A 135,262-nucleotide genomic window follows, 5' to 3' on the forward strand; every position below is an offset into this window, starting at 1 on the left:
CGCTGCCCGCCCGCCTTTATGTGACCTTAACGCGGGTCTCTGTGCATAGCGCCAAGTAGGAAACGCCGGTGTTTGGTGCCGCGTTAGGCTTAAGCCTGTACTTTTTAAAAAAAGTTATTTCAATAAGTTGGTTTAATTCAGATCCAGGCTTTTTCCCACGCTGGTTAAACACAAGACCGCTTCCATGCTCCGCGTTTGCGGGGCAGATGGCAGCAGTGATTTATAAAACAGACATCGCATTCTTTTTTAATTAAGTATCCTTGTAGATTTTATCTTCCCTGAAATTGACAGGAGCACATAAGACGTTACATTAGTCTGCCAAATCATACGTGCCCTTTTGACTAACAGCTTGTAGAAAACCAAACCGTTTCCCAAAGATTAAAAAATAATTCAAAAAAAAAAAAGTGGGAGAGCGAAGTCTGGTTTTGTAACCTATGGTCAGTTCTAGCAGTTATGTTTTTTTGGCTATATATAACACACCTTTGGAACTTAGCATTTTTTGGGAAATGTTTTGCTTACACAATGAACTCAGCCAGTGCTGCCGTTCCTAATAAATAGATTAATTTTGCTGTTAATAAAAGTACACAGCCAAGTGCTCTAATTATATTGTAGTTGCTTTACGTTTTCTTTTTTTCTCCAGAATAAAAGAAGTTCAGTCTAAAGATGTTTATAAAAGGTGTTTATTATAAAATGAGTAGGTGAGGGCTGATGCTGCCATGAAGCATGATGGATTCTGTGCAGCATGGAGGATTTATCTGATAGAAGTTACAAGGCAAATACACACTGCCCAAGCGGCAAGTAAATGTGGAGGTAGAACTCGTGAGCTCTGAGCAGTGCTGTGAATGTAACTGATAAACATTTCGTTTGTTTTTTCAAACTTTTTTTTAATTCAGAAGCAATACAAAGACATGTAAGTCAACTGAGAAATAACTGGACAAAAATCTCAGATAAATCTGCCCCATAAATAGCTCAGCACTTTCCTAGTCACATGCTGTTTCCTCTGAAATGAACAATACAAAGAGTGCCTCTTAAAATAAAAAATCCTCACCATTTCAGATTTTTGGCGCTTTCTTTAGATGCAGTTCTCTAAAATTTTGTTCTTCCACTTATGTCGCTCTTCTAAATTTAGCATTTGGGACTTTTGGTATGTTTACAGTGTCATATCCATGAATAATCCTAACAGATAATAGTTTGTTGATTTTAACTTTGACTGCTCCTTTTATTATTGCTGTTGATAGACAGCTGTTAAAAGGAGCCCTTAAAAGCGGGAACCACCAGCATTGTAACTCCTCCGATGAATCACTCCAACGAAGGATACATTTATTAGCAACACAAGCGTTCTGCAGTTAGCGCATCATTCTCTCTTTGGAGATAAAGAGCACTTCCCGCGAACTTTTCTGAGCCTGTTAGCGCTATGAACACCGACGTTTACGGCGTGATTTGCCCCCTCCTTTATCGTAAGGATAATTGAGGCTTTTCTTAAAGGGTGCCGTGTTTTAACAGCCGGCCCAGCTGCTAAGTAGTGCTAGATCTCAGTTGGATTTTACTAGAATGCTTTACTTAGTGGGGCTAGGGAAAGGCAACCATAAGGCAAGAGCAAGCCAGTGGAATCCCAAACTCAATTTCAGAGCCCTTGAGAAAATACCTTGCCAGTTTGAACTTCACCTCATTTCTGCTCTATAGTGCTGGCCTGAGGCGTTGTAGCTACTAGGGACTCAAGCCCAGGAGGAGACCTGAAGGGCCTCAGCTAAGCATAAAGTAGCACGAGCATATTGTTGCAATAACAGTATTCAATGGAAAGGGAGCGAGCCAAGTTGTCTCCAGGCAATGCAGGTAGCAAGCTTAGATTGGCTTCCCAGCCAGACAAGTCCCATTTATTTTCACCATTTGAACTTGTGCTATACACGTCACTTATTCAAATGTTCATCTTTTCCCCACTTTGTGCCTTTGGCTCAAAAGCCACTCTGTGACACTGCGGCAATCTGTGAAAAATTCCAGGTCACCAGGGAGGGGAGTAGTGGGGCTCTAGCGAGAGAACTCTTCAGTAAAAAATCACCACTGCTCTTGAGCCATTACTGACTTGAGCAAACTGCAGGAGATTTCAGTCACCAGCACGATGTGCTCAGAACCTCAGGGAAGCTGAAAGCACTTTGCACTTGTATGGACTTCTCTAAGGGTGGGCTGTGGCAGGTCCCTAGACCTTTACTTGCAGAAACTCTAAGGTGCCGGCCCTCCCCGGAGAATGCCTTCTCTGAGTGAGTTCCAAGGATCCAGTCGGCCAGAGATTCCCCTGGGCAGGGGTGAGGAACTACGGTGCCTGGCAGGGAGGTGGCAGAGCTGGCACTGCTTGTCCCTGAGCTGGGACTCGGAACAGCTCAGTGTGCTGGTGCTTGGTACGACGACAAGGAGCAGAAGAATGAACCTAAATTTAGAAGCCTTTTTGCTTCCTGCGCTGCAAACATTTGGGATAAGCAAGAATCCAACTTGAAACCTTCAGCAAGGCTTCCTTCTTGTAAATCTTTGCAATAGCCTACAGCACTCAGTAGGCAGAGATGTGGCATGAGATGTCAAAACCACTTTCAAGCAGAAACTAATTTTGGCAGTTTCATTCTGTAAAAAGTATTGCTATGGTACTAGTACATTGTCTATCACTTCACCACATCTTGAAACTAGGCCGCTGTGCAGCCAGACACAAGAGTTATGGAGCCCGGAAGGAAAGGAGATGAGAAACAGTGGGGTGTAGAGCCAGCTCCTTGAAACTTATATACATTTTCTGTTAAGACTCTAATCGGCAAACAAGCCCCTTGTGCAAAAAGACAAGGCCACACGGGTGGCCAGAGCCCTTCCTGCTGCTCTTGGGCGGGCTTTCAGCGGTTCCTGTTGCTGGCCACACCGTGTGCGCAGCAGGCAGGGGAGCAGGGCAGCCCAGAGCCACGCGGCTGTTCTCTGCAGCACGGTGCGATTTCTTCAGCCGAAAGTGGTTCCAGCCTTTGCTGGAAGGGTGCTTGTCCCCGGGGACAGCCAAATGCATGGAGTCTCATGTTTCCTGCGGGTTCCTCCGGGCCGGCTCGGGCGCAGCTGGGCCGGATGGGACGGGCAGGATTGCCCTCTAGAGGGACGGCACGGGGGACGCGGTGTCCAGCGGGCTCGAACTCCAGCGGTGTCAGGAGCCAGGCACTGACTCACCCAAATCGGGCAGATACTTAAATTAGGCAGCTTGGAATTCACCTTAAATTATTTAGGCATGTATTTGATATAAATAAACTTCAAAGAGACTGAATATATTAGAGGAGGGGGAGGGAAAAAAAAAAAAAAAAGAATGCAGCTTCCAAAATTTTCTGCCTTGAATTAAAAGGGTCTGACAGGCACCATTAAAAAATCGGTCCAATTAACTCATCTGATTTGCAGTAAAATGTGTTCTGCAATTCAAAATGTATAAAACTAATATATTTAATGGCAAATAAAGCAACTTGATTACAAACTTTGCATACCTTCATGCTCTTCACAGCAAGTCTGACTGAAAGGACATGTATGGACACATTGCACAGGAATATTTGGAACCTCTGTTGGCCACAGGCAACAATACTGAACAAGTAACATGCTGCGGGCAATACCCATACATTGCTGTAACCCAGGCAGAGATGAACAGTGGCAGACATCTGAACTTTATTTATATTTTTAAACTTCCTGTGGCTGCAAGCAGTGTTGGAGGGTTCTGCCAGCAAAATACTATACTAGTTGGGAAACATTAGTTTAGAGTGCCAGTTAATGTAATTGCTTTTTTTTCTGCCTTTTTTTTTTTTTTTTTTCTGAAGAAACAGAATTTTTACATTACACTCTGGGGTTTTTTTTTTAATTTTATAGCAACACTGCTTCTTGTTCTTAGATACAATGATAGATGCCACTGGAAACTTCAAAATTTGCTACTCAGCTAGACTGAGAGATGGGCAAGATGTGTAATTGTGTTGCTTGCTGAATCAAGGATATCAAAATAGAGAAACATATACATGGCATCTTAGGATTTTAAAAACAAGACGGTTCATCTCCAAGTGCATGTGGGTTGGAAATCTTAAGAGTTTAGCTCACAGAGAAGAAGTTTCAAAAAAATGAACACTCATAAGAAAACCCTTTTCTAGCCTGAAGCAGCACCAGAGTGTACTGGCAACTCAAGAGATATGTAACACTTGAGCACCAAAGGAAGAAGAATTTTATATAAAAGCTTAAAATAAAAACCAGATCGAAGCCGAAGTGGAAGAGTAGAACAGAAATGTAAAGGAGCTTCAAGAATAGAGTAACTCAACCCAGTGAGCAACCTAAATTCTCCTTCTGTGCTGCAGCAGTTTACTGAGACATCAGTTGCATCCATAACTGTTTAAAAACTGACAAATCTGAGCAACTTCACTCTTGGAAGCATAAGCCTCTTTTAATCTCTTGGCAATGAAATCGCAGTTCTCTTTACTCTCTGTTAGTTCAGCCAAGAACCGCGCCATTGTGCGCTATTTCACAGCTTTGCATTTAAAAAGAAGCAATGCTCACTTAATGCACAGTCATCCTATCATTGACACCATAACTAACTCTGAACGATCAAACATTTATCCCATAAAGGTCTGTTTGCCAAGTTCTGTTTTACATCCAGAAGAGGTAAATACAGCCTGGAAAGTCCTTTCTCCCAAAGACATCCACATCTCCCAATCAAGTGTAAACAGCACGTTCTTCTTTGTGTGCTTAACACTCAGTTCCATATCTTGCCCACTATATGGAGAAAGAATATTTTGGAACAATTGCATAGTCTCATACCTCACTTAGATATGTAAGTTCAAGTGCTTGCAACAATACCAGAAAGAAAAAAATTGTGAAGCAATGTAGAAAACTAGGTTTCTTTGAGAACTCAGCTGGAAGATTTAGCTGCTACTACTGCTACTGCTACTACTACTATTATTATTATTATGTGTGTAAACAACTGTTTTTCTTGAATCAAAGAAGCACTATTCAGATAGTAGGAATATTCTTTGTTTCAGGTCCCAAAACTGAAACAGTCTTTCTAAGTTTTTTGAGGTCCAGCTGCTTCTGTCATGGCCAACATGTTATACAGTCTTTTTCACAAAAAAAAAGTCACTGTCTTAGAAGCAGCTAGGGATTCTCCCTTCTCTGCTACTACCCTCACTACTGTTGGGAAGCTACTCCTGAACCTTGCTCTTTGGGTGGATAGGAATCTTCCCTTCTGAACTTGCATTAACGTGGATCTCTGGCTCATGGCTACTTGATGCCCTTTCTAGTATAACCTAGTCATACCCTACAGCAGTGCCTTTGAGAACAACCATGAATTTAAAAGGTGAATGAGTTTTATCCAACAGGAATTTCCCCTTGATATTGGTGAAAATTCAATCTGGACTGATTTTTGATAAAAACTGTAGGTGGAGGGACCTAGGTTTACCATAAGAAAAAAAACACCTGCTTGGTGGTTATTACTACAACAGAATGTGATTGAAAGCAATTACTTTTCATAAAAGTTGATGTAAGAAATACTTCTACTCATTAGTAAGGTGACTGCTTTTAGCAGCAGCAGTCATCTTCAAGAAATACTAGGTGTTTAAACCCTGTTTATTTTTCTGCAAAGATATCTTAGCATACTCCATCTAAAAGCCATGTATATTGCTTGTAGTCTTACATAATGTGAGCAGAGGTAGGGACATTCACAGTTTTTATACTTTGGATATAAATAAAATTGTTTGATTAAAAATAAATCTTACCAATACAGACATTTTTTTCTGTAATGTTCTCCTGCTAAACCCATTTTTATGAAAATAATGATGCAAGCAACTAAGTGTAATTGTAGAAAATTATTGCGAGTGATTTGCATATGAAATACACACCTTTTACAGCCTCTACTAGCATTGTTCAACGAGCTTATAAATAGTACAGCTGAAATGCTGCAAACAGAAAACAGTTTTCGATGGGCACATGCTATGAATGAAGAAATGTTCAGACACAATGTGCAACTTGGAGAGCTTTCATCAAAACTAGCCAAGAGGGAAAAATGCCTCATTTCCTAACCACACTGTGTTTTGGATAAGCTGGTCACATAGAAAAAGCATCATGCTCCTCTGCAGAGAGTAAAGCTTTTTAAAATAAGGGTTAATATTTTTTATGGGGGGAAAAAAATAACCTAATCTATTAGTACTTGCTGAGATTTTTCTAATGGCTTCTGCATAACATTTATATTTCTATAATTTGATATTTAATAACTGCTAAGATCTGAACTTTGCAATGGAGGCCAGTCATTTGCTGTAGTCATTAAAGGCACAGAAAAGTCTAGTTTTAAGATATTGTTTTTGTTTCAAGGAAAATACTTCTGTGTACAATTTTAAAACTAAAAATGATGAGCATTGTTCTAATAATAAAGCAGAGTATTTTGAATCTTTGATATTTGGGGCAAAGGGTGAAGGGAGGAAGAAAAAGTGGAATAGGGTCAAGAAGGAAATGTCAAATATTTTTTTATAATGTTGCTGCAAAATTGCAGTTCTCCTACACAATATATCAAAATATGCCTCAAATGGAACTTAAAGTAGAAATTTCTTAAAAACCAGATAAATCTAAGAACTACTGTTTCTGTTATCAGTGGGATACCTGCCTGTCACTATTAGCCAAGAGGAATGTTCTTGTACGATGTGATCCCCCTTTTCTCCTGCAGACAGACTTGCAATTTCACCATACGAAGTCGGTAAAACACTGCTTTCCAGTTTAGTAGGTGATCCGTCATGTTGCTCCTTCTATTTTGGAGAAAAAGGCTGCCTTTCCTCAAGAGAGGCACACTGACTGAAGCATTTTGCAAACAGGCATGAATTTAAGTCAGCTTCATGCGCTGCAGAGAAGGGATCTCCTACGCAGGGGGGAGCCCGAGCATTCCCGGGCGGCTGTCGGGGGCTGGGAACGCGGCAGCAACGCCGGGAGCTGCGGCAGAGTCACGCACGAGTCAAGCGCACCAAGGGCTGGACAAAGGTGACTGCAGGAGGCTTTGGTGTATCGATGCCAATGTGTTTGTCATCCTCTTCTCCCCTTCTCAACTCAGGGCAAGCTCTGTACTTTACCTTTTTGTTTATTTTTAAGGAATTTGCTGTAAGAATTTTAGCTTAATGGCCACTTTCTCTTAGCTTTAGAAAACCAGGCTTAGCCTAAAAGAGAAACACGTGAATGCTAATTATGTAAATAATTCATGCATTTTAGGGATTGGTTTCTGAAAGGTGGAACAAAAAAGGATAATTTAATTCAAAGACATCAGAACAGATGACTTTCAGAACTGGAAATATTTTTTCCTTTGAACTGCTTTGAGAGACTGAAAAGCTTTAGCTCTTTATTTTTGGTAAGACACTGTGCAGGTAAAAGACTTTGAAGACTACAAAGAATAAAAAAAGTCTGATGCCTCACTCTTCTGTGAGATTGAAGTAGCTGACGAGAGTAGTGACAGCCAGCGCTCTGACCCAGAAGCCACTTCCTTGACAAATCTGCAGCATGGCACAATTGCCTGAGTTAGCCTTTTGTGCTGATGAAAATTCAAATACTGCTCGGAAGAAAAAGCCACGGGGAGATCTCACCAGCAGGTGCACCCCTGAGAACACTGGTCTGGCATCCTTAGCACTGCTTGGGGCAAGAAGCACTCCCCAGCAGCTCCAGAGAATGCCTCCTTAATGTTTCCATTAAGCCAAAAAGAGCTTTTCAATCTTTTAGCAACTTGTCAAGTTCAACACTAAGTCAAATATGGGCCGCATGTGCATTCTTTCTTGCCAATAAGGCAAGGCACATGGAGGGCTACATTAAGAGAAGCACAGCCAGCTGATCAGGTGTACCAGGCCATCAAATCCATGCACTCAAATACACCTGGTAGTCCCTTTCCTTCCCTGGCCAGAGGCAGGGCCCCTCAATTCCTGGATGGTGTATTCATTACCTAATCCTTTTTCGGCTAACCAGAAGTTCCACACTGGGGTCAAAGGCAGTATCAGTCCTTCTCCCCTGTCAGGGGAGCTGCTCAATAGCAACCAGAGTGCTAATTCTCCTGTATGGAGCCTTTTTGGCCACCAAATCCCTCACAATTCACATAGCCCAGCTTGCACATTTGAGGCATCCCACTGCCCCATGCTCTCCTCAAGGTAATGCACACAGAACCACAGGGTGGCACACCAGTGTGCACATGGCACCCTCTCCCCGGGCAGAAAACAGCTCCCTTGTCAGCCTCCATGGTGGCTGGTGGGGAGGAGGAGAACACACAAGGTCTTTGAATGGCTGGAACTGTTGGGAGTCTCCCCCCAGCTGAGGCACAGGACTGCAGGGGTGGGTGGGAGAGAGATTCTCTTTGAATTGCTGGAGCAGACTGGCCAATCTGCCCACAGCTGGGGCCTTGGTGTCTGGCCAAGTCACGAGCACCAGGTGCTGGCATACGATGACTGTGCTCCATACAAACTTCACTGCATGCACCACAGGCACTGGATTTCATTTGGGTCTTCAGATGCCTGGCTGCTATCCAGGCTGCTGCAGATCACCTCCACCACTGCTAACTCCCTCACAGACTGGATACTCTCAGTGGTTGTCCACTCTTGCCTTAATAGTTTACAAGACCTTCTTCAAGGGGATACTTCTTCATACTCAACACAAACTGCCTCCAGAGGGTGCTGATTTTTGCTCCTTTTCCAATCCTTTTGTTGATCCCCCATTCCCTTGTGAGGCATCCCAGCTGCTGGGCTGCCTTGCTCTCTAATTCCTGACTGTTGGCTCCAGTACCAGAGCACTGCAGCAGCCAGCTGATAATTAGCTCACCAGGCTGATGGCTATAATATTTGTGTGTGTCTTGCAGCTTACTCAGGGATAAGGAGTTGATGATTTCTGCATTGTTTGTGATTTCTGTCTCTTTCCCCTCCTGTTCTTGTGACTGTTCTGCTGCACGACAGGCTGCCTCTCCAAATCCTCCTCCTGCACCCTCTTGGGAAAAGCTTTCCCCCGACTGAGGGAATTTACTTCTGCCTCTATTGTTTCTTTGTGACAACAGGGGTAACTGACAGAGTTGAGAGGTGCTTTCTGTGTGTCTTCAGGCACAGAGACCATCTCTGCCCTCCAGGGGTGCTGAACAGTTCTTGGCAGGGTTAGGCCAGGCCCAGCAGTGTGAGAAGTTGTGTCCCTTTAGCACAGCCAGGGCATCCTTTTCTCAAGTGTACTGTCACTTCTTCAGGATCCTGCACTTGTTTGGCAGTCAGCTTCCACATGAGCAGAGGTAAAAACCTGTTCTAGATACCTTGCCGCCCATGACCACACTACCTCAGGGCACATCCCTGCGTGATATTCCTAAATACTCAGTTAATCCTAGGAAAAGCTGGATACAGATTCGTGAGACACACTGATGTGAACATTCCGATTACCCAGGAGTGTTCAAAATATGGGGGAGTCATTGTAACAAGCTGGAAAGCAACCCTGCAGGGAGCAAAGAGAAAGGTGCTGTTGTTTCCTCCACAAACTGTGTCTCAGAGGAAAGGAGAGAAAAGGTGTAATTGTTAATTATCTCCACGAGATGGTTCCCAAAGTACTGGGACAGCAGCAACACACAGCCCAAATATCAGATTAGGCTCAGGGCCAGTGCTTTCATCATAGTTCTCCAAGGGAAAACACAACCAAGAGCTACACAGCACAGTAAACTGCAAAAGACAAACCCAGCTTTCAACAAGCTCTCAAATTGTCATGTTTACTCTTGAGCAAGACAGGGAGTGGGTAAGGGAACAAATAAACCTGCATCAAGAGTGAGTAAGTCAACATCACAACCAGCAATAGCTAAACAGGCATAAAAGGTTCCCTCTAGCACACTCTGGTAAAACATCTTATTATCTTGAGCCCTAAGTGTCCATCCTGGGTACCAAAAAGAATTGTGTTGGACAGCAGCTAGGCCGCTCAATCAGTGCTCCCCACCATGGGATGTACTGTGGGTTTTTAGCTCTGTACAGACAAAGGATGGATACAGTCCCTCATGGAGGGATTTTCTGGGCTGAGATGAAGCATGTCTGGGGTTAGACATGCCCAACCAAGTTCAGTGTGGTACATCCCAGGGAGAGCATTCCTCTCTATCCAGCTGAGGCAGTGTGAGGCCAGAGGCAGGCAAACAAGGGCTTTTTTCTATTTGCATGACTTGCTGCTTTACTAAAAGTAAATGCAAAATCATTCAAAGAGATCAAAGAGTGATCTCCCCCACAAGCAGGTGAGGGAGATCTGAAGAGTATAGTCTACTATGATTAAAGCCTATTTCCCCCTGGTCTTTGCTGGTGCTTCAGCTCAGTGGGCATGAGTGGAGGGCAAGGAGACTCTCAGACCAGAAGAGAAAGAACTTTTTACTGAACTGCTTCTGTTCCTGGCACAATTTAAGGCTGCAATCCTAAAGGTCAAAAATATTGTGGGAAACTGGAATTGATGCCACCAAAAAAAAATACTTTTTAGTAGATTCTTCTAAAAATCCCTAACCATTAAGAGATAGAGAAGTGTCCCCACACTCTATCCCAGAGAAAAGAAACAGTGAGAAAATCTGTTGGTTGAGTAAAAGACAGTTTAATAGATAAAAGGGGAAAAAATGAAAACCAAACCATGAAAAACAAGCAAGGAAAAAGCAATCACTACCAGTTGATTGACAGTCCCCAAACAACAGACCCCTGCAACATCGCCCCTCCCCATCCCCAGTTTTTATTACTGAGCATGATCTTGTACAGCACAGGCTGTCTCTGAGGTCAGCTGCCCCAGCGGTGCCCCCTCCTGCCCCCTGCCCACAACCAGCCCCTCACTGGGTGTCAGAGTGAGGAGCAGAGAAAGCCTTGGTAGTGTGCAAGCACTACTGTGCTGAGCACAGCAGGTCAGCAACACTGTTTTAGTTGCACATCCAAAGCATGGGACTGCATAGGACACTATCAAGAAAATTAATGCCATCACAAGTGGGATGCAGTAGATCAGGATAAATTTTTTATTTTAATTTGGTTTAAAAAGCAGCTGGGACCTTGTCCTGTATTTTGTGCATCTGTGGAATGGTGCAGCAATTCCATATTGGCGATAGGTTCAGAGGAGCAGCCACCAGGAATGTCTGGTTGAGTAGCTGGGTGACTGAAGTAAATGGTGTGAATGCCTTCCTCAGACCACAGGCCTCCCTCTCCCTGACCTGCTTCAGAGGTAGGTGGGGACAAGGAACCAAGGAGACAAAAATAAGAGCATGACCAGACCAGAACAGCCCTAAGGTTACACATTGCTAAGAAGCTGTATGAGGTGTGAGGAGTACATTAGTACACAGCAATGACTAATTCACCCAGAGTCTGACAGATAGGTACAATATTTTGCTTGTAGTTTACCTACAGGAAACAAGACAACAAAAATTTTTGAAGAATTACAGGCAAATACCTTAAATATAAGATTACTTGATAATATTGATAAGGGATACTTCACATTGTTTATTTGGTATTTTTCAAAATTAAGGTTGAATAATTTAAAAGCAATCAGAACATTCTGGTGATAAAGATACAAAAAAAGTAATTAATTTTTGATGATTCCCCTTTATTTGTAACAAGTACAAATAAAACTTGTACTTGCATGAAAAAAATAAACGAGATGTACATAGTTTTGCAGTATGGTTGGTGTTTCTTTGGCATAGCTGAGGTGAAGTGACTCAGAATATCTCCAGCAACCCAAGCTTTTTGCAGCCCTAAATCATTATGAACCAATTAACATAGATGTAAAACAAAGAAAAGATGATGAATGGCTCTTACTTCATGTAATGTGCAAAAACAAGAGCCAAAAAAAGCTGAAATGTGACTCTGGTTGAACTTAGGTAGTTCTTTCAAGCACATTTTTTAATTAGAACTTCAGGGAACTTAATGGGTAAGTGCCTGGAATAAACCACACTTCTCAGTGGTTCTCTTCTGTCTTCAGCCCTCCTGCTGCAGTAAAAACAGTAACTCAGGGAGAAGTTCCAGAGTCTTGGGAAGAGAGAAAATGCCAGGGCAGGAAAGAGAGAAAGTGCAAGAAAGAAGGGGTCTGGTGTTGAAGCCATTCTCCAGAACAAAGTGAGTCCTGAGTTCTGGATGGTGCTCCTAAACAAAGATTGGGACTCAAGGTTGCTTATTATAAATAAAATATCATGGTATAATGTGGGCAGCATGTACATAGAATATTATGTACATTACACAGGATGTATTTCAGTGTATTTTTAGAGGACAGAGTTTTTATTTATATTTTACATTTGGTGGAATGCAACACTCTGATCTATGACAAACAAGCTGTGCAATGGGGAGGGAGCGCAGGGGGAAAAGGAGGGAGGAGAGAATTTAACAGAAATAACTCCACTTAGTGTTTGACTGAGGGATGTAATGAAATCTGTTTGCTGTGCTAGCTGTCTCCAGATTGGGCTGTAATTACACCACAGAAGGAAGAAAGGTAGCTGAGTCTCAATCTAGATCATTTATGTAAACTCAGCCTTCTTGTCAACGGCATTCTCAGATTGCACGAGTGCAAACCACAAAAATCATCTCCTATGAACAAAACAGAGACGGTCTCAAATTGCAGGCTTCTGATACACCTTATAAGCCGTCTGTAATTGGACTTGAAACTCCAACACACTGAGGTTCAAAACTTCTCCAGTATTTTCTGCATTTTATTCAGGGCAGTGACTACTCACAGAGGAGCATTCCTGCTTCCTTTTTGCCAAAGGCTGATGTCTAGCCTTACAAATTAACATTTATCTGGCTTAAATTAACACAAGTGTCACAAACATAGGAAATTCTTTTGTGTAAGACTCTGTTGAAACAAACTGCTGGATCTGAGGGAGGGATATTCCCTCCCCCAGAAGAGTTGGAAAAACCTCGTTCTTTGACCCAGAGCAACATTTTACATAGGCACAGTATAAACTCCAGGCACTCACTTCCCTTAACAGAGCCAAATTAATATTTGATTAAATATTTCAAAGCTCCTACTTACCATGCTTGACACATTTTCTCAGCAAGTTTCTCAAATACAGAACTCATTAGGCACAGGGTAATTTTACATTTGAATACATAAAAAGAGTGTGAGGAGACATAACTGCGTGCAGACAGAGAGGGATTTTCCCCCATTAATCCCCTAAACTGCCCTTCCCCTTGGATAAGGGTATGTTAATTCCCGGCTTCGGCAGCCCGCTCTCTCTGGGCAGGTTTGAGCGGGTTTCTCGTGACACCTGGATCTTCACGCCCTTCCATCCCTCCCTCTCTCCCTGCATCCCTCCCTCTGGCAGGAAAACCACCGGCCTCCGCCCTGGCGCCGTCCCCGCTGGTGCCCAATCAATACGGCCTTATTTCCTGTCCATTTGCTGAGGTCACGGAAACGGGACTCATTAATTATTTCTACCAGTGCAGCCTCAAGTGCGCTTCTGGCACGGCAAGCGAAAACCGTCTGTGACCTTTTTTCTTTCCTCTGCCGAATTCTGCCGGTGGCGGCGGCAGCGAGGGCGCGTTCCCCTGCCGGGACGGGATGAGGCGATCGGAGGCGTGAGGCGGCACCGGTGTCCCCGCCGGGTGGCTTCCACCTGCGGGGCAGCGGGTCAGGGAAACCTGGTCACGGCGCAGACGATGTTGGCCAAGGCGTCCCTGGCCTCCGAGGGAGGGAATCGCTCCAGGGCTGCCAGCGCTCTGTTTCCGTGGCAGCGGCAGAGGTCGATGGCAGAAGTCACACCTTTGCCAGCCTTGATCGCTTCCCGCAGCTGTTGGAAAACACAGGCACATCGGTGTGGGGGGGGTTTCGGCCCTGGACAATTACCTCTGCGAGCACAGGGCTTCTACCGCCTCTTCCCGAGGTAAAGGCAAAGCCAAAGCCATCACACAAAGCCCTTAAAGCCTCTCAGCTGCTCTGTTTAGCTCCCTACCGCAGCGAAACTGTGTGTAATGTAAACTATGCCACCCGTTACTTCAGCACATGAAAGATGCTGGCTCTCCAAAGGGCACGCTTAAACTAAAAAAATAAAATTAAACTTTTAAATATCTGAACATCTGATACCTCAGCCAGTGCTTGAGAGCTTTTGTTCAGAGCTGGCAAACCAGCCATTTGCTCACACTCCTGTTTTCTGCAGTGAAAATCTGCATTTTGTGAACACCCATTCCATCTCCTGCTTTCAGAAACCAGCATAGGACGACACAGGTGGAATGACTGTATTTTGTAATAGGGGTTTCTATTTATAGACCATGTGATTACATTGCTCATAGTGGACAAAAGCAAATTTTGTCAGTAAAATGTGGTAAACTATCATACTGTACTCATGCAAAGTCCTTCTTATCAATAAGGCCAGGGAATTTGACAAAGGCTTGGCGATACACCATAGGAGAAAGAAAATACTTTCATGGAATAACTGATATCTCATAGCAAGTTGCTGGAAAGATCTGGCACCTAAAAAACTTGGATAAATGATGGGTTAAATTTCCTCTGAAATAATACAGACAAAATTGACAAAATAAAGCATGTTATTTTACCCATACCTGAACTTAGCAGAACTCTAAACAGCTTTTATTAGGGGCTTTTTTATTTTTAATTAGTATTTTCTTTTTGAACAGCATCAGGAGACTGTCATGAAACACTATTACATTTTCTACTCTAAAATACAGGTGTTCCCAGACCAACTCCAGCCTGATGCCTCATCCAAGAGCCTGGGAACAAAGGCGAAGTGGATCTTTGGGATTTGATTTTTCCAAAAGCATTACAGCATTTCATGATCTTTAACATGCCCTACACAGCTTTCACAACTCTCTAACATCATTGCACCAGCTTTTTAAAAAAAAGACTTTTCTTGGATACAGGTACTTACAGTAACAAACTATACAGGGTTTCCTAAGTCATGTTTTTCATCAATGTTTTCACAGCTCAGTGCCCAAATTATTTTTAAAAATACATGACTATGACCTTACCTATCCAGTTGAAATAATATACATATATATATATACCTATCTTTAAAAAAATCCTAGATATGACCAAATTGTAAGTCACCCATTTTCTATACATGCTTGCATTCATACAGAATGATTGATGCTTCTTATCTGAAAGTGGATTCATTATCTGTATTTAAAGATGAAATTAGCTGAAAGCATATTACAGCACTTGAGTGTTCAAGTCCCAGTTCATAAAAATTTTATTCTTCTCTTCAGTTGGAATCTTGCTGCACTGTGTGCTGGAAAGGAACTTGCCCTGAGGCATAAATGCATCACATAGCTAATTCAACGTGTCTTCTAATGAGTGGGAATCAGCCATATTTCCAGGGCTCTGCAGCAAAGGTGAGGATAGGTGAGATGAGGTGCTCTAGCAGCGTGCAAAGGTGTCCCTTCCTCTTCTCTGAGGGACAACCTTGTGGGACAGTAGAACCTCACACATCTTGAAGCAAACTCTGCTGAATTTGCTAAATCTTATTACAAAGGATTAGCATAACTTCTAGTACTCATGGAAATATATACTGAGATGTAAACAGGAAAGAAAATAGCTTCTAGAAAGTGTTCAAATTGGTGAAAAGCCAGAGAAGCTTAGCTTAGGCATATATATGCTCACATATATGTACCATGACTGAGTTGAAAGAGCAGAGCCTGGAAAGGGGGAGAATCCTAACACAAGGACACAATCCCTTTACACGCCTGTCTTGTGTAAGCCCTCAGACACATGCACTGCTTTGAAGCCAATACAATCACAAAGCTCGTGTCAAACTATAGGCAGAGGATCACTACACAAAAATCAGACTAATCCGCTGTTGAGTGTTTCCCAGCAAAGTTCAAGGAACCTCAAAACGGAAAATATCTGCTTACATGGACAGCTTTTCAGTTAGAGATCCTCCTATGTAACAACTCATAGGCATCAAAACGTACCTGGTTTGTATTCCTTTTGCAGAAGCAGCTGGTCAGCTCAAATAAGCATACACAGAGGCAAAGCAGTCTGAACTAACCAGACTACACACTAGCTCTATCTCAGCAGGGGTTGTAAAAGGGAAAAAAGAAGTACAAATATGGCTTTTTGTAGTGGGAAAGTTCTAAAAGAAATACAGGAACTAACTCTGACAAACCAGGCTTCAGCAGCTCTGCTGTATGCAAAAGTCCCCTAATTTAAGATTTTAGTTGCACTCTTGGTTATATTACAGTTACGTTTTCAGACTCTGTCTCTCAGATTTTGAGCTTCAATAATTTTATGTAATGAACTTCACAAACTAAGGACACAGAAGAAAAAAAATCAATGTATCCAGTATAGATGCATTATTTTCAAATCTGGATAGGAGTAGCTGATTTTTACAGCAAATGATCAGAAAAGCAGAATTTACTGCTTTGATTTTTTACTTTATAAACTTTATTTAAGCTGCCTCATTGATTTCTTCTAAATATAAGAATCTGCTCTTTTAGTCTCTACTTATATGGCATATTTAATTTTGTGCATATTTCCACTTGTAGGAACAATTTAATCCACACAACCTTCTTCAAAATGATATTCAGTAATTAAAACTGAATACAAGTCAAAACACAGATTGCTTAGCTACACTTTTCTCCATTTGAACTGCTAGATATGCTGGAATACTGCATTTTTGCTTTTAAGCTTTTGTTCAGACCATTGGCATTAAAGCCTTACTTCATTCTAGAAGTGCCAAGACTCTGAAAAAATCACCAACTGGGTTTTGGTTATTTAAATTCAGCTTAAAGAATAGTCTTGCAATAGCACAGCCAAGCTGAGGCTCAGATGAGATGTGATCTCCTCCACCACGTATCTGCACTGTTCTGCAATCTGTGCCCTTGCAGATACTCAGAACTTAACTGAGCAAACCCACACTGGCTCTGCTTTGAGCGAGAGGCTGGACCAGACATCCCCCAGAGATCCCTTCCAGCTTCCAGTACTGTATGATTCTGTGAAGAGATTTCAAAGTACCATGTTTCTCAGTCTGTTTGTTTAAAAAGGGCAAAGAGAGGGCTTCTCATCCATACCACAAAAGTGAAGGATTTGCCTTTCAGACCAAGTGCTCTGGATTGCTGTTGGACAGAACAGCTGGTCTGAGGGCAGCAAGAGGTCAGAGAGGAAAGCTAGGAACTGCTGGATTTTGGAGACTGAAGAACTAAAGGAGTCAAAAACTAAGCAGGTGTTCAAGTACAAAGTCAACTAATTTCAAATCTTCTCTGCTGAGACATTTCTGCTTCGTGAGCCAAAGGAAAGAAGATTCCTTTCACACAGTGCTAACCTGTAGGGAGCAACAAATCGGGAGCAGGGTGGGGAGGGGTGGGAAGACTCACTGAACACGTGGTGAATATTTTGGCTGTAATAGACTTTATATGCAAAGGGAGAAAGACAGCACTGAAATTCCTGATGTTTTTTTTTCTTAGTCCAACCTAGGATTAATTTTTTCCAATTAGTAATTATTTCCGATTAATTATTTCAGTGGCAATATCTCAAAAGTAACTTCAGATTTTTTTGTTGTTGTTTTAAAAGGATGATCCTAAACCAGATAATTTGTTATCTATTGAAATCTTTGAATATCACACATTCTCTCTGATCCTGAAGCGAGCTAAAACATTTTACATTTCTGAAGTACACAGTACTTGCTGAAACAAAAAGAAACCCCAAAACCTAAATTGATCTGTGGCTGAGTGACAGAATAATGCTCAAAATGCCTGCAGTGTTCTGCACTGGCTTTCCTAAATTTGTTTTCCCTTTTGTGGGAGCAGCATGCTTAATAAGCACTGGTGTTTTAGACCGCTGAAATGTTAACCTTAAAAAAGTATCAACATATTTCATAGGTAGTAGATCAATTTTGTCAAATTTTTTCTTTGTTTTCTAAAGAAGTACTTTGGAACATTTCAGCATCCATTCTTGCAGCTGGACATAGGGTTGAGCTCTTCGTTCTCAAAAATACACTGCACAATCATTTATTTGCATCACTTCATAGCATAGATATAATTTTTTTTTTTTAAATCTTTTGTTTGCTATATGCAACATGATATGCCAGCTGAAACCAGGGCAGTATTTATCAAATATTTCCTGACAAACTTTTCTGTACATAAGATAAAGAAATGCATCTTCAAAGGGCCCAAGTGCTCTGCAAAAGCCCCCATTAATAGAGTAGAATTTATTTTCTTTATTCATCTGACAAACAGAAAAAAATTCTTTTTACTTCAAACTGAAACCCACACTACATATAGGATGAGACCAAATGTGGGGAGGGTCGTCCCCAACAGGAGAGGAAAGATGCCCTGCTTACAGGGAACACTGCTGTTACACAGCTCTTAAAATACTCTGCCAAAAAAATTACGAGCCATCCCAAGACACTGATTGATTGTACACATTCTTTATTATTTTGGAAGGGACACCAAAGCCTTTCTATGCCTTTCACAACGAACTTAACAAGACCCACCAGTTCTTAAATCTAAACAATGGAGGTTGTGAAGACTCTTCACCCAAAAGCATAATTTTCTTAAATCCCCCTAATACAAACAGTGTTTGTAAATTGTCATCTTAGCACACACAAGCAATCAACTTCATATTTATGTTAAAACATATTATTTGCTTTCATGAAACAAAAGTTATGCTGGATTTATACCCCAAAGAAGTGGGAAAATACCCACTGATTACAAAGATGCAACTGATTGTTGGTACTGGATGTGCACCTTGATAATTCAGATATTAATTCCAAAAAACAAGAAAATTGCTTCATCTGAATCACTTTGGATGCTTTTGTAATACTACTAATACATCTAAAAAGCCCCATTGACTGACTATGCTGTGTTTTTTATTATATGTAACAAAAGGAGCTAATGGCAGTGGTTGCTCCAAAACAAACACGACAAATCTTCATGCAAAACCAAGAGGGTCATAAGCATCTACACACAACGCTCTGTTTTTAACTCTTTGCTGCATTTCAGGAGCAAGAGGGTGAGCAGCCTGTGGCCTACAGTCCCATGATGACTCCCTGGCATGTTAACAAAGCCATGGGATGACTGTTCCTTACCCCATGGGGCTGCAGACCCACAGCCAGCACTGCACAGGATGGCTGCACTCGCCGTGGCAGCCAGCGGTGGGCTGGGCAAGGGCAGCCTGCACCTCTGGCTGGCACCTCTGGCTGGCACTGTGCTATTGTTATTTATTAGCAGCATGGCAGCTGGCTACCACTGAGAAACTTCCTTGTAGCCAAATGTGACCTTTCCCATTTTTCTTCTGTTTCCCACCATCTGGGAAGTCAAGACTTCAGTGCCATGCAGTGTATGAACAGCTGGATCTGCCCCATCCTGACTCACGCCTTCCAGCACGGTACAAACTCAGCTCCTGGTGTTGATGTAGTGCACAATATTTCATACACAAACCAAGAAAGTATGTCATAGCATGCCATGCCAGACTATGCCATACTTTCCAAGCCAGTTTGGATGAAAGGCCTCTATAACAGACAGCAGAGCAAATGGACACGGATACAAAAAAAAAAAAAAAAAAAAAAAAAAGTTTTGCTACATCCTCTCTCACTTGACTTAATTTATCTTTTCTGAATATTGCATTTAGAAAAGTGACAAATCATTGCATAGCACAGTAATTGGCTGCAAAACACAAGATTTATTACTTTATTTAGTATTATAATTTTTATAGAGCCTTGGCCAGAAAACAAGAATTACTCCTAGCTTACTCATTTCTGCTACTAGTTGGGCCTTTGTTACACTCCTTTAACAAGTCTGTATGATGCCAAGCATTAAGGCCTCAGCTTTACCAGAGAGATTTTAATCAGTGTTATCAAGTGGTAACAATTACATTGAGAATCTCAGTTGTTGTTTGAAAATTACACAGCTTATCTTGCACACAAGGTATGCGTAACATAGATAAAAGCTTTCTGATTTTAAGAAGTCTGAGATTTTTGCCACGTACAAATGAGGGGGACGTGAAAGTTACATACATGAAATTTGTCCCTTACTTTCTCTTTTGTTATCTGAGAAACACCACAAAAACAGCTGAAACAATTTTTTCACCTCTTTCAGAGACTTTCAAACACCACAACAATGGATCAATAATTTGCCTGGATGCAGTGTGATAGCATAGGAAAAAACAGAGTGAGAATGAAACCCTCACACACTAATGTGAGAAAACATATATTCAGAACACAGACAATATAAAAAATCTTTCTGATAAAAAGATTCAACAAACCTGGGATGAAAAATCCCTAAAAAAATTTGCAAAATATAGTGACTTTATTGACCTGGTAGTCTCAGACTTAATCAAATTAATAGAAAGCTTTTCACATTATATTTGTGTCAGAGACCTCACCAAACTTGCTAGTATGATGCAGCTATTTTTTTGTCAGTGAAAAAAATCAGAGGTTCCATTTTAATATAACATGCATCAAAAGAACAATTCAGAATTCTTAAGCAGTCTCATATTTGAAATAAAACCTTCACTGTTTAAGAAGGCATGTTAAATGTGTGGATCTCAATTTCTCAAATTTACTTTCATTATTTTAATTGAAAGTGCAGCAAGCAAGGTAAAACTTTCTTAAGTAGGCTAACAACTTTTGTATACGCATATTTATGAATTTAACTAAAGGAATAATATTTTTATCTCAATTAAGTGGCACACTGAAGTTCATAATAAAAACCAAGAGAAGAAAAATAATCAAAATTTTCAAAAGTTCTACAGGTAGTTTTGGTGATCTTTGCTTTTACAAAACTAAAGAGGAGATATTTTGAAGGCTCAAAGAGACACAAGCTCCAAGATTTGATTACAAATATTGAAGTAACTGTATCAACTGAATAGAAAGATAAGACGGGACTGTGATGCTGAGAAGAAAAGACTGAGCAATGTGCAAAGCACTGCCTGTGGTGATGGAAGAGGAAAGACAACCCAGCAAAAAGCAAAAAATAAAATACTGATTTGTAGAGCACATCATGCCCTCTAACTGGCTGTGTGCATGTGCTGGTCAAGTCGTTCTGCTGGGGACAGCTGCAGGTTCCTGAGTTCATTTAGCATAGATATTACTAATGATCACTTTTACTTTAAACCAACTAACATAGAAAAGAGGGACATGATAGCCTAGGCTTTTGCAACTGACCTCTTAAAAAAACCAAACAAACTAGACATTGTTTGAACTCACAAAATCATGCACAATTTTTCATATCCATTCACTTTATAATATCTGTGCTTGTGCAAGAGATAATTACCTAAAGCTCAAAATACAAAACTTGAAGGGCCTTCTCTCTTTCTTTACCTTTTATTCAAGTGTCCAAGTAGCTGAAGCATAATATAAGTTTTTTAACTTCATGTGAAGGATACAAGATCTGAAATAATTTCAGTCAAAATGTAGAATAGTCTGACAAATGTTTGATTTAGTAAAGCAAATTTAGATGTTTTTCTTTCCCCTTTGCCTTTTTTTCCCAAAGTATGGAAATTACACTGTGTGGATTTGTGGAAATGACAATTGTGGATCACAATTATAACAATTAAAAGGAGAAAACTCGTTCTGGACTTGCAAAAGTAACCTAGGTTAAATATTCACAGGAGTGGTCCCCAAGACATCTGAAGAATAAATTTGGTGCCCTCAGTGGTGATTTAGAAGAAAGAAAACTGCTATAAATGTGACTGGTGTAGAGAGCAACCTAAAAGCATAATGATTTTAAATGGCAAAGTAAGTTGAGATCCCTCTGCTATTCTAAAAGGAAGGAAGGGCAGAGAGGCTTTTAAGTAATCCAAATAGCAATTTTTGTTAATACAGAATAATTACAATGATCTGACCCATACTTGTGTGTTACCCTTCCATATGAGCAGCAATCAGTCAGAGCTGTAACACTCTTCAGGCCCTACTTCAAGAAGCAATTCTCAATCATGCTCATGGCTCAGTAATTTATATATTATTTCTCCACTGATGCTGGAGATAACTGACTGGACTTCATGATCTGCTGAAGACTCAGAACACGTCAGGCTCATGCTCAGTGAGCTTGGGACACTGCCATCTCTCTCCATCACACATGTGCTGTGCTGCAATATTTAACCAGGGGACCCTTTCAGCCATCTCCTGCAGCCCTTTGAGAGTTTCAAGGTGTCCCAGCTACTTCCAGTACAGCTCCTTAGTTCAGGTCTCATTTTATTATAGAGAAGTAGCAAATACAGTGCTGTAAAGTTAGAAGTTGTAATGAGGACTGGAAGAAACCAAATTATTGTATTTGTGTATTTTTTAATAGATGGCATGGAACTAAGGAGATATTAAAAAAAATGTACCCTACCAAGAGAGAGTGACCACTGATAGGATCTAACCTGCAAATGACTCCAGGAAAAAAAGATACAAAAGCCATCAGAAGGCTGGTTTGAAAATTCAGTTTGGGGAAGCAAATGGGAGAAATTACAGTAAAAATAATTATTCAATAACTACATTATTAAATTACTATTATTAGATATATTATTAAATTACTATTATTAAATAGCTACATTGTATAGTTACAGTGCAGCTGTCTATTAATGGCTTTTTAAAATCAAGAAATTGCAGGAGCCATTCTCCCTCCCTTCATATTCACACATACAACTTACAACCTTGCTTTAATAAGGAAGTTTCTCTCAGCTGTCAAGAATATTCTCAAAAATATTTTTTAAATATTAAAAGTGAGATATAAATGTGATTTACTAACCTTCTTATAGTCCACAATGTTTCCTTTTCCTTGTGCCTTAAAAAGAAAGAGATTTTTTTATCAGACACTACATACTACAAACCAGAGTTGCAAGAATAAAGAATGCAATTAAATGAGCTACTACTTTGAACATTACTTACTTTCTTTAGGAATCTGATACAGAAAACCCTAAAATACAACCAAATGTGTTACCAGCTTACACAACATGGCTCTGTTTCAGATGAGAGCTGCAGATACTCAGTGTAATTTTTAGGCTTTTTTATTATGACTTGTAGTTAAACATTTGGTGAATCCAAAATGTTTTGGTCTTAAGAAATCTTGCTGTTTGCATTAATTAATCTCTCCCATGAGATTCTGTAATAAACTCTACTTCCTATCAGCAATAACAGGATTTACTTTCTTTAAAGAGAACTCTCTGTATACCTACCCTGTCTTGCATGAGGCAATAGTCTAGAGCCCCCAAAAGGGCTGTTAGACCCTGTCAGAGCTGTGACCAGGCTGGAAGCGCTTTTGATTTAAGTATCAGCATCACCTTTTGAGTAAGTGAGATAAATAAATCAACCTGTAACTCCTAATATATTCAGAAAGAAATACAAACAATTTTTAAATTTCTTCTTGCCCAGATGCAAGCAAATATGCTGTCCAACTTTCTGATTTCTGTCACAGAATGATGTAGAAGATGTCTTTCTCATTCGTACTCTGACAGAACCAGATCATTAGCACTTAACCAACCTGAAAACCCTTCCCTAAGATCTGATCTGGATGTGCCATTATCACTTCATCTAACTCTAGCTCTTCTCTTTCCAGATTATTGAGAGAAAAAAAAAAAATCTGTTTCTTTCTCTGTAGCTTCCTCAAGGGAAGACCCCAAACCTCAATTCTTCTGCAATGTGTTTCCTGAAAAGATGTAGATTAGGACCAGTACCTCTCCATGTCCTCTGTGGGGACTTCAGAGATCAGCCCAAAGGAGCAGACCAGCTGGAACAATGAGAAGAGCTGAGACCTGCACTGAAGAGGAACACTGTGTGGCAAGCATAGCTTCAAAGAGATGCTGCCAAGCTGGCCCACACTTTAAAAAATGAATTAATCTTTGTAAAGGAGGAAATATAACATAGAGAAAAGAACTGATGAGAGACTAAACAAACTGAAGATGAAGGAGAACAGTAGATAACAGAACTGATTCCTCTGAAGGATAAAGGGGATTGATCCACAAAACCCCTTTGCTTCTCTCTTTAATCTTAGGAGCCAGCTTTTCTGGAATGCATGTTAAGAAGACAGCCTGACAGCATTTGGGAGTAGCAAAACCACTGCCAATTACTGCTTCCTTATTTGTATATTCCCATCTTATTTGATTTGACAATTTTTATTCACCTGATTGGATCTTACAGCTGCTTCAAAATATATCTAGTAGTTATATTGTATATTAGAGAGAAACATGTTCCTTAACAAGCGATTGCCGATATGCAGATTCACACTGCAGCAGAGAATCTGACAAGGTGTTTGAGGAAGATGCTTTTCAGCTGCAGCAATAGCAAGAAAGGTGTGCTCCATGTGCCTCCTCCTGTGCTTATTCTCATTACCAACAGCAAGAATACTTTCTCATGATCTGCTCCTGTCAAGCATTAAAGTCAATGGCTCTTGAGCTCCTCCAGGCAGCAACCTCACATAATCTGTCTCCTAAGCCTTCTTTACCACAACTGCACCATTCTTTTTTTCCTTTTTTATCCTCACAGTAGTACTTTGGCTATCTAACTTTTTCTGAACCTCATCTCAGACACACAGATGGTTTTTTAACCTTTTACATCAGACTTGCTCAACTGGTTAAGCTTCTGACAGGGCCTGAGTGCACTGCATGCACTTTACCTATTAAAACCATACAAATGACATTGCATGAGAGGGTGGCTTAGGAGTGCACCCCTATGAGCACGGGCATCATGAGGAAGTGTCTGGTTTGAGAGCTTGGCCTACACTGAATGTCACATAGTGAAAGTGACTGTGGGTGATATCTCAAAGAGCATGTAGTTAATCAAAGAGAACTTTCCTCTCTAAACCAGCACAGGTCAAGAAAGGCTCCTGGACTAGGTGTTCCATATTGTAGTTGGTAGTAGTGGTAGCATAGTAAATACCATGTATAAAGTATGTGTATAATAAATAAATGTATTAAGTACAGCAGTCCTAGTAGATAGCAAATACTTTTGCATAGTGCATGTCACTTGGCACCCCCACCCTTTTCAGACAGAACTGCTTCATTGTTTCCATAATGCCCATTTTTGGTACGAAAATTTAGTAAGCAGACAGACGGCACTCCTGGAGTCCTGCAACCTCCTCTAGATTCTGCAGATGGGAAATTGTTTCAATGCTTTTATACACTGTGCTGTGGAAATGCCATTACTCTCCAACTGCAATAATCCAAATCCATTTACATTCAATTCACATATGAGCCTTGTGTTGAGACTGTTGAGTTCCAAAAAACCTGATAATGCTTTATGAACTACTAGTCCCTAATTTCAAAGTGACAATAGGACTGCTGCATTTTAAGATCCCCCCACTCTATACCACTGTAGGACTGTAGATTCTGCATACACCTCCCAAAATCTGAAGAGGCTGAAGAGACCATGCCTCTTGCTTGCAGTATGTGAAGGCAAGTTAGAACACAGAACTAGGCAGAGGTTTATACTCCACATCCTGCACCTGATTCCTGCTTTCAAACCAGCAGAGAAAGGAGCCATCAGCAAGCACATCTTGAATGAATTTGCTTGCACAGAGACAGCTTCTTATTGAAGGCAGCAGCCTTTCTAACAAACTGTATAACAACAAGCATGAATTTCCAAGTGGCAGTCATCACTGTTGTTTAGACAGACAAAACATGTCCAACTGATGAGGGAACTCAACAGAATGCTTAATTTTGGCCATTTTGGCGCTTCCTCCTCCCCCTTTCCCTTCTTGCTGTCTTCTACAGTTATCTATTTGTGCTTCAGCAACATCCAGGGAACTATTCATGGACTTGAATCCTGCTGTGGTACATGACAGTTATCACATAGTTATTTTATTCTTATTGTCTTCCTCACGTAAAAATTAGAGGGAAAAAAAAAGGTAAATAAGGGAATTAAGAACAAGAGTATCAGACAGCTAGATCTCAAAACTATTTTGTGATGGTCAGAAAGCCCAGCCCCAAAGATCTTTCCCCTTCCATTGAAAATTACTACTCCAGCATAATTTTGGCAGAAGGAAATGCATGCCTACCTTTCAACCACAGTGATGGCTGAAGTTCTCTGCTTTAAGCTGCCAGTGAAAGTAGCTTTACTAAGACATGGGACTGCACAAGCAGTGCAGAGGAAGGCACATATGCTCCACACAAATGAATCTGCCTACTACACTGATATACAAAAGTCTGACAGAGCTTGACTGTCAGGTCCCTACATTTCCCCTTGTTTAAAGTGTGGATGAGAGAAGTATTAAGCACTGCAGAGCATAGGGAAACCTCTTGTTAATTTCTAAGTTCCTGTGCAGGTTGAAAGTACAGGTAGGAGGAAATAAACAAATGGCAAAACCAGGAAATTCTAAACAGTGCTTTATTTTACCTCTCTAATCTGTTTAAGCCATGCCTCCCTTCCACGGAATTCCTGATGAAGGATTGCAGGAGCAGAATTCAAACTGAAGGCCATGGTGTCACTAGAAGTTTCTTTAACAAATGGCTGCAGGTCTGAATGTAGCTGGAAAAGAAGAACACACACACATTCAGTCTATACGTATCCACCCACTCCTCAAATTGAGGTCCACATCCTGGTTCTACACCTACTCACCACTTCCTACTTTGACACTTGTACTCTGGTTGCACTTTTTCAAGTTTGGGGGAGGGAAAGAAAGATGTTGAAAGCCTTGCAGTGGTGGAAAGATGTGGTAAAGAGAAGCAAGAGAGTCTGCAAAGACACAGATAAAGGACAGCTTGCAGAGCTGGGCAAGGCATAGGACACAGCCAGGTAGGAGACTGTGGAGAGGCAAGAAACAGAAAAAATATAAAGGAGAGAATGATCCAGTCTTTGGTGGGAAGAAGATCAGCTTTTAATCTGTGCAGAGTACTACATTCTACTTTTGAGTACTTGAGGAAGCAGATACAGTATGACCTTTCTTCTAACAAAGCAAATGCTACATAGCTAGGAGCTTTCCATGAAAATTATGCAATCCTTAATACACAACTATGTGTCAATGGTGGATATATTAATATTAAAGAATATACAAAATATTAAGGATATAACTGCACTTCAAGTAATTTACTGGTAGAATTGTACCTAGTAATGGCATATAGTGGCATTCCTGTGGCAGTAAAATTGTGCTTTATAAAACCACTTCCTCCTCCTGTAGGAACTAGAAACTGCATAAATCAACTCAGCTGAAGCAGATGGAAGGTCTGTCTGCCTGTCTCTAGCTACATCTAACCTCACAAGTGAGGCAATACAGCAGAAGCAGATCTGTGTTTTCCTCTGGACTAACTCTAGCTGCAGACTCAATGCCTTCTAGTGGAGGTCAGAGACCTTGTCCAGGAAGTCCTGCTGCTGCAGAGGTGTAGGATGTTCCTGTTCAGATATGGTGACCTCCCTCCTTATCTTCCATCTGCCCTCTATGGAATTTCCCTCCACAGCAGGTTATTCAGAGGGGATATGGCTCAGTCCATGCTGCTGCATGGGCAATTGAGCCTCACAGCACAAATCTCTGCATGGTGGCAGCCAAGACCCAACACATTATGTACAGACTGAGCAATGAGATGCTGGAAAGCAGTGCTGCAGAAAGGGTCCTGGAGATCCTGGTTGATGACAAGTGGAACATGAGTCAGCAGTGCCCTGGCAGCCAGGAGGGCCAGTGGTGTCCTGAGGGGCATCAGGCTCAGCATGGCCAGCTGGGCAAGGGAGGGGATTGTCCTGCTCTGCTCTGCTCTGCTCTGCACTGGGGTGGCCTCATCTCCTGTTCTGTGAGCAGTTTTGAGCACCACAATATAAGAAAGGCATTAAATTATCAGAGTGTCCAAAGGAGGCTACAAAGACAATGAAGGGCCTTGAGGGGAAGCTGTATGAGGAGTGGCTGAGGTCACTTGGTCTGTTCAGCCTGGAGGAGACTGAGAGGAGACCTAATTGCAGTTGTCAACATCCTTGTGAGGAGAAGAGGAGCAGCAAGCACTGATCCCTTCTCTGTGGTGACCAGTGACAGGACCCAAAGGAATGGCCTGAAGTTGTGCCAGGGGAGGGTTAGGCTGGATATTAGAAAATATCACCCATGGAGTGGTTTGCTACTGGAATAGGCTCCCCAGGGAAGTTGTCACAGCACCAAGCCTGAGAGAGTTCAGAAGTGTTTGGACAATGCTCTCAGGCACATGGTGACTCGTGGGGATGGTCCTGTGCAGGGCTGGGAGTTGGACTCGATGATCCTTGTGGATCCCTTCCAATTCAACATATTCTATTACATGTTTCCTCCTGCAACTCCCGTTAATGGGACAGCGGGTTTAGGAGTAATGAAGGAGCAGAAAAGGTAAAGCTGCTGCAGAAAGATGTGCTAGAAGGAAGTTAACAGAGCCTTTAATGTAATGAGCTCCATTGCCAGGAGTGTGATTTTGGTAATTCACAAGCTCTGTTCATACCAACAGCTTCTGCAAACATCTCACTCCATACAGCAGTCAAATTTCTCAACACTCACCTGCTGGCTAAAATCTACAGCACAAGTCATGCCGTATATGACAGAGCTCACAAGCAACACATCTTACAAGCCCTTCCTTCTGTATTTAAGCTCCCAGAACAAAAGGAAAAGGTGTACCTTATGACTCATAGACATATGCTTCCCATACTGGAATGCCATGTCCTGGATCTCAGCGCTGTGCTTTGCTAGCTCCATTGCAGCCTGGCAGCTCTTGGCCAGCAAGGCACTGTGCCTGAGGAAAACCTGCTCCTTCCACCTAGATATGCCAATGTCATCTGTGAGGCAGTTCTCCTGAAAATGAAACAAAGGCTAACATGAAAACACCAAAAACTGCACATGTCAGCTCACAGAAGTTAATAGTGTGGCACGTGTGAGTACCGTGTAGTACATAACAAAACAAACCAAACTCTGGGTGCCATGTGCCAAATAAATTCTTTTAGGGATGAATAGAGGAAAATACCAGAATAAATATATTGGCAGTTTCAAACAAAAACCTTTTCCATTTTCCTGTCAAAAGGCAATGAAAAACATGTGGAACTGTCAAGGTTCAATATAAATATTTTTTTTTTAATTACTGTATCATCACACTGAACATTAACAGCAAACTATAGCCCTCATGAGGGACTGGGGAGGAAAAAAACCCACAACCAAAATTCCAAAACAAAACCAAAAAGCAACTCCTCCCCCCACCCAGAGTACATCTGCACTTCAGCCCCCTCCCAGTTACCACGAACCAACAATCCCAAACAAACTTGAGAAGTCCCTACAATTTTTCCTTTGTAGTCAGGAAAAAAACTAATTGTAACAGGTGTTGAAAATTCTTATAGACTGCAGTGGAAAAATGAAGGGCTGTGAGAGAGGACTTATACCTCTTCTGCTTCCATATTAAGGGTGAGGAGCAAACTGAAAGTATTAAAAAATAACTAAAGTTGCAATTTAGAAGTGTCGGGGATTAATTATCAGGGGCTGATAGAGGCACGTCAGTTATGCCTCTACTGAACTTTACCACCTTGACTATAAGGTCAGAGATGCTCAACCTGTCTAAAAATCTTTTGTATCCAACATATTTATTTGGATAACTTTCCACAGTGTTTTAATTAACACAAATCAAATACTTTTTCCCAAAATCCAAATTCAGTTGCCACTCCTTTGACTCATAAGGTGTTAATATGCTACTAATTCATTCATGTCTTCAAAGCTAGACACTACTTTAATCTGTCTCACATACTGACATCCCTTTAGGCACTCTCTAAGAAGGGGGCAGGGGGAACCCCAAAACCAGAAAAGATCACAGCTGTTTTGCTTAGAAAAAATAAAATCAGTAGTGAGAAGCTACAGAAAAAAAAATTAAAGCACAAAAATGTTCAAAATTTTGTAATTTTTCAGTTCAGCTGAATCTGTAACGTACACTAAGCCAAAAGATATTCTTCAACAGAGTAATATAAAAACCACTCTTATACAACAAACCTTCTCCCTCAAAGTGATGTCAATTAAATTACTTAGAAATGAGCAAGAAGTAATTCTGTGTGACCCTATAGTTTTCTAGCAAGGTATTATCTGTCATGAAATCAGTAACAAATGAAATAGAATCCATCCGTTCAGCTTTAATTTTCCTCCCTTATGGATATCACCCAGAAGTGCTGTGTTACAAGGGAGAGGATAATTTGAGACTAATGGAAAAAGTAGGAGAATTCTGTAATGCCAAGTAACACAGAGCTGTATCAAAATGCCTTTGCTTTCAGACATACTATTAAGTTATACAAGGAAAGTGAAGAACAGCGAAACCACATGTTTGCTATTATGCATATGACAACTTACAAAGTCAAGCCTCAACTTTCCTCTGTTTCTGTATTTTTGTTTTAATATTTTAACTCAGCCCAGAGCATGTGCAAATTCCCATGACTGGCAAAATGTCAAAATGAGCATTTAATTCAAGTAGTTTCCCATATATCAAGTCTCTTTTTTTTCCATTTAGATATAGGTCAATTTATTTTAAATTTAAAATCAGGAGCTGTTGGAAGACGAAACACAATCTTTTCCTTAACAACCAATCTGCTCAGTGAAAAAACAGTACTTACTAAAATTCACTGGATGATACTGAAAATTGGCAGTGATTTTTATAATCGTTTGTTTTACATCAAATAAGAAAAAAAATACTCTAGAAAGGTATCCTGAAACAATTTTGAAGTTAAAAAATATTTCAGAAGACCCATAAATTGAAAAGGATTGCTTTCTGTAGCCTTTGAGCAGCAAGAGAAGTGCAAACATTATCCAATATCAACTGAAGGAACTGAAGAAGCTTAAGCAGTCATTGCAACTCAATGTACACCAGAAAATTAATTCTATGATTTGTTACAAAATAATATTCCTAAACAAGTTTCAATTTCATTAACAGGATTGAAAATGATGGCAGAAAAAGTTACTGTCCACTACATTAACATTATGTAAAAGCTTCAAGCACCTAAAATGAGCATCTAACTTCAAAAAACCTACAAGAATTGAACACATATTTGAAGATTGAAATCTTAAAAACATAAGTATTGTAAATCTCTGGGCTACAGAAACAAGCCAGTTGTAAAAAGGTATTATGTCCATATGGATGTGCTTTAGTGTATGAACTTGCATGCCTGAACATAGCTGATTTTAATTAAAGAATTTCTTATGACCACAGACCCCTAAAGCTTTTGCTGCTTAAGACAGAGGCAGACACATCCTTTCTTCAGCAAAATTTTCCAACAATGACATTTTTTCCCAAGCTTAACTCTCATGTTATACATAAAGTGTCTGCCAACCACACCACATTCTTACAGGGGTATGTAGGACAATATCTAAACACTATTTTAAAAACATCAAGGGAAAACCCAAACTACTTCTAGATTGCAAAGCTGTAAAATCTGATATCACAATGGCTCTTACTACTTCTAGAGAAATTTTCCCTGCTTTATAAGCTTTGTTTTGTTTTGTCAGCAGCAGGTATAGAAGTGGACATTAGCTGGCCCAGAAGACTCCTAAGACTTTCTTATAAAAACCTCTCTAAAGTCAAATGAATTCTAGTTGTAGGTGACAGTGCTCAGGTATTAACAAATGCCTGTGGAGTGACCTCATTCATAAATTCTGTCACCAAGAAATGGGTGCAGATCACAAGCACCCCTGATGCTGTCAGGGGGGCAGGAAGTGGAGGATGAAGAGAGCTGAACCCCCCACCATCACTGGAAGAAAACAGCCATCTCCAGAGACAGTTTGCACAATGTCAGCAAGAGTGCACAGGGAAAATATCCAAATACAGCTCTGTCAATCATCACTTCCAATGGGAAATGAAGAACAGCTGAGGGCGCTCCCATTTTTCTATTGGCAAGGTCAGCTACTGCTTTGTTAGAAACTGTCTAGTTGAGAATCTATTTTATTAAACTACTTCCATGATTTAAACTGTGTTTAAAACAATCACCTCAGGAAACAAAAAACTCCTAGAAAATTTAACTGGGACTAAAATACGTGATCATAACCAACAAGAAGGGCAGCTCTCAGTGACAGCACCAAGGATCCCCAGTACAAAAGCAACACTTACAATAACACAGTTTGATTTATCTCACCAAAGAAGATTTTTATATGAGGCTCAGCTGAAAACGTACTACAGAAATATGAATGAAAAACATGTCTTAAAAGTGCACAAACCCATTTGCAAAACCAAGAAGGAGCAGAAGTCAGAGACTCTAAACTTCAGCTATAGTTTGTAACACAGCCCATCATTTATTTCCATACCATGGCAGCTCTTTCTTAACCATCTGCTGCTGCACAAAATGATCCAAATGTCTGAATCATCTATATCAAACATTAATTCAGTTCTCAATGGGCAAATAATCCACAGAAACACATAGAAATAATTTTACATTGCATATTCAAAGTTTAAAATTAAGTAGTTCAAGAACTTCTATTTCACATAAATAAAATCCAGTGCACCCATGAATCACTCTACCAGCAGCAAGACCCTGTAAAACATTTCACACATGGTTCACATGAGCTTTCAGCAGATGTATTCATGCTTGCTGAACATGACAGGGCATGTTTTATTGGTCTATTAATACCCGTCTTCACTGCCTTTGGAGGAACAAGGGTGTCTGCAAATGGGTCAATAAAGCAAGCTACTGACTACTTTTATCATGACACTGTAAAAAAACAACACCTGGTTTTCAAAGAAAAGTTTGTAAACTTATCATAAAGATAAATATCTCTTCACATCTGTTACTTTTAAATCTCTCTGGAAAAACTTAGTATTTAAAAGAACAAAAGCAGTAAATAAGTAACATTGGCCTTCTTTCTAGCTATGCTCTTTTTCTCTCAAACACATTTTCCTATTCTTTTCACAGATGCTCTTTACTCAAATTCCATATTTTATGCTTTTCTTTAGTCTTGCAACAAAAATATTTGTTTAAAAAAAGTGAAAGCTCTGGCTCTGCAGCCCTGCTAAAAGGTGGTTTACATAACTCAAAATACATTTGATTTACTTCCTATAGTAAAATAATAAACAAATCCATTACTTATAGTAAAGACTCATAGCAGACAGTTGATGGACATGTGCAGTACTCAAAACATTACTCCTCAAAGCAAGGCCAGGAACCAAATATCAAAGAAGAGTTGGCAGAGCACACTGCATTTAGCCCATCCTTTTCCAGAAAATAAACTAACTTTCATTAAAAACCCTACTGTGGTCTAAAATAAATACTTGTTAATTCACTGTTTGATACAAGTACTTGCTACTAAGGCCGTTATTTTTTAAACTTGTTTAACATATTAGGTATGCACAACTTTCACAAAATTGCATCAAAAATTCCTAACAGTGGAACATGTTGGGAATGGTCCTGTCTAAGATAATAGCCCCATGTTGACACTATAATGAGCTTTGCTAATGCACATTTATCATCAGCTACATATTCTGACAACAAGAAAAAAATCCCCAAAACCCAACCAAGTTATTTCCCCTCAAAGTCCCTCATGCTTTAAGATTGCAAGAGCATTCTGGAAGGTTAAGCACAAGAGCCAACACAGTGAAGTCCCTCTCTTCATTCTGCTGTTTGACCTTGAGCTTCCTTGTATCTCTTACACCTGTCAAGTGAATTGACAGGAATATTAAAGTAACCCCCCCTCAGTATTTGTTAAATGATCTGGAATATTAAAACAGAGTGGCTTTATAGATATGACAATATTCTCTGAGTTAGCAAACATTTTAGAAACCTTCAGCCTCCTCAAAGCTGGAAACAGAGACTCAGAGCACTGGGGGTTTTTTGTTAAAAATAGATAACCACAATCACAACTGAAGACCAGACTAGACAATTTTCAACTTTGTACTCACTAAGGCAAAATTTTTACTCCCAAATTAGACCCAGATTTAGGGAAGGCAAATGGGAACTGGGAAGAATGTCCTTCACTTGCAGAATTTTGGGCTGAGCGAGGATATTGCAGAAAACTGCAATAGTTTATCATATCATCCCTTTTAGCTCCAGGTTATAGTCCAACATATGAGCTTAATATTGTTAATGCAATATCTTAAACCACAGCAGCTGTTTGTTGCTTTGAACATGAGTGACAAGCCTTAACCTTCAGGATGTGTCAAAGCCTACACTTCATAGTTTGTATTGTCACTTCAAATAACCATAAAAAGTTAAATATTTGCTTTTTCTTTCCTGGTTTTACACAGATCTAATGATTTACCTATGCAGAAAAGATAAAGCATGATCAAACAGAATGTACTAAAATGGGACAGCTGTAGGATTGCACGTGGCTGTGCAGAGGAAAAACAGTGCTAATGGAGCTGTCAAATAATTATATCCATTATATGTATTCAGGAGTAAACCAGGTCAGTCTTGTTAGGTCAAATAATTCTTTGAACTTTCCTACTGGGTTATCCAAATGAAGAAGACTGAAACTTTTTTTTTTTTTTTTTTTGTAAACATGAACTTAGGGTCTCAGAAAAGAAAGGTTAACTTTGCAGAGATATTTTTGTCTACCGTTCAGGTAGACATTCAGCAAAGTTCAAAACAACTTGGTGCTAAGTTAGTTTATTTTATGGTACTAAAGAGCTTTAAAACAACTGCATTAAGGACATTTAACATATGAAATACAGTTTTCTTGCCTCAGGGAAAAAAAAAAAAAACAAGGTGAGAAGACATCCTTCTGCTTTTCCAAATTTAGGAAATTCCCAGCAATGAAAATACCACTACAAGCATCCCTCTGCTCTATTCCTAAAAAGAAAAAGAAGTTTGACATTTGAGATTTAGTTGTGGAGCAGATTAAAGCATTTGTCTTACCTCTGGGAAATGCAGTTCATAATTTTGTTTCAATCAAATTGCAATTAGGGAAGGAGGGAAGATGCACAAAGGACACAAATAATAAGACAGACTAACAACCGAACTAGTCTGTTTGCCAGTCTTTGCTAAAGAAATGTTCAGAACATGAATGGGACACTGCCTCAGCAGAACAGGGTGAGGAGAGCAGCAGGGATATGTCTCAGCACAACATGGAACTAAATTTCTCAGAGAACTAGACAGAAAAAATTAAAGCAGATGCCACAACTTGCTGTAGGTCTCATCAGAAGGCACACACTACCCATTATAAAGGCTGAACTTCAGGCACTGTCATGTAAGTGTCTCTATTACACCACCACACTAATTGTGTTTTGAGTTAACTGGGTTCCCCTTAGGAAGGGTACAGTGTACTTGCAACTCTCCTTAGACAGAAATAGTCACTGAAACAAAATAAGTCTTTGCTATTTGTAACTGGGCCAGGGCAGGGTAAATGTCATGCAGCTGTGCTTCGTTTATCTCACACTTCCCCTTGCAATCCACACATGTGGAGGACTTCATTAAGGCAACAGAAAATAGAAAAAGAATGATTAAGGAAGAAAAGATAAGGATTTTCTGCAGTGGCAGGAACCCAAATGAGTCCACAACATTTCTCACTTACAGAGAGCTTACAGGTGTCATAATGATGCTACTGCTGAAACACACCAGGACTAACAACTCTTGTACTTTCTCCCTCCTTTTAAACAGGTGAGAAAGTCATTGTATTTACAGTAGTCACACATTAATATCACCAAATGCCTAGGGTACATAAATCTAGTGAAATTCTTACCTCAGATGATTTTGAGTTTTCATAATATATCCCTTGAACCAAGTCACCAATAGCACTTGAAATGAGTTCCACAACCTGTAAAAGAGAAGGAGAAAAAGCCTTATATCTTTAATTATCACCAAATTGACTAACAAAGCTACTGCCAGATTTCCAAAGAGATAAACCACGAAGAAAGCTAATTGTGAAAGACTTCAGGATTTACTGAGATATATTCTGTGATATGTCTCTGCTAAAACCTCTACTACAGTAACTCTTCTATCAAAGTTTTAAGTTAATATAAATGAAAAACAAGACTTGTTTTTCCTACCGTGTGAACTATAGAGTGTATTCTCACAAGGACGTTCACAGAACTAATAAATCCCAGTTCATGAATATGAGACAGTACCTCATCTGGGCTTTGTTTTGTTTTGTTTTTTTCCTGCCAAGTAAATACTTCACAATACCTCTCCTTGGGAGCTGTTAAAATTCTAATCTTCATGGCTAATACAGAAAAGTCAGAATCCATAGAAAGGTAACCTTTCAAACGTGATCATTTGGTATTCAGGTGCCATGGGAATGCACTGTGGATGTATTTAGTGCATGGCCTGAGGCTCAGCTGTACCACATACACTGAAAGTCGGCAACACGGGAATGTTTAAATCAGATTTATCAATCTGTATTATCTTCAGGGTTCAGGCTTTTTATTTTATTCAAGCGAAGCCTAAAAATCTGAACTTGATCCAGAATGTAAAACAAGTAGTCCACGGTCTCCCTGGAACTACTGTAAAATTTTAAGTTGCGCACATGAACTGTCTTAATTGGAACAAAATACTCAGATTTATTGTAAAATTAAATGCAGGCATTTCAAATAAGCACACCTTAAGGCTACCTCTGGTTGCTCACAAAGTTTTAATTTCTTGAATGTTTAATTTCCTACGCATATGAGTCAGTATCTGATTCCTCTTTTTGCTTCCTAAAATTCAATGTAGTTCTTATTGAATTAAAAGATTTAGTTTCAATTTTTATCATTCTTGTAACTGAAGACAAGAAGTCAAATGATAAAAACCCTAACAGAAAGATATTCTAACATTTAGGCATGCTTTATTTGATAATAAAACCACATTTGTATGCTAGTTTTGAGTACTAGCAGAAAGGTTGTGTTTTCTTTTTTTTAAACGGTGGTTCATATACATATTCATATACACACAGCAAGCGCTAACTTTAGAAATGGTGCTGATTAAAAGTCATGTTTTTTCTTGCAATGCATATGGGTTAATTTGCAAGACCTACAAAAATAGCCTGAAAAAAAAGAAATCACATTGCCCTTTAGGAAACTAGACACCGAAGAAATATTGTAGCAATATGAGCTTTGAAGGAACTGAAAGGACAATGATCCTACAGTGTTACCAGATGTGTTGAGTTATTTAAAGGGGGGTACAGAGAAAATGAGGGGCTCTTTTTTTTTTTTTTTTTTTTTTAAACAACAACCCTCACCACCCCCACCCCCCTTTTCTTTAAGATAAGCCTAATTCCCAAATCCAGGAGGACTGAGTATCGCCAAGAGGTCTATGAAAGTCTGTAACTAAATGCCCAGGATCAGATTGTATTACAGTTTATACAAGCAACATCCCAAGATTCTTCTGATGGCTAGGACACATAATACAGATCAATCACTCACTCAAAAATGTTATGGTTTGTGAAATGGTCTGAGCTCAGAGACCTACACTGGTAATACGAAGAGGAATTTACAAAGACACAGAGTCCTACTCTAAATGTCAAAGTGATAGTATGAACTTTTAACAATGCAGCTGGCTCTGGATAACTAGACCTTTTCCTCTCTTGCCTGAAACTCTAGACTGAGCAGGACCCTGTTTTGGGGTTTCTTTTTTCCACCTCTCCTCCCTCTTTTTAGTGCAACTCTACTCTCCAAGGCAATTTTAACTGGCTTAACACAAGCTTGGTGAAATATTTGTGAACAATTGTATCTCTTCCTCTAAGAGTTTATAAAACATCTCAGGAGAATGACATAACAACTATTTAGAAGAATCTTTATTATGTTAAATACCATTTAGTCACATATTGAACATTATATATGGGTGAGAATTTAGTATTAATATTACTCCTCTTATTTCCAAATATATATAAAAATACTTTTCAGGTAATGTAAGGCTATACAGATCACTACCAGGAATGAAATTTCAGTTTCAAGAGCACAGTGGGATGCTTGCATGAGGCTCTGTTACCTCACCAACCCTTAATCTGATCTATGAAAAGTATCTCCTGCTTAACATCAGTGGCCTGGGGTCCTGAGCACTGGGGAAAGAAATGAGAAACGAGGAAACCAGGCAATTTTCCTCTGCATCCCAAAACGACAAAGGAAGAAAAATTATTATGGATTCAGTAATATTCATGAAATGATACAGTGTCTAGCTCTTATGCAGCACTTTTCATCAGAAAATTTGAAAGCAATCAACATCTCCTGTTAAATTTATTCCCTACTGTTTTATGTAAGGGGAAAATGGCAACAGTGAACTGATTTTCCAGAAAATCATGCAGTCTGCCAGCATAAGAGCAGCAAAAACTATCCAAGCTGTCTTATTCTCATTGCTGCCTTTCTGCCTGACCAGTGCTGACGTTTCTGAGATGTAAGTCTGAGGAGAGAGGAAGCTAGATGAAAAATGAAGTGCTCTCAACTGCTTCTCTTCTCATTTGACAGTTGAGCTCCATTTTAAAAAGGTTCAGAGATGAGGGAAGAGAAGAAAGAATTGCCAGAATTAGTGCTTGAAAACAGCAAATCCAAAAGATACCAAAGGCAGCCTATTCATAATCTCTCTTCCCACTGTGTTCCACTCCTCAACAGGTTTTTGAGAAGCCTGGTTCCTCGGGATGAGCAGGAGCAACCACACATTGAGAGAAAACAAACTTCCATTGTATTTTTATTTTCTACTCTGCATCAGAATCTTCCTAAGTGCTGTTTTCTGCTCCTCCAGTATCCCCATGACTGGGTGTTGCCCAGGGGATGACCCATTACTTGCAGGTGACAAACGCACATGCAAGTGATTCCACACCCTTTAAACACACTTTGCAATAGTTCTGAAATGTCTTTTTTTTTTTTCCTGAGGTGGAATTACTTCAACACTTTTTGATCTCTTCTGCTTTTAAAAAGCCAACACAAAGGCCATCAGTTTAGGATGAATACAGGGAAAAGACATGGATTGTTAAAGCTAAAATCTCTCCTACTATTTAGGCAGACTAAGTGGATAACATGGTGTAAATTCTGGACACAACCATTTGATTGCTCATTCCACAACAATGTAGAACACATGCTCTGACCTCTCCAATTAATTCAAATATAAAATAGTCCAAAAGACTATGCTGTGTTTCAGTCCCAGAAGAGCTCTGTAGGTTTAAAGAGCAGAAATTTGGTGAAATTTAATTTACCTTTTTCTGGTGCACTAACTTGTTTATCAAAAAGGCACAGCTTTAGCCCTTCAAGACTCTTTAATTTTACTTTGAATCTAATTACTCAAGCTCAAAATTTCTATCTATTACTTGAAGAAGTAAATTTAAAATGTTGGTAATTCACTTAGTTCAGAAAATTACTCAGGAAATCCAATCAAGGACTTAATGAATGTCCTCCTTCATTCTCCTGAAATCAGAATTTTGTGTAGTTTCCTGAGGACTTATCCATAAGAGTTCAGAATTCCCAAAGAATCACACATGGTGTCACATGGGGCACATGGTCACTGTTGCAGGTACAGCAGCCCAGTTCATGACTGCAGTTGACTATCAAGGGAGATTCAATTCTGTCTAGAGAAAAAGAGGTGTATTTTAATGGAAGTGAAACTGTGCTAGAAGGAATGCAGGGAAATCACAGAAGACATTTTGGTACAATACTTTCTCCAGAGTTGAAAGACATGATTCAGACTCTGTCAAGCACAGTAAAAAGAATGGATTTCGAGCCCCACTCATCCTTCACAAGGTTCTTAAACAACCTGGATGAAAAGACAACATTGGTGCCATCAATTCAGCAATGCAAGCACTTTGCTCTCTTAACTTATCTTCAAAATACTTTGTTTAAAGTTTACTGCAACATAACACAAAACTTAGGGGGTTTTCCCTGGTTTTTCTTCTGGTTTACAAAAGGAATGAATCTGAGCTCCATTCAAAGAATGGTCATTTTATTTTAAATTCAGCTGAAATGGAACTGATTACACTATTTCAGAGTAGTAATGTCGTGTCTCTCCAGACTCTATTGGATATTTTCAATGGAAACATCACAGAAAGGATGAAGCTCTTGTGGGAAGACAGGAAGCAGCACTAGGAAGAAAATAGCAATGGATATAACTTTGTTCTTCATCCCTCACAATTTCTATTTGACAAACTTCCGTAGCTTTGCCAAATTCCTTCCGAGAAGGACCACAAGTAATTCCTTCCATCCTTATGTTGAAACAATATCCTTTCCTCACACATCTGCTATTGGCAGATCCTAATCCTGCTGCTGATGCATAGACTTGAAAATGTAGCAGGACTTCTCCACAGAAATAAAGAAGAAAATGAGATAGTCAGGAACCATTAAATATACAGATAAAAATTCCTTCAGCTTGCACTTCCCTCCCCAAAGAAGCACTAGTTTGAGAAATACTCCAACACTCAAAAATTCCACAGAAACTGACCCAAAATCATTGCAACACTAGGATGCTAAAGCCAAAACTCAGCAAAGAGCTGATTTTGGAGTTTGATTGTTCAATAATGCCTTTTAAAAAAGTGGGGGGAGGGGCGAGTGAAAACTCTAAGGAGTTCCAAGAACAGTGAAATTCAATTTTCTTTCCTGGCAATCTCCTCAAACACCATTAGTCATACAGGTAATCAAACGTGCCAGCCTAGAGAATGAGTTTTTTTAATCTAATGTTTATTGAATCCTATTGGATTTATTGTTTGAAATCATCTTGAGTTTTACTATCTTTTGGATCTGGCTCTCTCTTAGTGAACACACAAGAAGGACAGTGATTTGCCTTTCTAGCATGCTTTAAGTGGTCTTGGAAAACAGAGTTATGGCTTTCTTCATTCTGTTAATGATGAATTAGTAGCAAACTACAATACAACAATACAGTGTAGACATATCATCCAACCCTACTACTTGTTAAAAAGGTGCTTCTAAGCCGTTACAAATAATCAGCAGCTGTCAATTTGAAAACTGCCAATATTGTTAAATACCTTAAGGTCAGTCTGCCTTAGGGATTTTCACCAGTGTTAAGTTATCCTTTTTATGCTGATGCAGCACTATCTACAGAATTGGACTTCATCAGTGTAAAGACTTTTAGTGCATAATTCAGTCATTTTCCTTAAGGACAACATAACCAACAGAAGAAATATAATTTTCCTTGTCTACTTCCACATGATACCTTACACAGTTTCTTAATACCTTTGCAGATCCACAGCAGCAGATCCTTGCACTGAAGTGCTGAACAACTGTTGCTGAGTGGCCCAGGTTAGAGAAATACCTGACTGCTGATGGGTAATTTAATTACAATTTTGTTCTATATAAAACAGTGAACAAAGAAGGCATAATGACTACGGGGTTCTGTAGATATAAACACGTTCCCATCCATAAGTGGTGCAGGAAAGCATGGTTATAAAATGCTGCTCCCAGTCACGCTGCTGCAGACCACCATTAAACTGGGATATGTTCACAGAGGAACTGAGGATTAAAGTGAAGAACACAAATTGTACCTGCAAGTAGTATCTACTATTTCAAACAGTCTGTACCTGAATAAATATGAATCAGAAGTAATTCCATTTAGCATCTGACAGAGGGAATCAACTTAATGAAGCTGCAGATGTTTGTTAAACTAACAAATCAACAACCTCCTTTACCAGGGATAGCAGCAATCAGACTCTAGACTCCAAGTGAAATGCTGTTGAATTTCAAAACACTGATATTAACAAGCAGATACAGTCCATTGAGAAATTCAATATTCTTGCTAGCCAACAAGAAGTCAAATACATCAGCATTTTGATTAAAATTACAATTAACTCATTTATATTACTGCTAAAATTTTATGCATTTTACCATATTATTACACTGAAACCACTCCAGATGTTATGGCACTTTTACAAAAAATGCTGCCACAGAAAGGTTCATTTTAAAGACAAGCTTTACAGCAGTGAAAAAAGAAGGGAAGATATATAATCTATTGCCCTACTTACATGGTGCATCGATTTTAGCCTCTCCTGCAGTACATTGGGTATAAACACCTGATGAGAAGGAATGCAGAAGAGGGAACCAAATTCTCCTCAACAGTGCCCACTGACAGGATGAGGCAACAGGCACAAATGAAAACATGAAATGCAACCTGGATACAGGAAAACAGGCTATTGTGAGGGCATCCAACAATGGATGCCCAAAGGGGTTGCAAAGTCTCCATTTTGGGAGATATTTAAAGTCTGTCTGGACATAGTCCTGGGCAACTGTCTCTAGCTGACCCTGCCTGAACGAGGGCTTTGGACTGCACAGACTCCAGAGATCCCGGTCAACCTCAACCATTCTCTGACACCAGCAGCTTCTGGAGGAGGACCACAGCTGATTTTACATATTTACATCTGCAGCACCAACAACAACTTTCCTCACCTTTGAAATAATACAGTCAAGGTTACACAGCTGTATTTCACAAATACACTCTTAGGTAAGAGTTAGGTTTACTGATTGTACTAGGAGTAGATTTCCCTATTATAAATAGCTACATTCTTGGGAGACTAAGAAAGCCTATGCAGACTAGTCTCAGACTCTTATTACTATTGCTAACAGCCTTCAGCTGCAACCAAATCATGACAAAAATATATTTTCACTTTTTAAAAGTGTATTGTCTGTTGAAGCCATACTCCAGATGTACAGCTGATTATATACCAGCCACTATAACCTCCAGTCCTGTAAAACTATATATTAACTGCCTTAACTGTCATGGAAATCCACCTCTAGAACCAAATATTCCCCTTACATCCAAAGATGAAAGTTAGTATATATTAAATACTCACACACAAAAAAGGTCTAATTGTTTCAGCTAATACTGGGACAGCATTTCACCCAATACAGATCTGATTGCATTTGATCCTCATACACACACTCAATAGGAATCTTACTATGTATGAGAAACAGATTTCAAATAAAGCCATGAAAACAAAACTTAGGATCTTCCATTTCTTCAGCCATAAAGAGAATGAAGCTGACATTGCAAATATAATTTCTGGAGGTCATCACCTTTCCTAACCTAATCATAGAATCATTAGGTTAGAAAAGATCTTTAATATCATCAAGTCCAAACTAAGCCCAGGAGTTTCAAGCCCACTGCTAAACCATGTCTCTAAGTGTCACATTTACACATCTTTTAAAGACCTCCATGCATGGTGACTCAACCCTGTGCAGCCTCTTCCAGTGCTTGTGTTGAAGAAATTTCACTGGTGCTCTCATTTCATATACCTGCTCTGTGAAAATTCTTTTTAATTTTATAATTTGTGTAAGGGATAAAGCTGTTTAGCAATTAATTCCTCCACGATGATTATTCACAGCTGTGAAAGAAAAAGCTGTAACAAACATCTCTGTTTGAGAAATGCAGGCAGTGCCAATACCTATTGCAATTTAGTGGTGAATGAAGTAGCAGAACTGCTGGCTTTTGAGAGGCCTTTCCCACAGTATGCAACTCATGCAGAATATAACATCATATACTCAAAAATTTTCATTGCTTCAATTTCTTAGAATAAATTTTGTTTTCTTTTTAATATCTATTTGCTACTATTCTGGTATTGATCTTGGATACATATTCTTGTCAACAGTCACAGAAAGATTAAATCTAGACACTTTTTAATGTTTGTCTTAAATATTTCAAAGGGAATTTCTCTGAAAAGTGAGGGTGTTTGACTTCAGAAAAAAGAAAAAACTTTTATTCCAACATTTGGCTTTAACATTCAATTAAATTTAGATGTATATACATATACAAGTATATATGTGTATATATATATACACACAGATATAAACACACACATATACATATTTAATATGCACATATATATCTTAAGCCTGTAAATATTTCTGACTCTAAGTATTTGTGTTCCCCACTAGAAAACTGCCAACTCAATGCTGCACATTAAGGAAGCAAATGTAAGAGGAAGAGACCCCAACTACCCAGAACTCATTAGTGATTGTCTTGAGATGTTGAATGACCTTTGACTTTCATCAGATTCAGCCTTTCTTCATTTTCTTTAGTTTTTATCTTCATTTATGTTTAGTCATCTCTGAAAAGCCCTCTCTTTCATGTAGATGGCATATCTGTATTTTCCAGGCCATTCTGTTAATTATCAGGCAAACAGCAGTTCTATAAGACAAAGAATTACTAAACCAGGTGTTAGAAGCAGCTGTGCAGTTCATCCCCGAGGAAGACAATGTTTACCTGGAATAATGACAGGTATTTGGTTAATGAACTCAAGATGAACTCAAGCAGTAAACATTGACTTCGGCCTGCTGGGCAGACCAGAGAAGCAGAAGGACATGTCTGATTGCTACTATGAAGAAGGTGAATTCATATGTAAGTTGAGGAGATTGTTAGTGAGATGATTCAGAGGCAAGAATATTTCATGGACTTTATGCAAATTGGTGTAAATATCTTTGGTAGGCCACTGAAAATTCACCAGAACTGAATGGAAAACTTCCTGAGACCGTCAGTCACTCGGTCAATGCGACATTGAGGCAGAATCTCAAGCATTCACAACTCTCTTCTCAACAGCACCATGCCTTGATGCTTTAAAAATATTCTTGCAGTATGTTTTTGGGAAAGACTTTAATCTAGACTGATGATACAACCACACCTATGATGACATATTCTGCTATCAGTCTCAGCTGTAGTCTTCCCATGTTCTGCAGCAATCATTCTGCAACAAGGTACTGTGTGGAAGTCACAGACATCCACGAGGGAAGTGGCAGAAATCACTCTTTCTTTTTAGAAGTATTTTTTCATGCAGAAGTGGGAGGACAGAAAACAGATTGAAATCTAAACATAAAATTTTCCAGTAGTGCCATGGCCAAGAATGAGAAAAATATACTCTTTCCATGCAGTCATATACTAACCCCCATGGAGACTAACTTTGGGAAAGATTAACACAAGCATTAGCTTTAAAAACCAGTACAGGTGCAAAAGGCCACTAAGGTAAAGGATAAATCTATTTGAGGAATGCACTGATTAGGAATGAAGGCAAAGTTAAGCAGTTTTAATCTCAAACTGGCATTCATTGCAATGCAACAGGACTCTTACTGATCTAAAAGGAGACTGTTTCTAACATTATCACAATTACACATTAAGTCTAATTTTTAGAATTTTAATTTAATTAATAAGTTAATAAACTGCATCACCTAATCCTCTAATTTAACTTCTCTAAAAGATTACTTTTCAAAAATATAACCACAGCCATTAAGGTAATGAAATTTTACAAATATTCAATTATATTACTGGTTATACATAGCAAATGTTAAATAGAAAAAATCCTGTGCACTATTCAGAAAACAGAATGCTTCATTTGCTCAGGTGTCATTTGAGGGGCTACTTCTTGAGAACAATGGCAAAAGATGCACTTGCCAAGAAACTGTTCCACATGCACAAGCATCAAAAGAGACCATGAGAAGAGTACAATGCAGTAATTAGGAGATTCACTAGCATCATTCCACAGTTTTATTGTCATCATCAATATCATAAAAGCTGTTGTCTCTAATGACAGCGGAAATGCTAGGCAAAAGTTTTACAGCAGTGGTGTGGGAAACATTTGATTACCAGGTACTGATTCCAATGGATTTTAAGCTTTTATCTGTAACACACAAGATTTTTTTCCCCTGCTAATGCCTCAATACTTTCACCAACTATAACAAAAATTGCCTTTTTCCTACTAAAGGAATTTCACATGGTTGTCAATAAAACTTCAGTAAATAAATCTTATTGAAAATTCACTGTTTGAGAACATTTGGAAGAAAAACCAATACATGTCCATTAAATTAACATAACGTTTGTTTCAATTACCATCTCTTTTATGTTTTACTTTACAGTTAAATGAAATCTAATTTTACCTCTCAAAGGATATGTAAATTAGTACATTTTGGTGCCATCTAAATATAATAATTATAACAAATAAAACTTTTCTTCATTATGGTTCATACATAATTATCAATTACTATGCATTTCTCAGTATTTAAGAGTGTGTTTGCACTCTCCAATAAAAGCTATGCTAAGTTGTATGACAATATTCAGTATCTCAATATTTTAAGATTACGAACTGCTTATTCAGGGTCACCTAAGGAAGAGCTTTATTATGTAATAATTCAGTCATGTTAGCTATGTTGCCCTGTGTCATCTCCCATTAGTTTAAGGGTCCAAAAACATTAGACTTCTTTCTTGGTTTTCTTCTCTCTCCCCAGCATCCAGACAAAGCAGTGTTCCTTAAGTGTACTTTTCCATAAATCAGCTCAGAGCTCTTTAAACTCACTGGCATGTTTCAGCAATGTCTGGTTTTGAGACACACCCCTGTGGCATTCTAAAATACTAAATTAAAACAAAAATACTCAACAATATAGATACTATCCTACTCCCTGTCTTGTCCAGTACATCATCATCAAACAGTGCTGCAGGGGAACGTGCACCAAGCCAGACATGATAAAGGGCTTCAGAAAAGCTCTTTAATCAGCTCTCCACATAAAAATCTGAAGGGTTTTTTTTCTTCTTTTTTTTTTTCCCTCAAGAAGACAACATAATTATCAAACTTTATAAACTGCCTCTTAATCAAATTTGATCTAATCTGATCTCTGCTTCTCCCCAAATTCCTGTCACCCAGCTGCTCTGTAAGCTGATCATTTTAAAGATACTCATCTCCAACAGCAGCTTGTATTGGGAAGAAAAAGAAAGTCGATATGGGAGCAAAGAGTTAAAAACAACTAAAAATATATAAAAGATTCAAAAACGGTTCCATCACCAGCTTCAGTTTTCTATATGAATACTGTAACTGGGAGCAAGCACATTACTTCTGTACTCAATGTTTCTCCATGATTTTTTCATCCTGCATTGTCTGATCAATAAAGCTACTGAATCCCAGTAGGAAAGTTCAGGTTATAAAGTTCTCTGTTTATGTTATGTAAAATATAATAAAAATATATGCTGTAAATATACTTAGCAGATATTTATGGTTCAAATCTTCCACCAGAGATAGCAAAGAAGAATCTCTCTTTCAAAAGAACTTTCATTGCTCTGAAAATAACATCTCCACTACATTTAAGAAGGAGGACCTTCTACTTACCTCAAACAAAATGCACTGTTCTGATGGATGGTAATTTGAATCTATTACAAGCCAATACCTGCTAATGGTTGCCTTTACAATGGCAACTATTAACATTTAGTATCCATTTTAAAAGGGTATTTCTTGGCAGATTCATGATGGGGTTTTTTTACACATTTATGCTCTTTTGACATCATTCAGGGAATGAAAAAGTCTGATACAAGTAACACTGTTAAATGAAATTAAAATTGTAAATTCTAACCTGGCTTGCTTGTCAGTGCTCAAAAATGTCAATTTACTTCAAAAGAGCAACTGGCACAATTTCACAAAGAGGATATTCTCAATATCCTGCACTGGACACCACGGTTGCTTAAGTTCCAAACTGAGCCTTCCCCACAGGACCACAACTGATGCTACAGAAGTAGAAACCATAGTTCATAATAAACAGCTCTTATCTGAAGTGCAGGGCACCTTCAGGTGGTTGCAACAGGAAGACATAGGAGGACTTAAATTAGTAACTTATTGATGTTTATGTAAACACAAGGCTTATTTGATAAACAGCACACTTATGCCTTTAGGAATACATAAACTTAGCATAAGGAAATGGATCCATTACATAAGTACTACATCTGTGCTACTGTTTATTTATGAACAAATAATAGTTAATAAAACAATGCTCTACAATGTGGTCTTCTGGCAGAGCTCTACATTGACAGACAAGATTCTTAAATCCAGTTCCAAGCTTTCAGCCTGTAGATTTTGAAGTGTTTCTGTGAAGAGTTCAATCATTTCAAGAAGAAGGTACTGAATTACAGTGGGAAAAATTGAGTCAATTCTTAAGATTTCAGTAAGAACCACAGAGAACACTACCATACCACATACTTGATGGTTTTGGGACAGGCTTTTTCTTCCTTTGCGGAGGTTTATTGTTGTTGTTTTGTGTATGTTGGGGTTTGGTGGTTTTGTTTTGGTTGTTTGGCAGGTTTGTGGGTTTTCTTTCTTTAAATACAAAGGGATGCCCTCTTATCACTTCATGAGGTTGCAATAAATGCATTTGCAAACTATTTTACCATTTTCTAGGCATTGCACTAAAATGCACCATTTCAGCCTTCTGAAGTTCTATGCATCACTCTCTTTAGAGTGTAAGAGCATCAAAACTGGTTATAATTATGCCTTTTGAGCATCTCCTCAATAGTTTTGTAAGACAGTTGATGATTCAGATGCTCAAGGAAGCACCAGCTTTGATGCTGTGACAGGCTTCTTCCAACTTCTCTGTTACAAACACTGAAAAAGCACATTATTTGATAATATCGTGGTCAGTATCCACACATCACTCGTGGTAAAAATGCCCATATCCCACATCCACGTTACAGGTGACAAAAATGCCAATTAATGGTTATTACTTTTCCTATGTTTCCATCTGAATGCCAGCCTAAAAATATTATAGGAAGTGAAGGTTACTTAAGCAGAAATCAAAGACAAAACTAACACTTTTTGCTATCAAAGAGGGACTTTTATTCAAAAGATTTGCTTTTAGCAGTTTCATCCCCACATCCTTGGCTAGGCAAAGCAAGACAACAAATGTTAAAGACATACTGTCTTCAGATGGCAATGAAGAACCATTCATTAAACAGATCGTTTTACACATTTTAATAATTTATTAGCACATTTATTTAAAACTGCTTATGGTGACATATCCCACAGGATAGCTGGGAGGTACCTTATTTTGTTAGGCAAACATAATTTACTTTCCCATCACTCCCAACCTACATATTTACAATGACTTCTACATATATATTACATGTATCTTATCATGATCCTAGTATTGGAGCATTGCAGCCTCAAAATGAGAAAACCTATCAAAATAACCTTGTCATCCCATATAAACACACCCCAATCCAACAAGTCAGCACATCACCACACATTACTGCATTGTTAGTTAAGCAGCAAAACACAAACATGCCCTTCCTTGCCAAAGGTTCACCATTCCACTGCTGATATAACAACTACTAAAAGATCCCAAATCAATTCATCTTTGGGCTCAATTCTGTTGTAAAATCTATGAATTAACAATAAACAATCTGCTACAGGATGCAGTTCTGAAGTAAGGCTTTATCCATATAATTTTCAATCAACAACATAATTTATCATTGCAATCAGCAGGCCAAGAGCCACCATCCAAAAGGTTAGCTTATATAAGGTGATCAAAAAGTACAAAAGAAGTGTTAACACATCTACCAATCTAATGCTTTGTACTTTTTAAGAAGAAGGCTTTTGAAGAAATTAGTGCTCATTTTCAACAGTTTTTATTAACTTAAAAGATGTAGGACTTTGCCATGATTACAAAAATGTAGCACTCACATGCATCTGCCCTTCAATATTTTTAGCCTCAGTTGATACCAACTTTGTATTCATAATTAATGTACCATGATTTCACAATGCAGAAAATGAGAATGCTTTCTTCTGAATTGTTAAGTGTTCAAAAACCAAAATTTGCAACGATTTTGTAATAGCACAACAGCAGAGTTTACCTTACAGGAGGCTTTCCAACTGACAATTAAAGCAATCTAGAGTCCTTGTATCTCAGAGATCAAAAACCATAAAACCCAATACACCACCCCAAAATATTTTTTGGCATAACTTTTGCAAACTAATGAGAGATATGAGCACTAGTTTAAAACAAAACCCCAAAAACACAAACCCTGAGCCTTGATTATTGTTAACATCATTACAGTAATATTCTATAACAGTAGCAAGAAGAAGAAAATTACTACGAATTAACAACAACAATTCCTATATTTAATGTTATTTAAAAATCAAAGTGTTACCTAAGGCAATTACCTTGCAGCCTTTTAATATCTACAGGGAAAAGCCTAAGGGAAAATAATTGACTTTGCTAATTTTACCCTTGGCAATTATAAAATAGCTCTGCATTTCATTACGACTACAGAATTTCACGTCTAATTGTCAGCCCCGAGAGAAGCAGAGAGATAAATGCATCATATACAAGCTCAGACATGAATTTAACAGACAATAAAATTATCCTGGTAGCAAGGAGTTCAGTTATGTTAAACCCCCCTTTAATTTAAATTCTGGTCTACACAATAGCTATGCATGTCTATGGAGGTTATGGCTACCATGGTCAGTACGATGCATGATAAAATGCTGCTCATTTCATTAGCCAATTTGCTAAATGCCAGCAAAAAAAGCAGTACTGTGATTTTTACTTTTTACATCAAAGAACACAAAACATTATGAAGGAAAAAAGTCACAGTTATTTCACACTGCTAAAAAACAGATGCCAGATTTGAAAATTCATCATTTACAAAAGAATAAATACAGTATGTTTAAATCATTGCACCTGTCAAGAGATTTCTATAGCTTGTACTTCAATTTTTCTAACTTTGCTAGTAGGGTTAGACGTATGAAAAAGAATAATTTACTAAGTCAATCAGTTTCCATAATGGCATCCCACTTATCGTATGTAGAAACTATGAAAGTATTTAGATGTCAGAAAAATGAAAAAAAGTGCTAAAATGTTTTGGCAGAATTTTCCAACATGCAGTATAATGATTGCTTTTAAAAAAAAAAAGTATTTCTTTGCACTTGTGCTTCATTTCACTGTAGGCTTGTTTCCTGGCAAGTCTTCAGGGATTATACATTCCTGCTGCAATACTTAATGATGTACTAAACCCAAAGTAATAGTTGCTACATTTTGCAAAAGTTTCCTCTTATGTTGAAACAGAAAATTGATGTAGGGTTGAATCCTTTGGTCTGTCTTGAGAAACTTACAGGGTACTAAAAAAAAATAGCTGATACAAATTAATAATAATTACTAAAATCAATTACATCCCATTTCGGTTATGGTGTGCACTATTTATTTCTTTTCCTAATACTTACTACAAGTTAGCACTATAATGGCTTAACCCACTATTCCAGCAGATTGACATCTCATTTTCTGTCTCTTCTCTTGAATCTCAGCTCTGTGTTAGAAAATGACACCACTTCTGAGAGAAACTGTCATACTTATGATCAAAGGAGCACAGAACAAGGAGATTTAGCATGACAATCTAAAAAAAATAGACTACTCAGGCTGACAATTACAGCGATGCTGATTATTGACAATTGCACATGACAAACATTTATCGTACATTACAACATGGCCGCAATCTTCAAATGTATGAAAAGCACCTCTGCAAAACGTACTGTTTCCTGTTCCCACTGGAATGGCACACTTAGCTCTTCAGCCATTCATGCAGGTGCTACTAGGCTGGCACAGGGATGCCCAAGAATCCCTCTCCACCACTGGAGGTTTTAAGAACAATCTAGATAAATGTGGATCAAGAATTATTTTGTATAGCTGATTCTATCTGGCAAAAAGAAGAACCGACTAGACAAAGGATCTCTTAATGTCTCTATCAATCTCATTTTCTAAGATAATACATATACTCAATTTGTTTCTCATCAAAAACATCTCCCTGTAAAGTTTCAAACAGTTTGTCTAAGCAGTTGGATTGCAGTTGTCCTTCAGAAGCCAGTACATACACATTAGTAGGGCAATCCAATATTCAGGCACATCCAAATCCCTAACAATATTAAAAGCAAAAAGTCATCTGAGACAAAACAGTAAAGCCTTTTGCTCCTCAAATTATCTAAGACAGAAAACCTCTCACAAAGCACAAAGTAAAAAAAAAAAACAAAAAACCCAGACCAAACATGTCTTCAGCTGGGAGTTGTACAACACCAGAGGTGTTGTAGCCTAACATGTAATGAGTATGCCTTAAACTCACCAAACTGACCACTCATCCATTACTTCAGTGCTTCAGAATGTATACTGAAGATATCATCACAGTAATTCCATAGGAGACTGTTAAACACATTCACAGCAACAGCAGACTGCCAAACTGACAGCTATAATGGTAAGGCTGCTGATTTTTAAATGATGCTCCACATATACATACATAGCTGCTGATTTTTAGGGGGGTCTCTCTTTCAAAATACTTGCTAATATTTACTTGCTTTGGCAGTAGAGGAATTTTTCTTTTTTTACCTTGGTATTCTGCAACTGTGCAAGGCTGGTGCAAGCATTTGCTAGGAGAAAATCTCCACTCAAAACAGCCATTTTATTCCCAAACTGCATATCCTTCAGAGGGCCATCACAGGACTTGAGTTCACCAATGTTTACTATGCCACGATGCACCAGAAAGGCAGTATGGATCAGCTCCGTGATCTCAGCCAGACTTCTTTGACTGAAAGAAAGAAAGAAAGAAAAAGCACAATTATGTTTGATGCTATGAGTAGAACAGAGATTCTTAGTGAAAATAAACAAACAACCATACGTGCTAAACAGGTATTTTATTAATTATCATGCGAGCTCTTCTATGTACTTCTAGAAGCCACAACCAGGAGGTGTCAAACACAGAGAACTGTCACTAAGTATTTCCAGGCAAACCACAGGTACCACAGGCTCCACTTGGGAGAATGCTGCCCTTTGTTTGAATTCTTTCACAAAATAAAGCAAAATAATCAATATAGTCCTCACGGGTGCTTTCTTTTTTCTGTTTTGTCTACCAGAAGCTTGAGGGACACTGACATGAAGAAAATGCCAAGCAGAAAGTAATGATAGAAAGAAACAAAGGACATATCAGCAGGGGGGTCCTGAGCAAGCCAATCCAAACAATGTAAGAATGCTGCAGTCAATGACTGCTCCAATTAGAGTTAAATTAATAACAGAATACCTCGCAGTTCAATACTACCAAAGGGGATGGGTTCAGGCAGGAGAGGAAAAACAGCTGAATGTTTTAGAACTGTGTACTAATGATATTTCACTGGTGGTTTTAGTCAGAAGCAAAGGTGACTATCTAGCAAAGGGGCCAATTTTATTGGATAGGTTTACAAATCACTTCTAACTCCAACATATAACATATACATTCTCAGTTTAGGGGTTACAAACCCCTGTGAGAGGCTTATCACAGAGGTTATTCCATAGAGGCTTGCTCTCTATTTTAATTTTTTGGAAAAGGCAAGAAAAGAGTCATTAGCACAGCCCTCTCCTACCCCCTTCTCCCACAATTCAATCCTGTAGCCGGCAACAGTGACTGTCACTCTAAGAAGCCCAGAGATGTCACCTTAGCTCAGAATGACAATGGGGTGCTGAACAGACAAAATAACTGAGCAGGGCCAAAGGGTGGGGGAAACAGCAATGCTCTGGAGCATCCTTTTAATGCTAGATACACACAGGACTCATTCTTACAAAATCTTCAGCACATTCACATCTTCTCTGACTCAAGCAGTTCCCTTTCTGCCATGGAGATTTCACATATGAGCAAAATGCAATCCATGCCCTTAATTAAACAGATGACTAAAGGCCTTAAAGTTCTAATTAATTACAACATTAGTATAAAGGCGTGTTATGTTCTCTGTGCTTACTCAGAAGTGGCCAACACTGATTCATTGAGTAACGAAACTGATCCATACCTTCATGTACAAAGATACCAGCTGGTACACGCTCAGGTTAGATTCTTCCTCAGTAATAGCACAGTGCTGAGCAAATTAATTCTGTTTGCTCTGGACGGTGCACATGTGTTCCAACTGCCCCAAACCATATTAATCTAAAGAAACCTTCTGCCCCAAATATATGTGACCTGTGAACAGTCCCGGCAGCAAGTGTTTCAGGGCAGTGCTTGGTGCCAATTAGCAAGAGAGAAGAGATGGGATGGTCATACGGCCTGGGCAGCAAACAAAAGGCAGAGGGAGAGGATAAATAGAGGTTCCCGATGTATTTTGCCAAGCACAAAAAAAACCCCCTGAGCTGTTTTAAAAGCTGCCTTTATAATCCACAAATTGTTGTCTCCATGCAGACAAAAACAATTCAAAAACCAAACATTCATTCTCCATGTAGACAATAAATCTGAAGGTTGAGGCTGCTTTTCAAAGACGTGAGGTAGAAACTCACATAACCCAGTCGCGGTATTGTAATCACGCTTGGCTCGGCTCTAACAAAGGGTTAATAAATTTTCAAGCTCGGAGAAAAAGACTAACAAGACATCCCGATGCTCCTGCTGTCATTGTCAGGGCAGCCCTTGGAGGAAATGTCCGTATCAATTCGGTTTATCAGATGGACAGCTGATCAACATTAAACAGACTTGCTCTGGGCAGATTGAGCCGAGCTACCTGTTATGAATAGCAATGAGAGCCCTCTGCTCCCGCCGCCGAGCTCTGCCATTTCCGCCTGCCGCAGATCCCAGGACATATGGGGATCCCTAGTGACGAGCACATAAAGCTGCAGCTAGCTCCGGCGACGGCTCATTTCCCCCAGCTGAAAGCAGGCATTAATTTCCTGAGGAGACCAGGCCCGCCTCTGTGACCCCCAACTATTGAAGCAAAACAACGACTGTCCTATTTCTTCATTTAATAAGCTCTTAATGAAGGAAATCAAAATCCCCTCTTTGACTTCAGCATCGCTCTTCATGAAAAGGTTACACAAATACATCAGTGTCATGCTTTCCACATGCTCAGGATCTGGATGTTTTCATTTCTTTTCCTATAATCCGTTTGTTCTTCAAATAGTATTCACATTATTTGTGCTAACAAGAATCATATTAGGCAGATAATCTATGCCTAATTCTGATCTTACATACTGCTTTCCCACTCTCTCTCTAGCAGACAGAAAATACAAGAATCAATGCTATTGCAGAAATCCCAGGCAATGCATTTTTTAATGCTTTTTGTGATAATCCCTAGAATACCCAGGCACAATATACAAGTGCACAATGCCACAGATAGAGGAGGATCCTTTACATGACTTTGTAAAGAGCAGTATCCAACAAATAAACACTGCTGTTATGAGGTTGCTGCTAAATGGTTGAAGAAATACTATACACAGCTTTCTCCATCTGAATACAATTCAGTGATTAAATAATTTCGTATTTGAAAGCAGTCAATCCCAACATACCAAAAAAAAATAATGTTTTAGCAATACTGCACTTAGAAAGAGGGCAATGGGATGACAAAATCTGACTGCCTCCATCATGTTTTCACTCCAGAGCCCACAGTCACAAAAAAATAAGTGGCTGCCGCAAGAACTACCTGTTCTTACCTTGGTACAAGGTTGTACTGAGAAAACAGTCAACGTTTCTAAACACACAAAGTTCCCAAATGGAACGTGCTAAAAATCAGGAAAGCTTTATCACCAAATGCTAACGCACTTCCACACATTTCACCTGTGAAGTAAGAATTCCCTGCAAACCACCACCAAAGTTCCTAATTTCAAGTCCTACTCTAAAAAGAAATAATAGGATTCTGTAAAACATATGATAAAAGAGACACATTAAATAGTACAGTTGTATTGAACCTGAGTTAGTATACCTTTCATTATCAGCTAACCATCAGAACTATACTAGGCTTCTCAAGGGATAACAGGCTACGCAAAAAAATATTTAATAATTTAAAATGTGTCATTTTTAAACACAATATTTCACAGAAATGGGCCAAAGACTTAAATTAGCCACTAAAAACCATATTTGACATTTTTTGAGGCAACTACAATGAACAAAGACAATGAAACTGATAGATCAAAAATTCTTAAAGAACTCTTATCATTGAAGCTTTGAATTAAAGTGACTAACAGTACACACCCAAGGTTTGAACATTTTCTCTGTGATTGTCAATTCAATAGTTTCTCTTCAATACAAAAAGAATTGATTTGGATGAAAAGCATTCAGGACTTTAAAAATTTTTTTAAAAGTATCAGCATCCATTCCATTTCAATGACAACTATAATAATCTTTATATATACACACCTATGAATTTGAAATAAAAAGAAATAGTGTCTTTAATGGAAAATTACATATGAAAAAGCATTAACTAAAGAATTAAAGTAATAATTTCAGGTACTGACTATATATTTGGGCAGCACTTAGTATCTGATTTTACCTTTTTTGTGAACCATGAAAAGTTCTATGAAGACAAGGAGGTGCTTAAACTACATTCGTGTTGATCCTGTATGCTCTGGGTACTAGCTGGCGCTGCACCAAGATAGTTCACTTAGTTACACAGCAAGAAAGGGCAGTGGTTTTTACAGTTCTTTTTGCCATTCACTTGTCAAAGTCAGTGCCATGACTAATAAACCATGATTAGAAGAACAATGCACAGTCAGTAACAAATAGCATCACAGTGATGGAAAGTTTCATTCCAATCTTCTGTGAATGGTGTCTTTTACAAGAAATTAAATGGCAGGGGGGCAGGTGTTTAGGCCAGTCAATATGTATGGCAGATGCTGTCATTTCACTAACAGGGAAAATTTTCAGGGTAAAGCAGCAGATTTGAGCAGAAGGCCAAATATTCACTGTATTCCCATGACTGATGTATCTGTTAACCAGCAGAAAACATCTACCAACTCCTATCCTTTAACAAGGCTAGAGACCAAGACTTCTGTAGTTCCTTCTGTCTTGGTCTTAAGATGTGGGAGTGTCTTCCACCTAAGGGATAAATCAAGTTGAAAGACATCAAATCTATGAAGTTTGTTGAATATGCTGTTTAATTGCATTCCTAACAATCACCTTATTTTTAAACTGGCTACATATCCTACCTCTTTCATCTCCTTCTCTTCCTAGTATCACAAAGTTTTTTAAGCATAATTTCTATCAATGCTCCTTCATGTACTTTTCTTCATTTATTTTTGAAAAGATCTTACATTTTCACACTCTGTCACCACCACCACTGATTATTGCTTACGTTCTTTTCCATAACTTGTCTTAGTAAGATCTTCCCTCAGCCCATTATAGGATTTGAAAGTGTTTTCTGATTTTTAGTGGGCAGATATTTGCTTGAACTTGGCAAGCCAGTTCCCCTAAGCATTGTAGGTGGTATGCAGTGGAGAATGAACAGCCTGACTGGAAGTCAGGGTCTGGTTCCCTTCCTTAGTGCAGGAATTTTGAAGAAGGGTTTTCACAGGTCTTGGCTTCATTGTTAGGGGCACCACAGAACAACCAATTCCCACTTTGTACTCCAGACAGCAACACCCAAGTGAACCAACTTGTATCAGCTTCTGAGTAGTGCCACTGATGCGCCACCACGGCCACCGCTGTGTCACCTCAGCACAGACAGGAGCCCTCCAGCCTGGGAGCCAGCTACCCGTACTAGACTGCAGGAATCCACACTTGCACCATCATCCCCAGCAAAACGAAGCCCTAACTGCTGAACTTGTGTCTGCCTTACTCCTATGATCAGCATCAGTGGCCAAAGAACAGCGATCACAACCTATAGCACATTGTCCTTGGGCTGGGTGGCCTCATCACAGCAACTCCCCTTTCAAGTCACACAGCCTAAAAGAAAAATAATCCCAGCCTGGAAACAAAAGCATCAATTATGGAGAATAGGTGAGAGAATCTAGATAAAGACCTGGTAAAGATCATTACCTCAAGCTCAGTTTAAAAGGAATAAGTGTTAATCTGAAAAGCCAGAAGGAAAATACCAACAGAAACACTAAGTCAAACGGATGCTTTCCAGTTCTCAGAGGCAGGCACGCAGGCTGGGACCAATAAAGAAGGGAATATCAAGAGTAAACCTGCTCAGTAAGAAGTACCTGGCTACTGCAAGATCCAGAAACCAGTGACAATGCAGCTGTGTGAACAAGGAGGAGCAGGTGGACTGGGCTGACATGGTTAAGAATCAGATGCACTTACTGTACAGACAAATTTTGTCATGTTGGGACTTCATTAGCCAGAAGGATACAAAGGACATTCTGCAAGGGACAGGTATTGAAAGAACAGTGACATGTGGTGGCAGGCCTAGGTATGTTTTTTAATCCCCACAAACCAGGACATGTGAAACTTAAATAGCTTTGATCTTACTTCAGTTATTACAGATTTCATAAGCATAGAAACTGTTAAAAAGGGAGATATCAATTACTTTTCCTGTTCTCAGAGATCCTTCCTACACTCCTAGAGAAGAAACAGACTCAAGACATGAACCAGTACTTATGTAAGTATTGTTTAAAAAAATAGCTTTACAGTTTAGGTTTTATGGCTTTTTTATTTTTTAAAGGAAGGATGGCTAGCTTAACCTAACTGATCAAACCAAAGGAAAAACCATGAGTGTTCACCTAAAGATAGAAAGAAAAAATTAGTAAGTTATCTGGAAAAAGACTTCCTGGATTAATTGAACATTGATGCCAAAAATCAATAATAAAATTTAGAGCTACTAATTTATAAGCATATTGTCAAACTTATAAAATCACATATCATAATCACATTTTAAAATCAGTGATTATCCCTATGGGAAGAGTCACATTTCCAAAATGAAGTAAAGCTGTCAAATGCAATATTGTGTTCTTATAAAGTGATTATCAAGATTTAAACTTCTAATAAAAGGCAGGTTGAAATTCCAGTTGGTATCTGCTTTAGACTATATGAACAACTATGCAGGCTATATTAAGTACTTCATCAAGCAATAGCACGAGCTAAGATGTTTACTTCTCCAAAGACCTACTTCTCTCATTTTGTAGATAATGATGCAGATATTCAGTGTTCAGTATGCTCATGCAATAATGCATATTGGCAATACGTAGGTATATTGACAGTGTACTGACACTAGGTTGAATTTCTAAAAGGAATTTTGCTAGCTCAAGAAATGTTGCATTTAACCTGAATTCTCTATAGTAAAGATTCAATTTGCTACAAAGACCGCAGAAAAATTTAGGTACAAGTGAACGTGAGTTCAAGACATGTGTTATATGAAAACAATGTAATCTAAATCAGTATACAAACATTCTTTATAAATAAGACAGATAACATTCACAGGCATATATCATACATGAGCAATATTTTCAATGATAAAACAGGCTGAATCAGTTAGACAAATTAAAAAAAAAAAAGTGAATATTTTTGGAAACTCCTTATGAATATTTCTGTGTGACCAAAGAGCCACAAATCCCCAATTAAAAAGACTAAGCTGATTAAAAACTAAAACAAAAAGCAAAAAAATTGTGGTTTAGACAAAGCTGAAACAGCTACAATTCCTCCCCCACCTAGCTTTGACAAACTGAAAAACTGATGGGAACAAACACAAACCAGACAAGGCATGCAAGGAAGAAAATTGATAAAGGACTGGATGAGAAAATGCAGAGATTGAGAGGGAGCTGAACAACAGCAATTTAAAAATGTATATACTAAAAATGCCTCAAAACAAAGAACTTTAAGAACTGCATTGGTCCATTATGTAAGGTTAGGCAGAAACAAAACTGCATAAAGGCAAGGCACTGTAGAAAGCCTGTTATATTTTAAGCAATATTTTTATACAAGCAGGTATTTATATCTCTTAGCCCAGAAGTGAACATTGGTCATGAACAGCAGCAGTGGGTAAGATTTTAGAGTTAGCAGGTCCAGAGAACTCAGGAGACAAGACAACATAAAAGGAATAACACAGCTAATAAACACAGCTAATAAACACAGCTAATAAACACAGCTAATAAACAGCAAAGAGAGTGAATAAACCTCAATATGGATTCAACTGAACTGTTTCAATATGCTTTACTCAAGTTAAAATATGCAATGCAAAAAAAAAAGATTAATCAAAAGATCTGAATGCAGACCACAGATATGCAGGACTAGAGACTCTTTCAAGAAGAAAGCACCCAAAGGAAAGGGTGGAAAGGAACAGATCATTTGAGATAATCAGCTAAGATACAGAATGTGGCTGTGGTCAAATAAACCAGTAGGATCCACAGATGATTTTAGGGAAGATTAGCAAAAGTAGTGTCTCTGTTAACCCTGAGTTTCTGATACCAGTAAAAATCATCAATTGAAAGAAGAATTTGAGAAAGTATGACTTCCCAACATTTTTGTCCTAACTATCAAAGCTAAGAAAACAGATGAAGTGAGAACAAAAGCTATTTTATGCATGGACAAGGCTGATACTAAATCAGTAGATTTGGTCACAGATATTTTAAGGAAGTTTAAGCATCTATACTACAGAAAACAAAGTCAACAGAATTTGCTGATTATAAAGCAAACATAAAATAAGATTCATAAGATCCACTAGCCTGAGCCTAAGGAAATCCAAAGAGAATAAAGGGAAGGCACTTTCCAAAATCTCTTATAAAGTGCAACAGTGGATTCTCCATCAACAGTGCCATTGATGGTAAGACCAGATGAATACCCATTGCACAAATATTAAAATTTATTACAGCTGGGGAAATTCTATGTTTTGTAAGGCAGCCAATATGACTACCAGAATGATATCTCTCAGTTATTAATATATGAATGAACAGTGAAGGCAAGGAAAGGAAACTTTTCAGATAATAAACAGAATATGACTAGTTTAGCAGCATATGTTGGTCCCTCTATCTGAAAACTCACCATTGGCCAGAAGCCCATTTTTCTTTAAGGAGGTATAAATACTTTCAGCACTGAGATTTACAAATGCATTTATTTCAGCCACCTTCTTCAGGAGAAACACCAAAACTGGTGTTTGGTGTTTGGCCCATTAGAGTTACTTCCCATTCCCAGTGCAGGAGCACACAAAGCCACCATCAGGCAGGGAACCTGTTCTATTACGGCAGGTATATTAATTCTGTCTTACAGTGCACAGAAAGTAAATATTTCAAAATGTATTTGAAGCAAGTTCTGCAAGAGGAAACAACCTACATTCAAGATTCATGTCTGTTTTCACATATTCAGGTATCCACACTGGTAATGCAGTACTAACCTGGAAATACATACAAATATTCCCACTAAGAACAGGAGATAAAGAAAAACAGAGACCTTCTACAAAATTATTTTATGGATATAAGGGTGTGTATTTTACATAAGTATACATATTTTATTTAATTACAGTTTTCCATATAACCATTAGGAGGTTCTAGCCATGCAAGTCACATTTATTAAAGGCAGCATGTCAAATAAGAGTTGACAATTACAGGCTATATCAATACACATTATGGCAGATGGTAATGAGCCGTACACAGAGGGCCAGCCATCCAAAATAATCACACCATTTTCCACAGAAATGTTGAAGAGGTTATGGTTTATTACACAGTGCTCATTAGATATACAGTGGCAGCATTAGCAATTTTTCCTTCATTTTTGTCTCATTTAAGACTCTGCCCCCACAAGCCCATTCAAATTAGTACACAAGGTTAAAATCATTACGGTCAGTGGGAGAAAAAAAAATTAAGTTTTATTTTTATTTTACAGTAATGGTAGATCAAAGGTCCCTGGAATCTATTATTCTCTCAATTATTATCTAACACGGGATACAAAAAGGAACGAAATTCACTTTCATTTGCTGTGAAGAAAGATAACAGTAAATGGGTAAACTTCGTATTTCTTAATTAATAACTCTAAGTGAAAACAACAGTTAGGTTGTGACACAAGGTGACAAAAGTCAGATAACAAAGTTGAAACTGAACTTTCAGCCTTGGCTTTGAACTTTCTCATCTGCTTTTCAATCTGCTGCTTTAACAGCACGGAAATATTTAAGTGTCCAAAAGGCAACTCATCTTTCACAGCAGGTGGAAAAAACAGTTGTCTCAAATAACTAGAGTGTCATCTCTGAGAAAACACCTATAAGATGATTTAAAGCACCTTTCTAGTCAGCTGCATATGTTGACTTCCAGTTAGAAAATTACTATTGGAGACATTTATTTTCCTGCCTTTTTGTGTTTATAGATGGTATGGGGGTGAAAAGATAAGAGGCAAAAGCACAGGTACGTTTATCACTTAAAAACATGCCAATGTCCCCCAAACTCCAAGTGACAGCCAGCATTTGGAAGTCATAAAACTGTGAAAGAGAGGAAGAACTTAAGTAGTGGACATGGCACCTGACAACTCAAGTGCAGAGAACTGTGTTTCCTGTCCAAGCCCCTCGTGTGAAGCATTCAGTGCATCACTCGGAAATCTGGGTCTCCCATCAGGCAGCCACCCCCAGCTCCCGAAGCCAGGGCATCCTCACACCTCCTTCCTTGGCCACTCCTGCCGAGCTACTCTGCTGTTACACAAAACCTTGAATTACTCATTCAGCCAGATGGCAAAAAAGTGAAAAAGGTATGCAGGAGACTGTGGGAGAGAAAGGTGGGACACCTGGACTCCAGATCCCGCTCCACTAAGTTAGCTACCAGGAGGGAAACAACATTACAAACTCAGGCATTCCTGACCTGGATGTCCTATATCCCTCTGGTTGGAGAAATGTTCTGAAATTTCAGACAGAGGAGTGCATTTGCACCCTTTCAAATTCTCAAGAGAGCCAAACCTGGGCTTCTTGCATCCTCAGTGAATGCTTAGCCAGTGGCTAAAGAACATAAACCAATGTTAACAGCACATCTCCAGTCTGACAATCCACTTACATAATTTCCTAGTTAAACTGACCAACAAATTTTACCTGTGTTTTGAAATTGTTTGAAAGACAAAAAGCAAATTTTATTTAATAGAGTCTTAGAAAAAATGTTTACAAAATTTAAAAGAATGCTATTAATTCCAGGCAATGCCAGCCTTATGACAACTGAACAGGTACTCTGGTAAAAAAAATGTTTACTGCATTCAGTTAACAACAATATTTTGCAAAAAGGTCATCCTACCACCTGCCCTTTGTACAAGTCATTTTATTACTGACAAAACCACTTACCCTAACAAGGCGGCACTTCTGCAAGCAGACACCAAGCAAATATGAAGCAAATATGAAACCTGTGCAACATGAAACAAATGCAAGCTCTGATTCATTATACAACCTGAAGGGCATCAAGCTAATTTAAAGGTCTAAACAGAACATAGAAAACATCAAACAGAAGTTTTATTGAGTTATTTCCATGCTAAGTGTCTAGACAATTCAGACTAAGTTTAAATTCTACAATGTTAATTCAAAAATGAACACCAGCAGCCAATTCCAAAAACAATGCTCACAAGAAAGCCCACCTCTGCACAACTGCAACTGGATTAGAAACAAATAAACAACCGCTGTTTCCTTACAAAAACATATTACATTTCTAATAGTCAAAGACAAAAATAAGACATTTAAAACTGATGGGGTGAAAGAAGGGCAAGCCAAGAAAAGAGTTTACAATGGAGTTAGCATGCAGGCCTTCCTTTTGGCTTACTGAAGTGAACAAGCTTTAGGTATTGGAAACAAGAGTCAAAAAAGGCAAGATAGGAGGTGATCAAAAGCTTTGGCAACAGCTGCTGTAGCATGGCTTTAGGAAAATGTGATGGTAGGATACATGATGCAAAAACAGACAGTAAGACTCAGAACTAAATAACATACATTGACCAAAACCCTCAAAAGATGAGGTATGAACAAAGGATTCATTTGTAGATTGGATGACCTTGCTATCAGCACAGCAGAAATCAAAAGGAACATGATGATGGAGAAAATCACATATTTTGCTATGGAAATGACATATGATGGCAGCATGTATCAGCCAGATTGCTTGTAGGCAACACCCAGGGTGCCCATCCATCCAGGATTACCCATATTTGCTCTATAGCCACTCAATAACATGTATCCTCCAACTACATCTCATGCATCTATTCCATAAGAAATTTCACATCATGGTCAAATATTTAAATACCTGCACTAAAACCAGCTAAAAAGATATGAAGGGAAATAAAAGGTCTTACAGGTAAGTGCAAGAAATAAGCTACTAACAATTAATTTTATGAACATATTTTTCCTATATTTAATTAGTTGTTTCTCAGCCCTGCAAGACTGAAGCATGTCTATAATTTTATTTGCAATGACTATGGGAGACAGCTGGAACCATTGTTAAGAGAAACTCCCATTCCTGTGCACTGTCAGCTATTCTGAGACTGCCAGCTTGACTTATTACTTCCAGTTTTTCTCTGAATTCTCTCTGAAGAGTTTGTCTGTAATTGTATTCAATGTAGCTGAAAGGTAAGGTGCACTAACCTTGACATTAAATCTCTAGTACTAATGACACCTGAAATACATGGAACCTTTTTATGTGAGAGGAAAAGGAAGGTAACCTTTTTTATGCCATGAAGAATGAACACTTGATAAATGAGCAGTCCTGTTAAAAGAATAGATTGCTCATATGTCTAACTGCACAAGAAAAAGGCATTAAAAATAAAATGTGAATCACTAGAATACAGCGTACCAGACAGAGTTGGGGTTTATTTTATAACTATATATATTTTTTTTATCATGCTTATATAACAATTACTGTGAATTCTGAGATACCCATAAGTATCCAAGATACAGAGGGGATAAAAAAATCCAAACATACTGGTTGCACAACGGCAGATAGCTCCTACTATGAAATAAACCTGCTGTATTCTGAAGAGCTGCAACTACATTTCTGTTAATCAGCAATTAAAAGTATGGTTATCACAAGTGCTCTCCTCTCCCCTCCTGAACCTTCAATGTTCCGAGTTGGATAGGGACATCAATACCATACATTCAAATTTTTTTTTATGGGAATACTTTTGCTTTTCACAAAGCAGAAGTATGCAGCAGATGGGTATTGCCTGCCATGTACAGGGAAAGAGACTAATAGCTAAAGGGAGACAGCAGACTTCTCAGAGACCTTGCTCCTTACACCAGGTGTGTTGACAGAATTGCCAGCAGGGAAAGGATAATAAACCTTTTGGAGCAAGGCAATGACTGCTGCTTCTGGGACCATATCAGCATAGAAACAAGCATTTGGTGCTGTTGAGGTCTGCAAAGTTTTGTCATTATTATTCATATATACTTTATGCAAATGGCATACGGTGTGATATTGATAAAAATGTGTCCTTTGATTAAAAAAAATGACTTATTTTATACCATTGGCGCAATTTCCATCTATTTTTACCTCATCTATTAAAATATAAGGTATCTGAAAATTTCACACTTTCATTTTTTAGTTCTTTCATCCCAGAATGATTCAATCTACACACTTTAAGAAGGGATAAAATGACATCAACCAATTCAAGCAACATTAACCCCAAGCAAGTGATGATGGAGACGCAGCTCTATGCTAACAAGCCACCTTCAAGAGCAAACTTTATTTCTGCAGAATTCCTACCAGAGTGCACAAAACAGGATCCTTTCCTGACTGCAGCTAATACTGGAACTCTGCTAAAATTTAATTTGCCTACTGGAACAGATATGAATGTAGCTGGACTTTTGGTACTGTTTTTGTTGTACCAAAAGCCAGAATGAAATTTCAGCTATAAGACACTGAAGCAAGCTTTCCATGCAGCAGTGTCTAGGTGAAAGATAGCAAGTACAAGAAAGGAATCAGAAATGCTATTTAGTATAAAACAGAATTTGTTTATGTTTCTTCCCTTTCTGGCAATAATAGATGCATAATTTATTTGGCTGCATCTTCTCTTTCCACAAAAATGTACATAAATTTGGCCAAGTCTATAGAAAAATTAAAAATTGTGACTTTAAATACTTAAATGGACTTCAGGAACCGGGCAATCAAGCTCACGAAATTTCATATATACCAATCATGCTGGCACTGCTGATGGTAAGTTTTGAATTGCTGCAAACCCTATTAAAAAAACCCATTGTCTTTCTGATTTCCCTTTTGACTGCATAAGCACCTTCTCAAATGAAACACAGTGAGAATACCATATTGAATTCATATTCTTGAAATCTTTATCCCTTGTTCTCCAGCTCCTTATTCCACTTCTCAAGTCATCGATCACTCTTATCTATGTACTCATACACGTTTATACTGAAATATATAAAAAATAACCAAGTTTTGGTGTACAGCACCCTGTCTGCACCACCAGCATATTATTCTGCCTTTCTTTTTTATTATTGTTTGCTCTAGAAGGATCTCAGAGTGGTCAAATTGCACATGAAAATCTACTAAAGGTTAAAGGCCAGATACCAATGAAGCCACAAGAAATATTCATTCACTTAATGTGATTAGGGTCCAGAACATGCCGTTATTTCAAGTGGAAGAGAAAGAACATTGCATAATCTTTATACAGTCTCATATTTTCATAAACATATATCCGTGGAGTTCTCAATTCCACCTCAGCAGATGTTGTAATATCTTCAGTTACCTTATATCAGAGTACTGACCAAATCATACTAAGAAAATAAATTAATTGATGCAGTATGCCTTGTAATACTTAACTTCATATTGCTACAATTTCCCAAGAATTGGAGAGATTTGTATTGAAACTGGATAACTGCATTGTAAAATTTGTCAAGGGAGATGTTAACAGGACAGAAAAATGATTGGTGGTATTTCAGCAGGTAGAAAAACAAGGAAAATATTCTGGGATTGTAGGACAGATAAATTATATAGATACAGTTATTTAAGAATTTGAATGAAGCAATTGGTCACACTGATATCATAGTTCTGATGGATAAGCAGTCCCTGAAGCTGCTGTGTGCTTCCATCACAGCACTGGATTGTACTTAGGTGATGGTTGGAGATTTCTCTTCACTAATACTATTATATTTTTTGTAAAGGAAATGGGCAAGTTCTGAAGTAGAGAATTGTTTCAAGGGGAAGGTTTCACAGCAAACACAGTTCTGGTGAAGTGCTCTGGTGTGTGGCCATGCCATGTCCCAGGAAGGCTGTGCCAGGCCTTGTTACCCACATGTGGCCTTTCTTTGCAAAGCTCCCACTGGGGTGAAAGCAGGGCTTTGCTCCTGGCCCACTGCAGAATCCCACCAGTGCTGCTCTGGTTTTGCTTGCTATGCTGCACATTGTGGCAGTCCAGTTCTCACAAGCAGTGGGAGGAAGAAGCTCCAAGAAAAGGGAGGGCTGGACAGACAGACAGACAGGGGCACCATTACAATTCTTCCAAGGTAAACCAACCCTACCATGCTTTCTCTGAAGATTACTGAAAATTACTTACTTTTTAAAATGGAAACCAAACACACTTAGTGATGTACATACTGAGTTTACCTTGCTCAGCTATCTAGTGCTATAAAGACTTATTTTGAACAAGATTTGAGTTATATCTCTGAACAGACTTTGATCAGCTCTAATGCAGAGCCTTTTTATTTATCCTACAATGTAAGGAGAAGACCTTTTCTTGTTCAACATATAATTGCTGTATTTGCACATGCTAAGTATGCTGAAAACAATAAAAGTTAATGAAGAAAAGTACTGGTTGTAATGAATTAGTAATATTGTTAGATTTGTATTTGGAGTTGGTTTTTATTGTTGCGGATGGAAGATGATCAATAGGAATATGTAATCAAGTTGTATGTGCTTTTCATCTCCTGAGATTCATCTTGTAAATGAGATGATGAATCCCACAGGATTTATCCTGGAGAGAAAAAGCTAAATAGAATAATTTAGAATAACTGCTTAGATTTCCTCTCACTAAAAGCTATGGAAAAGCTACCAAGAACTGGGAGACAAAATTACATATTTCTTTAAGACTATAAAAGACATCACTGCTCATATTTTGACATACTTTTCCCATTATCTTTCAAACAATTTTGTCAAGAGCATTGTACTTCTTAATGTACTTAGATATTGAATATTTTAGGACCATGCATTTTTTCTACCAGTTAATTAGCTAAGCTTCCAAAGTACTTTTTAGTTGGGATACTGTACCTTTGCTGAAAGCCAGCCTTCCAGAAGATAGAAATAAGAACAGTTAAGTCCCAAAGGAAATCATTTTTATGATAAAGAGTCCTAATGTGCCCCAGTAAAGGTGAGGATTGATTGTTATGGCCTATTGTTACCATAATTAGAAGTCAAACACCAATTAGCAGTTCCATTAATAAGATTAATCTCAGCAATATCTGCAGCTGAGACCCAGGGCTTGTGTGCAATAAGCCAGTGTGAATTTAAAGTGCAACAGCTACACTGTACTAAAACTCTCAGGCTGAATACTTACATCACACAAAAGATAACACCTCTGCTTTCTTTGAGTTTTGAGCTTCTACATACACTATTGGTCTTACTACATTTTTCTAATTTAATACTTTTAATTTTGTTTAAACATGTTCTACCATGATTTAGCAGTCATTGATGGGGATAGGTGCAATGGAGCATGAGGTCTCCCAAACTTTGGTTCACAGCCACTCCCTCTGCATTGAACCAGGGCAAGGTAAATTTAATTTAGTTTCCATTACTAGTAAACCCAGAAAAGTAGTAATGGAAAAAAAAAAAAAAAAACAAAAAAAAAAAAAACTTCTTACAAATATCAAAGTACTCTTCACATGATAAAAATCCATTGTACAGTTAGGAATCCTTTTTTTACTTGAAAATATGAAGGTAAGAAACAGTCAAATCCAATCTCTGAAGTTAACACCCTATGCAGTTCAGAGTACAGAAACTGAAAGAAGGGTAAGATCTGAAATGAGGTGAAGAGTCACACACTTGTGCTCATTGTATTCTTGTAGGCACTGAAATCATAACTTGTATGGTCTTTCTTTGGTTTTATTTCACTTGTGTTTTACCTTTTACAGTAACTCTCAAAGAGATTTTGTACACAGATATACCTACACCATGCAAGGTAAAAAAGAAGGCTTTTGTAAAATATAATAGCAAACAGGTCAAAGCAACCTTTAAGTGTCATTTACACTCTAAGAATACAATAAACCTCACCTCCTTCACCAAAATTCACTCATGTTTCCCATGGCTAACTAGCCAGGAGGCTTTGTAATGTATTTGCTTTTTCCTTTTTTCTTTTAAATGGGGACTATCTAATTTCTTTCCATAGATAAATACATCTAGATTAATGTAGAGCTGGAAAGCATTTAAACAACTATTTAAAATTACAAACATCTTTAAACTTGTCTACAGCAGGAAGAAGCTGCTGACAAAAAATCACAGGTGAGCTGAGCAAGTGAAGATACAACTTACACAGTGAAAGACCTGCTTTTCCAGAGAGCACTGACCTGTTCCTAAAGCAGAAGGCAGCCCTTTGGTACTGGAGCCATCTACTCTGACTGGAGATGCGAGTCACCCGAGCATTAGCATCTCTCAGCTGCTTGGCTGCATTCACAAGAACAGGACAGAAGCTACTTGCCAATAACTGCAGCACTCAGGGAATGCAGAGCCAAAGGTGCATATCCTCATGCAGTATTTATTCTGGCTTTCACTCAATGTGGAACACCTTTTACATCTTCCCAATTTCCAGAGAAGGTGTCCTCACACCTCATATGCTTTTATGCTAAATACATAAAGCCAAGTATTGCCATTTCAGATTCTTCTCACCCATAAAATCCCAGTCCTACAGCAGTCCAGGTCAAAGGCATAAGTCAACCAACCAATGTTCATCTGTGCATATTTTTGCAGACTGCAAGTCTCAAAAGCATACTATGATCAGCATATTACCTCTGAGCTTTTGACTACACTAGTCCATATCTATCTTTGAAGGACCATCATTCACATAAGCTTGGATTCCCTGGAGGCAGCCTGAGTGCTCCTCATGCATACAGCAATTAAAGACTGCTCTAACAAGCACAGCACCACCGCTGCTACGACTGCCATGGCATGGGTTTTGGAGAAGAATGGATAGAGCTGCAGATGGTGAGCTGTCACCTGTGAGAAATAGAAGAGATTCCCAGTGTCCCCATTAATATACAGCAATTTGTCCCTAATACACAGTGGCATATCCCTAAGTCAGACAAGACCTTTATGCTTGTGTTCCTAAAGTAGGCCATTTCTCACAGTCACCATTTCTAATTCTGAAAATCTTGGGATGCAAAGTTCTTTGGATACTCCAGCTGACAAATGACCATAAAGACACCTAACAGGCTAAATGATGCCAACCTCAGTGTCGCCTCTTGTGAGCCCCACAGTCATGAATGCACACCAGTGACACTATTAGACACAGAGCTGAGGCTACAAGCTGGAGGTAGAATGCTCACTCATCTGTTTAAAACACATCTTGATTACCACCTTGTGAAGAAGACTCTCTTTTTGAAAGACCTGACCTTCATGAAGAAAGCTAGATGAGTCTGACCTCATTGCTGACTCTGCTTTTGGAAGGAGGTGGGTCTAAGACCTCCTGATATCCCTTCCAACTTGAATTATATTGTGAACCTAGATGTACTGTCGGCATCATCTGGTTAACCCTAAAGGAGGTTAATGGAAGGTCAAACGTTCTTTGAAAATGGCATAAAGCTCTTTGGAATACAGGAAAGGAAATAAAGTTAAGGGAAAAGCTTTGTTTTCCTATCTAGCAAGAATCTGGGAGAAACCTAGATAGAACTGCAGAGTGACAGATCGCTATGTCCTCTGTCCTTACAGTCCTTAGAAAGACACCTACCCCCTCTGACTTCTTTGTAATCAAAGAAACATTCAGAGAAAAAGAAACCTAAGGGTGAATGAATCCTCTGGTTAAGATCTGGATTCAAGTTTTACATGTTCCTTGGAGCAGGTTAGAAGAAGATTACTGTGATATGGCCACAATGACAAAGAGCATGTGAAATGACTCTGTGACCCCTCTGTGTGTGCGTGTCACAACAACTTAGTATTGGAACATGGCAAGAAAAAAGACTCATCACCATAACAAGGATTTCACATCTGCTGCCAGCTTACTCTTAAATTGGGCTTTCATTGGAATCAGCATCAATGCTGTTCCAAAATAATTACTAAAACACTATGGAAAAGGTATCTAGGTTCATGATTCCTGTCACTACGGTATTGCCACCACTCTTCCAAGTAGCAGGAAGGATTCTGATTCTGAGACAAGTTTATCCAGTGAGTACCTTCTTGTAGTAAAGCATGTTCAGCTTGCAAAGTGATGAAAGGTCACCTGTATCATCCTGAGGAAGAAGGTGCAAGGACAGAGTCCAGTATTGATAGTACAGAACTGAAATTCAATTTCAATTTCAATATGGAATATTGATTAGAAGGTCTTTGCTTGTCAATGGCCATAGGATCCACCAGTGTAGATGCCCAGGCAGACTTGACTGAAAAAAGGATTGCTTTAAACCTCTGACAAGCATCCAAGGAAATCTGCAGAGCTGACTCAATGGATGTCAATACTAGAGGGTATTTTTAAAATTGGCACTAATAGGGAAAAAAAAAAAAAAAGGAAAAAAGGCAAAACAGAGAGAAGAAAATAACTTGCTGTGCTAGAGCCAAGGATGCTGAGGGCTGAAGAGATGGCCCAAGTTTGCTCTTTGGTGTCACTTGCATTCTAAGCTGCAATACAGAGGCTGTGTCAGGCATTCATTACTCAATATAAAGGCAAGGAGATCCCTCAGTCCCCAGGCAGTAATGTCTGGCAGTGCCAGACATGAACAGAAAAAGATACCCCTTTGGGTACTTTGAGAGAGGACCCAAGCCAGTCTTGGTATCTTCAACTGTGAGAATGTAGCTCCACCATGAAGCATAAAGTTGTCAGTGTTCAGAAACCACATGATCCTGGAGTTTCAATTGCAAACCTCACTACCAGCAGCAAAGTAAATTAACAGCAAGCTGCATACTTCACTATCCAAGTGAGCTTTGCTCTGAGAGAAGGCAATGCAGTGTCAGACTCAAGTATAATCACTAGTTAGGAAATGGATCTCAAAGCCCTTATGAAGCTCTAGCCTCCTGTGTCACATCGGAGGCACTCTCTGATACCATTAGTATGATAAATTATTGTTAATTCAATTCTGCCTGAACCCAATGTGAGTTCTGCCTTCTCTTTAGCACAGGAGTAAGGACTTTCAAGGGAATATGGGATGCATGCTTTGCTTGAGCACAGGCAATGACATCAACTCTTACATGATACTGTTTGCATACTCTGTACTGAGCACTACAATTGATCCTTATATTTGCAATGCTTCTGTAGCCAAGGAAATATTTTCTTTAATGCTAAGAGACCAGCAGAAAGTTTTAATTTAGGAAATCTGTCCAGCAGCTGAAATTGAGCTGTTTATCATGCTGCTACTTCTCTTCATCCTCTTTTGGGATCACTGGTGCTGAGCTGGAAGCAAAGCCAGGTTCTTTTCCTCGCCAATAGGAATAAAGTCAGGCTGCTGCCAACACGATAGGGAGGTGGCTGTACAGCATAAAGCATGCCAGGCAGGCTTTTATAACACTTCCTCCCTTGTCTTCAGCATGGCTCATAAGGCAACCAGCAGTTACTATGATACCCTGCACACAATGACCCCCACGGCTCCAGATTAATGCAGGCAGATCACGACTCTGGCAAATTATGAAGTGCTAAAGCTGAAGGCAATGCTGGCCAGAGGCAGCACCACTTAACTACACTAGTCCTGCTCCTGTAACCACCTAAATTGCCATCCTCATTATTCTGGAAAAGATTGTTCTCTGGTAGCAGGCATTGGTTTTGTCCCATTGTGTACCAGTGAAAAACAGATGCCAGCTAGGAAGCTAGATTATCTATTTTTATACATTTAGGTCAATTGTCCTTTGAATTGACATATCTAGAGAACAAGAAAATAGGACATTTTTTTTTTCTATTCCAAATTCAGCTCTCAGTATCTTTCTGTTTTAATTTTAATTTTTGTATTGCCTTATTGTGATTTAAGAATATGAAATAGAGAAGAGGTTATACAGAATGTGCCAAATTCCAGGATGAAAACGTCCACCATGGTTTTTTGTGTTTTTTCAAAGTAAATGGTTATCACATCTACATCTACACAGCTACATTTTCCTGGTCACAGATTATACATTTAGTGTAGTACCAGTTACAGAGGACTGATGTAACCTGGCTATCTACTGCAGGACTGAATATTTAAATACAGCACAAGAACTGGTTCCAACACAAACACTGGGAAAAGAAAGACTGGGCTGGTGCAGTTGCTGACAAGTACTGGAACAACTTAGCTCATGCTCAGATTTCAGAAATACAATTAATTAATCACTACTAAGTATCCTAAAATCAAGTCAGCCATATCCCAGCTAACAGTCCACAATATAATGTTCACAGCATGTAAGTATCAGGCAGTGAAGATGCTCATTACAGTGCCAGAAATAATATTTCCAGCAAAACATTATATATAAAGATGAAGTAATTATATGGCATGGCAACAAAAAGAGCTGTATAGATTACAGCTGAGCTGAAAATCTGTAAGAATCTGTTTCCAAAAAATACTATCCAAAGCTGGAGACATATAAGCAATAAAGGATTAAGCATATTTCTTCACTTCATATCACTGAGGGATATATTTTGCCTTTGATATGTATGTCAAATATACACAAACCACATATAATTACATTGCAACCAAGACAGCAGACAAAAATGCACTAATGGAAAACAACATTCTTTTGTTCATCTTCAGGAGAGGGCAGTTTGTAAAATACTGCTTGTAATACAAGTTAAAAATATCACAAAAAACCTTTAAGGTCACAACTTTACAAGCTGCCTATTCTCTTAGCTATATACAATGGAGAAATGGAAATCAGAAATTAGACTCACATTTAAATAAGTACAGTTGGAAAAGTACCTTAAATAAAGAAAGAATTCCAAAGCCAAAACCCACAGTGACAAGAACTGACCATTATGACACAAAATGAAAAAATGCAGTGGCATATTTGCTTGTATTTACACCATGTTGCAGGACTTAAAGTGTCGTTGAAAATCCATTCAAATTAACAACTCCACAGTCATCACTTTTGCAGACAGTAATGAACCTTAAGTGAACCTGTGTGGGCATATTCAAAACTGCTTTGTTTTTGACGTACCTTTGTAACTCTGAACTAGATATTATAATGGCTATTGACTTGCTCAAACTTAGATTATTAGGCTAGATTTTCAGCTGGTTGAACTGGCATCATTCCAATGATGTCCATTTACACCAAATGGCTCATTATTAATTCAAGGTCTTATTTGCTCCTTAATGAATACTTCCACTAGTCACCTTCCCAACGGCAGCTTTAAATGCTCAAACTTTACCTCCATGGTCAGAATCACCATACTCAAGAACTTAGTTATCATAAGAATAATGCTTTTTCTCTCCTTTTATGAGGCATACTTAAGGTAAAACTTTTTTAATCATTTACAAGACAAACAAAAATACCTCCTGTGCCATAATTAACTAACTAGAATTATGCTTTCATACAGCATCATTTGCATATAAATATAAAAATTTTACAACCCTAAGGGGACATTACAGATGAAACAAAATAAGAATGGAATTAAACAGCCAAAAGGACAACACAGCTTTCCATAACAAGTCTGCTTTACAGCCTCAGCTTTCCATAACAAGTCTGCTTTACAGCCTCGTCCTTTATCTTACTTATTTATGCCTGTACTAATCCATATATGTTTTCCTTCTCTGCTATTTTAAGATACTACACAGATTTTAAATTTTTTTTCTGTTTGGTCTTTCCAATTCTATGACACTACTTCTGCATTTTGAAACAAAACAGGATGGAAACCTGCCACTAAGCTGGTGCATCTTCCTTTAGTGTATTACAGAGGTCAGAAACACAATTAACAAAAAACCCAACAGTCTTGTTTCCTCAACCAAGCAACATACAATTTTTTAAAAGGTTTTTAAAAAATTCAAAGTTTACAATTATTCAACAGATCTCATGACTTGCTTCAATAGAATCGTTCATGATCAAATATACAAAGGAGAGCAACCGCTCATTTTCATTACTGATGTTACTAGATTAAGAAATTTAGTTTAAAAGCTTACAAAATATTTAGGAACTCAATGAAGCTGAAATATCTCAGTGAGAGCCTAAGGAACTATATTGGCAGGCTCAGTAAACCTGCTGTGACATGTGGGAGGTAAAAACTTTATTCTACACTGCTGCTGCATGGGAAAACACCCTTCAAACAGGCTATACAAAAACTTCTGTGCTCAGTGAGACCAACTGGTGTCCCGCAAGGCTGGCATCTCACTTGGAAATTTCTAGCAAACATGTGTACTCAAATAACATGGGAGGAAATCAAAATGAAAATACTCTATTTAAAAATGTTTTCTAGCATTGGGGTTTTTTTATTCTGAGTACCTGTTAATGTAAACTTTCAACTAACTATCTTGACCCAAATGTTTTCAATTTGGTTGTGCCCAAAAACCCACAATTAGATACAATAAGAGTTACACAAAGAGTAGGAAATGGTTTTCACTGTGGAAAGCTTACAATAAACCTGAGGAACAAAGATTTGTGATTAGATATGTATTGATTTTCCTTGACAGGTGAACAGGCCACTTAGCATGCTTTGATACCACCAAGAAATTGCCCATCAAATATACCCTAGCATACATACCTGGAATAAATTCCACTGACCATGTCATGCTGGAAAGAGAGCTCTGCTGTGCTGGGTCCAGCAGCTTTGGAAATCAGCAGTACGACCAAACCTCGCATCTGTAAATTGTTTCGGCTATCATAGACAAAACCCCTAAAACAGAAAAAAAAAAACAAGACATATTTTCACAATCCATGTTCACTGGTTGTACCAAAGTGGAAAAAAAGACTTAGACCTCAGGCTGCCATCCATTCATCATGTCTTTAATATTCATGTTAGCAGGGAAATAAGTTGCAATTATCAATCATGATCTTCTGTCATCTTTTACCTGACACAATGAAATCCTACTGCTGAAGAGAAAAACAAGTATTTAGGATTGAATTAAATCTTGATTATTTTCAAGGAGAAGCATGTCTCTTGCATTTCATGTCATGCACAAGTCAGGTGTAACCCAGTGAAGCTGGCAGCTCAGGATACCCCATGCTCACAGCAACCCTGAAAGCAGTAGAAGAGAGATTCCATCTAACTTCCCAAAGCAGAATTTTTTTTTTAGCTCAGCCCATCAGTACTTCCCAGCCACTCAAACCCATGCAAGATTGCACAGCTCAGATCTCTGCTCAAGGGAACACACACTGTGGCATGCACCTTTATTTTGTTTACTGGCCACAGGTAGTGAAGGATTTTAAGGAGGAGGGGGACAGCTGCTTGCCTTCAGCATTCTGTGAATCTGTAACCTGCATATTTCTATTCTCACCAAACACACAAATATAGAATGTGTTTTTTTAGCATGCTCCAATATACAGTAGACAGAATGCAGCCAAGGCAGTTATACACTTAAAACTCTATAGATTTCCAAAATCAGTCATAATGAACATTAAGCTACCCAGGAAAAAGACAGAAAAAATATATAATGAATAATACATAGTGTGTATGCATCCTGGACACAGAATTCATAATTGTTTGTGGTGATGTAAGTACTTCTTTGGCTTGAACTCCAGTTGACCACATTACTCACAACCACAAAAGTTCTACAGATGATGCAACTGAATTAAAATATATTTCCTCAACACTATGTAAAACTCCATCATTTTTAAAGAAAAGTGGTTTTTGGAAAAAAACTGGGTTTTTTCCACATATGTATGTGGTAAAATCAGAGTGTATTACTAAAGGCAGAGATATAGTGAGAAATGAATAATGCTTTAATAAAATAGCAAATTATAGTGATACTCTGAACAATCACAACACTTTGCTTTTTCATGCCCAGCGCTCTACAGCTTGTCAAGCAACAGGGTGTTACAAAACTAGACATATAAAGTGTTCATCACAGGAACATGGAGCACTGGCCTCTAAATAAGCCACTGCCTAGACAGTCACTAGAAGTGAAGCACTTTCACCTGATTCGAACAAGGCAAGAAACAGAAGAAAATTACCTGTGTTGAAATACTCAGTGTGTAGCAATAGCAAAAGCAGCGTTATGGGCTGTTCAGGGGGTTTCCAACACCACTAGCAATGAATACCTTACCTTCTTGGAAAACTGTTAATGAAAAGTGCAGCTGTGGGTGGGGGGAAGATCAGAACATAAAAATCAAGTAATAAGGGGCAGTATGTCTATCATTGCTACACCTAATCATACAGCCTCGACGTTACATATGGTTTGGATGTAATTTTAGACAGGATTTTCTTTGAATTACCAACCAGTAGTCAAAGTTTAACTCCATTTTCAAAACATGTTGTGTTACTGACATGTATCATATCCACACTAAAGCAAACCGCATTAGACTTGAAACAAATAAAGCCTCCGGTGATCATCCTTTAGACACCAGAAACTACTGCAACTACTTGACATGGCTTCAGGGGTCACATTCACATTCTGAATTAAGCTCCCCAGAGATACCCTGCACAAGTAACAGCAACACAAAAGTCTTCCAGATGGTGCAATTAGTCGTGATGGGTATGTGGCAGGAGACAGGTGCCTCCAGGGAAAAAAGTGAACTAAAAGCAACCCAAGTGAAATTGCGCACACAGAAAAAGATACATCAAGCTGACAGTCTTTTGGAAAACCTCTGCTGAACAACACAAGCGCAGGTATAGGGTAGCCAAAAAAACCCCACAATCATTAGCACAATTTTGCTTCCTCTTAAGTTTACAGGCTGGGTATCTGCAAATGACACACTTCATCCTTGGGGCACTGCATACCAGAAAAAGGTGGGAAAGTCAAACACCTCTAGGATTCCGTTTTGGAATTCAGAATTCGGGGGAGGGAAAGACAGTTACTCTAGATATTATCCGTGTGACAGAGTAACCCAGTTGAAAACCGGCAGATTCACAGTGTTAAATACAGCACAGCGTTCCCCACAGAAATTTCCACGCTAGAGCAGAGGGGAGAGGCGCCCGGGTGCGGCGCATGCGCGGTGTGGCACGGCACCCGCGCCAGGGCCTCACACCGCCCACTCGCCCAGCGCCACCGGCTAATGGCGAACGCCTGCGGGTCACACCGCCCACCGGCAGCGCCCGTCTGCCGCGCACAGTGCACCCGGCAAACCTTCACTCGGCGCTTTGTGTATGCTCCGCAGGTGCGGCTGTTTCCGTAGAACTGTCACACTCTTATTAAAACAAAAATCTGCTATTCATCGCAAGCGTCATTTGTGTTTAAATATTTAAATACCACAAAGATTTTTAAATTATTTGCATGAGACAAAACCACGTTCCTAGCACTTTTTTCATTATATTAAACTGTGAATTTAAACAACAGAGAGGAAACATGGAAACTGTAACAGTTACTGTTATAAATTATCAAATCGAGAGCCAAACTTATAAGAAAATTTAGCAATGATTTATTAAATTGTCAGCGAAACAGAATTTCGATCGGCAAAAACCACTACAGCCGAGGGCAGCGCCGAGCCCGGGATGGACGCTGGGTGAGCACACGGACCTGACCCCCGAATGTCAGTCTCCCCCTGTTCACAAATGCTGCTTTGCACAGCCAGCTCTTATACAGTTTATTCCGCCTGAGGCAGAGATGACCAAATGTTCTTTTGTGTCCCTTCACATGCAGAACCGCGGCTACACATGTGCAGAGTTGGACAAAAGTCCAATCCAGGAGTCTAGATGTTGTCCGAGAACTGCGAAGAAGTCGGCATTCACATGTAACAGGGCGGCGCCGGTGATCACCGTGGTAGACGCAATCTCCTAGGTGAGAATCACTCTTGAGCGGTCCTGGTATCCCAGGGAAGTCGGTGATCATCACCCAGGAAGGTTTCATTCTTACGTTAAAGAACCTGATATTATCTTAACGACATCCTGGAACTGGATGAATAATACACTGCTCCCGGCTGGGGTGGTCAAAAGACATAGTTTGGATCTTACAGTATTTTAGACATTAATAGCATGAATTATCTCTACCATATACTACAGTTACCATAAGGAAGAGCTAAACACAGGGATAATTTCATGGTACCAAAAGGCAGCAAAAAACCCCCTGCACAGGCAAGTGTAAAGACAACTGACTCTGCAAGTGGGTGTAGCAGAAGAGACCATACTCATGGGTAGTAGTGCTAATTCAAATTTAATTATGAAGAACGCAGAACAAATTTCCCAACAAAACTGATGTGATAAGGTATTTTGAGAAACAAAAAGGGGGGTTTAAATGTTCAGCTTATTATAGATGGATACTGAGATGACTGACTCTTGCATTAAAAAGATAACTATTGTGTGAATATTAAGAAAAGCTTTAATGATGTACAGTGATGTCATTGTAGTTTAGATGTCCTCTGTTCAACCCATGGTTCCCTTTCCCCCCCTGTATTGTGACCATCAGATACCTGTCTAGGATAAGTAAAAAGAAGGCGTGCATGTGTCCCTTACCTGGGGCACTTTGGGAATGGAAAAGCTTGGTGCTTTGGGGGTGCGGCATGGCAACACCTGATCTCCAATTAAGTTACAAGAAAGCAGTCTCCACCAATAAATGGCAAAGAAGAGCTGACTGACATACTTTGGGAGGGGCCAGGGCTGGCTGATGCACACCCCCCCCCCCCCCCCCCCCCAGGGGTATAAAAGATGGAATATCCATCTTGAAGATGAACCAGCCACATGGTATGCATGAGGGGCAGGTCCTGGTGCTGCAGCTTTTTCCTTATGTAGTCTTTTGTTGTATTTTTTATTAAGGTTTAATAGACCTTTTTAAATTTTCTTAGTGAGCAGTTGTTTCTCACAAGCTAAACGTTGTTAGTATTTCCCAAAAGTTCTGCTCATGACCCAAGCAAGCAGGAGCTGTGGGGCTGGCAGCCCTTTCATCAGTTACTCCACAGGAGCCCCTCCACTCCCATCCAGGCGTGTTCCATGGCCACAGGACTGCTGGTAAAGGCTGAAGTGGACAGATCACAGTTCTCCTCACCTCCTCTGGTGATTTTTACCCTTCCTTTCCATGCATTCTGTTGAAGGTGTCCCATTGACAAGATCAGTCGTTTTGTTTCAGGCCATACACAAGCCCCGTGTGGTTAACAACGGGAAGGAAAACAGAGAGAAATTCCATTCCCCTACCTTCCCTGTTCAGCTGTCAAACAAAAGGAGGGGGAAAAAATGATCTGTCCACACAGCTCTAATGAAAAGCAGCTGGGAAAGTCTATAACACAACCAAAATCAATTACACTGATGAGGAAGATTTATAAGCACAGGATAGTGTCATTGAAAGCCCAGGCTAGTTTTAGGCTGAATTACAAACTATTCTGAAAAAGAAACCCCTCAATTCAAACTGACAATCCCAGATGTGACAATATAAACAGAGTTTTCAGCCTGTAACATCTCAGGAAAGCACCTTCCATTTTCCTCAATATAGAAGGGTTATCAGGATGCACTCACAGGCGCAGGTACCTTTTAAAAATAATATAACCCATTTTGTTGAAATTAATTATAACAGACAATTCTATAGCTATCACTAGAAGTAAGACATGGAGCTACTTGGAAAGATTCTTGGCTTCCTTATTAGAAATGCAAGAAATACCAGCCTCAGGGCTTTTATCCAATTTGCTATATTAATGGCTTGTCAGAAGTAAATAAGAGAAAACTCTCTGACATACTCATTTTTAAATGGATGTTAAACCACTATATTATTTATGTGCATATCTGAATTATAGGATTCACCATCTGACCACATGATCACACTCAAATATGAATATATTTAAACACTGAGAGCATTCAAAGTTATACATTTGGTATTGCTAACAGCAATCTATAGCAACTTGTTTTCACCTGCTACTCAACTTTCAAGTACTTATTTAATATCCTTCTGCATATCTCTCCAGAAGAGAGATAAGCAGAAGGATATTTAATAAGTACTTGAAATAAGCACATTAAAAACCCTGACCCATTCCAACTTCCATAGCCAGATCTGTAGATTAGAATCAGCCTTGTCATGACATGTGCTTTGAGCATGATTCAGAAGGGGAAAGGAGACACACTTACTTCACATGAAGAGAACAGCATTAAAAAATGGGATTCAGATTAAATACACAGCTGACAGGAAATTATAGAAGGGAGGATGCTCTGCTACCCACATGCCATCTCAACTCAAAAAGCCCACTAGAGGCTGCAGGTGAGAATGTGAGCTTTAGAAACTTATTCTTGGGTTTGGACAACTAAACATCTCTTTGCATATGGAAAATGAGTATTGAGGTTTGGGAAACTTCCTTACCTGAAAAACAGGCTTCTGAAAAATGGGATGGGGCTCGTCACCATTTTGTAACTGCCTGGTAATTAAAGAGTTTAATCCAGCAAGGGCAGACCTGTCCAATGAGTCACGCCAGGCTTGGAGGAATTGATGTTCCTGTCCCACATTGCAGGAATATGCTCTTAGACCAGGTTACAAGGGAGTCTTTAACAGCTCCCCTGCTCCACCTGAGTCTGAGAAATAAGGGGTCTCACCCCATCAGCTTTGTGAAACCAATCACAAAGAAACACAAGATTTCACAGACAAAACACCAAACAAAACTCTGGTATGAAGAAGACAGGGACCTGTCTCTGCACTAGCTTTTCATCCAAAAGCAAAAAATTTAAAAAGGTAATTTAGAAGTGTGGCTTTTGCTTATGACACAAGGAAACCTTTTACTAACTTCAACCATTATGTGGTGTGATGATTGCAGAGTTAAAAGCAAGCCAAAACAGTAACTTAGTCATGTGAAAACAAGAATGGCTGTGGTCCTGTGAGGAAGTACTTGCCTGAAATTTACGGGCTCATAGCTACACATCTACAGGCAGAGTCACTGAAAAATTAATACAGAAAACGTTGTATCTGTGCTTTCACTTGACTACTCTTAGACTTAAAGAGTACTTGGGAATTAATTGAAACCAAGGTCTTCAGTAAAAAAACAGGCCTCAAAATGCTCAGTTCCACAACAGCTGCAGCATTTTTTGGGATGCAAAGAAACTGTATAAATTTGGGTACCTTTTCTTCAATTTATGAAGTCTCAGACACCTACTCTGTTGGAGAGAGTGACTAAAGATCATTGAAAATACAGCATGTACAAAATTCAGGTGTTCAGGAGTCCCAAAAATCCAGAAATAAAAGCGTGTCTCTAAAATATTACATATATTTTTCACAAACTGAACAGAAACATAACAAAGGTGGTCTTTGTTGCTTTATCTTGGAAGAAGGTTTCGATAATGTAGCTTCTAGAACAGAAAGCTCCTTGGGAAAAACTCCTAGAGTCCTTTACAACTCAAGTGACTCCAACTGCTCAGTTTTCATGGGGTATTGCTTACAAGGATAAATATTGCTTAAAAAATGGAGAAAATTCCATCCAAAGTTTCATCACGCTATTGTTTATTAAATGTGATCTTCACAGGGACTGGGAGTGTGGAGAACTACAGTCCCAGGTAGAAGGCAGGAGGCACATGGAATTTGGTGTCAATTGCATCATTCCCAGAAGTAATTTACCACAAGACAAAGTCTTGCACATAGCTTTTTCAAGAATCTCAAGGAAAAGCCACAGTACCCCTCAAGATTGGAAGAGAGACTGATCTCTTTCTGGAACTGCTACATGCACTCACTTCTTCAGGTTTTAGTAACTATCCCAAATATTGCACTACTTTAGAGAAGAAAATTGCAACACCTTCTGCAATACAACAATGATCAAAAAAGATGGAGCCTTCCAGAAACTATAAAAGTCAGAAGGTTCAATAAAATTGTGGAGATTCAAATGGGCAAGATCCCACAAAACCCAAATCTTATTCTTAAGTTTATGAAACTACAGGCTGTGGATCAAGCACAAAAAAAATACAGATACTTGGCCATGGTAACTTGGAGTTAATTGTAACTGAGCACTTGTAGCTCCTAGAAATCAATACAGGCTTCGAATTCTTGAAATAAAAAACCACAAAGTTTTCCCTGGAGTCTGTAGAACCCTATTTAGACACTTGTATTAGTCTACCATTGAGTGCTGCTAGGTTTATTTGATTTCCCAAAAAGGCAGAGGTTATTTGAATCATTCCCCCATGAAGATCAGCTACATAGATGCATACTATTTACAGGGGTTTTGATGCACTTACTTCCTTTTGGGTAGGATTTTCCTTAGGATCAATGGGACGAGTTACTTTAAAAAACAAAACCAATAAACAAACAAACAAACAAAACCAATCCACTAAAAAACCCAAACCAAACAAAAAAGCCCAAAAAACCAACACCCAAAAAACCCCAACAACAACAAAAAAGCCCATACTTAAACAACTCCCATTGTTCTGCAAAACTTATCTGGTTAGATATAGGCAAAGAGGAAAAAGATTTGCTTGGTGAGAAGAAAAGAACCAAATGCACAGAACAGTTTGACATTGAGCATGAAAAGGCTGTTTTGAGGCTGCATGGTCATCTAAGATCTGAAAAATACCTACTATGGATGCTGCAAAACTGCACTGTAAAAATAAAAGGCAGCTATAATCACACATTTGTCTCAAAGACATTGATTATTCAGTAAAATAATTATTAACTACTATTATTAGTTTAAGTAATTCTACTCTCCACCATGAGATCCTATGAGTGGTAGAGGCAGGGCAAAAAGGACCACTTTAAGAATAACAGTAAAGGCACCACACAGGAAACAAACCACCGAAATGTATTTTTAAACTAACTGCCAGTCTCCACTGTTTTCCCTGGTCAGGAACTTGATTTGAAATGTGATGGGTATAGCAGGCAAGCTAACATCAAAAAATGCAGTCAGTATCTGAGTGCAATTACTTTGACCAGGAGTAGCTTGCAGGTCTGGCACCCTTATTTTTCTAACCACAAATACTTAGACAGAAGCCTAAATTTTCTGTGTCTGATTTCTTCATCAATATTTGCTTTATTTAAACTTTGTGGGAGGTCTAACACCCCACTGCCAACCAGTATCAACAGGTGGACTCAAGCACAAGACTACTTTTCTGGGAACAGGCTCTCTCAGATGCAGGAATAATCTGCTAAGTGAAAGGAATAAAATATTTTGGAAGAGTTCAGTGAATGACAGAAAGATGATTGGCTTCAGAAGGCTAATGAATTCAGACACCTCTGGAGGTTCAGTGTCACTTCAGCAATATTCGGCAATTGTAGAGCCTGTCATAAAAATGTTATTTTGCATTAAATAAACTTTACTAGGAAAATGTAACAATGAAAAAGGTCAACTCGGGGCCATTATCTCAGACTGAAAATGCTCCCAGCTTGTTTTACAAATGGATGAAATAGAAAAAGGCAAAAATGTTAGGCTATGTATTGCCATGACAGAATGATATAAAAAGTTCCTTTAACCTTCCTTACTGAATAAGATTTCTAGATACAACTTCACTGATTTTCAGTATTATTCAGATGAATTAATTACTAATATTTATTCCCTAAAAACACTGAAGGCTCTTGACTAGTAATGAGAAAGAGGTTCCAAATTTTGTCCTCAAGCCAAACACATGCCAAGAGTGCCATAAACAAAAAGCTTTCTTCTGGGTAGAAATAAAAATTAGGTGGTTGAAACCCAACCAACAGCATTACTCCAAATGCAGCACCCCCACAGTGTCACTACTTAGTAGAGTTAGATGTTTATATACAGCAGAAGCCTTTTGTAAGCCAGTGGGGGGAAAAACACCTTAAAATATAGTGGATGATTAGCACAAAGTGCAAGGCAGCAATATGAACATACAGTCTCAAATGAGAAAAAAAAATAAACACTCCCAGACTCCATGACAAGTGTATATACTTCTAAATACTATACCTAAGGGTTTTTCAATAGTTCAAAGTAATCAAAGCAAACTTAAAAAAAAAACAACAAAACAATTTCAAGCCAAGAGTGGAGACCACAGACACACTTAGACTGTAACTCTTAACAGTATTATCTTCATTTACTGTTTTTCTCTAGACTTCTGATTCTAGACATTCTTTTTTTTTTTTCAGTGAGACCCAAGTGACCAAGCTCTGATAACTGAGATGAATCTGGGATTTTACTTAAGGTTAAGGAGTATTTTCAATGTGACCTCCACCCAAATTCTGCATTTGCCACTCCACTGTGTCAATATCCCAATTGGGCTTGTTGATCTGAACTAAAACCCAACAAGTATCTGTCACCTTTTTGGGGGTGATTGCTAAGCATCAAATAAGCTCATCAAATAAGTTACCAGCAGCATGCTTTAAATTTCTCAGGTCTTGAAAGAAGATACAGAGCAAAAATACTAGAAGTATTTTACAGCAAAACAATTGTTAGGAAATATAAATCACTAGAAAACTTTAGATATTTTCAATTCTCTTTTTCCTCAGAAAATGCAAGACTTCAGAAGGCCTGAGATTTTAAGCAAACACTTGTGGTTTTGGAAATGCTGGTTTCCATGGCAACCAGTAAGGTCTTCTTTATATAGCATTATAAACAGATGGTAAAGACCAGTCATGTTTGCTTCTTTGCCAACATATCAATAGAACTGCTGTACTACTCTATCTCTTGTATTAGAGTTATTAAGTAACTTGGGTATTTGAGCAACAAAATCTACAAATCAGACTTGCTTAACTACTATGGGTTTTTTCCATAAACACATGAAGACTCTCAACAGTAAAGTCACTGTAGTCTGTATAGGCAGATTTCTTTGGCAAAGCTTTTTATAAATGTTTTCTCAGCACTCACCACGTAGGGTACATTACTACCACAAATATGAATCTGACAGGGATTAAAATAATGAATTCAAACAAGAAATAGAAATCTGACTGTTTACATCCACTGGTACTAAAGTGTACTTCAGAACTGTATTGCATTTGGAATTATTCAGAGAAGATATAGTGAACTGTAAACTCATCTTCATTATGTCATAAAAAGTAGAGGTTATTCTTGCAGGCAATTTGTAAAAGAAAGAAAATCTCTTTGCATTTAAATCTTTCAGTTATAGCCATGGCACACGATATACAAGTGGTTTCTTTTCCACAGATGGTTGGTAGTATCAAGAGAATTTGATTTGGTACAGCATTCAATTTGGTACCTCTCTGGAAAAGTCTGAAGTACCAACTGCTGGGAGTGCAAGCTAACATCGATTTTTGCTACTGAATTCAGCTAATTCCTCCAGTGGTTTAGTTGTTTAACATGTTTTGTGCCAAAAATGAGGGGAAAAAGAAAAAAAGTAGAGGAAAGGTTGAAGCAGAACTCCCATCAGGTTTTTTTGACTGCATGTCAGGAGTCCAAATCACACATTTCAGATCAAAATATTCCCTGCATTCTAATCAGATTAGAAATTACTTTATTATCAAAATACAATAAAAATATCAGTATTTCTAATCCAACTTTCTCTGAAATTCATGCCCTTTCCATGAGGGCTGGCACATAAATTCTCTATTGCTTATTTTTGTTAACTACTTTGTGTGAATTTTGTGGTTTGGTGGGGTTTTTTCCACTGAACAGCAGCATCTCAAGGACAAATGCAGTATCTAAAAACTTGTCTTTATAGCAAGCACAAATTTCCAGGTCCACTCCTCTCCAATCTGCTCCCAGTATCACACCAGTTATCACTAATAAGTGAGATTCAAAAAAATCACCACACAACCCAAAGTTCTCAAAACCCACTCAACTTCATAAAACAACCAATAATACATTTTGGAAATGTGTGAACTACTAAAGATGTGACTATATTTGGCAAAGATCAAGAGGATAACAAGCATTCAGTATGCACAGAGAAGCCAGAAATGTGCTAGGGTATGGATGAGAAGTCTTCCTGCACATCAAATGAGACTGCATTAAGCAACAAGTTCTACAGATAGATAATCACACACAATTTTTGTGTTGGTAGTTGTATGTTTTTCTGTTTGGTACCAGGCAATCCATGCACAAATACAAACTAACAGTGGGGTCCATTCCACCAAAATTCCAAGAGTTATCAGCAGTGCTTAAGCTGTAGATACCTATCATTGCTTAGCATAAAATTCCTTGGGTGGTTTGGTTACACAGCCTGTTCAGAAGGACACATTCAGATGACAAGAAATCCCTATTATTGTCTACATCTTCAAGGATCAGTTCACTGGCCACTGCCATGGTCAACATTCCAGTAATCCCAATACACCTTTGTCATTTCAGGATACTGTTCTTCACCTGCTGACTACACCAAAACTCACCATTTCCATGCTCCGTGTTTTATGTTTTAGCATAAAACATAAATCAAGTTTGATCTTTGAAAAATTAACTTGGTCAACAGCAGTGAATGAGGGTAATGTTAGGGAACTTTTAAACAAGTCAGATGTGCACCCACAAGTGCTGAAGAAACTACCTAACATTATTGCCAGGTCACTCCATGATCTTTAAAAAGTCATTGTAACCAGGGGAGGTTCCCAAGGACTGGAAGAAAGCATCACTCCTCTGTTCAAGAAGGGCAAGAAAGAAGCTCGAAAGCTACAAAGAAAGTTGAAAGTACACAGGTAGAGTAAAACTTTTAACCAGTACTCCAAATAAATCAGGTTACAATTTAACACAGTCCCTTTCAAAAGGGATGGCAGTGCAGAACAAGCATTGAGTACAGGACCTAAACTTCAGTTTAGCAAGTTTATGGAATAGCACTAAATTCAGAACAGGGTAGGGAGTGAAAGGCAAAACCATGTTTTTATCACTGAAAAGGACTGCAGACTTTACCTGTAACACAAGAAAACTCAGCCCTCACACCAACCGCTTTATTTGCATTGGATATAATACAAAAAGATTCTAAGACAGAACACCAACACAAAAAAAGAGTAGGAGCTGCTTTACTGAAGTCACAGTTATTTGGGAAAGGTGTTGATGGTACTGACCACCCCAGTTCTTCCAAGACTGTCTGGTGCCAGAGTCTGGAAGGCAAGTTAAGAAACTTAAGTCTGTAGGAATATCTGGAGTACATGAGAAAAAACTGGCAAGAGGAAGTAGTGCTGGAATGTGAAGCAGGAACCTAATTTCTCCCCACAACTCCCAAGGATTTTGACAGCATGGCAAACAAGTAGAAGGCAGCACTGCTAACAGAGGCGTAAAAAGAGCCACTCTAGAACTGCAAAAAGAGAACACCTTACTGAAATGTCACTCTTGGAGTAGAAGCATGAGTGAAAAGAAAAATGAAAAATGGATGCCACGCCATCCTTTGTAAATTTGCTTTGAAGAAGCAAATCTACCACTTCAGCTACCTACAGTACAAGGAAAACAGTTATTCACTATACAAATCAGGCAGCCTTGGAAAAACCTCCAAGTAACCACTGCAATAGGAGAGGTGAAAATAGAAGAATTTTCTTTAGGTAATCTGAAAATACAGATTTTCCAAGGTCCACCACCTAGGGAAAACTAGACAGCCCAAGGTGAAACTGCCAGAAGCAAAACTGTCCCAGAATTAAGAGTCACAAGGAAGGATCCCAGATCTGATCCTGCCTCCAAGAGATACAGAAACAAATAAAAAACTGGCAGGCTCTGACAAAGGAATACAGCACTGATATTATACTCTTGCTGAGACAAAGTACAATGGAAGTGAGGAGAGAGAAACTAAGACATGCACAAAGCCAACTAATTTTTTTTTTTTTTTACATTAGTTTACATGTGGGGTTTTTTATTATTACATAGATTATCCAGGCATTTTACTCTAACCTGGCACACATCTTGCCATGCAGTTCACAACAGTAATAGCTTCTGCAGATAGTAACTCAGAATAGGACCTGCATTTTCAGCAGTAGCCTAAACAAATCTTAAAAGATTATAGAATTTGTTACATAAAAAATGTCAACTCAAATTGCTACAGGAAGTCCATCTTATTTTGAAGAGTATCTATTTCTTCTTTAAAGACCTAAAAGCATCTTTATACTTAGTATTAATAATCTTAACTCTTAGAATCTTAAATCTTAAAAGATTTCTAATTTTTCTGGAATGAAGATTAACCAAATGCTGCTTTCAGTCATGCAATATAATATTATCCAAACCAAAAAACACCCTACCAACAAAAGAAAACAAGTCTTCTGAAAGTAGTTCTGTATGTATTTTACATATTCTTTAGTTATATCAAAAGCACACTGTTATTATTGTCAATGACAAAAGGCACCCATCTAAAGCTATAATTCACTTGAAACTATGAAAATTCCCAGGCTTGATATTCTCCTGGGTGTACCGACATTTCAAGAAAAAAAATGAGCAAATGCAATTATGGAAAAAAAGAGACAATTATTTGCAGTGTTCCATTATTTTATCTTTGGGTTTTCCAGTTATATAAGCCACTTTTGTAATGGAGTACAAATACTCTTCATGACTGCCTCTTGCAATACTCTCAAAATATTAAAGCAGAACCTGAAAATAAATAATAAATAAATCACCACCACCCTCTGAAAAACCAGAAGTGTTCAAAAAAATCTCCAACTACAGCACAGATCTGGCAGTGCTACATCTCATCTGAGGAGAAAAATACTCAAATGACAGATTTCAGTATCTTTTTTAAACTTCCATCCCAAATTTATCAGGTACTACGAAGCAGTTTTTCCCAAAGGATACTTTGTCAATATCAATAAAGTGCTGACTTGCAGAAACAAGTTAACAAGTTGCGTGTTAAAATCAGTTTTTCCTCCACCAGTTTTCCAGCTGTTCCTTTAGCTAAACACCAACTATGCCTGACCTCACTTAGTTCACAAGAGACCATGGAAAAGAAGACAAAATCCAATATCCACATTGCCTGATGTGCTGTGACTTGATCAATCACAATGATGCTGACGACATTCTGCTTATGACATGCAACTACAAATGTTCCCGTAAGTACGAATGAATTTGAGAGAACTACCATCTCAGCACAACCAGACAGCCTAGAAACTCCTGCTTCAATTTCTACATCCTTTTGTAAGATTTTATCAACAGCCATTTTGTGCTGCTTACACATAAAATCATTTGATTGAATTTCTGTTTGATATGATGAATGAAAACTTCATACATAATTTCAGTCTGGGAAAAAAACATTGATTGCATGATCAAAATGTTATATTTATGATGGGTGCCAGCCTGTTCTAGTCTTCTATTTGGCCATCCTTGGTCAAAACAATATCGTGCATTCAAATAAAATTTTCTTAGCACTACACTTCTTGCAATAGTGCTGTTTATTAGCTCTAATGTGTATATATATCTAATTACTAAGTTTCTTGTAGAACACAAACATCAGGGCAAATACTTCAGCAGAAAATACTTCTCATACACTTGACTTTTAAAAATAATATACTTTTTAAAAATAAAGAGAGAGAGCATGACAAAAGTGGTAAAGAACTTTTCTTGTTCTATGTTACCTTACATCTGAAGGACAGAACTTAATTTTGGACCATAGCCAAAGAACTTCTAGCAAAGTTGCTAAGCTTTCACCACAAATCCAATAGTCCAGTTATATCTTTACTGCAGTTTGCTGGCAAGTTCTTGAGTATGCTAACTGTGCTCCCTCCCATGCCAGCAGCAGGATACATTTTAATACTTTGAGGAACCATATGCACTTTCCTTGGGATATGTTAGCACAAGAAAAAATGAAAAAGGTCGTTCTCATAAGTGAGCCTAATTTGCACATACAAGCTTGCAGCCAAGGAATATGTTTGTGTGCTACAACATTTTTCCTCCATCCCACTAAACATTTTTTTTTTTCTGTACTCAAGCGCACTTCATCTGTGATTTCAATTTGCCATTGAAAAAAGCGTATGTAAGATGAGCTGCAAAATTACAGGATCGTAAATTTAAATGTCAAAATGTAAATGAAAAATGTACAGATATCCAAGAAGCATGCCACTGGAATTATACAGAGCTTTTAAGAAAAAACCCTAACCCAGTACCACTACCATTGCAACATACTGGGCTCTCAACAATTTTCTTTGCCTATCAACTTTGCATTTGCTAGTTGGCAAATACTGCTTTTTAGCATGGTTAGATGCCAGTCCAAAAAAAAAACTCAGTGATTTCATTTTCTCTCCTCACCAGACTAGGAGGTAGGCAGCTAGAATGCTAGAACCTTTCAGTGCCTCTAGGTCTGTCCTCAGACATCTCCTCCCTGCCCATGAGGCCAGCCACAGCGGATCCTGAGGTTTCTAAAATGAAATGTGATTTGTATTTTGTGGTGAAGTATGAGTGATCAGAAACAAAGAGTAGGCAGAAAATGAAGATATTAAATTCTCCACTAAAGCCTAGTATCTGTTTCTGTGCTTTATTGTATTTTGGCTACTCATTCCTCTAGAAAAAAAGTAAGAATTATAAATGTCCTTCCTTTCATGACAAACTTCTGCAGAGATGTGCAAGCTTGCTGTGTGGAAACTGAAAACTCTTTTACTTCATTGAAGAAAGTAGAAACTGTAAAAAAAACCAAAAACCAGACACAATGAACAGTCCGACCCAACACGAGATACAATTCACAAAAATGTCTGTATATGCACTTCTCCCCCTCTACATTCTTCCTTGACACCTGAGCCTCTGGAGAGGTGCTTGTGTGGAAAGACAAGTATGGATCAACAGCCTTCTGCCACAAACATTACTCTGTCTCTCAAAAGGTAAAAACACCCAAGAACACACACAGCTAACTGTTTCTATGACCCAGATATTTCTTTAGATACACCTGTAAAAACCAGAGATTTAAAAAAAGGCTATTCACTCTATATTGAGGCTTAGCCTGACTTTTCTGTATAGCCAGCAAGGCGAGCTTTCAGTTCAACCCTAACAGTCTTAAAAGTACCTTACTGCAACTTTAATGAGAGGCTGGTAACACCACCACTGCAAACTTTATTCCAGATTTCACAATTACTGTCCTCCTTAACTTGCTCAAAATTTACAGATTCAAAGAACAAACCTGGGTCTTTGCACACACATTCACTCCAAATGGTCTCCACTCCCAAAGCAAACTTACAAAACCTTTGTTGTGTCAGCAGACCAGAAGCCAGGCAGTATCTTCTGAATTTTGACAAGCTCCCCAGCTTACTTCCTCTTTCACCACATAATAAAACACTGAGGATCAGGCTTTTAGTAGCAAGCCACAAGGAAAAAAAAAAACCAACCAAACCTCAACCCCTGAAACCTTGAAATCAGTTACTAGTCAGGTCTGCTACTCTTTCACGACTGGAGCAAGACAATGAAAAGATAAAAATCAAATGATCCTTCAGGCCCATGGTGTGGTTTGCACACTTTTGCATCCTCACTACAGAAATTGACTTCTGCTGAGTAGAGCTACAGAACAGAATGATAGCACCATGGTGGCACTTTTCAATACAATAACATTTTTAGACAGAACCACAGTTTTGCCCATCTTAGACAGAGAACAAACTTCAATTTACTGACAGTCTGTTATATCACAGAGAAGACTATATGGTTACATTAACTTACACAGAGCAAATATGCAGAGAATGATGTCCTTAAAGAAAAATATTTCACATTCTCAACCACCACAAATACATAAAGAATCACCCATTGCTTTGAAAACAAAGTAACTTCTGAGGGCACTGTAACATTATAGGACGATCTAGAACAATACTAAATGCTAACTAAATTTAAGGACAACAGTGGTTACCAGTTATATTCACTGAGCAGAACTTGAGATCAAATTAAAGTGTGTAGTCTTTAAGTAATCAGATTCTTGCTCTAGACTTAATGACTGCAAATGAAAATTCAACTATCAAGGGTGCATCTGACAGCTATAGGTAAGTCAGCCATCTAAAAATAAGAATTTGCAAATGTTAATAGACTGTGTATAGGAAATGTCAATCCTGGTGCAAACTCTCCACAAGTAAAGTTTAATTAGCTCTCCTTATTGACCTTCTTGGAACTGACACCACAGAGCCCATCTTTTATCAAAAGAATAAAAACAGTATATTCGTCCTTCATATTAGACAGAAATTGGGTGCCTTTGTTAACAGGAAATTTCTAATGCCATCTAGAGACTCAAATGACAATGTCCTGATTTAATGTAAATGCTTCTTCCAGGCAACAAAAGAGAGGACATGTTAATTCCTGGTGTGTTACATCTGCTAATGTCAACATAAAATTCACTAAAATATACTGCCTTTGACCACAGTTATAGTGCATTTCCATGTATTAGGACAAGCTCTCTTTCCAAGACTTCATATTTAGATAAGCAAAATATCCCACTATCTTTAACCTGTATTTGTAAATACCATGAGTCACAATGATTTGTTTGTAGTACAGGTGTTCCAATCTTATCCGATCTATAATACTTCCAGCAGCACCAGAACCACAAAATTTTAAAATATTCTTTCTTTAAAATGACGTAAGAAGAATATGACAGCATTTATATGATAATATCTAAATATGGAACATCTTAATTCTTTTTTGTCAGTCAGTAATGCTGCATGAAATTTACCACACACATCTTCAAAAATCATAAAAACAAAGACTTTGGAATTTGTAACACTTTGAGTTCACCCTGAAGCAGAGGAGGATATCAAAAATGAGCTGGTATGACAAGTAATGTATATAATATGTAATTCCAGGTATATCCAGAGTCATCAAAATGTCAGATTCTGATCACTTAAATTACCTCAATTGAACAATTTATAAAATAGCACAAACTCCTTCTTTTTACATAATTTCCCTTTTTCATAATATAGAAATTATGTAGTATTTTAATATCTACATAGACTGTGCTTGTTATATTGAAATATATTAGTAGCCATGAACATAAACACTTAGAATAGATTTTTACTCTTGCCCTATATTCTGTTATTGAAACCACTGTAGTAAATATACAGAATATACAGCGTGCTAATGCAAAAATAACTCATCTTGGGAGTTTAGTTCTTCCTTTAAGTCAATGGTCTTCTACCAATTTCACAAGAAAAATGGTTTATAGTGATACTAGCTTTCCAGTTTTAGGCTGAAGTGCTTGTGACAAGTCTCTTTGAATCCTCTCTTTTTAAGGAAGTTTTCACTGTAACTTATGAGATGAGCAGAGACAGGAACAAATACTCCCCTGCTAACCTTGTATTTCCTCCCAATTTTGCAGAGACAGTAGCTGCATCCAGTAACTCTAACAGAGTGATGAAACCTGTGTGGTTGTACTTCTTTGCAGGACTGATATAGCTGAAGGATAGAGTACCATTAATGAAAGAAAATGAGCTCTTTCCTCAAACAGCAAGGGCTTCTGGTACACTGTCTTGTTCTTGGGAATCTGCTACAATCCTGTTGTTAGTCTGCAGCTAAAACGAATACCAAAACCATTTGTTGCATTCTATTATTTCATCTAAGAGGGTAGCATGACTATTCCAAGAACATGTACAAGACTACAAGCACAACATCAGCAACTCCTGAATGTTGAAGGTTCAGCCATGTATCTTACTACTCTTATTTTTAAACAAAAAAAAATTCACACATAATTTTCCTGAATGGTAAAGATAGAGAGAAAGGGAGATGAAAGACTTATTTAACTGCACATCAACAGGACACTGTTGTAAATAACATGTAGTAAAGCACACAGCAACTCAAATTAGATCTTTCCCAAGACAACCTAAATCTCTTTCCTGCCTCTAGGAAAGTGCCTTTTATAGCCAAAGGTTATGAATATCCAAGGATATTGGCTAATGTTATGAGCCACTGCAGGTCAGTGATCAGCAATTCCATTTCTGTGCAAAGTAATTAAAATGTTAGTGGTGGGCAGCAAGTAAGTGTTCCTAAGCCCTACTGGTAACATGGGATGTCACCATCCACACTAAGGAATCAGGCAATGAGATTTTTTTTTCAAGGGGACCAAAATGCCCATTACACATAGGCACAGCTGACATTCCACTGGCTTTCTTTGCTTTCTTCCTGAACCCTATTCGCAGAATTTTCTATTCATCAGGGCTTCTTATATTGGAAGATATACAGAAAGGATTAATTCAGTTAGGCACAGGGAACTACATCCCACATCCTGACTATCATCAGGCATCAAGTGAAAAAATGACAACTGTTTTCTCTTACAAGAAAGTGGAGTAAATTGAAATATGAAGTTTATCACCAAGAGCTAAAGAACAGTGATACAAAACATTTGCTGACCCATGAAAAATGTTCAGCAAGCTGGCCTGCAAAGTGTTATCACAGTAACTTGCTCTCCATATCAATATAGCAGTGGCAGCATCAGTTTTGACTTTTCCCTTCCCAGGGCTGCAAAGAACCACAAAGGCAAGATGCTCACAAGATGCTGCTTTGGGGACCACAGCTACAGGTCTTTAAACTACTCACATCTGCAGCTATAGGCAAACACCACTTAAGAGAGCAGTTTTAAATAATTAGTCTGTTCAGAAAGGACTAGAATATGTCTAGAATAAAACCACTTTTATTCTGTAAGAGAGTCTACATCCTACTCCAAAATAGCTGTTTGCTATAGTTATGCCAATCAACTGCTGTGTGTAGATAAAGCACCAGCACTATGGAGGCTCCTACTAAAAATCCCATCAAAAGTCTACTGCCAGCAAAGCATGCTCACTGTCTTGTGTGTTAGTTTTATTTGGGGAGTGGGAGCTTTGAATAAGTTAGTTTTTCATTTAAGCAATGGATAGGCTGATCCTTCTATATCCTAGGCCAAGGGCAAAATACTTTTTATTACTAGATGTACTGTACACTGCTATGTCAGCTGCTAAGTGCAACAGAAATTTTTCCCAATGTAAAAAACAATGAGCAGAATTTGGCTAAAAATCATTATTGGAAGTATCAATGAATGCAACAGAGAGGCAAAAGCTCAATTAGAACTTAAACTGGCCACTTCTGTAAGGGTAATAAAAATGTTTTTATGAATACATTTATAGCAAAAGGAGGGGTAAGGAAAACTTCCATTCTTTATTGGATACAGAGGGAAGTGTAGTTATCAAGGAAAGGCTGAGGTACATAACACCTTATTTGCATCAGTTTTCAACAATAAACCAGGTCCTCCTCAGGACAATTGGCCTCCTGAGCTGGTAGATGGGGATGGAGAGCAGAATAGCCCCTCTGTAATCCAGGAGGAAGCAGTTCTGTGAGTCCTGTGAGGAGCAGCTGAGGGAGCTTGGGGCTGTTGAACCTGGAGAAAAGGAGGTTTCAGGGGTGACCTTATCACTCTCTACAAGCACCTGAAAGGAAGGTGTAGCCAGCTGGGGCTGGTCTCTTCTCCCAAGCAGCAAGTGACAGGACGACACAGCCTTAAGCTGTGCCAGGGGAGGTTTAAATTGGATATCAGGAAGAAGTTCTTCACAGGAAGAGTGATTTGGCATTGGAATGGGCTGCCCAAGGAGGTGATGGAGTGACTGTCCCTGGCAGTGTTGAAAAGATTGGATGTGGCATTCAGTGCCATGGTCTAGTTCACATGGGGACCGGTTGGACTCAATCTCAAAGGTACTTTCCAACCTAATTGATTCTGTTATTCTGTGAATGGGCTTACACTGCTTTTTCTCAGCTATAGACCCTACATGAGTCTCAAGAGGTGTTGAAAATACTTTCAAGTAAAGCTATTTCAGATGAAAACAGAAGGCTGGGGGTTTTTGAGTTAAAAGGTAAAAAAACTCCAACAAAACTACAAGTGTTCTGTAGTTCAGACTTTACCTACATTTTTACAGAAACATGTTTCTTCAGAGTAAAACTGGTTATTTTCCAGACCAAAACTATGTTTTCAAAGCAAAGTCAAGGAACAGGAGAACTTGGATGGGATTCTGGCCATAATATTAACAAGAAAAAAACCCCAAAAACTACTGTTACTTCACAGTAAAGCTAGAATGTTTTTCTGAATCTTTTCAGTAATTCCCCAGGGATACTGCACATAGCAAGTGTATCATTAAATCATCCATATCACATTATGAAATATTTTATATGTCCAGAGATACCAAGAATTTTCAAATCATTCATGGCTAACTTGCTAACATAGTTTTGACGTCCAGTTACCAGTGAAGACTTTATTACCTCGCTTTTCACTTTGTCATGGCTGCATGAAATGCTATGGCATAAATCCATTCCCGTTTGAAAGCAGTTTACTTGGTATATTTATTTCTAGCTCAAAAACTAGAAGTGTTGGAGATTTTGAGCCACACTCAAAATAAAGGCTAAACATACTGAGACTACCTGGCACATACCACCACTAGCTAAACTAAGTTATTTGCAAGTGTGGGGTTTAAAGCTTCACACAAGGAATTTTTTATTAACTTGTGAAACCAAATTTCATGCTAGCTACATGTCATTTTGGAAATTCAGAATGTAGCTGTATAATTCTTAGTTTCATTACATTACACATTAATTGAAACAAGGTAGTGAAATTCCTGCTTTTCAACTACAGTGGTGAAAAAATGAACTTCAAAAATTTGCATGAACTTCTGCATGTGACTTGACAGTATAAGCTACAAATTTTCCAACTGGTATCTCAAGCTGCAGTGACCTTTCACTGCAGAACACACAGTAAGGAAAGCACATGCCATGCAAAATAGAAAAAAAAAAGAAAAGAAGCTGCTACTCACATTTTGAAAGTTCCAAAAGTGCATTGCCACAACAACTACTTCAGCATACAAACTGACAGTTTATTTCTTAAGCCTATCTAGAGTACTTTCAGAGCAAATTAACAAATCTATGAATTTACAGAGTGCAGAAAAAACAAGTGTCTCAAAACTGGATATTTCTTTGTTCTAAACATTAAGTCCTGAGTACTGAATCCCCAATTCAGTGACCTTATTTGGAATCAGTGAAGGAAACAGACTTGTGAACTGAAATCACTTTCAAAATGGCTAATAAAAATTACACAAGTTTAAACAAATAGATGTGATATTTAAGATGTAGCTCACCCAAACCACAAAATTAAAACTCAAGAACTTCACTTTAGACACTAGTATAAGTTTTGATCCTGCACATCTACAATTCAGCTTCATTTTCTAACAATGTCAAACGGGAAAAAAGAAAAAAAGTCCTCATGGTGTTGGTACTAAGTTACTGATCCCTTTTTATTTTGGGGATTGTTCCTAAAACTGTTTGGACTGTAAGTTGCTGAAGCCATTGCACAACACCGAGCAAATGTTTAGTGCTGAACTTCAGTTTAAATTTCTAGCAGGTGACTAGCACTGCTGCCACAAGCACTTTTGGTTTGTCCTCCTTTGTTCTACCTCCAGTTCCTTGCCTCCCCTCCAGCAGCACAGGATGTAAACACAAAAGCAAGTTACAAAGAGTTAAAAAGTTATTACTCAGCCAAGCTGTGATTCCCGTCCACTTTTAGCCTGAGGCAAACCTAGGCTAATTAGACTCAGGTTAACCTGCAATGAGAAAAGGTCAAGCTGCATTGCATTATTTTGCATTTGCTTTGGGCTAGATGAATGCACATTATTCAGCGTTCACAGCTCATCTTATGAGCAGTAACCTCACTGCACACCCTTTACAAACAATTCTGGTTTTAAGACTCAATCCCATGTGTTGAGATAAAATACAGTTACAGTAAACTACCCCTGGCAATACAATGGCAAAAATCTGAAAATTAAACATGCAGTTTTGCTTTCCTGGTCCTAAAAAAACCCCCAAACATTGTACAGCTAAATTATTATTTAGCTAAATATTTAGCTAAATATATGCTAAATTTATTTAGCTAAATATATGCTAAAACCATGGAAGGAATTAACAGAATTTCCACTGTAAGCACCACTGGGAGACTGTTTAACATCTGCCCACCTCTTCTCATGTAGGATTTAAATTTACTTTGTTGAATTGGTGGAAAAATGACACTGTTTTTGTAAGTGCAGATTATCATTTCAAGTGCGATACTCCTACAACCTGCACCCAAATGAAAACTGAAATTAATTTCATGACAGCTTGGAAAGTTCCACTTACTTAAAGAGAACAGACTTTTTTTTCCATTAAAGCATCCTTCAAATCTACCAGATTCAAATGTCCATTTTGTAAGTATTTTATTCTATATGAATCCACACATGTCTTTGGAGGCCCCAAGGTGAGCTCAGTAGTCCACAACCAGGAAAAATCTCCTCTGCTCCTGGTCAGAAGTCTTCATTTTTTCATTTTGGAAAGCTGTTGCAGAAACTTTTGAACAATATGCAACATGTTGAACAGCAGAAGGTGCTGCAGAAAAAGCAGAAAAAAGAATGGGAGGAGAGAAAAAAAAGTGAGGAGTGAAAAGTGTTTTAAGGGAGTTGGTTCTTTGTCTGCAAAAGAAGTATCTCTTTTTACAAAAATCCATCAAAACATCATCCCATCAGGCCACAATTCTGAATACAGGGTCTCTTTGAGTGTTCAAGAGAAAGTAAGAGGAAATGAGAGTGGTTCAATTTACATTTTAACTAGGAATCCACACAGGCAAAGCCCCCTGTCTCTCTGGCTCCAAGGCCACAGAGCAATCTTCCACTTTTATCAGCTGGTGCTTCTCTCTTTGGCTGAGTGAAAGCTGTGTGTCAGGAGAGTGGCTCTCCACTAGAAAAACAAATTCAATTTTAGGACATTCACTACTAGCAGGATTCCCACAGACATGAATAGAGTTAAAACAACGATTAAAAAAATATAGAAAAAGACAATAAAAAAGGCACTTCACTTAGCTAGTTCTTTCTTTTACAAGAAAAGACAAAGAGTGGAGTAAAGCCACAAAGAAGCTAGGAGATGAAACTAAAACCCTGAACTCAGTCCAGGTAGTCTCTTTCATAGCTATGAAAGAAAGAATAATTCCTTTTTTGTCAAATTATCTTACCAGATTTGAAAAGTCTCTTATCTCCTTCTATGCTCTTGCTTTGGAAGAAAAGTATCAAAATGTTGACTATATAAGTTGCTACAAAAGGACCCTACTGCATGGATTTTTTAAAATGTCACTTCGTTCACTGCAATCAAAGCACAGCACAGAACAAGTAATGACTATACATGTATGGCTCACTTACAAAACTAATTATTGGTGCTAATAATGTCTAGAGCAACCTTCTGAAATTCTCGCAGTTTGCCCAGTAGGTTCATCCCTTAATAAGTGACATGATGTGACAGACATTCAGCACAACGTGTGAGGATTTGACTACACCATTCCCATTGTGAACACTAACTCACTGCTGCATTCTTGCAGGCTGCACTGAAAACCTTCCCCACCTTGTCGGTGTGAAGGACTAATTACATCACTTAAAATTGAAAGGAAACTCTTCTAATCAAGGATCAACTTTGGCATCTGCTTTTACATTCATCCTAACCTCCCTTTCCTGTACACACACAGGCACATTCATAGGCAAATTCTTTCAAAGAAAATCATTCAAAGTAGAGGAGAACTTAGGCCAAAAGTACATCTGTTTTCATTACAAGAACTTGCCTAATGGAATTATTCTCTTCCCCACAAGCCTTTGGAAATAAATTGAGACTGAGCTTATATACCTACATAAAGCTACAGAACAGTAAAGAACATCACACATATCCTTAAACATATCCTTCTGCTATGCCCAAACTGCTCTACTGATCTCAAACCATTTATGATTTCTACTTAGATCTAATAAGCAACAACAAATAAATACTGAATTCTTTTGGACTTTTAAAATATTCAAAAGGACTTTTCTTCCCATAATGAAGCAGAACAGATGTCACATGCTACAACCTGCTGTTTGAGACTGCTCTTTATCCCTGCGTGCTCTCTAAACACCAGTAATAGCCTAAACAAAGATGGAATCAAAACAAACGGGACACAAGTGACCATGAGAGTCAGCATTATCTTGCAGATTAAAATATACAAACACAAGAAGTGGAGTTGTGCTTCCATGGAGAACCATCTCATCACACATGCTCTCAGATAAGCAGATTTCTGCCTCTCAAATGAAGAATGCCAGTGCCCAATGGCAACATTCCTGTAATTTGTCCATTTAGCATCAGCACCATTTCTACATGCCTTTCTTTGTGATAATGCTCAATCTGCATCAGAAGTTCACTTCCACATTTTATCATGTTTAATTCTATACTTTAAAAAAGGGCAAAATAAAAACACACAGCATTCCTTGGAGAACTCAAAGCCAGAAGTCTACTTCTTCAATACACATTATGTACAAAGACTTGCACGTACAATACAGCTAGGATTTCTATTTGTTTACTTTCCTCTGGTGGCTTGTTGGAGCAGTAATTCACTTCAGGACTTCATTTTTAGTCTGGTTCAAGCAAAAGAATTTATGCAGAACTGCAAAATTCTTTGAATTATGAAACATAATACTATTTAAGTTGCTACAAAAGGACCCTACTGCATGGATTTTTTAAAATGTCACTGGCTTTAATCATGCCAGAGAAGCATAATTTTTCACTAATATGCACATGCAGTTCTGCTACAGCTTTTTTCTTTCCTCTAAATAAGAAAAAGCTTACTTCAGAAGAAAGTCCTTACAAAATAAGGTCTTGCCTCCTTCCTGGTCGTGCTACAGTGCTTCTGTCTGACTTTCATCATCAGAACAGCCTCATGAGTAAAGATATTCCTTCATTGCTGAAACCACTTTACTGACCCAGCTTCGGTTATGCAAGTCTTGGTGTCTCTTCTGTGGTGGTGCAAGTATCTGGGGAAAAAAAAATCTACTCTCTTTTTCTAAGAGAAAGATTTACAGAATCCCTCAATTTAAGTTCTCACAAGATCAACCCTTTTTGCCTCACTTATGTCTCAACTTGTGTGGCAGCAAAGTCTTCAATGGACCTCTGGTATTTCCCTCCCACATCCACTTCCCTACACTGATCCAAAATGATCCGCTCATACAAATGAAGTGACTACTGAACTTCAGATTCAGTAGTGATGCCTGCAGACCTCAAACACTGTTGGCATGCATCATTCATCTCCCTCCTGCACAGCTCCTCAAAGAAGCACCCATTGAACTTACATAGCACAGGAGGTGTTTTCTATAGCATTCGTTCCCCATGCTCATTAGAAGGGCTGTCCACAGCACAAACTTTGCTACAGACATTGACATAGTAAAAACTAACTCCAGACAGGCATGTAAACACACAGGCTTGAAGCTTTTGTTCCCAAGTCCATGATACTCCAAAATACAATATGATTAATTTTCAGTGTACAACAGTTATCTACCAGAAAAGTCCCAATGAGAGCTTAAGAAGTCCTTAGGCCCAAAGGGACCTGCCTCTCTGGTGAGACCAGTCCTGGGGAACATTCTGCTATGTACAACTCACTCCAAAGGGCTCCAGTATGCAAGAAAGCACTGCAAGCAGCCTCAGCTTTCCCTCTGCAGCTTCCTGCAGCCTTTTACACACGCTGAACTCCAAACAGCAAGCACTCTGAAGATTAATAACAGACACCTTAGCTTGGTGTGCTGCAGAAAGTCAGCAGAGAAAGAAAGATAAGATTCAACCTATGGCAGCCAGTGCTGTCGGCATGACACATAACAAGACCCTAAACCAGCTGGTGCTCCAGAAGAACTGCAGGCTTTGTGCCCAGGAGTATCACATTACAATAGTCAGGAGAAAAGTGATGAATAGATAAGTAATTGAGGTCAGGTCAGCCTCTGACAAGGGAGAGTTTTCTGTCAGCGATAGGCAAGAGAAAACACTCTTTGTGAATGCTACGCTCTTGTAGAGCAGATGTGGACGCTCCCAACAAAGCCACATGCCAAACACACGGCAACTTTGTAGGGCTTAACAATTTTCCAGATACCATCACCATTATCACCTCCATCTTACCCACATTTGGCTTCAGTTTGCATTCCCTCTTTCCCAAAACCTCAACTTTGATTCTTCTTGGTGTTATTTATATCCTCTACTTTCAGGTATACATCATTTGCCTACTGCCAAGCCACACATCTGCAGTCAGCTTGCCTACTGGTCTGTAGAGAAAAGAATTCCTCAATACCAGAGACCTAGCAGAGGAGCTGCAGATTTACATCTTTATTTCTGTTATGCACCTTTACACAAATGCCGATGGAAGGAATATCAGGAAAATATTTAGGATCCACCACTCCTCTCTGAAGAGACAGCTTTCAAAAAGGAAGCAAGGCCAAAGAGCCAGTCATCCCAAAAATGGTTCCTAATGGATGTGTGTTTTTACATGACTGATGTTTCTCTCAAGAAGTGCGAAGAAAGAAAGCCTGGTTCAGCCACCTGCTACTGCAGAAGCAGAAAACAAAATGTGTGGAGAAGCCTCATGACACAGTGTCTTCCCACCAAACCTAATGCTGCTGAAAACGAATTGACACATACATTGTTATGTAACTCAGCATGACAAAGAAATTGTGTTTCTTCAGGTTTTGTTGGAGGTGACACTTTCTCCTTTTCTTACAAAACACTGCAAACTGTCACTCAAATTTCTATTCCTCTGCTCTCCCTGCCTGTTTCAGTAGTAATCCTGCAGATGGCACTAGGGACTAAGAAATTTCTTTCATTTTTTTCTTGTCGGAGGTCTTTTACTCTGTATTCATTTCATGTTCATTGAATTGTACCATAGAGCTCATCTTTTAAGCATCTTGATTACTTCAAATCGATAAAAATTACCCTGTCCTCCTGCTGCACCTTTAAGTCTCTTAAGAAATTTCTGAAAAAAAATCCTTTATTCAACAAATATTAGGCATCTGTAATAGATAGTACAAAATAATGGATGGATAACACCAGTAATTTAAGTAAAATGGCATATTGAACAGAAGAAACAAAGTCTATTATCAACACATAAGATGAATAACAAATAAACTCACATAGACAGAAATGTAACTTTAAACTTAGGATGGTGCACTGTTGCTCCTTTGAGATACCCAGAAGAGGAATTCATTCAAATTTCATCTTTCATGCTTTCTATGAAGCTATTCCTATAAAAGTTAAAATTCACTGTTCCCATAATCATCTGTGGCTTGATTATCTCACAGGATGCAGCAGACTCATCTGAATTGGAAAGACACTTCTTGCTCAGTGCACCTTTTTTAGCTAGACAGATGGTACAGCAGTTTCAGAGCAGAAAGTTAAGTATCTAACAAACAGCTGGAAGATTTTAAGCATCCCACCTACCCTGTCTGGGAGGGCAGCCATTCTCATCTCAGTTTATCTGAGATTCTCCAGACAAGGTATTTTAAAAAGAGCATTGAAATGTATTCAGTTCCTAAGACAAATTAAATTTCAGAAAACATATAGAGGTGACTGAGTGTGACCTCAGCTGTCCTTAAAAAGAAAACAGATCTGTAATCTTCTCTTTTAATGGCCAAGATAAAACCAGTTGCTAAAATATTCAAGGCATACTTGACACCTATTCACCTCAGAAGGCTAGACAGCCTGTGAAAGACAGACACATCCTTTCCTACACTGATCTCTACATTAACATGAAATGATCATGAAATAGAGAAGGATTGCTCCTGCCAGATGCCAGTAGTTGAGCTCCCCTACTGTCTCAATCATTGACTGAGAGGGTAAATAGAGAACATCTAGACAGAAACCTGAGCTCATCATTTAGAAGTTCTCCTCATTGGCTGCTTGCAGAACTACATCATAAACAAAACCAGTGTGCAGTAACAGCAAAGGACAACTACAATGTGCAAGGCCATTCATCCACATTTTGGAATCAAGGAGAGAAACAGAGAACTGTTTAAGCTTTTTTCATTTCAGCTAAAAGAAACCAGCAGAGAGTTGGAGGAACCTCAGGTGGTGCTGCAGAGTTTAGAAGCTCAGCTGCTACTTCAGAGTGTCATTCCAAACCGCCAGCACGAAGGGAAGTAGTCACTTCTCCAGAACAAGGCAGCTTCCATAAGGAACCTAAATATCATGCACTGAGAGTGCACAATAAACCACCTCCATCAGTGAATTAGATCAAACAGAAAACACATCCAAAATTAAGAAAACACCTGTTTTTTTCCTTCTCCTGGATTAGGAAGTTACAGCAGTTCACAGAAAGGTGAGACCAACATCATACACAGCCAAAGCACAGGAGGGACAGGCAAAAGCAGGGAAGAAATGAGCATCACCTCTCCCTTCTAGCAGCAATGGCCAGCAGACCAACTCAGCTGCTTGTGAAACCACAATTTAAGATCTCTCTGGCCAACTTTGCTTCTTGCACTCAACACAATGAGCCTTAAGCCTCTTGCTAAAACTATCCTACTGCATCACTTAAGAGCCAACCCAAACAAAAAGATCTCTTGCATGCTTTCTATGCAGTATATCCAGAAAGATTTTCAGTTAATAAAACTGTTTATCTACAAGTTTCTCCTGAATCATTAAAAAATAAGCTCACAAAAGTATTAATCATGTTCTTGTAGATGCAAAGATTTTCTTTTCTGCCTTAAATTTTTTTCTTCCCAAAAGAGGCAATTAAAACTCAAACAACAATAATACAGCAATAATAAATATAGCTTATGTATTCATCCTATGCAGAACAAATGGGATTGATACTAAAATGAGAAAAGAAAAAAAAATGTTTATTTCTGAACTCTAATGTCTATGTGGGTCATTGACACAGTGAGAGACACAATGGCCTGACACAAACAACATTTTCCATAACAATCCTCTATTTCAGTACAGCTTTAATTTGTTGTCCTCAAAAATTACATTTGTGTTTTTCTTGCTGTCTCCCATTTCTCCGCTTCTACAAAGTTCTTTTGAACCAGAAGATTGATAAGCAAGAATGTAATAACTAAGGCAAAAATAAAAAGGAATAAAACTAATCAGAGCCCACTATAACCAAGAACTTCTCTTGCCAAAGGAAAAGCTTTGCAAAAGTTTTAAGTGAAAGAATTGTTACAAGAGCCAATAAAAGATTTCAGATGAAGTATTAAATCCCTCAGCAAATCATGAGTCTAAAACTGAAATCAATTCACTACAAAATAGAAAGCTAATACCTGAAATATTTTTAAGTCCCTACCAACTAGGAAAGCACTTCCAATTCCTGCATAAGTGTATATGCAGCATGCTAATGCTTGGTCATTTGCACATTCAGACACTACCAGGACTTCTGTATTTTTAATTAAAAGGTTCTTCTTCCCTGTAGTTCTTCTAGCATATTATTCATATTCCTTTTGAATTTAAAAAGTTACATGGCATTCCTTTATGTATTATATGTTCTCTGAAGATTAGTATGAAAAACACTAAGTATTTCCAGCTTTACTTGACAGGTACACGCTGATGCTGAAGAAAGGCTGTCAGACTGTGCGTGCACAATTCAGAATGCACTGAAGACAAATGAAGTTCATGAACTGCTGTCCATAAGGGGAGCTGCTGGTCCACTGAAATACATCTTTCTGTTGTTTTCAATTTAAAGTTATGAAAAGAGCATGTATGGTTTTTAGCTTTCAAAGCACTACACAGCCAAAAAACTCTTGGAACCACTGGAACACTCTGGATGCAAACTGGAATTGTTTCACGTGTCTTTAACAACCTCACTGTGATGAGTCCTCAGTGTGCACACACTCCACCCTGACTCCTCTTCAATCTGCCTTCTGTAACATCCACCTCTTCTTTTCCTTCTGAAATCCGTGGGCTTCTTTGCCTCCCTGACTCCTTCCTCCCTCATTAACTGCTTCTCTAATAATTTAGTGGTAACACTCCAATTCCCTACTCACTAGAAAATCTGTCAGGAGGCTTTTCCTTTGCTTGAAAATCTACTTTGCCCCTGGCTTGGCACATTTCATCCAAGCTGCCTGGTGTTCTTTTTGCCATTATCAAGCAATCAACTGAATCAACTTTTGCCAAAACTGAGCATCAAACTTCTTTCCCAACGGACCTTATGCTTTTTTTCTTACTCTGTATAATATATTTCAGCTGTTAATTGAAAGCAATATAATTAATAGCAAAATAGATAACTGTGACTTTAAAAAAAGCCAACACAAAAAACCCCAACCAAACAAAAATAAAACCAAGCACCTTTTCAACACTTTCATCAGCAAACAGAAGTCTGCATCTAGTGCATTCAGACTATTTGCCTCAGGCAAGCAAGACCTCTGCATGGTATGTCATCATTATTTTGTGCTTTAAAAACCATCAGTGGGCATGCTTCCTTAAAATAGCATAGAATATTGTTACCTGGAGATTACCTTCTGCCTCAGTCTGAAAATGTGTTAGGACCACTTGTGCATGGAGCAAAAAAAAATAAATCAGGTTGGATGCAACTTTCTTTACATACTAAATAAACAAATACTTTTCTTTTTTCATAAGATGCCAATAAAAAGTTCCCATTTACTTAGAATTGACTTTGAACATCTTCACAAATAAGGTTTCCAGTATTTTACATCCCAAACTCAATTTCTGTTAATAGCCTAGTAATACTGAGTTTGAAACAGCCAAAACAATCTTATATAATTTGTAGTGAAAAAAATTAAGCATTTTCTGAGTTAACTTCTAATAGTGTTTGAACAGAGGAATTCACAATAGCAGATAGTAAAAATGTTTAAAAAAATCACCAAAATATCCCAACAAAACTGAAGTTTATCAGTTGCACAACATCATGGTTAAGTTCCAATCACACGCAATTACCCACACTGAAGTTTTTCATGAGCTTTTCAGTTAATATTTCAGCTCTTGCACCATGGTAAGCAGAGGCTCCAGGCTAGAACACTGACTTTTTTGGTTCTCCAGCGGGTTTTCCACAACACAAGGACTGTCAAGCAGAACATGAACACATGTTCTGATCTCAAGGCATCTGGGGCATTATGCTCCTGCCATGTTCTGAGTCCATATCCCTACGTGGTGCTGTGCACACCAAGCTGCCACAATTTGCCCAGGAAAAAGACTTGCCAACAGCCACACAGACAGAATGAAAACCCAGCCTGGGCCTGCCATGTGAGCAGTCAGCACTTGAACCACTGAATGCTGGGAGAGCACACCAAGTTCAACAACTGAACTCATCTAACTTAGCATCCCACTTTCAAAAGATACAAAAAATTAAAATATTTGATAAAAATTTAATTACGGGATAATTTTGTTCTCTCCCATTGGCTGCAGGCATTGAAATCTGGTATTCTGGATAATTATTAGAAAACTAAAAATACTTGCATATTAAAAAAAGTATGAAGATGGGGATTTTAAAAGAGACTCTTTTAGTGATATGTCTCCCATAAGATACTGTAAGAATGTTCTCACAAAAGTCTTTGCTAGAGGCAATTTCTCCTCCCTCTTGTTCTTCAACTAGCCTCCCAAAAATTCTTTCAAGTAATTAAGACAATTAAAGGCACAATGATGAAAGCTAACTTTAAAAGAAAAAAAAAAAAAGGAAAGGAAAGGGAAAAAAAAGTTTAACGGTTGAACTCTTTACCCTACTTTATTTTGTGAACGTATTTTTTATTGTAACTTAAGACACTACAAAATAAATTGCAGCTTGGCTACAATAGTCACACATGGGAAAACACAATTTAGGTTTGTTACTTTCTCTTCTTCATAAATCAGTCCCGGGCTCAGTTTAAACACATGCCAAATATGACCTAAATGTATCACATCTTCAACAAGTAATCATACACGAGAAGAGGAAAATGAGCATTGGTTCAATCCTCACAGCCCACAAGCCAAGGATTAGGTTACCTTCTTGTAATGGTATCTAGTTATATACATACATGAGAAACAGTTTAAATAAAAGGAATTCATACTGAGATCAGGATATGAAATTAACACCAATAAACCTGGCTCCGTATTTTGCACATTTTCTACAAAATTTCATACATCCAGTTATCAGTGCCTCGTTTGGTTTCACATGTAATTTCTGTGGTCCTCAGCAGCTTCAGAAAGCAATGTATTTCAATGGGCCCTAATCTTTCTCTTCCACAGCAGACAGGAAAATATGTTTCTGGTGATATCTTCTAACTGTCCAAGCTGATCCCTGAAATGCTGGACACAAACCAGAAATCAAAAGCAAAACAGCAGACTTGTTCAACGGAGCAGGATACAACAGCCTATTAGAGAATTATGCAGCAAATATTATCCCTCTCCACTGCTAACATAGTAAAAGCTCCTCAGGGAACAGCTTAACTCACCTGTAACTTAATTTAAAATTTAAAGATTTAAAGCCTAAAGTAATTAATTAAAATAATTTAGATCTCTTGTGAAAAATAATTCATCATTCACAGGGGAAGAATTTAAAATTCTTCACATCAACAAATGATGATGTTTTTGAGGTAATCTAATGCAAAATTCAATTTTTAAATAAAATTACACCAGGTATGGAAACACAATAGGCTACCCACACCATAACAAGCCTGCAGGCTTCTGCCTTTTGTGTCTCAGTAGCAAAAATAAATATTCAATATTCTGTGAATTCATAAAAATCATAAAAGGGAAATTTAAAGCTAAAAGAGATCTAGCTCACTCTTTCTTTAACACTGTCTAGAGCTAGACTAGCTCTGAAATGTTTCTTTAGTATACAAATGAGGAAAAGGGTTTCCATTCTTGATATGAAAGTGTAAAAAAACATCTCCAAATTATTCACAATAAAGCTAGGACTAAACATGTATAATGTCTGACTATCTCATGTCTTTAACAATACACATTTGAAATTACAAAACAGATAAAACTTGCACAACATGACCCCCTGAAGTGGAGGGTTTTTTGGTTGGTTGGTTGGGGTTTTTAAACCATACAACTACACTCTCCCAGATATTAGCAACAACTTCACAGGTTTCACATTTACATTACATTCCATAGCATGGCAACATTAATTCTATGTAGATTTAAAGTGCTAATTTGTCCTCCAACTTCTTCAATGTATTTTCTTGTTTCTCTAATGCTTACATTTATAAGAAGGGCTTATATTTGTTTGTCTCCAGACTGAACACATGGGAACAAATCTTGAAAGCAAAGACTCTATACATCATCAGGGACTTTTGCTTTTGAATGCCTTTGGAAAAAAAAGAAGATTGAAAATTGTTTCATGAGGATTAGTGACAGTAGTTGGTAAGCTTTTCAGTTATTCATGAGCTTAAACAGATTTCCTTCTCAATGTCAGGACAATGGTTCTTCCTCTCAGTAACACTCACTGCCATGGTTCCTTGTCTACCACTCCTTTTACTATAGCCATCGACAATCAGGACAAAGGCTTAAATGGCAGATTTCCTAAGGCAAACCAGTGTGTACATGACTCCCAAACTGCTCAGTAAGACTTGTTTACCCACAGCTCCATCACGTGAGAACATGAAAACAGCTTTCAATATTTAATACCTACATGCACACCAAGGTAATCTGAAGCTCTGGTACCACCCAAGGACAATATATTAATCCAGACTTGGTATTTCTAGGAAGTAAATCACCTAGCAATTGTAACAGAAGAAGGAAAGAGAAGGGAACAATTATTGCCACAAAGATCCCTCAACTCCTAGCTGCAATGCATGTTTACATCTTAGCAGCTACCTGAAAAAGTTTTTTTCTAAATTAGCTATTAGGAAGATGGAAAGAACACTGGGGATTGAGGATGAGACCTGTGAAAATTAGAAATCAAAGCCCTCAAATGAAAACATATTCAAAGGAGCTAACTGCAGAACATCTGTGCAGGCAGAACAAAACAGCCCATCCCATTTCTGTCCACACTTTGACACAGATTGTTACTGACCACCTGCATTCACAGTTATGGATGCACATTGTGATTGTGAGCTGCTTCCTTAAGAGAACAAGCCTGGCTCAGCCCCAAGGAGCAGCTCCTCCAGGCTTGGATCACCATGCACACGGCATGGAAGTGGAGGGATGAGAGATGCACATACTCCCACTGTCAATCTCTGGGAAGCATCAGAACGTTGTGCTGCAGCATGGCATCCACCAGCAGTGCTATGTTTGCATTAATTAGAAAAAACCCCACAATCTCTTGAAGTTTCATTCATGATTTTTAGCCACTAAAATTTTATCATTCCCTGACAAGGCCTGGTAAAAAATTTGGAGAGATTCAAGAGAATTCTTGAAGTGTTAGAAGTAGAAAAGCAATCAAGAAGGTGAATTTTCAGTTGGTGCTTTATTTGAAAATAAATTGAAACCAGGAAAAATTAACTTCAGCCCTCTCAAACTGTCACAGGAATGAGGATGACAAAAAAAATAAGAAAGTATAACCTCACACATCCCCTCAAACAAAACTGTGTGTTAGGACATAAACTCCAGCCCTGTTCCCCCACAAAAACCCACGGACAGAAATGCGATCCCAAGTGATTCACAAACAAACAAATAAGGCCATGTTTCTGTTGCTATAACATAACACACGGTACTTTTTTTTTCCTCTGATGTAATTCTTATAACATTATTTTGGAATCTGACTATTTTAAACTTGGTTGCTATGACACGTTATAGACATTAGATGGATTCATTTCCTACTTTCCAACTGGCAAGACTATTTGTTTCAGTTTTATGAAGTTATATCACGGACAAAGGACACATAAAACATACTGTAAATTCTAATAGTAGAAACTCCTTTAATGCCTTCCATTACTTGAATAAAGGAAGGAGGACTTCTGCCCACAATTACTCTAAAGGTAATCTCCATGCTTCCAGCTTTCTCAAGTTTTCTGAGCCTTATTTCTGAAAATGGTCTTTTCAAATTTTTACTCCTACTGAGCGACATCTGATTTCTTGCAGAGCCTGTCAATGACTCCCATACTATCTAAACTTACAAATAATCAGAAAGTGACATTCTGCCAGTAGACAATAAAACATGGAATACAAATCCCCGCTGATATTTCTGGGGATGAAGAACAGATGATGAATTGGCCCATTAGTGTTTCAGTATCACTTCCACTGGGCAACCATGAGGTTTGGGGAAGACTTGTTTTTACTGTAGATTAATTTTTAATTACTGAAATATAGTCATACCAGACAGATCACATTCAGAAGCCAACTTCTAAAAGAAAACCAAATAGGAACTTCATCATGTAGCATTAAAATCACCAAAATCCTTTTAAAATATGCACACAGTATACCTTCATATTCACAAACCACATTAAATAGAAAGCATTTGGAAATCAGAGACTGGAAGGTCACTGGGGTAAAAATTTTACCCTTTTATAACAAGCATGAATATAAGATGCACTGGTATATCAAAGGAACCTTTTAGATTCCAGCTTATGAAAATATATGAATTTCCATAATAGAAAAACACAGTGGCTCTGTCATATTCAATCTCAAAACTCAACACAAATTTAAGAGAATAACAATGGATCTTTAGGGAAAAAAACCCCACCCACTAATAAACATATGCTAACACCGTCATTTTTTAAATGTGCAAAAGAGGCGATTTTTCCACTTGTGGCTTTGCTTGTGTCTTTGGCCTAACAATTTTCATTTAGCTTCTAACAAGTTGAACTTTCTGTAAAGTCTGATTAAAAGCAGTCTTACCCAATCAGATTAGGGTGCTTCTACTACTGCCTAATCATTCATATGACAAACAGCCACAAAGAGTGTTGGCACAGACCGTTTCCCCTCAAATTGCCTTAATCTTGACTATGCATTTGCAGGATGGGTCTCCACAAGTACAGCCTGCTACTTGTCCTACTTTATGACTGAAACATAGAATATTTCTTTCTATACTTTTTTTTTTAAGTGCAATAGGTAATCTATTTCCAGGAGCAATGACAACACATAGATGTATTGACCCTTTGATTATGATTATTTCATGGAGAGTGCTGAACAGGCAGTTAATGAAAAAGATAGCTGTCATACAATTAGCTCTGCACTATGAGTGTGAAGATCTAGAAAAGAAATAATGGGAGAAGTTAGGGAGAATTATATTTTTCTTTAAAGAGTACAGATCCTATAAAACTAATTATTGTACATGTTTAGGGGCAGCTATCAAGTCAATCAGTTCACACTTATAGGATCATTTAACCAACAAATAATCAAAAATAATTTACACTTGATCTCAAAGAAATCTACTTCTAAAGGCAGTATTTTTGAAAAAAAATTGGAGATGAATGCTAAAGGGTTTGCCTGTTCATATTTTTAACTAGAAAAATAAATCTGAATCAGCAGTGCCATGGTGTAGGACTTCCTTCCCTAGCTGGGAAAAAGGAGAGGAACAAAAGAAAAATAGATGTAACAAAGTATAAACTTTCACTTTATTAAGAAACAGAAGATTACCTTCAGGACTTTCTTTGTTTTTCCCCAAAATGGAAGAGCTGCCATAGAATAGAACCAACTAGTGCTATTTTGAAGAAAGGAATTGGGGGAACAAGAAAGGAAATTATAACAACCATCACTTGTAATTTACATGGAAAAGAAATGAGAAAGATGAATGCAAAAGCTGGAGCTCCTGATGTTTCTTCAGGAATAGCTGAGGACTGAAGAAAAGATAAGTATGGCTCACCTGAAGAACCACCAGCAGCTGAACAGGTCCTAGAGTTCCTCAGTTAAATTAAGTATTGAGGCAAATTTCTAAGCCTTATCTATCATTGTAAGTAAAATCCAGGTAGTTCACAGCATGTGTTTGATAAAAGCTCACATATATAATGAGACTCAACAGTTTTCCTATATGAACCGTCTTTCTTTCCTTAAATGTAATTCTTTCATTCAGCAACAGAGAAAAAAAAATCAAGCTAAAGTGATTGTCAATGTCCGACAATTGGCAGGGACAATTCAAGGACAGCAAGCAGCTGCTACAGATTTTAAACTTATTTTTTGTTATAGATCCAATTTTTAAATTCACAGTGTTCCTTTATAGTCTGGTAGGTTTGTCTCTAGCAGGAGTTCCTTTAGGGCAAGCACTGCAGACAGTCAGCCTACCCTGAGGGAAACTAAGACACTCAGATGTGGGGTAAAGGAAAGATATTAATAATTTAAGACAGTGGTCTGCAACCCCTAGGACAAAGCAATAGGGAAACACCTAACTCCCGAGCTCACATTTGTCCTCCACGAACTTGTATTTTCCTCCAAAGATTTACTAAGTGCTGCAGAGGATACAGTGTTACCCATGTTTTCTGGAGGAGCTCTGAAAATGCTCATGGTTAATGACACCTCCCGCCACTGCCAGCACCTCCAAAGCAAGGAGAGAAGTCCAACCAGGAGGCTGCAGCAACAGAAGAGGCAGCACAGCAGGGAAGTACACTATTTGTAAGCTACCAAACACTGACCTCAGAGACAGAAAAAGCCCTGGGTAAAGTACTTTTTCCATTATTCCTGTAAGGTAAAGAGGTTAACTTAACATTGCCAAATAGAAGATTCACTGAGTGAAAACCACTTCCAGTAACCCAAATATTAATTTTGATTATTCTTTGACATTGGTTCTCATTTTCGTTTTATAGAAAGGCACCTCATTTTGTATTTGGCAACTCTCTTCAGTGTTACAGAAGGAATTATTTTGAAACTATTTCCACTTATTCAGTGCTCTTTTCCTGCGTTGAGCAAACATTGACCTAACAGTCATTCACTAGTCCATTAAACTTGGTATTCAATATTCACATGCATTATAAATCAATTGTATTTGAAAGCAGGAAAGAACAGACGTGAACTTTAAGAACTACCTTCATTTCTTCACTTTGGGCAGGCAGTAGCCTACAAAGTGTTCTCTAGGTGTGCCATACTACATCCTTTCAAGGCTGATTGGCATTTGGATCTGGGCATTATACATTCAGTTTCTCTGTCACATCTTGAGAACACAAGTTTAAGAACTCCCGCAGTCTTTCATTTAAGCCGACCAAGTTGTACTGGAAGTTCTACTGAAACCTTCAGACTCCCTATGCAAAATACCAGAAATTATCAATATCACAAAAGCATATTCGTTTTCACTGTAAATAATTCCATTAGAAAATCCCAAACAGAATCACCACCTACTTTGAGTACGTTTTGTTTACAAAGATCACCCTACATGCTGAAATAATACATTCTTCATAAGCACAAAAACCTGGACTCAACATAGATATTTAAATGAGAATCACTGCAAAAAACCACCATTATTCAAGTGCACAAGAGTTTAACTAGCAGCCGCGCTTTTGCACCTTCATGCTGCAGATTTCCTACTCAATCCTACTTTGCTTATGGTGGCAAAATATTCATCAAAACTAAGTGCTGTAACGTACAATTAAACATCCTTTACATAATTTTTTCTACACAAATAGTGTGAATGAATGAGAAAACAAGAACTCAGCACCACTACAGCTGAAAACCCATGATCCTCACAATGGCTACCTTGACTTCTTGAGCTAGCATTTACTAATGCAGTATGTGTGTGTGTGGATATAGATAGACAGACAGGTACACATGACTGGCCAATATGTTTTATCTTCCAGACTGAGATTATCACCTTCAAACCCAACCCAAGTGTAATATTTAAAAGAAAAAAAAAAAAAAAAAAGAAAGAAAAAAAGGAAGCTAAGATCCCTTGAACATGAACTGTGAACCTGAAGCCCGAATGTACAAATATTGATGCAGCTTTCGTCTACTGACACCTCTTCAAAAGAGCAGCAATATCTGATGGATCTCATGTACTTAAATGCTAAAAGAGCATTTAAATATATATATGAGCGTAATATTTATTGTTGGTGGAAAAAACTATTAAAAAACATGCACTAGTGAAAGTAACACTATGATGAATGTAGTAACACTAGGATGAGAAATGAAATACAATATTTGGAAGAGAGAACAAACAGCACATATCTATTCCTCCCATTCTACCTGATTACGGCATAAAGGAAGAGTGGGACCTACAAAAATGGATTCTCTCTTCCTCTTAACGATACAAGACAGTATTAAGTGGTGGCTGACTGAGAACCATAGTGAAGCCCACAGGGACAAGGAATAATGTGGAAGTAATCAGAAGGAAAATTGCAGTCCATATATGAACGCGCAATTTCTTTCATGCCTTTTTACCTTCCAAAGTTAACTTTACCACATTAGCTCTTTGTGAGTTCGCTCAGCCAAAATACACAATAAACCAGTTTTGGTATTCAGTAAGGTTTGCTTGATGGTGGTTATGGTAACAGAAAACCCTAGGGAGTACCAGCATTTCAAAGTTATGTAACATGGTTTTTCAAGTCTATCACAACTGACTGGGAGATACTCACAAAACCTAACTTAGCTAAAAGAGGCCAGCATTCCTTGAAAGACAAACATTTCTTGTTGGGGTGAGTCAAACCAAGAATTTAACTCTGGTCCTTCAATCAAGTGGAACTCTCCTGAAAAAACCTGTTTCCACTAGCTATACACAATGCTTTGAGAAACAGTCTTCCTGGACAAAGCCAGACTTCCCATAACCAGTATAATTTGCAAATAGTATCAACCATGTCAAGCAGGAAAAGTATTTCTTCATTTCCAACATCAGCACTAATACTTTCTGCAGAAGTGTCCTGAATGCCAGCTGCGGTGGTCAGTGCTTCCAGGAAGTCAAACACATTTCTGCAGTGAGCACAGGAAACGACACAGCTGCCACATCACAGCTAACATCACAGGCATTCCGACCAAAAATCACATCTCTCCACTGCAAAAATATCTTTTACAAAGTGTTATAGCAGGCTGAAAGTAGAATAAAATTTAGTGAAAGCCAATGTGTTTTAACTTCTAATCTAGCAATTGCAGGAGAAGGACTTTATGACCCATGCCTGAAACAGATTAAACAACTCAGTAAAACTTAAAAGACTGTCGTAGAAGTTCAACTTTGGCCAGACCTTCTGCTTATCACTTTGAGTGTCCAACTGCCTGCTGTTTACAGAGAAAGGTACCTCATTAGCCACTGTCAAGTAAATAGATGCTATCATTTTTCTGGCTTAGAAAATAAAAATTAATTAACATTAGAAACAAGTTGCTAAAAAGCTACTCATAGTCACTCACAGCAATTATAAAAGAGGACAATCTTAAGGTCACCATTCTGTTAAGGCAAAATATGAATTGGCAATAACAATGTCATCAACAACAGTGTGGAACAAATGTCTGTGTCTACGCTGAAACTGGTCACCTGCATAGGAAGGCAGATGCATGCCACACCTGGAGTTACAAGATGTGTTACGGAACTAAGCTGTCTCAAGCTGATAAAAAAACAGAAATATCAAGAAGCTAATGTTATCAGACATCATAAACAAAAAGCATGTCATCTTGAAAGTGCTCTGGACCACATTATTGGGCCTTAAAATGTCTAGAGATCTACACTGAGCAGGCTGCAACAGAACAAAACCTGGTCTAGCCAGTCTTTTTATTTCTGTAATAATACAGGAAAACTGTAACCATGTCTACTTAAGCATTTATCACCAACAAACAATTCTGACAGAACTAAAATATAATCATTCCTCCCTCAGGCTAATGAGAGAATGGCTGGAGCTAAATGGTATCCCATAATAATTTTACATGTAAGAAGTGTTCCATTTCATTTAGTGATATTATAAAAGTGATGCATTGGCCATAACGTTTACTGTTTACAATCTGCAGCAAGCTATACCCTCCTCAAGGGAGATTAAGTAATCAAGAAAATGTTATTCACACTATGTATTTGAGAAAAATAGATCACTGTGCCAATTACAGACTCTTTCCTATACTAAGAAGGATGTATGCTAGTCTAGAAAGGAGACAGGAAAGAGAAAAGACAGGAGATTTGTTTGCTTCTCAAGTGAAAAGGAGGTCATACAATCACGCACTGAAAAAGTTTTGCTTTAGTCCAGCAAAGCCTGAAGAGGAAAAAAACCAGGAAACACTAGTTTTGACTAGCTGCTGAAGACACTTCATTATAACAAATCTTAAAGCTCTGAAAAACCATACAGTGACTCACAGCACTACAAACAGAAAGATCCAGTAGTAGTCAGATTGCAATTTTGTTTCCAGAGTATCCATTAGAGGCAACTATTTTTTTAAATGATAGCACATCTTTAAAGTATTCTTTGTTAATACTGCTTATACAACATTTTCCACTAAAAGATCACAGTGATCGATACAGGCTGCAGTGAATGAAGTGCAACATCTCCAGTAAACAGATGCTACATTATTCATTTCACAGATAAGTAAATGCAAGCATGAAAAATTAAGTGACTTGCTCTAGTCAGAGAGCCAAAAGCACAGCTGTGAATCTCATCCAGATATCCCAGCTTCCAATGATCCATTAACCACTAGACATTAGCCTTTCTAAAACAAAAAGCAACCTTTTCCTCACATTTTGCCCTCCTTCTAACAAGTCTGGTAAAGCTAGTACAGGGGCTGTTCACAGTGGCTGACTTTTAAGAAACCAAAATCTTAGAAATAAACCAAAAATTATTAAAATATAAGCTCAACTTTACCAGATGGATTACAGAACTCCCAAACCCATCACTGCAGGGCTCAGTTACCTGTCTCCGCCCTTCCAAGAGGAGGGTCAGCAATAGCTCTCAGATTTAAAGCTGCTGGCCAGACACAAGCTTGGTGGGAGGTATCAGGGTCACACATCATCCCAGAAGAACACCTGCTGCAGTCCTGATTCACAGCAGGCACTTACACCCAGGAGCTGCCAGTGCTGCATCCAAACAAGAGGAAGAAATGGATGGGATCATCAGGGAAACGTATTCTGGCCCAACAGCTGCTTCTCCACATGTCCTGTCTCACAGGCACAGATACCTTTCAGCTGCCTTCAAGGCTCTAGGCACAGGCATTGCACTGCAACAGCCCAGTGACCCAAAGCTTGGCAAAATGTAAAAAACACTCATCAACACCCTGGTTACACTAAAGTCTTTCTGTGTGGTGGCAATTATGTCCTATGCTGTCTCAGCTCGGAACTTGCTCCATGCAGACAAGCACTGATAGGGAACCCACTGCTTTAAGAAACCCTTAATGGTCTCAGGAAGACTTCAAAAGCTGACAAAGCCTTTAGGCAGGAAGGGAGGGTAGACACAAAACCACTGATGACAAAATTCCACCAGTCAATGATGATTAAAGAAAATTGTTTAGACCTGACAGCAAGCAATCAATTTGATTGTCACTACTTATAACCTCAAAAATAAATGAGCAGAAACTTGAGAAACAGCACATGCAACTAATCAATTTTACAGCACATATTTTTCAGTAGTTTCCACAAATACAAAAGTCTCCTTAAATGCTGGAGTACTTCTCAGATATATATAGCATTTACTCACTCAGAGATTAGAGTTCCAGAACATATCAATCACTTAAGTATTTTTTTAAAAAATCACCAAATAAAATATTTTAGATACCCTTGCTTTAAAAGAGTTGTCTGAACACACAACAGGAAACCTTTATTACTTTTTAAGAATGAGTAATGAGACAGATTTAAAAGTATTTTAAAAAATCCTAGTATTGAAAAATCATGACCTGTTTCCTAAATTGCTGTGATAAGTCAGAGCATAGATCTTCGATTCAGAACGAAAATCACTCACATTTACATTGAAACATACAACACTTAAATTTCAGAAATAAATTATCAAGATCATTGAGGAAGCATATGGTCAAATTTCACCTTATTGCAACATCACACCATAAAACAAGGTGTGCAAGGTACAATTTGTGCATTACTGTGGGTGTACTAAAACTTGCCAGCAGGATATAAACTCTTCTTACAGCACAAAGGTCAAGGCCGTTGGAAATCCATCTGCAACAAAGCCTTTGGAAATACCAGTGAAACCAAGTAAGAAGGTCCAAAGTAAGGGCACAGGGTTTCAGTTTTATGTGAGTAAATACTTCTTCTTTCCAGCACAACCAATCAGTTTAGTAGTGTACTCTGAAACACATATGAATTTTTAAAATTAATGTCTTTAATCCTGCTGAGCCAGGGCATGAGTATATCCCTACTGCTGTTCCACAAGCCACAGGCTTACAGAATTAATGCTGAAGCAGCCCACTTAAAATAATAAAAAAACCCAACAAACCCTTACAACATCACAGCTCCACCACAAAATTTCCAACCATGCCCCAAAATTCTGCATTTAAAATTCCCAAACAAACCAGTATCTCTACTACACATGGCACAGACACTCTAAAGTTCCACTTTACCACTGCAGGTCTCTGCGACACTTCTGTGACTGCAGTGCAAACTTAAGAGCCCAAACACATTGTGCTTCACTCCTTCTATTCCCTCCACTCCCTCCATTCCATCAACTGACACTACAATGACAGAAGAGCATTTTCTTCTCATCCCTCCCCTTTATCACAACCTTCAGTTATAAAAAGTTCAACAAAATCCCCTCCACCACCATTTTCTAAAGTCAGGTATTTTCCATTTTTATTAACAATTTCATTTCTTTCTTGCAGAAAAGTCTACTCAATGCCAATGTCTAAATCCCCCTTCCTCAAAATTATGTTTCTCTAAAAAAGCTGTTTGTCCCCTGTACTCATTTTGTTCACTCAAGACAACCAGATTTAGAGACAGAGAGCTTGAAAACAAATCTTATTTTTATATCGTTACAACACTGTGGATTTGCCAAGGACCACTAAAGAGCTACAATTTCCAACAAATGCTCATTTTTGTCTTACACCTGTTAAAAAATACTGTGCATACTAAACTTGGATTCTATTAATGTTGCTATAGCTTCAGTTATAGCAAACACGGATGAACCAAACAAAAACCATCAAAAACTCCAAAACCAAACAAAAACCACAACCAAAACACTCAAATCCACAACCAAAAGTGAAAAATTGCAATTTTATTTTTCCACTTCTATGTTTTTCGGAAAATTGCACTTTTATCTTTTTCGTTCATTTTGGTAAGCGTCTGAAGTTTTATTGTGTATAAAACTCACTGCCAATCAGTTCTTGTTTTACAGTCAAAGAAAACCTGCTCAACAATCCGAATTTCTGCTTGGGGGGAAGGAATGCAAGACTTCCGTTAGGTTGCCTTAAGAATGAAAGAGTGGATACACAGCTTAGCAACCCTAAGATTTTCAACACAAAAAACTCACAGCTCCCAGCTGGATATTCCAGAACACGTGGTGACAAAATACACAGTTACGAGCAGGTAATTTTAAACTGAGTAGCCTCTCTGCTTTTCCCCTTGTTTTCATTACAATATAGTTCTTAATTACAACAGAACTCAACACTGTTAGCGAGGCAGCCGCACTTTTCAAGGGAGTTTTCTTTTTTTCCCCCGCACCGCACGGGGGAAGCGCCGCACGTGGCGTCACAGGGAAGCAGCTTCCGAATGACAGCGGCTAGCGGCGGGGAAAGCCGGTCACGGCAGGGAACCGAGCGTCCCGAGCGGAGGCGAAACCTCCCGCCCCGGGGCAGCCTTGCCCTGGGGACACCGCTCTCGCGGCACGAAGCCCAGAACTTCGCCCGAGCTCTGCCGAGGCCCCCAGCCCCGCCGTGCCCGCACGGCTCCCACCGGCGCTTACCGGGCGGTGTCGAGCAGCGGGTGCTTGGTGCCCACCAGCTTGCGGACCTGCATGGCGATGTTGCTGAGCTCGTCGCTCAGCAGGCACCGCAGGCTCATGAAGGACGTCGGGTACCCCACGATCTTCTCGGCCTCCGACACCACCTGGCTCCAGGGCGGGCCGCCCGAGGACAGGCACCGCAGCCCGCCGCCGCCACGGACCCCGCGCCGCAGCAGGGCACCCCACATGCTGCCTCTCCGGGGACGCTCCTCTCTCCCACTACGAGCTCCGGCGGGGCCCCAGACGCCGAGCGGTCGCGGTCGAGTCCCGCTGCCGGAGGAGCGCCCCGGCTGTATCCCGGCCGGCCCTGCCCGTGCCCCGCGTTCCCCCCGGCGGCGGCGGCCGCAGCGGGCTCATTGTGCCCTGGGGGCGGCCATCTTGGGCGTCGCAAAGCACGGCGCGCCGTAAAGCGAGGGCGGCGAGGCGGGCGCTGCGGACGGGCGTTCTGGTGCCCGCAGGCAGGAAGAGCTGCCCGCTGTCCCCCGCCCTCAGACATCGCGGGGCTACAGCGCCGCCGCTTCTCTTTCCAGTCTGTCCTTGTCCTGTCCCAGAGCTGTGGCGGAGGATCCCGCTGGAGGGGAAACGCTCTCCGCGCCTGGTGCGGGCTCCCGGCTGGCCGCAGGTGCCCCACAGCGCGGGATGTGCTCTGCCTGCGCCCGGGTTGCTACAGCGGCCAGAGGGGAAGAGAGGTCAGGTCCCACCTAAAGTGTTTGGCCCGTAGTCTTCAGCTACTGAGGCATGATTTCTGTGCAGCGGTTTTTGTTGTTTTTTTTTTTTCCCCACTGTTAGGATGGTCAGGCATTGGAATAAGTTGCCCAGGGAGGCGATGGAAACACCAACCGTGGGTGTGTTCAGGAGGCACCTGGGCCTGGCATTGATGTGGTGTGGGGGTGACAGTGCTGCTCTGATGCTCGGACTGACGGCTGATGTTCTGATCAAGACGGGCTTTTCCAACCTTGGTGATCCTGTACTTCTATAATTACAGTGTGTGGGCATTCTTTTTTTCCTCTTCCCAGAGTTGTCTGGGGTATGGCATCAGCAGCCCTTATTTACTGCCTGCTCTTGCACTGTTGCTGTGTTGTATGGTGCTCTGCTGTGAGCCAGCTAAGGGGGTTATGAACAGCCTCCTTGTGAGCTGAGGAGGTACTTCCAGCCAAACAGTGGACATCAAAAGGGACAGCTAATTTTGAGTGCCCAAGTGAAGACCTCAGGATCCCCCAGTTCCACAGTGGGGGCTGCAGTATATCGTGTGGTGTTTCCTTAATTCTGAGCACAGCTGTCACTGATGCCTTTTTTCAGGTATCTGCCCCCAAAACTTGTGAATTCAGAGAATAGACTTAACAGAGGGGAAAAATTCACTGGCCTTCTTCAGAAACTGGGTTCAAGTGACTTCCTCCTTCTCCAAAGGAAGATTATGATGTGTTCTATCTTTACAATCACTGACATCCATTCCTTCTATATCTTCAAGGCTTTGCTGCAACAAATCTGGCAACATTTTGAGGAGAAAACAGTTCTGTTGACTACATTCCTGTTGAAAAGGAGGGTGTTACATTTCTTATCTTTGGAAATACAAGATACAGATCACTTTCTTTTGTTTGCATTTTTTAAAGAGAATTACATTGAAGGATACTACTGTAAAAGAAGATGCAAATAGAAAACAATCCCATCACAAAGAAAGATGTCTAAAAAAGCACAATATAACTTTTGCAGTTGCAAGGGAGAGGCTGCTAAAGAGGAACACACCTGTGTTACAATAACTATAAAAATATGTTTATTGTTCTGACACCTGAGACAACTCCAAAATTCTAAAAGGTACTGTCCTAAGGAAGGGCTTTGACTGTGGACTCAACAACACCTGGACATGCCTGTGGCATCTGATAAGTGACCTCTCCCAATGGAGAGGGGAAAAACTGGAATAGAGTTTTTATATAAGTAACCTTTCCATGAGAACTGGAAAGGTAACTTAAGAGTTAATTTTCTGGTGTCAAATCTTCACTTTCTGTGCTGCCTGTCTCTGAGAGAATAAAGCTTTGCTTTGCAGGAGCTGCCACTGAGGCAGTTCTGTTAGCTGGTGTCACAGAACAAACTGTTGCTAAATAGGGAGTTTCAGCTCATAAACACACTTTAGAAATGACAGAATGCAGTGGCATGTTTCTGTGCAGAAAGCCTAAGTTAATGAAAATTGCCGGAGGGATGCACTTAAGAGGAGCTACTAAGGCACCTCATCCTGTAACAGTGACAAGTTCCTTGATTCATTTCCTGAGCCATATCCATTCTTGCACTTAATGTGGTTAGTGTTCTGTGAAAAACTTAACATGATTATACAATTAAAGTCTGCTTAAAATAATACATAAACTGGGGAGAATTAGGGTTCTATGGGCAATAAACCTACCATCTCCTAATATGTGAGACTTTAACTTTTTAAATTTGCTGTTCTTAATGTTATTCTGAAAATCTGAATGCCTCTGCACTCTTTATGTAGAATTCTTCTAAGTCCAAGTGGTTTAGAACTAGGGCAAGACCCTTGATATCCACAACACTGCACACTATCACTAGGGCTTCCTCAGGATTCACCATCAGTAGGTTGATGTTCCTTAAAAGCAGCAATCGTTAGAGGAATAAAGCAAATATTTTGTCAGTAATTTTCCATCTTTTTTTTATTATTTCTTGACCACAGAGACTCTTTGAGAAGATTGTACTGTAATACCTAAGGACTTTCTGACTCTCACTCTCAGCCCAATGCTTTCCTCCCTCTCCCTTCTCTTAGCAGCCTGAGTCTTACTTCAGTAGTTGATTTTTGACTCCTGGTCCAAGTTCATATTTTCTTTCTCCCAATCTCCTCACTTCTTTGCTTCAGTCCACACACCATCCCTACAGGCTACTGTTCTTTCAATCTTGTCACAGCCTTCTTGTTTCACCATCAATAATCCTCTTGTCTGCATAGCCTGCGTCTGTTGGAGAATTTTGCTCAGAAATGGCTTAAAAGGCAGCTGTGAGGAGCAAATTCTCACAGCCTGTTTCTGTAAACAGCTAAGTTCTCAAGTCTGTCTTCAATAACATGGAGGCCTTGAGAACTTTCATAACAGGGTGAGAAAATAAATCTTGGATTCAATAACAAACTACAGGTATTGAAAACAAAAGGAGGGGTTAGTGTTTGCTCTGTAGCCTATCGTGAGCTCGAGTTTTGCAATATGTATGAGCCTAATTAACACGGTTATAAAAACCTGCATTTTGGATCAATAACATGGAGTTTGATGCTGATGAACAAGGATGGGTCGTCTCCCTTCACTTTCAACATGCGTCCTAATCATAGCTCTTCTTATTATATGTGTTTATGGGAGAGACCTTCCAAATTGTCAGCAAATCTTTTGCAAAATTTCAGGTTTAGAGCATGGAGAGTTTCTCAGTCATGCAACCTAATATTTTTTAACACAAGGAGAATGTATTTTTTTGCTAACCTCATTTTTCAAACTGAGTGTACTATTTTAAAAATCAGCTTCAGTCTGGCACACCAATCACAGGAATAAATCATTACAAATTAGCTAATGTTTGACAGTTACCGGCATCAAAAGCCAGGGCCCTGTAATAGGCAATGATGGACCAACTTACCCATAGGCATTGCTGTTTGCACTGCCTGTTTCTGAAACAGAGCTTCTCGGTTTTCCTCTCAAAAAACCCCATCAGAAGCAAAAGTATGATATACTTACCATATCATAAGTTGTGTACAAAACCACAGGCTTTTTTTTCTTTGCTCATTTCCCCTCAGGATTGGAGAGAAAAATGTGCACTATTTCAAGAACTTCAGTGACTGTAAAATAGACATGTCTATTTCTTTAGAGTCTTAAGCAAAGAAGAAAACTGAAACTCTTTTTTTTTTTTTTCTGTATCAATTGACTTTTTAAAGCCTCCCCAGGAGGAGAAAGGAGCCACTGGAGGGGGCCAGTATCAAAGTTGAAGAACAAAGATGACAGGTCAAGAGACACTTCTGTTTACATCAGCATGCTCTGCACCAATGTACCAGAGAATACATCAAAGCCACTACTAATGCCAGCTCTGGATCTCTTTGCTAGCAAATGAAACGTGGAAATATTTTCCTGACTGCCATCTAAAGTAAAACAGTTGCAAAGCACTCTCGTTTGATTGGGAACATTTGAGCTTTCAATTTTTCATAGTTACCCTGGCCTTATCCAAAATAAACGATGCCTATAGGAGAATGAGACTGGCGATGTCATATATTGTAGTAAATGTAACCTGTCTACATGACTGAATCTTCTAGAATGCTGCTTAGTTTTTTAATATGTTAAACCCCAGGTGCACTCTAAGGCTATTTACAAAAATAAAAGTGAACAGAAATATGTCTGTTCCTTCCAAAGCACCCATTTAGTTGTTGTTCCCACAAACACCCATTCCCCCCCTCACCTTTCCCTCCTCCCAAGAACTGATTTACTCCATGGCATCCTGGGAAAGCAGAGAGTTATGATCATTTCTATTTTGGAAGTCAGGAGGTTTAACAGAGAGGTTGTGTGATTTGTCCAAGGCTTTGCAAAAGCCCTAAGGCAAACTGAGAAAAGAATCCACTTCTCTTGACCTCCTTGTCTGTGCCTTGTCTGCGAGGCTGCCCGTCTTCCTCGCAGCTGACAGAACTACTGACAAGGGCGAAGGCCGTATTGATCCTGTAGTTAGACACTGAAAAAACACCATCATTTAGCATCAGTTGGTTCCAGTAGGAGTCACATCCCTTGGACAGAATTTGACACTTAGAAGTACTAATTTTTAAGCCTAATTGTACCTACTGTAATACCAATATCAGCACTTGATAAGTTGCTGGTTAATAAACGATAAGAAAATGCAAAAGATTTTTTCAAAACTAGTAAATATAGCTGTGATACATAGGGATGCTTTGCCAGAGAAGGTGCATGTAACTCTTTTCACCCTGCACCCCAGGCTCAGGGGTACCGTAGCTCATCAGGGATACGGGAGCTCATCGGTACGTGGCACAGATGGAAAGCCAAAGATCCAGTCTCAGCAGTGCCACACGGGCAGTGGGACAAACCCCTCCTGTGCCCTCAGAATGCAGCTGCCTCCTCACTGGCTCATCAGTCAGCACTGCAAAAGAAAACAAAATCAATTGAAATCTCCCCATTTCAGCAAGCTGAGTATGAACACGAGTAGGCGAGTGTACAGCTTGATAATGCACCCCCTTCGTAGAGTCACTGCTTGTTCACCTCCCCACCCAGTTTCCATTGTGAGAGTCTCTCAGGCCATCTCCTCTGATAGGCAGTGCTCCACTCAGGGGAATTTGGACAGACACTCAGAACAGCAACGTTTTGGAGCCGAGTAATCTACAATAGAAGGATGAGGAAGATAAGCGCATTGTTAGTTTCTGCTCATACGCAATCAGAGCAGACAAAACATCCATCATCCTGTACAATATTAGTCTTTAAATATTCAGCTTTATCAGTTCCCCCATTCCTAATCCATCATTAACCACCCCATGAAGTCTCAGCTGATTAGCCCCACCTCTGCAGCTCAGCAAACCATTAACTCTTTATTATTTGTATTTAATTGAACATCAGTAGCAGTAGAAAATTCCAACCAGACACATTTCAGAAGCAGAACAAAGGAGATGGTCCCCTGCCTAAGGAATTCGTGTTTTGGACAAGAGTGAAGTGCAGCAAAGAGGAAGTGACAACCATGCTGAACAAAGGCTTACCCATGTACCCTCGATTAAATTCCCTACCCCACAAATTTCTAGATTTTTTATGGATTTATTTTCAATGAGTTCCATCTCCTTATCCCTTAAAATCAGAGAAGATGATGTGATTTGGGAGGGTTCTGCAAGAAAAAAATGGTATTTTTTATGCTAGGTGAAAAATGGCTTGAAAAACACTACCTAAACCATGGAACAGTTATCAGGTAGTGATAAAACGAGGGATTATAATCATAGGAAACTGGCAAATATACACAACATGCACATTTTATGTGGACTTAAAGAAATGGAAATTGATTTCTCAGTTAAAATGCTTACTGCTTGGGGATTAAATATATGTAATTTATGAAGTGTTATTTAGATTTTGCTGGTTTCTATTCACATGCATAATCAAAACATAGATACTACTCTAAATGAGTGGTTTTTCCTGCTGGTACTCCTGGGCTTGGACACCTTTTTCTTTCTTTCTCTTTTTATTACTTAGACTGGAAGCTAAGGCTGGTTGCACATTTCCTCTGAAGTAAATTTTGTAGAAGAAATCAGTGTCTTTGTTACCTCCACCGGGGTTTCTGTACCTTTCTATTTGTGAGTCCCCTTTGAAACATGCCTGAAAGATCCAGTTCCCAAGAAAGCCACTACCCACTCCCTGAGCAGAGCTGCGCAGCATGAGCACTCCACACCAGAAACTCAGCACTGGCTTTTTGTTTGCTGATCAACTTTAAAGCCCAGAGCACTGGAGGAAACAGTTTTCTAAGGGACTTCTCTACCACTGTGCCCACTCACTGCTTTGCTACCAGGTGGAGAGTAATGCCTGTCTGGGAACCAAGCTCAGTATATGAAAGTGAACATGGATGATACAGAAAATGTTTTTTCAATTTGAGTTGGAAAACTCAAGTTAAAACCATTTGAATCCATCCTTGTAATTCTGTGTCTGAACAAAATAATGTATTTTAAGTAGCGTTGACGAAATGGCTTTGAGGAAATTAAAAAGCTATCCATCTATAATATACTGTGCTATCTATATACTTTACCCCAGTCTAGGTAAATGCTTCTGTTAAAAATAAGTATTTTCCAGTACTATTCCCTCTGCTTTTGAATTTATTCTGATGTTAGTCTGTTGGAGACAAAAGTGATGACTCTCAGGGTACAAGGGGTGATGCATTTATATTTACCTAGCACTCGACTTACTTGCATCTGTTCTCCTTTTAATCCCTGTAATTAATATGCCTGCCTGCCTCTTCATGAACTAAAATAGTTCATATTTGGACATCACAGCAATCATAGTTGCTGCTGCAAAAGGACAAGAGGAAGAACAATTGAGTTTGGCCAGCACAGTTAAGTAACCTATACAAGGGAAAACATAAGCCACTAATGCAAAATAGAATATGAGAGCATTGAGTCAGATGAAAGTACAGCTTGTCTCCCATAAGAGCCAGAATGAAATGATTCAGGCGATAGTTGAGAAATGATGCAAATATGGAGAAATAAGTTCTGTGGTGTGTCCACCCAACTTCCAACTGACTGCATTTTGGGGAGTTCTTGAGCCAGATGCTCTGTCAAGTCTATCGTTTTATAAATGAACATGGAGTGATTTCTCAGATCTTCCAAGTCTGATTTTTTCAAGCTCTTCTTTGAATCTGTTTGCACCTATTTCCCTCCAAACATCCTGTGGATACTGTGTTCCCCAGTTTTTTTTAATGTGTTATGTGGAAGAACCCCACTTCATTTAATTTATTTAAAGCTTCCTACCTGCAGTCAGAACCATTGAGGAATGCCCAAACTAGTCTAAAATAATCTTGAACAACATCTCCATCCATTTATGCTTTATTAATTCCCCTCATCTTCCTTCTTTCCTCTGTAATGCCCTCTTTCTTTTTCCTAATTTCTGGAGGGTGTCACAAGCTCTAAAGGCATCCAATTTTACAAATGCATGTCTATCACATAGCAAAATTCAAATGATTGAAAGCACAGCAGTCCGTCAGGGACAAAGTCTTCTGCAATGATGTCACTTACTTGTAAGTTTAAGACTAAACTTTAGCACCTCAGTTGCTTTCTGAGCTCTTGAATGACAGTGACCTGATTTTCAGAGGTGCTTAGCACCCACCAGGTCTCCGGGGGAGCTGCAGGCACTCCACAAGCACAAGAGAACACTTTTATGCAAAGCATTTGCCTTACTCTGGGCACTCAAGTATTAAATTGTTGCTCTGGATTCAGCTTCACAGTGTAGTGACACAGGAAATCGTCAGCCCTGGAGTGAAATTAAGAGCCTTAGGACTGGCAGTACAACCCTTACGGTGATTTAAGGTAAGTAGTACTCTTTAATTAAATATTCCTAAATGTAAATATTCCCTTCTCTTTTTTTTCAGGATCAGTGGCAAATTCTACAGAGGAGAATCATCCTACAAGTTTCACATACTATAAATGTACAGGTTTGCTATATCGGGAGTGCTGCTGGAACATCTGATTTTCAGCTTTGTATCTGTTTCCACAGTAAAACACCAAAACTTCAACTTACATTTTCACCTGCACAATCATCTAATAGATACACTTTCCATCTACCCTATAATTTTTTCTCTTTCTCTGTTCCTCTCTTGGAACTTGTTCAGACCTATTCTCTAGCCAAAAGTGGGTGGGTTTCTTTCCCTTCAGTGTACTCCTCTTTGCATTTCTTTTTGCTTTCTCGCCACCTTTCTATGTGTCAGCCTTGTTCCATTTCTTCTCCCCGGTGGCATTCAGAACTCCTGCTACTTTCATACACTCTCACCATTTTAAGCTGCTTTCCCACATGCTGCCTTTCACAGAACACCTTCCATCCACTGATTTCCAAAGCACAGATGCTTGTTCGCTTTCCATGATGGCAACAACAGCTCTAAAGGAAACATATCGTTTCCCCTCCTGCAATTCATGCACAAATGCCTGGCATGTGCTGCCTGGAGAAAGTCTTTCAACTTTGAATTTCCTTGCTTTTGTGGAATCTGTGAAAAAGTCTGATAAATTACAGCTTTGGCAGTTATTTCAAATAACTTTATTTGCAGCCAGCTGAGGTAAAATCTGTCAATGGTGCCATCCTCGTGTTCTTTGAAAGGTTGTTGGTGTTTCATGAGGGAACTCAAAGTCAAGCTGGTTCAAAGGGAGGCTCACATTTCATTTTTTTCCAGGAAGGGTAGCTAATGGTGACAGGACTGCCTTAAAAGACATAAGAGCTGAGGTCTAGTTGAGGCCATGAGTCTCTTCCAGTACATGTGTTTTGCAACTTTATCTCTCGCCTGATGATTTCTCATCTGTGAAACAGCTGTAATACTAACTGGGAGCTGTAATATTAGCTAACAACACACAAGAAGACCCCAACTAATCATATGAGTGGCAAGGTTTTGGAGTTGACCTTGGACCTGGTTTTAGTGTTGGCAGTTTGGGCAAGGCCAAGTCTGCAGCTCCTCTCACCATGGCTCAAGAGACAAGAGCTGTGACACACAGGGTGCAGCAGCAACTTCTCACATTGTCCCGAGGGCTGAGAGGAAGAAATAATACAGAGCCTTGGCTTTGAAAGCCACTGAGGCCTGAGCTTGCAGGAACTGTGGTGCACCTGGCAACCTCCAGTGATACTCAGGATAAACACTAGCATTGCAGGGTTTGCCATGTGTGTGAGCAGGATTTCAGTGCATGCTAATGAAAATAAGCACGGTGTTCCTGACCCTCTACTCCCAGAAGCTGTCCAAAGCTGAAGTCTCATGGGAAGCCTTTGCTGAGCCATCTGGGTGGATGGAAGCTATATGTGACTGTCTCCCATCTACACCCTCTGGTGACCTGAAAACAAGTGGTGAGAACATGTCAATTCTGCTTTAACCAGTAGCACTCTGAAAAGAAATCTATAACCACACTGGACCTCAAGAATCTTGGATGGAGAAGGATGATCATCTTTTAAGGCAAAAAATCCTGCCTGTGTAGGATTCTCAGAACTGTCTTTGAGCAAAATCTACTTATGGTAAGAGACATAGATTATTATCATTAATGTTACATGCATGATTTAATTAGGAAAAGCCACACAGTTCATGAAAACAAAATATTTCCAGCTAATAGTATTACTAATTACCCAGAAGATCATGAATCAAAACAAATTTAATAAGATGCAGGAGAAAAGGCTGACAAGAATCTCATGAATTTCAGGAAAGAAATGTGAAATCCTGCACACAGATCAGAACAATATTTGTGGTAACAAAGCTGGGGAAGCAGCTAAAAAGCAGCCTTGCAGGGAAGGCCCTGGGGACCCTGGTATTCAACAATCTGAACAGGAGCCAGCAGTGCAGCCTTGCAGCAAAGATTGCTGGGGTGCACTAGGAAGAGCACTGCTGCAGGTTAATGGATGTGATCCTTCCTCTCTACTCAGCTCTGGTGAGACACACCTGGACACCTGGGTCAAGATCTGAGCTCCACCATGTCAGAGACATGGACACACTGGAACAAGGACTGTGGAAGGCCATGGAGATGATACAGGGGCTGAAGCATCTGATGTTTGAGAGGCTGAGACATTTGGGATTGTTTAGCAAGGAGAAGAGGAAGGTCTAGGGAATGTATGATCAATGTGTATAAGTACCCAAATGGGGGGAGGCAAATAGAAAAGACAGAACCAGGCTTTTCTCTGATAGGACAATAGGCACATGGGCACAAATCGAAGTATACCAAATTCCATGTAAACATAAGAAAAGTTGTTTTTTTTTTTACTATGAATGTGGTCAAACACTGGAAGAGGCAGCCCAGAGATGCTATGGAACCTACATCCTTACACTCACTCACAGAACCAACCTGCTTTGCTTTGAGCAGCGAGGTTGGACTGTGTGATCTCCAGAGGTCTTTTCCAATCACAGCAATTCTTTGATTTGCTAGATATGTGCCCCATCCTAGTCCTGAATATATCTCTCTTATGCATGCCCAAGATGCGTTTGGATTTTTTGACAGACTTTTCACCACATCAATGTGAAGGCATTGCCATTGTATATTAGGATATGTAACATTAATGTAAATATAACTGAGAAGATCAAGAGATTGCATCACATGTCATGTAGGATTCTGGGGGACGCTGGCAGGAAAACAAGAATTGCAGTAGAAGAGTAATTGTCAAATAATGACATGTCAAAGCTCAACTTTTACCAACTCTAAATCATTTAGTATAGATTAGTGTAGTTCCCTTGACATGTTTCTTTGGGTCCTGGAAAGAAATGAATAACCCACTGCATCTTGTACATGCAATGCAGGGGGTAATTTGGACAAAATGATGTAATGTTTTTGAAAACATGACAAGAAAATTAAGGATGAAGAAACTCCAGAATGACTTTATGAATGAAAAGAACCTGCAATTGCTTTCCATCCCTTGACAGATGTTACTTAAACTGACATACTATATCATGCAACAAAGCTTACAGGGGAAATACAGGATTATGAGAAAATGTATAAACCACTATCATTATTGTAAAAAAATGTTTTATTCTACACAAAGAGACAAAAAAATTGGGGGTACTTTTTAGGAAGAACTTGATGTAGACTAAGGTACCAGTATTTTCAGGAATTAGCAAATTAATCTATTTTTTAAAAAAAGAGTGAAGTTAAAAAGAAGGGAGAACTTTCTGATGTATCCCAATCTCACACAATCTTTCCCCCTCTTCTCCTGCCATTGTAGCATCTGGAAGTCTTGCCTATTTTTAAAGTAAAACCAGGAAGACTTTCTCCTGCCTTCTTCTGTACGGAGAAGTGAAATAATCGGAAGGGGAGGAAACAGTCGTTGTCAAGAAATGGTAGGTAAAGAAATGAATATGCCTTGTCTATAAACATTCTCAGTTCACCTCAGAGGGAGGTTTACAGCTTACAACTGTTGCAGGGAGCACAAGTCTCCACCCCACCCCTCACCAGTTCCCTGCTTTTAATGTGTGTAAAAAAACAGGGGCACAGCACACATGGAGTGAGGAGGGTGCCTCAGTACCTCAGAGCTTCTCCAAAGCAGCCTTTGGAGATCAGCATTTTAGGTGTCAGCCCCAATGAAAGAAGAAACCCTCAAGAAAGTAGGGCTTAGTAAATGCTCTTACCAACCTGTGTGACAGAGCAAGTGGAGCACCACTTTGGACCAAATGAAACTTCAAAAATTCACAAAGTCTCTTTTTAAAAGATTAATTTCATTCTGAGGTACAGACCTTAGCTGTAATGAAGCTGCAAGCCCATAGTTTGTCACAGCCAAGTTCAAGTCTGGTATAATATGTCTAAGTTTTTTGCTCATCCATAGGTCCTTTATTTTTCTCTACCTGATTTTTGGCCTTGCATTCAATATGAAAGCATCACAGAAGAGTCACTGAATAACCAGAGTGGATAGAGAGAGTGTAGTAGTGGATAGAGAGAGTGTAGTAGTAGACAGATGATAAAGATTTTTCCCCACAGTCAATACTGATGTCCGGGACATATTTTTACTAATTTGTTTTTTAATGTGTTGCTCCCTTACAAAAAGGTTTAATATTGATTGACTTTTAATAGTATGGGTGTTCTCTTGTGCTGCAGACTTCTTCTTGCTTACTTTTGTTGTAAGGAACATGAGAAAATTAACAGGAAACAAAAAGGCATTTTAACAGGACCCTGGAAGTATTTAACAAAGAATCATAGAAACAAGCTAACTTTTCTTTCTGTTTATCAAATTATATGAGGATTCAGGCCAAAAGAGCAATTGTTATTAATAACTTAATAAGTTATATAAAGTTTCTCCCTTTTTGCCAGAAATTTAAAAAAGCATTAATGGTGGTAAGGCACTGTCTTGCCATTAATTCATACAGATTTGACATTGATATCCTAAAGTAGCACAAAAAAAAAACCAAAAAGAAAAAGGAAATATTCATCAATATTAAAATATCTCCAAACATTTCCAGACCTTTGTATTTGGAAAGCCGCCACTACTCCATTTCAACTGCCATACTGAGTCTGCTTTGCAAAAGCTACCTCTTGACATTTTGCAGAACCACCTCTAATCGTCTAAGGAAGCTCTGGATTGAGATTAGTATCCACAGCAGAAAGGAATCTACAGACACTACTGTGTGCGAGTAATGCTGTGGGCGCTCGTCCAAGCTCAGGAACGAGTGGAATGTACCCCTTCTCCAAGGTATGGATGAAAAAACATCGCTGAAGTGGAAGTGGGGTTTGGGTGGAACTGAAGCAAGAGAGAAGCTCATATATATGTTTTCCATGTGTATGAAAATGACTGTCTCCTTATTAAAAAAATATATTGGGAGCCAATATTTTAATTATTCACTGCATTTATTTGCTTCTGATGGCATAAATAATCTATCATCTTAGCGTGCCAAACAAAAAGTCAGAGGAACATTTCCACTTCAAGTCAAACAAAAAAAATATATAAACCAACGTAATGGAACTTTTCTGTGAACTCACATAATGAATTTCTTTGTTTAATTAAACACTTCAGCAAACCAAATACCTGAATTTAAATTGCTGTTTATTATGGCTTCCCCTCGGATACAGGTGAAAGACTGCATAGACATATGTTTTCCACGGTGACTGGCATTACCAAGCAACCTGATGGAGAGCTGACAACACCTTGGCAAGCAGGGAATAATAAGGTAAATTATCAGCAATATTAAGAGAACCCAGTTACGAGCCTCACCTTTACTTTGGCCTGCGACGTCTGGGGCTGCTACTTGGGGGGAAAAGAAAAATAGACAACAGCCTCCCTTTTTACCTTCAGCTTTCCCCCTGCGAGTGTGGGTGGACGTGTGGGTTATACGTGCATAACCGCACGCAGACTGGTGCTTAAACACGTTTCGGTGTCCGAAGCTCCATGATGCGTTTCCCACCGCGCTGGGAAGGAGCGGGACAGGAGGGGGAGCTCTCGCCGCAGCCGCCGGGCGGGGATGCTGCTCCTCGGGCCGGGGCCGCGGCCCGTCCGCCCCCGCCGGGCAGCACCGGGCTCCGGGATGGTCCCGCTTGTCCCGGCTTTGCCTCTGAAAACCGGCGCGTTGTTTCCAGAGTGGCCCCAGAGCACCGCTCGCTTGTTGCTGCAGCCTTCTAAAAACCTTGGGCTTTGAAGCCGTCGTGCTGCTTACATATTTAGCAGCTGGAAAAATCAGGCCGGCTTGTTTATCTTGTCCTCCCCAGCAGGAAAAAAACCCGAGAAGAAATAGCTCATTAATAATATTAAAGAGACTTATGCATTGATAAAGGCCAAAATAAAGAACTTGGAGAAAAGTGTTTCTTTTGTGTTACCTAAAAAGCAGCTCTGGTATGTGGATAGACCCCCTTTTAAAACATTTAAACATTAATAAATAGAATATAAACAATAGAATATAAATTAAACCTGGGGTGATTTATTTTAGGCAATTCATTTGCACATGTAATTTTATATGATACTTATTTTTCAGAAGTCCAAATAACTGTGCTTGCAAAAAACCCAAGTGCAAATTCAGAGCTGGAAGCAAATCTGGATAGAACAAAAATAAGGAACTTGGGAAAACATGGAGCCTTAGGTGTAGAGCATGTGCTTGAGCAATGGAAGGAAAAGCTCAGGTACTTGCCGCGACTTAGAGACCACTAGAAGGTGGACTCCCATAGTTTCTTCCCAACTTTAAAAGTGACCAAAAAGCCAACAAGCTTCAAACCCTTGAACCATCTTGACAGCAAGAGGCTTTCTCTGATGCACTGTAGTTAGAGCACACTCTCTAACAGAGTGATTTTAAATCACCTTCGAAATTTCACAAGGAATTTGGTCTCATTAAACTCAGGAGTAAACTCTTCACTGATTCCCACATGATCAGGGTTTCCTCTTTGGCTGCAAACTGCTTACTGATACCACATAACCCAGTATCTCTGTCTCCTAAAATAAATCTGAGCAGTTCTACTGATCCTATACATCACCTTTATTCACCTGTTTAAGATGTTTGCAGAATCCATATTGAGAACTACAGAACAGGATTCTTTACCGAAAATACAGGTTTTTATACAAAAAATATGTGGTGCTGCCACAGTTCAATAAATGTGTTTAATGTTAGGGTGCCTGTAATGTAAATAGCAGATTTATTTTCTCATAACTTTTTGGAGATGTTCAGATCAATGCCATTGTATGGCTGACAAATGTGTGGCTTCCATAGATTCTGATATTCTGCCTCCCCTTATGAATTCACGAGTTACCACTAAAACCTGAAAGGGT

General features: G+C 38.9%; 1 protein-coding gene and 1 long non-coding RNA gene across 2 annotated transcripts; one reads left to right on the top strand and one right to left on the bottom strand.

Annotated features, from left to right (window-relative positions):
* Positions 1-10,958: 10,958 nt before the first annotated feature.
* On the bottom strand, positions 10,959-120,568 carry PDSS2 (decaprenyl diphosphate synthase subunit 2). The gene is made up of 8 exons (XM_063150964.1): positions 120,327-120,568; positions 74,834-74,965; positions 51,775-51,973; positions 35,442-35,516; positions 28,434-28,607; positions 26,213-26,344; positions 22,632-22,667; positions 10,959-13,738 (listed from the first exon to the last, which is right to left on the bottom strand). Exons 1-8 carry the CDS (start codon positions 120,551-120,553, stop codon positions 13,580-13,582), a joined length of 1,134 nt encoding a protein of 377 aa, XP_063007034.1. The 5' UTR covers positions 120,554-120,568; the 3' UTR covers positions 10,959-13,579.
* Positions 120,569-129,973: 9,405 nt separating this feature from the next.
* Positions 129,974-133,146, top strand: LOC134415511 (uncharacterized). Its single transcript, XR_010027068.1, has 3 exons — positions 129,974-130,057; positions 131,747-131,861; positions 133,062-133,146. It is a non-coding gene; the product is annotated as an uncharacterized LOC134415511 (long non-coding RNA).
* Positions 133,147-135,262: the final 2,116 nt, after the last annotated feature.

Source organism: Melospiza melodia, chromosome 3 (genome assembly GCF_035770615.1).
Source record: "Melospiza melodia melodia isolate bMelMel2 chromosome 3, bMelMel2.pri, whole genome shotgun sequence".
NCBI classification, from domain to species: Eukaryota; Metazoa; Chordata; class Aves; order Passeriformes; family Passerellidae; genus Melospiza; species Melospiza melodia.

Bases quoted from the DNA above. Each gene is read 5' to 3' on its own strand.
- PDSS2 (XM_063150964.1), bottom strand. From the start codon at position 120,553: ATGTGGGGTGCCCTGCTGCGGCGCGGGGTCCGTGGCGGCGGCGGGCTG. The intron at 28,608-35,441 runs GTAAGAATTTCA...TTTCATTTTCAG, and splicing joins AAAACTCAAAATCATCTGAG to GAGAACTGCCTCACAGATGA. The intron at 26,345-28,433 runs GTACACCTTTTC...CTTCTTTTCCAG, and splicing joins ATATGTCTATGAGTCATAAG to CTACATTCAGACCTGCAGCC.